The 117498-nt window shown below is 61.5% G+C and overlaps 9 protein-coding genes across 18 annotated transcripts; 5 read left to right on the forward strand and 4 right to left on the reverse strand.

Annotated features, from left to right (window-relative positions):
- Window positions 1-12675: 12675 nt before the first annotated feature.
- NPBWR2 (neuropeptides B and W receptor 2) lies at window positions 12676-13667 on the forward strand (the record flags this gene model as incomplete). The annotated part of the gene is given in 4 exon segments (XM_079944590.1): window positions 12676-12944; window positions 12946-13365; window positions 13367-13601; window positions 13605-13667. Coding segments are annotated over 4 exon segments (987 nt in total).
- Window positions 13668-18412: 4745 nt separating this feature from the next.
- OPRL1 (opioid related nociceptin receptor 1) lies at window positions 18413-34897 on the reverse strand (the record flags this gene model as incomplete). Of its 5 annotated transcripts, none has more annotated exons than XM_079944963.1 (3): window positions 18413-19362; window positions 19469-19824; window positions 34704-34897. In XM_079944963.1, the coding sequence occupies 2 exons, from the start codon at window positions 19812-19814 to the stop codon at window positions 18839-18841; spliced, it is 870 nt and encodes a 289-aa protein (XP_079801089.1). In that variant the 3' UTR covers window positions 18413-18838. The 5 variants fall into 5 exon arrangements, with proteins under 5 accessions (XP_079801089.1, XP_079801087.1, XP_079801088.1 ...); XM_079944961.1 differs by lacking the exon at window positions 34704-34897 and adding an exon at window positions 32365-32384; XM_079944962.1 differs by lacking the exon at window positions 34704-34897 and adding an exon at window positions 24489-24736.
- Window positions 31235-32438, forward strand: LKAAEAR1 (LKAAEAR motif containing 1; the record flags this gene model as incomplete). Its single annotated transcript, XM_079944965.1, is given in 3 exon segments — window positions 31235-31681; window positions 31684-32037; window positions 32169-32438. Coding segments are annotated over 3 exon segments (660 nt in total). The 5' UTR covers window positions 31235-31645.
- Window positions 34898-35676: 779 nt separating the features above from the next.
- RGS19 (regulator of G protein signaling 19) lies at window positions 35677-41961 on the forward strand. 5 transcript variants are annotated; one of them, XM_079946432.1, is made up of 6 exons: window positions 35677-36638; window positions 39175-39272; window positions 39476-39597; window positions 40692-40763; window positions 40879-41113; window positions 41186-41961. In XM_079946432.1, the coding sequence occupies exons 2-6, from the start codon at window positions 39243-39245 to the stop codon at window positions 41375-41377; spliced, it is 651 nt and encodes a 216-aa protein (XP_079802558.1). In that variant the 5' UTR covers window positions 35677-36638; window positions 39175-39242; the 3' UTR covers window positions 41378-41961. The 5 variants fall into 5 exon arrangements, with proteins under 5 accessions (XP_079802558.1, XP_079802559.1, XP_079802560.1 ...); XM_079946433.1 differs by having other exon boundaries at window positions 35677-36058; XM_079946431.1 differs by lacking the exon at window positions 35677-36638 and adding an exon at window positions 38025-38680.
- TCEA2 (transcription elongation factor A2) lies at window positions 41961-61752 on the reverse strand. 2 transcript variants are annotated; one of them, XM_079946430.1, is made up of 10 exons: window positions 61664-61752; window positions 47522-47584; window positions 47087-47192; window positions 46111-46201; window positions 44952-45082; window positions 44660-44716; window positions 44147-44301; window positions 43931-44077; window positions 43287-43358; window positions 41961-43066 (listed from the first exon to the last, which is right to left on the reverse strand). In XM_079946430.1, the coding sequence occupies exons 2-10, from the start codon at window positions 47573-47575 to the stop codon at window positions 43058-43060; spliced, it is 822 nt and encodes a 273-aa protein (XP_079802556.1). In that variant the 5' UTR covers window positions 47576-47584; window positions 61664-61752; the 3' UTR covers window positions 41961-43057. The 2 variants fall into 2 exon arrangements, with proteins under 2 accessions (XP_079802556.1, XP_079802555.1); XM_079946429.1 differs by lacking the exon at window positions 61664-61752 and adding an exon at window positions 50391-50715 and having other exon boundaries at window positions 41964-43066.
- Window positions 49508-62295, forward strand: SOX18 (SRY-box transcription factor 18). Its single transcript, XM_079946428.1, has 3 exons — window positions 49508-49778; window positions 60498-60880; window positions 61026-62295. Exons 2-3 carry the CDS (start codon window positions 60514-60516, stop codon window positions 61826-61828), a joined length of 1170 nt encoding a protein of 389 aa, XP_079802554.1. The 5' UTR covers window positions 49508-49778; window positions 60498-60513; the 3' UTR covers window positions 61829-62295.
- A 9148-nt stretch (window positions 62296-71443) lies between these two features.
- Window positions 71444-74053, reverse strand: LOC307198166 (uncharacterized protein C20orf204). The gene is made up of 3 exons (XM_079944906.1): window positions 72141-74053; window positions 71906-72058; window positions 71444-71784 (listed from the first exon to the last, which is right to left on the reverse strand). Exons 1-3 carry the CDS (start codon window positions 72759-72761, stop codon window positions 71638-71640), a joined length of 921 nt encoding a protein of 306 aa, XP_079801032.1. The 5' UTR covers window positions 72762-74053; the 3' UTR covers window positions 71444-71637.
- A 1236-nt stretch (window positions 74054-75289) lies between these two features.
- On the reverse strand, window positions 75290-109823 carry PRPF6 (pre-mRNA processing factor 6). The gene is made up of 21 exons (XM_079899076.1): window positions 109368-109823; window positions 107625-107793; window positions 106305-106423; window positions 103893-103971; window positions 103239-103415; window positions 102860-103015; window positions 99689-99783; window positions 99085-99241; window positions 98142-98304; window positions 93837-93955; window positions 92785-93003; window positions 88000-88122; window positions 85224-85345; window positions 83661-83799; window positions 81985-82104; window positions 81581-81757; window positions 81077-81210; window positions 80362-80453; window positions 78749-78863; window positions 76717-76843; window positions 75290-76277 (listed from the first exon to the last, which is right to left on the reverse strand). The coding sequence occupies exons 1-21, from the start codon at window positions 109436-109438 to the stop codon at window positions 76125-76127; spliced, it is 2826 nt and encodes a 941-aa protein (XP_079755202.1). The 5' UTR covers window positions 109439-109823; the 3' UTR covers window positions 75290-76124.
- A 1320-nt stretch (window positions 109824-111143) lies between these two features.
- Window positions 111144-114270, forward strand: SAMD10 (sterile alpha motif domain containing 10). The gene is made up of 5 exons (XM_079945569.1): window positions 111144-111274; window positions 113083-113264; window positions 113345-113516; window positions 113861-114001; window positions 114198-114270. The coding sequence occupies exons 1-5, from the start codon at window positions 111184-111186 to the stop codon at window positions 114218-114220; spliced, it is 609 nt and encodes a 202-aa protein (XP_079801695.1). The 5' UTR covers window positions 111144-111183; the 3' UTR covers window positions 114221-114270.
- Window positions 114271-117498: the final 3228 nt, after the last annotated feature.

The following is a 117498-nucleotide window of genomic DNA, read 5'->3' on the forward strand; positions in this document are numbered from 1 at the left end:
CAGGATAAGACGTTCTGACCCTGGGGCCTGGGGATGGGGACCCCCAAGTAATTCTGAAGTGTTGGTGGCCCGGGCTGGGGGCAGCCTCTCTGAGAGTCTATGGGCGTGTTCCGCCCACCCCACAGAGGGGCCCCAAGAACGCTGGCGGCTGTCCTGAGGGCGAACGCGGCGAGACGCTGCCCCGCTCTCGGGGCACGCGGTCAGGGGACCCAGGGGGGTCTCCGGGACCCTGTTGAAATGGGGTTAGGGTTCGGGTCACCTAGGCCCAGTCCTGTGTGGTCGGGCTCACTGTGAGGGCCCTTTCTGGAACAGCCGTGGATCCCGGGGAGGAAATGTGGCCTGACACCCCCCACCAGACCCCGGGGCTCCACCAGCGCAGACAGAGCTCAGGCCGGGGTATCATGAGGACGGGCAAGGAGGAGGGTCGCCACAGGATGTGAGAGAGGGGCCAGGGCAGGCCTGGCTGGGGAGGACATGGCCCCAACCAGGGCTGCCAGTGCCCCCCTGGCCCACAGACCCGGCTCTGCCCGGGGCGCAGGCCCAGCCAGAGGCCTCAGAGCAGCCGTGAGTAGACACGGGAGACATGCTTCTACACGGCAGGGTCTGCACTGCAGCCAGTGTGTCTATACTGCAGAGGGTCCTCCCTGCATCTCACCCAATGCATCCACCTTGCAACGCACACACAGCGACACAGCTACACTGCAGCGCGCTCATCCTCCAGTGCGTCTACCCCGGGGGCATCCACCGCGCGATCTGTCTACAAACACACGTGTGTCCACACATGCGCACATCTAAGCCACCCTCAAGGCCCAGCCTTCTTCCGCACGGCCTCCCCCCGCCTCCCTACAGGAGCCTCCGCACAGACACCCACCCTGCTCTCGGCCCGGGAGTTAGCACATAGCGAGTGAAATAATCGCTTTTGACTCGAGGGCCAAGATTTTACCTTCAAAAATTTACCCTTTAACACTTTCTAGAATTAGTTGGTTTTTGGTTTTTGTTTCAAAAGCCTCATGCTGCCTTCAGGGAAAATGTCCAAACTCCTCCCAGTGACACACCCGCACCCCACCACATCCCCACCTCCCCCTCCGTCCTGGGCCAGGCTGCCCCTCCCACCAGGCTCCGCCTTTCCTGTAGGCCCTGCACTGCCTCCTTCCCTGTTTGGAGTGCCCCCCCACCCCGCGTGCGCACTCTTTGTGTTTCCTGGCCCCCCTACCAGCCCTAGCAAAAGCCCACAGACTGGGGGGCTTAAAACAACAGAGATTTATTCTCTCACAGTCTGGAAGGCAGGTTTCCAAAATCAAGGTGCGGACAGGGCCACCCTCTCTCCAAGGTGCGGGCAGGGCCACCCTCTCTCCAAGGTGCGGGCAGGGCCACCCTCTCTCCAGAGGCTACAGCTGAGGCTCCTTCCTGCCTCTTCCGGCTTGTGATGACCCCACATGTTCCTTGACTGGTAGACACATCGCCCCAATCTCTGCCTCTGTCATCACCTGGCATTCTTCCTGTGTCTTCTGTGTCTGTGTCCAAATTTCCCTCTTTTAATAAGGACTTGACTGCAACTAGTCACATCTGCAGAGACCTGACTTCCAAATGAGGTCGCCTTCACAGGGACTGGGGGTCAGGACTTCAACACGGCTTTCTAGGGACACAATTCACCCCACAGCAATCATTAATGAAGAAAGCGGTAACATTTTACAACCCGGATCAAAGAAGAATCCAAACCACAGACACATCCACGGGCAACCCAGAATCCTGAAATGCACTTGTAAGTACAAGCAACACCGGTCAGTACCCAAAGGGCAATCATCAACCGCTTTCCACTGGACGAAATTAATTTGCATTTCTATGAACAAGAATTGTTTACATTACTATCAATCTTCTGCCATTGGAGAGCTATAAAACAGCTCAAAGATAATGAAAGGCAGAAAATCTGGAAGAGTGAGCCAACAGGACACCCAATACATTTTTTGACATTTCAAAGTCTTTTGCAATTTATCCTGACAAAATTTCAAAGACACACAAAAATAGAGAGAAGAACACCCGTACCGCCCACGTGGGCACTGCCAAACTCTAAGACCAGCTCCGGCCACCTTTGTTTCGTCTATTCTACACCCACATCCGCAAGATCATCTTGACGCAAGTCCCAAACACAATCACATCACTTCATTCATGAGTATTTCGATGAGTAGAGTCTGTAAAGGCTTTCAGAGAGAGACAGGACGTGATCCTACTGGCTTTTGGAAAAATCACTCTCGTTGCCAGCTAGAGAAGGGACTAAAGGAAGAGCCCAGAAGGAGGCAGCAGGGAGAACTCCACCACACCACACACACACGCACAGGTGCGTGCACACACAACATGCAGTGTGTGCACGCGTGTGGCTGCCCCGCACGTGCACGCACGCGCAGAGGTCCACACGCAGGCATGCACACCGCACGTGCACGCACGCGCAGAGGTCCACACGCAGGCATGCACACCGCACGTGCACGCGCACCACAGGTGCCTCTGCATACTTGCGTGCCCACCACACGAGCCCCCCTCCTTGGATGACACCTCCACACAGAAATATCAGGTCCCCAGAGCCCCTCAAGCTATGCAGGCCTGAGCCCTGCGGCTGCCCGCAGGCTCCTGCCTCACCTGTCTAACCTCTCGGCTCCAAGCAGCCCCCGGCCACCCAGACTTCTCTCCAGCCTCCGAAGACCCCCAGCTCCTCTCCTCTGCTATCTGGAAATGTAGGATTTGGCCACACGGCGTTGCCCTCCGGGCTCCCCGCTGACCCTGCGCAGCTGAGCAGGAAGCCAACTGAGGCTTCAGGCGGGGACCAAGTCCAGGCACCCCCCCAGGGGCCCAGGTTAGTTTAGACACAGGAGACCCACTAAGCCCCTCCCCACAGACCTCTGCACCTCCCCCATCACCATGTCAGCTGGCAGCTGAGAGAACAGCCTAGGTCTCCCAGCACCAGGGCTCCCCTTCTTCCTGTCCTCGGGGCATCCACAGCTGCCCTCCAAGCCACACCCCCACGTTCAGCCAGTCCGTCCCCAGGCCCTGCCTGCCAGGGCTCTCCTCCCCAGCAGGCTGGGGTCTTAGCGGCTCCCTTTCCCACCAGCCACCTGCTGCCAGCCTCCACCCTTCCGTCCACCTGCCCAGCAGCCGGAATGACTGCTTTGAAACGCAATGTGACCGTGTCACTGCTCTGCCTAAAACCCTCTTTGGCCCCAGGTCCCCTCCCAGTGCAGCCCTGCCTGCCCGGCGGCCTCAGCGCCCCCCAGCGCCAGCCTCTGCCGCGGCCCCACATGCTCCCCCACCCCTTCCGGAACGCCAGGAGCACAGCTCAGGGGCCGCCTCTCAGGGCTGGCCCGTCCAGACCAGCCTCTAGCACGACGAAGGCCGATTCCAGATGGGGCGTCCCCGAATCCCTGGGTCACGCCCCTCAACAGGAGTGCACACCGGGGTTGACTGAAGCCCTGCCACCGAGCCTGGGGTTCCACCATGGGGCCTTCGCTGGGCGTGTCCAGGCTAGACTTTGGGAAGGGCGGTGAGGCTCCTGGGCCAGGTCACAGACATCCCCCTGGGCCACCCCCCAGGCCATCGGTCCCAAATCCTCGGCAGCAGTGCTCAGAATTGGCCACTGGGGGTCAGGGTTGAGCTGCACGATGAGAACCCGGCTCAGCTAGAAATGGAGAGACCCCACCCACCCACCCAGCCCTGGGGAAAATGGCTACCCCCGCGTGGTCAGGCAGAGCTGATCCGGGAGGGCCTCTTGGAAGGGGGGGGCTTCGAGGCGCTTCCCTCACGGCAGACCTCCACACCTCGGGCGAGCGGCTGGCCGCCGGTTTTCCCGGTTCCCTGCACAGGCTGGTGACCCCCTCACGTGCCTCCCCCAGGAATTTCTTTCTGCCCGCAGGTCTCGACCACTCCGCAGCCTCCTGTCCCACTCGCAGCTGACGTGAGGCCAGAGTTCACGCCAAGCCCCCATCTAGCTGCCCGAGCCCAAGGCTGAAACCCCGGCCCAGGCCCAGAGCAGCAGGGCAGGTGGGACCGGGCGGGGCTCCTTCCAGCATCAAAGGCGCTGGGTGGGGCAGAGCCCTTGCCCGCATCAGCTCAGCTCAACCTCTCCACATTCTGAGGCAGGAAAAGTATGATCCCCATTGGACAAGCGAGGAAATGGAGGCTCAGAGGTGCTGAGTGCCTCACCCTGGGTCCTCAACGGCAAGGGCAGAGCTGGCTCCAGACCCGCACTCCCGACCGCCGCCTGGAGGTGTGGGCAGACCTCAGGTGACACCTGTCGCCACAGCACGAGTGCCAGCTCTACTCAAGCCCACACTCCTCCACCCTGGGAAGGAAGCCGGGCTCGGAGTCTCCAGCCGCTCCAGCGTCTGCCAGGCTCCTGAGCGCGCCGCGGGGGTTGGCACCGGGGCCAGCCCCTGGGCGTCCGCCCACGGACACTGCTGACGGCGGCAGCTCCCTCGGGAGCGACACCCGCCTGTTGCTCAAGGATGGCACCTGCCAGGGGACCCCCCACCAGAGCCTCCTGCTGTCGCCTGTGAAGTGGGGCCAGAGCAGCCCTGCCTCCTGGGTCACCGTGGGATGGAGAAAGCGCGGATGTGCCAGGGCTCCGCCAGTGCCTGGTACCCAGCAGGCATTGAAACCAGAGGAGACAGACCAAGGGGATCAGCAGAGGTGCCTCAGGCCTGGGTGGAAATGGGGGACAGGGGTTGTCTTCTGGCCGAGCCCAGGCCTGGCCACACCAGGCAGCCTCCCCTGGGGGGCAGCATCCTCTCACGCCCCCTCCCTCCCCAGACAGGCCCCCGCTGGTAAGTGGTTTGTCCAGGACCAAGGCGTTTCCTGGAACGTGGACGTTCAGTGCGGAAACGTGGACAGTCACAGGTAAACTGGGAGGGCCGGCCACCCGCCTTCCCAAAAAGGGGACATTGGAGGTCACAGGGTCACGGGCAGAGAGGCTCTCGAGGGGACACGAAGTGGACACCGGGAAATGTCCCTCAATGAGACCTGTTGGGACAGGGTTGCCATGGTGACAGGAGCACCCACACATGGGCCGGGGCGGGTGGGAACTGGCCCTGCTGCTGACTCACCAGGGCTGGGTGGGGGGCCCACAGCCTCCTCCGGACCCAGCAGTGCCTGGAGCACCAAGAGGCCCGGGAAGGAAAGACACACAGGTCCTGGCTCCAGACGCGGTTCTGAGGACACAGCGACCACACTCCGGGCCTCAGTCCAGCAAGGACATAGAGAAGAAGCCCATGAAGTACCTGCAGGGCCTCTGGGCACAAGAAGGTGGCCCTGCCCGGGGCAAGAGGCCCCCAGGCAGCCGGGTCCTGGCTGACACCGCCACACGTCCACCACTTCCTCCATGCCCAGGCTGGTCTGGGCTCTGCTCTGCTCCGAGGGGGAGCCATGGACTCCCTGCCCACAGCCCCTGCTGACCCCGATCTCCCCTCAGGGGCCCTCCCAGCCCACGTCGGCCCCTCCCAAGACACCCTCGCGCAGTCCAGCCTCTGACCTCCTCTCCACCACTGCCAAGTCCACCACCACGGCACGAAGGAGCTGTCTGCGCAGGCAACGTCCCCACGCACGCGTGCCACCTTCCCACCCTCCCCTGCGTTCCCGGATGACGCCAACGGAAGCTAAAATTGTGGTGGGCGAGGTGAGGGGAGTGTCCTGTCTGGATTCAAACCTCTGTCCTCCCCCAGCACCAAAAAAACGGTGCCCAGGGCCTATGCAGCTGGACTCTCCCCACAGATGCTGTAGGACCCAGCAGGCCAGGCCAACCGGGCCAGCGGGGCTGTCCCTCCCTCCCCACTGCGACCCACAGTCTGGAGCCAGGTGGGGGCCGAGGTCCCAGGCAAGGAAATCTGAGCTCCGCCCAGGCCCCAGGCCTCACCTGGGCCCCGGAGAGCCGCCCTCACGACCTCCACACCCACAGCTGCGGGAGGCCTGCCGGGGAAGCTCCAGACGTTGAAAACCTGGTCCTGCCAGGTCTTCCTCTCCTGCTGGAAGCTCCCACCACCTGCCATTCCTGAGCACGGAGGAAGAGCCCAGGGCTGAGCACACGGCGGTGGTGACAGGATGGTCCCAGACCCCAGCCCAGGGCTCCGTGGAGGGTCGGGCAGAGAGGAGAGATGTGTGTCCCACGGGACACACGACCATAAGGGCCAGGACAAAGGGCTTCTAGACCCGAGTCATCACTCCCAGTTCCAGCCAGCTCAGTCCCTCAGGCAGAAGCCCCTACCCCACCCCAAGCCAAAGGCTCTAGGCTGGGTAGAGCCGCAGTCCTCACTGGGCCGGTGGGTCCAGCCCCCTCTCCTGACCGCTGCCAGGGTGACAACAAAATGGTCCTCCCACGAGCCCTGGACAGAGGCTCCCCACCCCGGGCCGGGCACACAGAGAGGCATCACTGTCTGTCATGTGCACCAGCAGAGCACATGTGAGCACAGGGCCAAGGGGTGGGGGGACGTCCAGGGCAGCCCCACCATTAGGAGACCCGGGTCCCCGAGCTGAGGGTGCTTCCCTCTGGTCCTGGTGGCACCCGTCCTCCAGGTATTCGCTTGTGCAGCCAACGCCCAGCCCTGCTCAGAGCCCAGGATGCCGCCTCCCCGGGCCCCCTCCCCGGCACTGGCCCCCTGTACCGTCTCCCCAGCCCTAGGCATGGCCCCTCGCAGACCCCCACATGCCGATCGGCACTCCTGCCACAGAAGCCCTCCCAGCATCGGGTCCTGCAGGGCCCTCAGCCCTGCAGACACCAGGCCTCCCCAGGGGTCACCCACAGCAGGACCCCAGCGGCCACGGAGAAGGCCTGGCGGTGGACAGTGCCCGGGGTTCTGAGCCTCGTGGGAGAGCCTTGGGCACGCAGACAAGACACAGCAGGGCGGCGGGGTGCTGCCCGTGCAGACTTGAGGGGGCCCAGAGGCGCGTTAACAAGACACATGTGCACGTGTCAGCCTGAGGGGAAGCACCTGAAACACACACGTGTTCACCGCACCTGTGTATCAAGCATGTGACCACGGGGCTCCCGGCCTGCCCTGGCCACCTCCCCCATCACAGATGCCCCAGCGAGGGATGGCCGCTCACCCGAGCCCAGCCTTCCCCTGCGGAGGCCCAGTCTCTCAGTGACCGGGCTGGACAGCGCCCACTCCAACCCAAATGGATCGAAAGGCAGCAGGCAGGACGCCACCGTGCACAATCTGGAATGAACCGGGAGGGTCATGCAAACGCTGGGGAGGGAGGGCAGGGCACTAGGGTCTGCGGGGGGCGGGCGGGGAAGGGGGGCATGTGCGTGCTGTCCTCGGCTTCTGCCGCGGGCTCAGGCCAGGCTGCACCCTCTGAGCTTGGGGTTGGCGCCAGGCAGGTGGGAAGGGGGAGGGAACAAGCAAGACCAGAGGCCCCATCACCCCGGCCCCACCGGCTGCCAGCTTGGTCTGTCCTCCGCGTCCCACGGACAGAGAGCTTGGTCCAAGGTCAGCGAATCTGGCCTCCGGAGCATCCCAGACCCACGGGGCCCAGCTGAGCTGTGTGGCCCTGAGGCCACGTGGAGGGACAAACACCGCCCCCTCCAGGGCCACAGGGAGGCCTGGCCTCCCGTCCGACTCAGGACTCCGCAGGAGTTGACTCGAGCATGAACCAGCCCCGCCTGCCCACCAACCTTCAGTAAGAATGCACGGACAGGGACTTCCCTGGTGGCGCAGTGGTTGAGAATCCGCCTGCCAATGCAGGGGACACGGGTTCGAGCCCTGGTCCAGGAAGATCCCGCGTGCCGCGGAGCAACTAAGCCCATGCGCCACAACTACTGAGCCTGCGCTCTAGAGCCCGTGAGCCACAACTACTGAGCCCATGAGCCACAACTACTGAAGCCCGCATGCCACAACTACTGAGCCTGCACTCCAGAGCCCGCGAGCCACAACTACTGAGCCCGTGTGCCACAACTGCTGAGCCTGCACTCCAGAGCCCGCGAGCCACAACTACTGAGCCCACGAGCCACAACTACTGAAGCCTGTGCGCCTAGAGCCCATGCTCCACAACAAGAAAAGCCACTGCAGTGAGAAGTCCGCGCACCGCCAGGAAGAGCAGCCCCCGCTCGCCGCAACTAGAGAAAAGCCCGCGCGCAGCGACGCACACCCAACACGGCCCAAAATAAATAAATTAATTAATTAATTTTAAAGACAAAAATGAATTCATGGACAGACCCGGAAGCAGCGCTCACGGATGCTCCCTTGCTGGGTGTGTCTCTGAGCGCTCTGCTGCCCCGCATGCATACACACTCCCCCCACCCACGTGCTTGTCCGAGGGCCCAGTCGTGCCTGTGACCCCTCCCGCCTGAGGCACAGAGTTACTGGCTCCCTCCCTCCCAGTGCTGCCTGTGCTCTGCTGACCAGAGGGCCAGTCCACAAGTACGCCATGGGCACGAAGACCTCCCAGGAGACAGGCCCCAGGCTCGCTCAGGGCAGGGGCGCCTCCGTGAAGCTCCCCCGTCGGGCCCAGCAGGGCTGATCGTGGTGGCTGGCATCTGGGCAGGAAGGAGGGGACAGGGCCTTACTACCCCCACCCTGCCTATTCCTGGGGAGGGGAGAGGGAGTCCTCTGGTAACTGGCTTAACAACCCTCCGAGGCTGAGAAGAGCTGGTGCCCAGGGGAGACAGGCACCTCCTCCGTGCTTCCTGCTTCTCAGCATGGGGAGGGGGCGCGTGGGCAGGGCAGGCCAGGGGGCCTCAGGGCACCCAGCCTCCCGCCCAGGCTGCCCCTCAAAGCCCCACATCCCGAAGGCCTTGGACGGGTTTGGACTCTACTCCATCCTGACCTCCAACCTTCCCGCCCCTCCCAGCCCCCAGGCCAGGGCTCCTGCCGAGGCGCCCTGCTCCCCGCACCCCACACCCCTCTGACCCTCTTGGCCTAAGGACCTGGCCGACCCACGCTCCCCTCCTCAAAACCCTCAGGAAGGCCAGAGCCCGCGTCCCTAGAAGGGCGGACCAAGCTCCTTCCTCTCCCGTGGCCGTGCCCCACACACCTGCCAGGCCTCCCGTCTCCTTGGTTTCAGCACGAGCATCGCCGTCTCCACAGGACCACCCTGTTGATGGACAGATGGCTCTCTGCTTCCTTCCCCCTAGAGCCCCCGACCTCCGGCTAAACCTTGCGATGCACCTGGCGCTTCCCATGTTGTTTCCCACCTCCCCCGGTAGAGGGGCGGCCCTAGGAAAGCAGGAGTTCCCCCCTCTTTGTTCACTGCTCTTTTCCTAGACAAACACTTGCAGAGCAGACAAGTGACTCCGGGCCCAGGGCTGGGATATTCCGGAACTGGCTGAGCAGCAGAGTCCCTGTGGGACCCCGGGCTGGCTGCCCCAGGCCTCTCTCAGCGGCCCTGAGCCCAGGGCGATCAGGAGCCGTCAAGAACCCCCAAGCCATGACCTGCCCCTGGGGACAGCTCAGTGCCACTGGTGCTGAAGGAGAGAGAGGGGCAGCTGGGTGCCGGGTGGCAGGGCCAGGGGTCCGAATGGCTAGGTTTGAAACGGGCCTTCTGGCTTTTACAAACAGAGTTCTCTCTCTGCTCCCCTGGACATGCGCTCTGAATCACCTGTCTCTTCTCAGCGAGCTAAGCCTCCCAACTACCTACTTAGAGGCAGCACTTACCCTTCAGGGCTATCTTCCGAGGCCTGAGGAGGAGAGCAAGAGAGGCGACGGGCCTGGTGGCCAAAGCACACACAGAGGCACGCAGGGGTGCACGCATCCGCCCGTGCCCGCGTGTGTGTGCGCCTGTCTGCGCAAGTGCGTGCTCTGCCGCGCGCATCTGTGTGATGTGTGCACGTGCGTGTGTGTGTGAGACACGACCATCGAGTTCAGGTGGAAGGTGGTTGCCACACCAGGTGAGTCACACACAGCTGTGAAAGACGCTCCACTGAGCTTGCCTATGGCTTGACGCTGTCTCCGGTCTCCCTGCCCACCAGCCACGGCGCTGTCTCCGGTCTCCCTGCCCACCAGCCACACTGGGCTGGGTCAGGGCGGCGCACTCCCCCCCTGCCTTCTCCCTCCTCCCTGCGCAGGGGTGGGGAGGGAGGCTCACCGCCAGGACCTGCTTCCCCCGAGCCCCCGCCCCGCCCCAAGCGGCTGCACAGAGCGCGCGCCCGGCGCGCGCACTCACACTCACACCGCGCAGACTCCCACGGGCTCCCATTGCGCAGGCCCCAGCCCCCAGCCCCTGGAGACCAGGCAGAGGTCTCGCCCCTCCCCTGCGGCCCCCACCTCTCTCTCTACAGCCTGAACGCCCTCACAGGCTGGTTGGAAACAGCCGATTCACTTCTGAAAATGGAGCTCATCTCCCCAGGACGACAAGCGCACCAATACCCAACCCACGTGCAGACAAAGCCCCTGCTGCCCCGGGGGCCAGAGAGCAGAGGCTGAGGCGCCCCCGCCGCTGAGCCGGCGCGAGGGTCCCCACACCTGCAGGCCCAGCACCCCCTGCTCAGCACCCACAACCCCTGCTGCCCCGGGGGCCAGAGAGCAGAGGCTGAGGCGCCCCCGCCGCTGAGCCGGCGCGAGGGTCCCCACACCTGCAGGCCCAGCACCCCCTGCTCAGCACCCACAACCCCTGCTGCCCCGGGGCCCCCATCCTCTCAGCTTCCACCCCCAGCCCCCTCAGACGGGACGGGCCGGGTGGGGAGCCAGCAGCCCCCAGGACAGACTCAGGAGAGCAGAGATCAGGCCGAGAGGGGCTCGGAGCCCCAGACCCTGCCAGACACTGGTGGGGTGAGCAGGGACCCCGCCTCACGGCTTGCCTCAGAGGAAGCCAGGGCCGTGCTGGGAAACCGCCGGGAAGTTTCCTGTCATTCTGACACCGCCTGCTCCTCCCGGGGCTTGAGGGGAGCCCTGCCTAGAGCAGCCGGGCCCAGAGCAAGTTTGGGGTGGCATGTGGCGTCCTGCTGAGCTGGGGCAACGAGCAGGAGGGGCATGAGGGCGAGGAGCCCCGATCACAGGCCCACGCTCGGGGGGCGCCGGTCGGTCACGCGCTGGCTGGCAGGCAGACGGAGCCCTGGGCCCCCCCCAAGGCACTCAGGAGATAGGGACCCCCGGCACCCGTCCCGCGGGAGACCCACAACCAGGCCCAGAGAGGTGAGCCCTGCCCCACCCCAGGACAGCAGCTGAGCGACAGGAGGCCTGGGCCACTCCCTACCGGCCCAGCACCAGGGCAGTGGTCAGCCATTCACCCCCCAGGCCAGCCTGCACGCTGGCTCACACGTAGGCCACATGGTCAAGGGGAACGGGCGGCCCATACGCCAGGCCTGAGCCTCTCTCTGTCCTGTCTCTGGTGTCCAGGAGCTGGGACCTGACCCAGCACCCCTCCCCATGCACGAACACCCCCAAATCACGAAAGTCAGACCCAGATGCAGGGGCCTCCCCTCACACTCACTGACCACCCATCCCCTGGCCCCGGTGGGTCTCAGGCTGGGGCACCAATGACCAGTCCAGAACTTGCCCCACCCAGACCAGAGGGCGGCTCCCTCCCTCCCAGGCCCAGCTGGTCACCTTCTCTCTGCTTCTCAAAGAGAATCACCTCATACAAAGCTGTGAAGCCCATGTAGCCCACGTGGGACCGTGAGATCCCGAGGAAAGTTCTAGCCCCGGTGCCCCCCGTCCCCACCTCACACCAGAAACAAAAGCCGGTATGTAGAGACCACTTGGAAGCACGGGGTTCTTGGGGGACCGGGGGAGTAGGGGTCCCACCTGGGGGCAGCCCACTGGACGAAGGCTCGGCCCTGGTGGACAGCTGGAGCCCCTGGCCAAGGCTTGCCGCCCTCGGTCTCCCAGAGCCAGCAGCGCTCGCAGCCCAGGGCTCCTGGCGGTGTCAGCCAGGGGACACCGCCACCCCCGGCCCCGCCACCTCCTGGCACGTAGCAGCGCTGCCACGAGGCTGGAGACTCTTCGGGAAGCCAGCTCCCTCTGAGGCTGCCAGCGAGCAGGTTCTAAAAGTCCCCCAGGTGGTTAAGGACGGACTGGGACGCTGGCAGGAGGCCCATCGGCGGGGGCCACACCTCCCCCCTCCACCCCTGAGGCCGCCTGAGCTGGCCACCACCACATGTCACCCAGGCCACCAACTTCTGGCCATGTGTCTCCAGACAGGTCAGTGAGGAAAAGTGCCGGTGGCCACACGCAGAGGGTCTGCAGCGTGACTGGGAGGGCACTGCTCCAGGCCTCCCGATTCCAAGGGGGCCAGGAGTGTGATGGGAGGTGCATTTTCAAAGGGACTGTCTTGACTTACGTAGCTTGTGCTTTGGGGTGTGGCCGGGACAGGGGCTGGGGGCGGGGGGGGGGGGGCAGGTCCAAGCCCTCCCTTCCCAGAAGGGTAGCTGGCAGCTGCTCTCTGCAAGAGGAGGGGGCCTTGGGGGAGGAACCCAACCAGCCGGAAGTGCTACCCAGGAGGAGGTGCCCATGCGCTCCGCCACGCTCTCTCCTGCCACTGGAAAGGGGTGGATGGAGAGAGACGCCATGAATCCCGGCAAAGTGGCCACAACTTCTGCCAGAGAACTTGAGGCGGCTCCCATTCTAAGCTGACAGCCAGGTCCCGGAGTTTCTGGTCGTTTCTTTCTCAGAATCCAGCCCAAGGAGGCCCCTGCCCAGATTCCCAGCTCGGAAGCACCTCCCACCTGCCCAGGGCACAAACCATTATCGGTCCTGCCTCACGATGGAGGCCACGGGGCCGGAGAGCCCGGACAGCCGAGGCTTCCCCTTGCCAGGCACAACGGGCGCCGGCCTCTCTCGGGACAACGGCACCAGACACAGCGTCACACTCCCTGAGCCGCTGCCGGCTCTTCACGTGTTCCTGCCAGTGGTGTACGCTGCTATCTGCGCCGTGCGGCTAACGGGCAACGCGGCCGCCATCTGTGTGATCCTGAGAGCACCCAGGATGAAGACGGTGACCCACGCGTTCACCCTGAACCTGGCCATCGCGACGACTCTTCACACCGGTGCTGCCCACCAACATCGAGCACGTGCTGCAGCGCTGGCCCGTTGGGGAGCTGCTCTGCAAGCTGGTGCTGGCCACCGACCGCTGCAACATCTTCTCCAGCGTCTACTTCCCGGCCGCCATGAGCATGGACCGCTACCTGGTGGTGCCAGCCATGGTGCGGCCCCGCCGCACGCCCCGGCACACTCTCCGCGGGGCTGAGACCCCCAGCCTGTGCACCTGGCTGTGTGTCACTGTCACAATGCTGCCCTTCTTCACCTTCGCCGGGGTCTACGGCAATGAGCTACAGGTCACGAGCTGCGGGCTGAGCTGCCCACGGCCTGAGCGGGCCTGGTTCCAGGCAATCAGCATCTACACGCCGGTGCTGGGCTTGGCGGTGCCCACGGGCACCCTCTATGTTCTCTACGTGGAGGCTGCAGGCCCTGCGGCTCCACTCCGGAGCCAAGGCTCTGGACAAGGCCAAGCGGAAGGTGAGTCTCCAGGTCCTGGCTGTGCTGGCCGTGGGCCTGCTCTGCTGGACGCCCTTCCACCTGGCCTCAGTCGTGGCCCTGACCACAGACCTGCCCCAGACGCCACTGGTCATCATCATCTCCTATGTCGTCACCAGCCTCGGCTACACCAGCTCCTGCCTCAACCCCGTCCTCTAGGCTTTCCCGGACCACAGCTTCTGGAAGCGCCTCTGTGCCACGTTCCAGTGCCCAGGGGCATAGGCACCCCTCCCTCGCGGCCACGCAACCGTAGAAAGCTCTGCTCCTTTAGGGCAGCACCCCACTTGTTCACATCCCATCACGATTTTCTCCAGACAGAAAGAGAAAGCCCCACGAAGGCTGGCCACCAAGCCCGCAGAGGCGGCCATGGACCCCCCCGTCTCTGCCTCCTAGACAGCCCTTGGGTGGCCAGCTGCAGGGATTCAGGTCCCGCCGACCCAGGCAGATGGTCCTGGCACAACAGACGTCCTGGGGGGCACCTGGGGCAACAAAGCCAGGTGTCGCTGTAAGAGCCAAGGCGCACATCAAAGGAGGCCATGAAGCGCGCTCTCACAGCCCAAAACTCAGGTGGCGTCCCGCCAGGAGGCCTGTGCCCGTGTCCCCTCCTGGCTCCCTCAGCAGGGCTCAGGCTCCCTCGAGCACCCCATGCCCCTTGTGCCCTTCATGCCGATGCCTGTGGTCCCCTCCCATGTCCTGCTATAGGACCCAGGGCCCTTCTGCCAGGACCTCTGGAGGGCACCTGTCACTTAGACAGGCTGGCACCTGGACCCCTTCCCCCCTGAGGTGTGGCCGGGGGCCTAGACTCTGCCAGCAGGGGCTCCACCTGGGGGTGGGGTGGGGACACTAAGGGGCTGGCTGCTCAGAGACCATTTCTGCCACGAGTCCCTGAAGACGGCTTTGGTGGGCCTCGGCCAGGCTCCGCACTCTTGGCCCCACGGCTCTCAGCTGCTTCCAGGCCTGGAGCTCCAGCCCTGCCGTTCCGTAAGTCACCTGCCCGGCACCCGATAACCCTGCGAGGCTTATGGGGCCCCAGGTTGGTTTTAGTCCTTGTGACACGGCTCTAGTCAGTCTGTCCCGCTGGCAAGCAGGACACACCTTTCGCCACCCGGTGAGGTGGCCCCCAGGCTGCATGGCCGCCTCCCCCCCACCCGGTCACGTGGAAGAGCTCGGACCCACGCCCCTCTCCCCTTCCCTCTCTCAGCCTGAAACAACTCAGAGGCTACCTCCGTCCTGTTATCTTTCTGACCACATGGTATTAGTAAGCTATTACTGTATAAAACCCTCCCCCAAAATTAGCAGCTCAGAACATTTACTAGTTCACAACCCTTGTGGGTCAGGAACCTTCCAGCAGCTCTCGGCTGGCTGCAGCTCAGGGTCTCTCATGACATTGCAGGCAGGACTTCAGCCGAGGTCCCAATCACCTGAAGGCCACACCGGGGCTGGAGGAGCCGCTTCCTCTCGTGGCCACTGGCCGGAGGCCTCGGTTCCTGGCCCTGCGGGCTGTCCACAGGCTGCTCGGGCATCCTCCAGGGGTGGCAGCGAGCCCACAGGGCAGCAGCCGAGAGAGCCAGGCGGAAACCTCCACACCTTTAAGGCCTACCTGGGAAGCCATTCTGCTTTCTGTTCCTTAGAAGCGAGTCCCCAAGTCCCACCCACACTCAGGGGCTGTGGCCACTTCTCAAACCGCCACTAGCACCCAGCCTCCCCCACGAAGAACTAGCCGTTCCCGATCCGCTCTCTCACTGTGTTGCAGTCACACCTCTCCAAGCAGCAGCCGTGATTACCTCGTCAGCGTTCATCCTGCGCCGTGCGAGCTCCTCGAGAGAAGAAGTTGCGGCTCCCACACCCCAGCTAAGACCCCAGCTGGGCCGAAGCGAGGCGTGAGTGCGCGTGGCGTGAGCGCGCGTGGCGTGAGCGCGCGTGGCGTGAGTGCGCAGCAGCGGGGGCGGGGCTGTGTCAGCCGGAAGCCCACGGGAACGCCGGGCCGAGCAAGGGTCTCCCACCCCGTCCCCTGCAGAACATCTCCCTAGCACGGGAGGTGCCAACCAAGCCTCCTCAACGGACCGCACACTTTTTATCCCCTGGGGTGGCCCCCGCCCCACACACAGCCCAGCAACGGGAGCCACCGTCTCGCACTGGGGTCCATGGTGGGGGCCGAGCAGGGGCAGGCCCAGCCAGGCGGTCCACACCCGATGGGAGGGAGGGTCTTCACGCAGGGCCCGCGACACACCAAGGGTGGGGGAGACATGGGCCAGCCAAGGTTGGGGGGAGAGGAGAGCCCTCACCGGGATCCTGCCCGAGTGAGTTGTGGACCCCGGGGAAAACGCACCCCCCCCCCTCCACCGTGCCTCCGGAGATGGACTGGGGAACGGGGAGGGAGTGTCCCCATGCCCTGGGCTTCTGGGCCCAGAGAGAACTGGCCGTCTCCTTCCACTCCCCAAATCCCCTCGCCGTGGCCCGGACCCCGGCCCCGCACCACCCGGCGCGGCCCCTGGGCGCAGCCTCCCGCGGGCCACAGCGCCCCTGGTGGGCAAAGTCCAGAGCGCCAGGCGAGCCCGCAGCTTCCCCGCTGATCCGCTGACCGATCCGCTGACCCTCCCCCGCCCGGCCTCCCCCACTACCCCGTGAGGAAGGTTCGGCGTCCCTTCTGCGCAGGCAGGCGGGGAAACCAAGGCTCAGCGAAGCCGGGAGACTTGACCGAGCCCAGCTGGTGGGGGTTGGGCGGGGGCGGGGATTGGGGCACGGAAAGGGGCAGGGGGCGAGGTGGCGATGCAGGCTGGGGGCCGGGTCGGAGCGGTGGGGCGTGGAGGTGGGGGCGGGGCGGGGCTGGAGGCAGGGGGCGGTGTCGGAGGTGGGAGCCGAGGAGAGGTCTGGGTGCAGGTGGAGAGGACGAGCCGTGGTCCGCTTCCGAGGTCCCGCGGGCTGCTGGCCTGCCCCTCAGCCCTGCCTGGACGGGGACGAGCGCAGACGCTCGCTGTGGGTTCGGCCTGGTTGGCAGCCCGGAGCCCACCCTGAGCCGCCTCCTCCGCCAGGACCCCGCTGCCTCCCCCCGTGCTAACTGCCACTGACCATCTTGCACAGGGCGTTCCCAAATGGCCAGAAGCCCAGGAGGACATCTGTGCCCTGGAAGGGCAGTGTCGGCAGCACCAAAGTGTCCGCCGGGCCCGCCGGGGCCAAGCTACAGATGTAAATGTCGGCTGTCTTCATCCTGGTGTGTCTGCAGAGGACGGGGAGGAAGAGGCTTCATTTGGCCACCTTGGCAGACCTGCCAGCGAAGGGCAAGGGGCCATCACAGGGGGCACCCTAAACTTTCCCTTGATGCTAAATTTTTGTGTTAACAGCAATTTGCTTGTCATTAAAACTTATATAAACCCGGACATTGGCCCCTCTGCCTGTGCCCACGCACTGCGACCGAGCTGGCCCTGGATGCCCCTGCGAAGCCCCTCTCTCTGACAGGGTTGTCTGCCCGACAGTCAGCCTGGGTAGAACCGGGCCCACGCAGGAGCCAGGAGGATATCAGAATCTCAGGGCTGCCAAAGGAAGCGGTTCTGTGCATCTGTCATCAAACTCCCTTGGATCCGCCCAAGGAACGAGAAAGGAGCTAGAGCGGGGGGAGGTGGGAGTGAGGAGAACCCGTAGCCCACTGTGGGGAAGCACCCACCACTGGATCCGCCACTGGAACCTCTGGCTACAGGGGTGGGGAGTGCAGTGCTTGATTGTTTGGGGGGAAACTTTGTGCTGAAGCAAAGAAGACAGGCCCCCGGCACGTCATGAACTAGTCGACCCCTTCCCAAAGTGGGACAGTCTGCCAAGCACAGAGCCAGGTGGAGAGCACAGAGCAGGTTGGAGGACGGATCTACCTACACCCCCCGTGCTAATCCCAGAGAATTTACCCCAACGGCCCCCCAAAGAGTCAGAAACACCTGTTGCAAGCAGAGCGCCCTGACCAGCGTGCAGGGGGTTATTCTGACCCTCCGTCACGGCCCCTGGAGACAGTTCAGGGCTGGTTACGTGCAGGGGAAATCACACTGTCCACATGCATAGATACATGGAGACACATGTTACACCACCACAAATGCACATGTCTTTCAACCTTGGCACAAAAATGCTGCAGCCATAGTGGCTCCGGTCCTCAGAGCCTCCCGCTGCTGGCAGCACGGACAGAGCCCCGTCCTCCCCAAGGACGACCCCACAAGGCCAGGGTCCCCAAAGCAGGAGAGGCCAGTCCAGAGTCAGCACCTCCTCCTCTTTCCAGGTGCCTCAGCTCACCTGGCCAGGTCTGCAGCTCAGCTAGCAGGTAGAGGCAGCTCTACCACTGCAGATGTTTCAGCAGCTTGTCTGCAGGGAGAACGCTGGCCAAGTCACCGAGCTGCAGCCTCCATCTGCAAACTGGGAGGGTACTTCTCTGGATGGTCACAGCGGGCAGGGTCCCCACGGCTCAGATGGTCCTTGCAGCCTCCCTCAAGCAGGTCTGCCAGCCCCAGCTCTCCTTCCAACTCTGCATACGAAGCCGCCTCTGACTGGGAAGCTCAGGCTTCCCCCACAGATAACGGGGGGCTTGAAATGAAGCAGGGCGTCAGTCACTGGGGGTGCAGGGCCGAACCTGTCCCAGCTGGCATCCTTCCAAGGCCACCAGGACCCAAGCAGGACACACGGTCCTGACAGCTGCACAGCCGCTGACCTCTGATGGAGTCTGAAAGGAGGGCTTCGAGGGACAGCCCGAGGGGGGCCCAGGCAACCCAGACAGAGCACCACAGAGCCCTCCCCACCCCACAGCTGAGGCCAGGCACGTGGGGCTGCTTCACAAATGACAGGGTGGCCTGCGGCGGTCCTCCTGACCGCCTCGCAAACCTGAACGGCCACGTCTGCGGCGCAACAGTTCACGTGTCCTGGAGGGAACAGGCTTGCTGAGAAGCCTCCTAAGGAGTTCCACTCTCAGGGCGAGTCCCACTGCCCAGGGATGCCCACTGGACTCTCCAGGCGGCGCCAGGCCCATCCAGCTGCCCAGAGGAGACACTGCAAGGGTCCATGCAGACAGCACACAGCACGAGGGCACGTGGGACTGTACAGCCGCTGTCACGCTTCCGGCTGTGTGCCCACCCGGAGACGGATGCAGCAGGGGAGAGGCCAGGACGGTCCATGAAGCTTGGCAGTGCCGGGCATGCTCACCAGTGAGTCCTGCACCCCCTCCCCGCCCTCCACTAGGAGGGCAGCCCTAATGCTCTGACCCGTCCCGTGATGTCACCAGACCCTCCAAGGCCACAGGGTGGCCCGTGGAGGCTGGTGATGCGCAGCTGCACGTCTGCCTAGAGAGCGGTGACCTGCGTGAGCTCCGTGTTTGGTGTGGATGGGCTCTGCGGGCTGACAGGCACCATGGGCAGGTCCACGCCTAGTCATGCCGGCCGTGGCACCATCTCAGAGGTCTTGCGAGCATGAGCCACATCCTTGGCGATGCTGCGCACGCGGTCTGACACCTGCATCTCCCGGCGCAGGGTGGGCGCGCAGCAGAACTTGCGGAAGCAGGCCTTGAAGTTCTCGTCCAGGAAGGCGTAGAGGATGGGGTTGAGGCAGCTGTTGACGTAGCCGAGGGCCGTGCAGAAACGCAGAATGGCCACCACAGTCTCACTGCCCGGCTGCACGCCCAGCCCCTGGACCAGCACGAAGACCTGCACGGGCGTCCAGCAGCCCACGAACACAGCCACCACCACCAGCACCAGACGCGTGATGCGCCGCAGGTTCCGGTCCTTCTCGCGGGAGCCTGAGAGCAGGCGGACGCCTCGCAGCCGCCGGATCATCAGGCTGTAGCAGACGGAGATGATGAGCACAGGCATGATGAAGGAGAAGAGGAAGATGCAGATGGCAAACACGGGGCCCCAGTAGTCCTGCGGGGTGGGGATCTCCACCAGGCACTCAATCTCTGCAGGGAGAGAAGCAGGGTCAGGGAAGCTGGGCAGGTGGGCAGGGAGAGAGCCACCCAGAGCCAGGGGAGCGTGGCACTGGGGAGGAGGGTGCCCTGCACTGACCTTCATCCTCAACCTGTGCCGAGCCCATGATGGCAACGGGAACGCCGACAACAGAGGCCAGGGCCCAGATGGCCACATTGACAGCCTGGGCCTTGCTGGATGTCCGGACGTCAAGGGCACGGATGGGGTGGCAGATGGCTATGTAGCGGTCCACGCTCATGGCAGTCAGCGTGAAGGTGCTGGTGAACATGTTGTAATAGTCAATGGCGATGACCGTCTTGCACAGGGCGTTCCCAAATGGCCAGAAGCCCAGGAGGACATCTGTGCCCTGGAAGGGCAGGGTCAGCAGCACCAGAGTGTCTGCCAGGGCCAAGTTAAAGATGTAAATGTTGGTAGCTGTCTTCATCTTGGTGTGTCTGCAGAGAGGACGGGGAGGAAGAGTCTTCATTTGGCCACCTTGGCAGACCTGGCAGCGAAGGGCAAGGGGCCCTTCCTCTTGGCCATCACAGGGGGCACCCACTCTGCCCCCTGCTAAAATGTAGGTTCATGGGCCCAGCCCAATGCCATGGAGCCTGAAGGCAAGTATTTTAACAAATTCTTCAAGTACTTACAGCACACAAAAAATGGTTCGCAACCTAAAGACTTGCCTGCCTTGGAAAGGATGGGTGTGGGGTGGGGGGAGCAGAGTGTCTGCCTGACCCTGCATGAGAGCAGAAACAGGACTCATAAGACAAAGAACCTGTCCTCCTCCCTTTCAAGTCTCCCCCAAGACCCTTCTTGGACCAAAATGTTGGCCCTTCCACCACCAGAGGTTTCCAGGGGCTCCAGGATCTGGAAGAGCACGCCAAACCAGGCCTCACTGTTGCCTAGCAACCGAACAGGAGATGGTGACAGGGATGGGACAGATGCTAATGGGGTCTCATTGTATGCAAGACCCTGGCATGGGTCTGGAGGAATTGTGGGTGCTTAACAACTACCTGCTAAACGAATTAATAGTTGTTATAATGGTGATGGTGGTAGTGTTGGTGATGGTGGTAATTATGGTGGTGGTGGTGGTGGTGGAGATGGCGCTAGCAACAGTGGTGGTGATGGTGGTGACAGCGATGGTGCTGGTGATGGTGGTGGTGCTGTTGATGGTGATGATGGTGGTGGTGGTGGTGGTGATGGTGCTGTTGGTGGTGGTGGTGGTGATGGTGATGGTGGTGGTAGTGGTGGTGGTGATGGTGGTGGTGGTGATGATGGTAGTGGTGGTGATGGTGGTGGTGGTGGTGATGGTGGTGGTGGTGATGGTGATGGTGGTGATGGTGGTGGTGGTGGTGATGGTGGCGATGGTGATGGTGGTGGTGGTGGTGGTGATGGTGCTGTTGATGGTGATGATGGTGGTGGTGGTGGTGATGGTAGTGGTGGTGATGATGGTGGTGATGGTGGTGATGGTGGTGGTGGTGATGGTGGTGGTGGCGATGGTGATGGTGGTGATGGTGGTGGTGATGGTGCTGTTGATGGTGGTGGTGGTGGTGGTGGTGATGGTGGTGGTGGCGATGGTGATGGTGGTGATGGTGGTGATGGTGGTGGTGATGGTGCTGTTGATGGTGATGATGGTGGTGGTGGTGGTGATGGTAGTGGTGGTGATGATGGTGGTGGTGGTGGTGATGGTGGTGGTGGCGATGGTGATGGTGGTGATGGTGGTGGTGATGGTGCTGTTGATGGTGATGATGGTGGTGGTGGTGGTGATGGTAGTGGTGGTGATGATGGTGGTGGTGGTGGTGATGGTGGTGGTGGCGATGGTGATGGTGGTGATGGTGGTGGTGATGGTGCTGTTGATGGTGATGGTGGTGGTGGTGGCGGTGGCAACACCAGAGACAACAATGTTCCATGTCAATTAAGCTGCCATGAAGGAATCTGGGGTTTCTTTCTGCCTCTTAGAGAGAGATTAAGAATAAGCTCAAAGAGGCCTTAATCACGACCAAACAACAAGGACAGTGATGGCGGCAGATGCTGTGCCAAGTTCTTCACTTGGATTTTAACTCATTTAAGATTCCGAAGCGCTATTTTGCTGCCCGGTCTGCACAGGACGACATTCAGGCTCAGAGGACCTAAACGGTCTTCTCAAGGCCACAGAGCTGGTAAAGGAAAAGTGGGTCAAGAGAACTAGAAGAGCAGCCACAGGCAGGAGGAAAGATTTGCCAAAGACCCATCTGACAAAGGACTGCTGTCCAGAATGCACGAAGAACTCCTAATGCTCAACAATAAGAACACAGACAGCCTGGTTAAAAATGGGCCAAAGACCTTAACAGACCCTCAGCAAAGAAGACATACAGACAGCAAAGAAGCACATGAAAAGATGCTCCACCTATGTCATCAGAGAAATGCAAATTAAAACAACAGTGAGGACTTCCCTGGTGGCGCAGCGGATAAGAATCCGCCTGTCAATGCAGGGGACACGGGTTCGAGCCCTGGTCCGGGAAGATCCCACATGCCGCGGAGCAGCTAAGCCCATGCGCCACAACTAATGAGCCTGCGCCCTAGAGCCTGTGCTCTGCAACAAGAGAAGCCACCGCAATGAGAAGCCCGTGCACCGCAACGAAGAGGAGCCCCCGCTCGCCGCAACCAGAGAAAAGCCCGCGCAGAGCAACGAAGACCCAACGCAGCCAAAGAAAAAAAATTTTTTTTAATAAAATAAAACAACAATGAGATACCAGTACATACCTATTAGAATGACACCACTAAATGCTGGTGAGGGCGTCAGAAGGTACAGCCATTTGAAAGACAGCTTGGCATTTTCTTACAAAACAGACTCTTACCATAAGACCCAGCAATCACCCACCCTTCGATATTTAACCAAAGGAGCTGAAAATATATCCACATAAAAACCTGCACACGGATGTTTATAGCAGCTTTATTCATAGTTGCTGAAACTTGGAAGCAACCAAGATGTCCTCCAGTAGGTGGATGAATAAATAAACTGTGGCTCACCCAGAAAATGGAATATTATCCAGCAGTTAAAAGGAACGAGCTGTCAAGCCATGAAAAGACACGGAGGGCCCTCACATGCGTATTGCTAAGTGAAAGAAGCCAACCTGAAAAGGCTACAGACCGTCTGATTCCACATTCTGGAAAAGCAAAACTATGAACGCAGTAAAAAGATCAGTGTTTGCCAGGGGCTGGGAGGTGGGAAAGGATGAACAGGCAGAGCACGGAGGATTTCTAGGGCAGTGAAACTACTCGGTGTGATACTGTAATGGTGGATACATGCCCTTATATATTTGTCCAAACCCATAGAAAGTACAACACCAAGAGGGAACCCTAAGGTAAACTATGGGTTTGGGGTGATTACGATGTATCAAGGTAGGTTCATCAGTTGTGAAACTGTACTATGCTGGTGGGGATGTTGATAATGGGGGAGGTTATGCCTGGGGAGGGGAGGGCAGGACAGGGACTATATGAGAAACCGCTGTACCTTCTCCTCAATTTTGCCGTGAACCTAAAACTACTTTAAAAACATTGCCTGTAAAAAAAGAGCAGGGACTGGAACTGGGTGTTTCTGACCACCGAGGCAGTCCACCCCGTGCCACGGCTCAGAACACATCGTTCTGCCTCTGAGCCCGGCGTGCTCACAGCAGTTCCCGGCCATCACTCTCCGTGGGGACTGCTCGTGGGCAAGACGACCTCGCCTCTCTGCTCTCTAATCAAGATGTGCCTCTGAGGGTTTTGATGCCCCCGCGCAGAGCAGAGACCCCACAGGAAACACTCACAACCGGAAGGAGGAACAAGCCCACCCCCACCCACATTTCTCACCCGTAGCACCCCACCGCCACCCACATTTCTCACCCATGGCACACCCTCCAGCCACCAAGGGGCACGTGAGCCTAGTACCCCGGGGTCAGCACTGGGGGAAGGGCAGCTGCTCCTCGCAGCCCCTTGTCTGAGCACACACATGACACACACCAGCACATACAAATGCACAAGGGCATGCTTACACACATGCACACACGGACACAGCCACAAGGGCGTGCACACGTGCGCGCGCATACAAAGCACACGTGTGTGCCCGCATGCACACGTGTGTGTTCACACTCGCGCATTCATGCCCGCGCTCAGATACATGTGCACACATGTACGTGCTTGCACGTGTTGTGTCCATGCACACAGATGTATGTACAAGGTGCAGTGTACACACGTATATGCACACACCCAGACATGCACACACACACGTGTGCACATTCACGCGGGTGCACACTCGTGTGTGTACACACATTTACACGCTCGCGTGCATGCGTACACACACATGTATACACGTGTGTGAGCACGTGCATGTGTCCCCACGCCGTCCCGATGCCATCCCCACACGCTGTTCTCACCCTGTCCCACATTCCCCGCATGCTCTTCCCATTATACCTCCCCATGCCATCCCCACGCTGTCCCCCATGCTGTCCCCACGCTCTCTCCCACGCTCTTCCCACTTTGTTTCCCCATGCTGTCCCCTCATGCTGTCTCGGCCATCCTTCCACAATGTCCCCACACCATCCCCCATTAGGTCCCCCCAGCAGCGTGGCTGCCACCCTTGACCGCACAAGCGTTCCCATTCTGAGCACCAGCAAATGCTGGAATCGGCCCAAACACCAGCGGTGAGCACGGAGCCCCGGAGCCGAGGAAGGGGCCTCGTGAAGCTGCCCCAGCACCGGGCCTGGACGACGCCGACAAGAGCTGCCTTCCGGGATCGCTGTGGGGCCCGTGAGGTCCTCACGCGGCAGCTGGGCTGGGAGCCTGGCGCACGGCTCAGATGGCGCGTCATCTCTCAGGAGTCAGGGTGGCGCTCCATCTGGGACAGAGCTGCGCCTCCTCCCACACCCGGGCTGGACCCTGCCTCTCCCTCTCCCCCAGCCAAGTGCCTCTGCCCTCAGGAGCTGAGCCGCCAGGGCCTCAGGACCGACCCTGCCCAGTGACAGGGGGCCAGGAATCGAACAGGGGGTGGGAGATCCCCGCATGCCAAGCCTGCCAGAGCAGCCCCTGCTCCATGCCCTCGGCAAGCTGCTCGGGACCCACCGGTGGGAGGCGGGGGGCGGGGGGGTGCCCAGCCTACCTGAGGATGACATACATGACGAGACAGTTCCCCAGCAGCCCCCCGACGCACACAGCCAGGTAGAGCCCCACGATGGTGACCTTGAGCCCGAGGGGCAGGAAGGCGCCGTGGCTGGCATTGAGCATCAGGTGCGGGGGCAGCAGGCTGTGGTTGGGGCTCAGGAGAGACAGGTTGCCCTGCAGGTGGCCGCCGTAGAGGACTTCCCAGAACGGGGCAGGGAAGAGGGACTCCATGCCCCGCCCTGCACGCAAAGCCCCACGGTACCTGCGGAGGCACAGGGACATGTGAGCGCAGCACCCAGCACCCACCCGGCCCCAGGCCGCAGACACGGAGGCACGTGCGTGTGCACACACACACACACCGGGCACACGGAGACACGCAAACGTGTATGCCAGGGACGGGGCACACGTGCACACACACAGGGACACAGTCTCAGCTGGCCTGCGGGCTCCCACGTGGGATGGCGGATGCGCTTACACAGCGGGATGTGTCCACCATGGGGGCTCACAGACACACAGCACGCGCACACACACACACACACACGCACACAGATGCCCAAAGCTGCCCTCGGGCACACGCAGACACAAAAGGGACCAAGACACACCCAGAAACACCTGGAACACTGGGCACAGGGCAACCGAGCACAGGGCCTCCTCCTGCCCCTCCCCAGCCCTGCCTGAGAGCTGCGGCCACCACAGGTCACCTCCACGCCAGCCCCCAGCGGCTCAGCCTTACCTCGGTGACCTCCGTGGGAGCTGGGACCCCGGAGGCCCTAACCCTCGGCCTGCGGCAGAGCAGGGCTGGGAGCGCCGGCCCGACTCAGCTCTGGGTCTGGACGGCGCCGCGGCTGCCGCACGGTGGCAGCTGCTCCTTTTCCTTCTCAGACGCCAGACCAGACGCAGCAGCCTGGTGCACGGAGCTGGGGGAGGGGAGCAGGCTGCGGCTCCAGGGGGGCGGGGCCGTGCAGGATGGAGGAGGGGGCCCCAGGCTGGACGGGGACAGAGGCAAGGACCAGGGTGCACCCTTAGAGATGAACAACAGAGAGGCTTGGACCCACAGAGCCCAGACGGAGACAGGCTCGAACACATGGACACAGGGATAGAGGTGCACATGAGAACTCAGACACGTGGACGGACACACACACACACACACACACACACACACACACACACACAAGGACGCACAGGGACTCAGGGACAGACACATGGAGACACAGGGACAAACACACAAGAACAGACACAAAGGACATGCAGAAACACACAAAGACATGGAACGGAGACTCGGAGAGACACACACAAGACAGAGACAGACGTGAAGCCGCATCTCACTCAGAAGCAGGGCCTTGGACGGACTCAGACCTGCCCCAGCCGGAGTTCCATGCCCAGAACAGCGCCCCTCAGCTGGGATCCCAGGGCAGCTGAGCCACAGGGGCCGCCGGTTGGGTGGCTGGGGCCCTGCGCAGCCAGCCCTGAGCAGATCAGAGCCTCATAAGCAAGCAGGGTGTCTGGACGGTCCAGCGCGCCCCACGTGCCTCCTGGGTGCCAAGCCTGTCCACCCCCACCACCCCTGACTGTGGGCCTCGGCAGCACCTCCGTGCCAACAAGGGCACCTCAGCAGCGTGAGGCCACCTTCAAAGGGGCAGAGACAGCGTTCAGAGCCAGGTCTGTCTGCCACCTGAAGACCCAGCAAGGGCGCCTCTGCTTCAGCGGACGGGTCCCTGAACAACATCTGAACATCACTGCCTCACAGCCTGGGCCCCCAGCACCCACACGGCACAACATGGAGCTGCCTCCTGCCCATCCCTGGGGGCACATGCCTCGTGGGTGACCCTGAGCTGAACTGCCGGCCCCACCCAGTCAAGGGGTCGTTCTTCCTGCCCGGGCTCTGCCCACACAGCCCAGCCCCTGCTTGGAGCATCTGTCTCCAAGGATGGGGACCTGGTTGCTAGGCGACTGGCAGCAGCGTCGCTAGGATACCTGGCGAATCAGGAGAGGACAGAGCAGGCAAATACCCTAGGGCTCAGCATCCCAGGCTGTCCCCCAGGACTTATCTCTGCATCTTCACTGCAGTCGACCCAGGGACACGTGTGGAGACATGGGGCACATCCGCAGAGGCACTCAGGACACAAAGACTCACAAAAACACACACAAAGATGCCCAAGTAGGCACACAGGTAAACAAACAGACGTGGGTACGTGCTCAGAGGACGCACAGACACTCGAAGGGACCCACAGACGCATGGGCCACACCCACGCAAACCCACACTAGGGTGCACGTGAGGCACAAGGTAGACGCGGGAGAAGAGGCAGAGCAAAGCCTCAGACGCCCGGGGGACACACGTGCACCACATTCTCCAGGCAAAGCTCGAAGCCCCATCCCATTGACCTTGGGAGCCCCAGCAGGGCAGGAACCCCAGGGGCTCGCCCTCCTGCAGCCTCCCCGACCTGGGCTCCCCGAGGTCTGAGCAGCCAACCTCAGCCCCTCCCACCCCCACTGCCTGGGCCCACCTGCCCGCCAGTTTCCGAAGCTGCGTTTCCTAATGGCCTTGAGCCTGGGGAAAGGGCGGGGCTAGGAGGCTGCCTTGACGCTGGGTGTGAGTTCCAGTCTGGACAGACCTCCCGTGAGGACACATCGTGGGGGGCCAGGCCAGGGTACTGATGACACTCCCTGGGGATGGTAGCCCCCAGCCCTGGACCCTGCAGCATTCCCACAAAGGGGGCCTGGCCCAGGAAATGGCCCAGCCTCTCTTGAGCCCTGTACGGCCAGGATAAGACACAGAACATATGTGCTACACATGGGGCAGCAGGTAACACGTGTGAGCATCTGTATCGAAGCAAGACAACCTCAAGCACACACATCATATGCAGGCAAAGCAAAACATGCAAGGGTACCAGCGACAGCCCAAGACACGCAGCTTACGTGAAGGACAGCACAGAGCACGGGTCCGCCACATATCAAGTGACAGCCTGACCAGGGCTACACTTGGAGGTCACAGGCCTTCCGGGCAGGACCCAGGTCCCAGAGTGCCGGTGACACCCACAAACTGGGGTGAACGCACCTCACCCTTGCACCCAGTGACTCAGGGCCCGTCAGCGCCAGATGCCACACTGTCTGCTGCCCCTCGGTCCGCATATGCTTTGCCACCCCCGACACCCCCCGGAGTAGGGCACGGGAATCAAAGCACGGTCGCCAGCAGCCTCACCCAGAACAGCCATCCCCAGGGAATTCAGTCACCAGGCCAGCTGTGCTGTTGAAAAGTCAAAGCAATGGGGCTTCCCTGGTGGCGCAGTGGTTAAGAATCCACCTGCCAGTGCAGGGGACACGGGTTCAAGCCCTGGCCCGGGAAGACCCCCACATGCCGCAGAGCAACTAAGCCCGTGAGCTGCAACTACTGAGCCTGTGCTCTAGAGCCCGCGAGCCACAACTGCTGAGCCCGTGTGCCTAGAGCCTGTGCTCCGCAACAAGAGAAGCCACCGCAATGAGAAGCCCGCGCAGCGCAACAAAGAGTAGCCCCCGCTCACCGCAACTAGAGAAAAGCCTGCGTGCAAAAAAAAGTAAAAGGATTTTCATAATTCTGGGCTTCTTCATAAAATATTACTTTTTCCTTGTGATTTTAACTTCCTAATATTTACACACTGTGACAGAATTGTAGATTTGCAGTATAATGTTAAATTTTGTAGTCATTTAATAATCCTTATTGATATTATTTTGAAGTTTTCAGGTCTTGGCGTCGATCAGCACGCTCTTAGATCTCAGCATTTCCATCAGCCCTTGAAAAACACATGAATCCTGGACACAGAAACGGGCGGGAGACGTGGCCCAGGGCCTCACAGTGGCTGGGCCCCAGACACAGGGAGCACCTCTCCTCCCAGGGGAGCTGTTGGGGGGGGGTAGAGAAGCAGGAAGAAGCTCCGCTCAGGAATGTGAACTATGCCAACACCAGGCCCTCTGGGAGTCAAGGAGGAGCAGGTGTCAAAGGTTTTCAATCCTACAAAAACAGAGGGAAAGTTACAAGTCCCTTCCTGCAGGAGAGTGCGCCCATTCTCCCCCTCCCCCCATAACTCCCACTCTTGCAAGTCACTTCCCCCCTGCATCTCCCTGGCCAGGATCCTGGGAAGCTAAGAGGAGGGCCCAGACTCCTGTCTCAGAGAACTCACTCCTGTGGGAGTGCAGAGTGAGGGCCAGAGGTGGTGCTGGCCTGGGCTGCGTGTATCCAGGAGGACTGCTTGAAGGAGGCAGGTCAGCCTGCCTAAGCCCTCACTGCTTCTTCTGGAGCCCAGAGACCTTTGCCTTCAAAAGCTCCTCGGTGATGCTGAATCCCAAGGCCCAGGCCTCACCCTACAGGCACAAGCCCTGCGGCAGCCGGGGGCGGGAAGGGGAAGCATCCAGGGAACAGCTCCTGCAAAGGCTTGGGGGCTGGAAGGATGGGCAGTTCCATGCAGCTTTGGGAAGCGGGGGATGGCATGCCAGCTCCCGAGATATGGGGCCACAAAAGCGAGGGGACGTATGTATGCATATGGCTGATTCACTTTGTTGTACAACAGAAACTAACACAGCATTGTGAAGCAATTATACTCCCATAAAGATGTATTAAAAAAAAAAAAACCTTACCCTCTCACTGGGAGGCCAGAGCAAACTCCCAAAAACAATGGCAACAGTCAACAGCCTCCTTCGGAAAGGCCAGAACCTCAGCTGAGACGCCACCCCCAAAGCCAGGACAGTCTCTCCCCTCAGGGACTCAGGTCGTGAACTCCCAAAACGGCACCATCCATGGGCCTCAGTGCCCACCTTGGCACATCCATGAATGAAGGGAAGAGGCATGTCTACACTGTGGGAACCACCAGTACATTAACAAATTCTGGACTTAATGCACTAATTCTGGCCTAACATCAACTGTGGAGTGAGTACATGGATTATTGAACCCAGAATAATCTGATGAGTGCATGAACAAATTAAAGAATTAATCAATTAAGCGAATCAGTTCTAAAATATTATGAAATTAACAAATGCACAAATAAATTACAGAAATCTAGGACCCAGGACCCAGAAATCAAAACCCGAGTCTGGGGACTTCCCTGGTGATTCGGTGGTAAAGAATCTGCCTTCCAACGCAGGGGACGCGGTTTGCTCCCTGGTCGGGGAACTTAGATCCCACATGCCGCGGGGCAACTAAGCCCGCGCACCACAACTACTGAGCTCACGTGCCTCAAGGAGAGAGAGAAAACGCGCACACCACCACTAGAGAGAAGCCCGCGTGCCGCAACGAAGAGCCCACGCGCCGCAACTAAGACCTAACACAGCCCAAAAAAAAAAGAAAGAAAGGACTTCCCTGGTGGCGGAGTGGTTAAGAATCCACCTGCCAATGCAGGGGACACGGGTTCGAGCCCTGGTCCAGGAAGATCCCACATGCCGCGGAGCAACTAAGCCCGTGCACCACAACTACTGAGCCTGCACTCTAGAGCCCTCGAGCCCCAACTACTGAGCCCCCGTGCCACAACTACTGAAGCCTGCACACCTAGAGACCCTGCTCCGCAACAAGAGAAGCCACCGCGATGAGAAGCCCGCGCACCGCAACGAAGAGTAGCCCCCAGCACTCCACACCTAGAGAAAGCCTGTGCGCAGCAACAAAGACCCAATGCAGCCAAAAATAAATAAATGAATAAATTTATTTGAAAAAAAGAAATAAAATAAATAAATATTTAAAAAAAGAAAACAAAACCAATGGTCTTAGAAAAAAAACACCACCCCTGTTCTTACACCACCCCTGGAACCCCCAGACTTGCCCTGGAAGAGGTGAAGAGTCCTGAGTTCTGCTGTGGGAGGCCTCGTGGGCCATGAAGAGGGGGAAGGGGCTCAACCACGAAGGTCTCCTCAGATCTGCGCCCCCTGACCCCAAAACTAGCCAGCAAAGACCTCTCCAGCCAGGAAGCTGGGCCCACAGCCCGCAGAAGAGTGCGTTTGGGGCTCTTCAGAAAAGAAGGAGAGCGCACCCGGGCTGTTAAAGCTGAGGGTCATCTCCCTCGTGGTCCTTGACAGCCGGGAGGTCCCGGGGCGGGGCATCTGGCCGGGGACCTCGGTGCACTCGGACCGAAGTTCTGACCATGCACCTCCCCGAGGGCTCGCCCCGCCCCCGTTGGCTTGGGGGAGGGGCGGGCCTCCTGGTTGCCGAGCAACCGCGTCAACAAGTCCCAGAGAGTCTGGGCTGAGTTGGAGGCCCAGACCCGAGAAGACAGAAAGTATGGGGTGTGGAAACGGGAGGCAAGGGCCGGGCGCTCGACCGCCGCCGCTAGGGACGGGGCGGGGGAGGGTGCGGACGCCAGCCTCTGTCCCAGTGTGGGCCAGGACCCGGCCCAGGACCTGGGGTCCGGGGTCTGAGGTGCTGTGGGCTGGGCCGGGCAAGGAAAGGAGCCCTGCAGGGCTGCACCGGGACTTCCGGGGTGTTTCCCTCTCCCACCTCGGGGGCCCTTCCCCCTCTACCACCTTTTCCCTGGGCTCGTCTCTCCCTCACTCCATCTAGACCCAGCGTGGGACAGGCTGGGGGGATGGCGTCTCCCCTGCAGCAAGCCAGCTGTCCATTCGACTCTGAGACTCCGCCGCACACAAGTGAGACCTCCCACAGACAACACAAACGGACCCACACAACATCAAACACACACACATCTCCCAGAAAAGCACGAGTCCTCTGCCCAAGATATAATGAAGGCCCACCCCCGCCACCTCCAGCCCCTAGCACTAAGACAGAGGGGTCTGAGGCCTACGCAGACATGGGGGACGGCCACAGCGAGGGTCCTGGCATGGGAGGAAGTGTCCTCCTAGCCTCGCCCAGAGCAGCCTCAATCTGTCTCCACCCCTGGGTGGTGCCTGAGGTCAACTCAGGGGTCTCAGCATCTTCCCAGTGCGGGAGAAACAGCCCGTGGGCAGGAAGGGAGTGGATCCGAAAGTTCTAGCGGAATGCAGGAGTGAGTAAGGAGGCTGAGCTGACCGGGACGTGTGCGCGGTTGTGGCAAAGGCGCAGAGACCAGAGGTGCGGGCCCTAAGGCGGGCTGCACAGGGTCCAGAGGGGCCGGAGCTGGGAACCCAAGGCGGGGCCGGGCCAGACCGAAGGAGCGGGCGCCAGCGGGACATCGGGACATCGTCTTCCCTCGGCAGGGCCCGAGGATGCAGCCAGAGCCGGCGAAGGGACCGCGTGCAGGGTCCCGCGGGAGCGAGTGGGTAAGGGCGCGCAGGGCGCAGGGGCCCGCGTGAGGTGTGCCAAGGCGGAGTCCCCGACGCCGAGCTGGGCCCTCACGCCGGAGGGCCTGGAGGCCATGCGGCCCGCGCAGCGCCACAGCCACCTGCTCTTCGGCGACCTGCTGGAGGACGTGGGCGCGGCCGCTTCCGTCTTCCCGAGTGAGTCAGCAGAGCTGGGGTACCGCATGCCTGACCCGCGCGCGTGGACGCTGCAGCTCGAGACGCCCGCGCAAAGCCAGGACCAGGTCCTCGGCGTCCTCAAGGCCGCCGAGGCCCGCGGCCGAGTCCGCGCTCTCCGACTGCGCCACGCCCGCCTGCGGGTGAGGCAGGGGCGGGGCCGGGGCGAGGAAGGGACGGGGGGACCACCCGGCCGGGGGTTCTGAGGGCGAGGCGGGGCCGCCCGTCGCCAAGGCTCCGCAACATCCCCGCGCCCTGACCCCGGCACCCGCAGGCGGAGGAGATCTCGCTCCTAATCCTGCGGCAGAAGTCCGCGCGCGCCGCCCTCAGGCTGGAGCTGTTCCTGCCGCCGCAGCTGAAGCCCACGCGGATCCCAGACCCCCTAGACCGTCGAGAGGTGACTGCGAGCCCGGGAAGGGCCGGGGAGGGGCGGGGGCCCGCCCTCCGCCCCGCACACCCGGCCCCAGCACCTCCTTCCCCGCAGCGGAGGCGCGTGGAAACCATTCTGGAGGAGAAAGTCGATGGCAGCATCTTCCCGCGTTGATGGCGACCCCACCGTGCACGACTGTGCCCCACCCTCCTACGTAAAGTTCTCACTTTCAAAGCGCCCCCTGGTGTCTAGGCTTCCTTTCTCTAGGTCCCCTGGGAGGGAAGGGGGAAGGATGGATGCACCCGATGTCACAGGCATTGGGGTACTCAGAGTGCAGCTCCTCCAACAAAGTGGAAAGCTACAAGCTGGCTGACATCAGACTCACAGGGGGCAGGGACACCCCGAATCCCCCAAATCCCACGCTGCCCCCATCAGGCAATCTGGTGCCCTGTGAGTCCGTGGGAGCCCCCAGCCTGGGTGTGATGGGAGGAAGAGCCTGGCCCAGCAGCAGTCACACCCCCAGAGGTAAGGGCGGCCTCGGGGAGAAAGTGGTACCCAAGCAGGACCCCAGACTGCAGCTCATTCCTTCAGAGGGTCAGCGAGGAAGGTGACATTCTGGACAGGAGAGTGACTGCAGAAGCCGAAGCTGGCCTTTGGACAGTCAGCCACGCCTGGGGCCCTCAGAGGACCAGGAGCCTGGGGAGGGCGAGGCCCTGCAGGCAGAAAGCACCCTCGGGTCTTCCTTTCTATCTTGATAATCCTCCTCTGCCCCTTTGATCCCCCTTACTGGACCCCACCACCACCACACACACGTACACACACACGCAGAGGACAGGAAGGACACCGCCCCTTTCCATTCTGACAAACCCACATCCTGCAAACCCTCTGGATTCTGAAGAACCTCCCATGTTCTGGACAGATCTCCCCTTCGAGAACTTACTCTCCTGCCCAACACAGGCTCTTCGCAGAGACTGAGATTTCTCTTAGCCGGCTCTCCCTTTTCCTCCCTCCCAGCAGTCCAGCAGGCTACAGAGCGGGGGGCCTCAGACAAGGCCCTCCCCTGCCAGGAGCCTCTGGCAGAGTTGCCAGCCTGCAGCAGAGAACTGGTCCTGGAGGGGTGGGCCCTCTACTGGCAGAGGTCAGAGCTGGGGTCCAGCAAGGAATCCTGCTCTGTGGCGGCCAGTGCCCTCCCTGACGCAGCTCAGAATGGGGACCTGAGCCCTCTGTGACCTCAGCAAGCCCTTCCCCTCACAGGACCCTTCGCCTGTTCTGGGTCGTTGCACCCTTGGCGTTGATCCAAGCCCAGAACTGTGTGTGGAGCTGGAGACTGGAAGCTCCATGAGGGAGGGGGAGCTCTCTATGGGGGGGGGGATGCGGGGGGCGGTTCAGGCAGGTAGGGGAAACAAGGAACAGGGGAAGAGAAGGTGGCTCGGGCGAGGGGAAGGAGGGCATCAGGCAGGCACTTGAGGACAGAGGATGAGAGAGGCACCCACCGCCCCGAGGAGGCCAGCAAGAGGGCGGCCTCACAGACAGCTCTGCACCAGGCGTGGGGCTGGCACATGGGCACCCTTTGATCCCCACACCAGGGAGGGGTCCTTGGTCTGCAGAGAAGGCCCAGGAAAGTGGCCGAGGACAATTCTGCAGGGCCTGAAGGAGGCTTCTGCTATGGGAAAGCAAAGTATGTAGGCCGCAGCCCAAGGTACTGGGGGCTGGGAGCTCATGCTCTAGACAGAGGGTCTTGGGTTCAAATCTCACCCCCAGCATTACCTGCTGCACAGCCTTGAATGAGCCCCTGCCCGGCCCACCTGGTTCCTCCTGTGGAATACGGGATAGACTCCCCAGAGGAAGGGCAGAAGACCCAGGAGGGCCGAGGCAAGGGGCACGGAGAGGCCTAAGTGGCCGGGGGACATGCGGGGGTGGTGAGAGGAAGGACAGTGTATGGGGGGCTGGGAGGGGGAGGGGAGGGCCAGAGAAGCGTAGAGTGTGGCCTGAGTGGAAGAGAAGTGCGCTGACCCACACCCGCATCCAGCTGCCCCGCGCGTCTCAGGAGGCGGGTGAAGGTGCCACGGCAAGTACCATGGCGGAGGCAGGGCTGTGTGGCCTTGACGAAGCTCTGGCCCGTCTTTGAAGGACCCCCCTCCCGGGACTGTTATCTAAGCTAACTACGAAGCAGCCACCTCCCATCTGGGCAGGCTTCCAGCCGCTGCCCTGTCCCAGCCAGGCTGTCAACATGGCAGCCAAGCCCCCTGGGCACAGGGCATCAAGACGCCCCCCGGACTGCAGGGCCCCTCTCTCCTCCCTGACCTTGGCCCGCACCCTCTTCAGCTCAGCTCCTGCCCTGCTGCCCTGCCAGCGGCTCCAGCTCCGTCCCGTGCTGAGCAAGCGGTAGCACTGAAACGCCCCCCTCGTCGCTCTGTGGTTCTCCTTAGCTCTCCTCACCTCTCACCCAGTCTGCAAGTCCACTTCTTGTCTGCTCCGGGGCTTGTCTGTCCTGCTCGCTGCCAGGTCCCACTGCCTGGCACACAGGGGACACGCAGACATTTGCTGGATGAATGAGGAGCGCACGTAAAACCTCCACTGCCCTTTATGCCCCCAAGAGCGCGGAAGACAGCGAGCACCTGCAACCCGAGCAACTGGAAGGCACTTTGTGAGCGGGCCCTGGGCGCCGCGGACAGGAGCTGCGTACGGTCGGGGGCCAGGGCCACGCAGACACTGGCCCAAAGCATGCTGGGATAAGGGATTTAACTCACAGGCCAGGGGGACTCAGACACTGCAGACCACTTCCAGAGCAGGGTCAGGGCCCCCCAGACACTGGCCCAAAGCATGCTGGGATAAGGGATTTAACTCACAGCTATACCAGGTCATAAGATTGTGAGCGGGCCCTGGGCGCCGGGGACAGGAGCTGCGTACGGTCGGAGGCCAGGGCCACTCAGACACTGGCCCAAAGCATGCTGGGATAAGGGATTTAACTCACAGCTACACCAGGTCATAAGATACGAGGAGAGTTGTCCGAAGAGACGGGACGGGCATTCGTGGCAAAGGGGAGGTGTGGCTTTAAACTGTAGAACATCTGGGGGCAACTGGAGGGGTTGAAAGGGACTCAGCCAGGCCCCGCAGACAGGGACATTTGGCGACCCCGGATATAAGAACCAGTACCCCCGGCATCAGTGGCACCGAAGCCCAGGAACCCCCTTCCTTGGGAAGTCCCCTACAGCACGGTGACAGCGCGCCCTTAACCCTATTTCACAGGTGAGGACACCCAGTGCCAGAGAGGCTAGGGCCAGGCCGGGACTGACCACGGGGGACAGTCCTTTCCAGGGGGCCTCTCCCTCGAGCGGGGCAAGTAACCTATGGGAACGCCCCCCCCCCACAACCTCCACCCCACCCCACCCCGTAACGGCAACGCTGGACCGGCCCTGCCGAGCAGAGCTGGGGCACGGCCACACCCCCAGCTGCCGCAGTACCAGCTCAGCCGCCCCGGGGGGCCAGAGGCCCCATCATCTGCACAGGCCATCCTAAGCGACGGTGGGGACGGAGGCGCCGCGCTCCTGCGCGCGGGGCGATGGGGAGTGGGCGCGTGGGGCGAGGAGCCGGCCGAACGCGGGGCGGGGCGCGCCGGGCGGGGCGGGCCGGGCCGGCGTCTGCCCGCGCGAGGAAGTCCCGGCCCCGCGCTTTGGGGAAGTGAGGCCGAGGCGCCTGCGCACTGAAGCCTGCGCCCGCTCCCCGACGATTCGGCCGGACCTCGGAGCGCGCGGGCCGGCGGCTGCGGCGCGAGTGGCTCGGGAGCGCGGCCGGTGAGTGCGCGCGCGCGGCGCCGAGGACCGCGGCCCTGCCCCTCTGGCCAGGGCCCGGGGGCCGTGCGGGGCGGGAGCCTCGGAAACCGGCGCCGGAATCCGCGCCCCAAGGACTCCGCCGCGGGGTCCACGTGGACCCTGGGCCGCGGCGGGACTGGAGCCCGTCCCCGCGCGTGGGGGAGGGGCCGTTGCAGCCGGGTTCCCCTTTTCTGCAGCTCGAAGCCTGGGGAAGTGATTGCTCAAAGCGGGGGGGGGGGGGCCGGAAGAACCCAGGTTTCCGCGTCTCCCGTCCCCCCCCTCAGCCTGTGGGGAGGGGCCGAGGCGGGACACCCGGTTTGCCCCCGCCCCCACCCTGTTGCATCTGGCAGCCACTCATCCCTGCCAGTCGCAGGGAAGGCGCTGCGCCCCCGGCCCGAGCCGATCGGGGGCTCCAGGCGCCAGCCTCGCTCCAGAACGCGCAGGAGGACCTCCTGCCGTCTGACTTGAGTCCTGCTGCTGCAGTACACGCCCCTTCGGCAGCCAGGGTGGGGCCCAGAGCGAACCTGGCCCCTCCCGCCCCTGCCTCGCCTTTGGGTCGCTGGTGAGTGGGGCGCACGGCGAGTTCCTTGAGATTGGGGTGGGGGCGTCAGAGGCTGGAGGAAGGGGCAGACTTCTCCAGGCCCAACCCCACCGTGAGAGAGAGGGAGGGAGAGAAGTGGGTTGCCCCCACCATTGTAGAGGTGGGCAGTGGCAAGGGTCACCAGGGCTAGGAAAGACCTGGCCTGCCTTGGAGGAGCCAGGCTGGGACTTACCTACGGGGGAGGGGGGCGGCGCGGCAGACAGGAAAGGTGCTGAGGAGGGTGAGAAAAAGGGAATGGAGCCCCTCTGTCAACCCCCCTCCCAAAGGTTATGGCATTTTTTTCCTGGGATTGTCACATTTTCTTATTCTTTTTTTGGACTGGGCGGGCTCGGGGACGTTCTTTTTCCTTCTGTGGAGCAGAGCAGCAGCCGCTCCCAAGGGAGCCTCTGTCCCCAGAGGCCAAACTTGCTGCCTGTCCAGCTTCTCCTATCCCAGACTTAGGGACCAAAGCCTGGAGGGGCTGGGGTAGGGGAGGGAGCCCCCTCCCACGTGCCCGAATGAGGGGCAGGGACCCTGGTTCAGACCCTGTACCCCCACCAAGAAAGAGAGCAGGTGCCCCGGGGCACAGGTGGCCCCAGCCAGCCTGAGGAGGGTGCGCGGAGCCAGGCCCAGGGATGGGTGACCAGGTGCAGGGCCTGCAACCAGGACAGAAGGGACGGCCTCTCCCCCTGCCTCTCCCGCCCCAGCACCTGGGCCCTGCATCCTCAGGCAGGTCCCCTCGTCCAAGTCAGAGCTGAGTTGGAGAAGGCAGCCTGGAGGGGTACAGTCTTCAGGGTGCTGGGGGGGCGGGGGTGCAGAGGAGGAAGAGCCGCTCTGCCTGGGGAAGTCACAGCCCGTCTGGGGTACAGCCACCAGACCTCAGAGGTTGCCACACCCCTTCCTTTCCCTAGAAACTTGACCCCTGAGGGTAGGCATGCTGTCGGGCTGCTTCTTCCCCATCTGTTTGCTGGAAGCCAGTGGGATCCAGTTGGAGGGTCCCCCCCCAGCGATCTCAGGGGAAGCCAGGCAGGTGGCCAAGTGGCCAAGGCCCCGTGGGACCCTACACCTGGCCCCCAGATTTGGGTCAAGGCCGAGGCCTCCGCATGCCCAGGCTCTGGAGACAGGGGTGCCCCAGGTGTGCATATCCCGGGCTGTCACCTCTGAGCGCAGCACCCGGTCAGTGGCTGGGAGGCAGGAGCTGCCTAGCCTGGTGACTGCCCCGGGGCCTATCCCAGAGCGCCCACTTTCCTCTTCCGCCATTGCACACCCCACGAGGCCAACATGGACCAAACAGACATTAAAAGGCCAAGAGCTGAGGGATGGGGGGCAGCAGGGCGGATGATCATTTAATGAGAAAATAAACTGAAACCAAGTCCTGAGCACCTCGCGACGGGGTTTCAGGAAGGTCCGCGTGGCAGACGTGCCAGGGGGCGCCCCCGGCCCCGGGGGTGGGGCGGGGCGCCTCGCCTGGGCCGAGGTGGGCGCAGGCCGAGGTAGAGACTGGGAGGCAGGTGGGGAGGCGTTCAAAACTGCCTCCTGGACCCTGATTGGCCGCCCCCGCGGCTCGGGTCCGCGGGTTCCCCGCGGGGGCCGCTCACCCGGATGGGGCTCCGGCGCCCCCCGCGCGTCCGCACCGTGGAAGGTGCGCCCCGACGCCGAGCGGAAGGGACCCCGCGGCTCCGACCTGCCCGGGAGCAGGACGCACCCCATCCCCCGCCGCCGCCCGGCGCGCCCGCCCTGCCCTGCGGCAGGCCTGGGGCCGCAGCGGTTTCCGCAGCCTGTGGGGGGGGGGGGCGGTGGGAGGGGAAGGGAGGCCGGGAGACCCTGGGCGCGGGAAGGTGCCAGCCGAGTGTTCGGGCGCCGGGCCAGTGACCGGGCCGAGAAGGTGGCGGTCCCTGGCGGCTCTCGGCCGTCCTCACCGGTGCCTGCTGCACTTCCCGCACCCTCAGGACGTCCCGCCCCAGCCCCAAGTCCTCCTTGTCTGCAGGCCTGGTCTGCTGCCCCTGCTGAGTCCCCAGGAGCAGGTGGGGAGCCTCCCCAGGGCTGATCCGGACTCCTCGTGGGGAGCAACCCTCACCACCTCCCAGCAGCCGAGGAAAACCTGGGATGGAGGGAGCTGGGATGGGGGGTCTAAATGTCTGACCACCACCCCTATGCACCACCCTTATAGCCCCAGACTCTGGGGGCCTCCAGCCCCCTTGGGAGGGGCCAGGAGCCGGAAACCGAGAAAGAGGAACCCTGGCTTCCGGCTTCCCAGGGAGCGAGTAGATGGGGGTGTCCCAGAACCTCCTGTGGAGATCTTGTCTGGGGTCCCCTCCTTCCTGACCCCACATACCCTCATAGCCACAGTGTAGACTGGAGTGGGGGTCAGGGCCTGGGCAGAGCGGTCTGGAGGTGGGAGGCCGGGCAGGGGGCCGGGGGACACCTCCGGGAGGAGGGAGAGACTCGGGACCTCTTCAGGGGGGCAGGCTGCCACCGGTGTCAGGTCCCCCATGAGAGTCCCGGCCTCTCTTCTCAGAGCCCCAGGCTGTGGTGAGGGTCCTGGAGCAGGTACCACGGAGCCCCGGCAACCTCTTCCACCCACCCATGCCCACCCCGCCTGAGGCTGAGAAGCAGGTGGGCCGCCTCCACCGCTGACTCTGTCCCTCGGGGGCTGGGGGCATGACTAGGAGTTGGGAGACCCCTGGACACCTGGGAGGCCAGAAGGGTCACGCCCCGCCGGGAGCAAGCAGGCCCCCAGCAGGCGGGGGGGCGGGGGGGGAAGCAGGTGGTTCCCACAGGTTCTGCCTGGAGGCTGACGCGGCCCCATCTTCCCCCAGCACACAGGGCCGGAGGAGGGGGACCAGCCTCCCTCCATGTCCAGTCGTGATGCGGCTCCCCCAGCTCCCCCCAGGCGCAACCCCTGCTGCTTGTGCTGGTGTTGCTGCTGCAGCTGCTCCTGGTACGTGGGCCAGGGGTGCACCGTGTGCCGGTGGGCAGGGGGCACTGAGCAGACCTGGGATCCAGGGCCCCACTCCTCAGCCCCTCGGGGGGCTTTTGAGGCACCGCCCACAGCACTCGTCCAGGGGTCTGGTGACCGGCGGCCAGTGCCCAGGCCCCTCTGTGTGTGTGATTTTCATGGCTGGTGTGCCGAGGTTGTGTCCACATGCAGGCACCTAGCCAGCACGTGCACGTGTGTGTGTGTGTGCGTACGCACGCACGCGTGTGTCTACTGTAAGCCCGCCCAGACTGGCCCTGGGGACCTACAGCAGAGCAAAAGCAGGCCCTACACGTTGTGTCAGGTGGAGGAGCCTTAAGCAGAGACCTGGCCCTGGGACAGTGCAGGGGGTGGACGTGGGGCCTCCGGGGGGGATGTGGTTTCTAGGCGCGTAGGGAACCTGTTGGGGTTTTTGTGCCTCGCAGAGGCCTGGCCCTTTTCGGGCTTCCACCCCGCGGCTGTTGAGTGGACAGCGCTGAGGGGACCCAAAGGGGGATCAGCTGAGCAGTGAGCAACTGAGGCCTGAAACAGGAGAGGGACCGCCTGGGGGTAGAGACACGAGGGGCCTGGCGTCTGGCGGGTGGGGTAGGGTGGGAGCTGAGTTCTGTCTGGACCTCTGAGGTTGGGGTGTCTGTTAGCCGTCTCAGTGACCCTGGGGACAGGTCCAGCTGGAGGCGTGCACTGCGGAGCCAGCACTGATGCTGTGGCGGGAACTAAGGAGAGAAGCAGGGCCCCGAGGGAGAGTCAGGGGCCAGACACACGGGCTGGGGGCTTTCTCCCCATCAGTCGCAGTCTCTGGGAGAAAGCAGTGGGGGTCGAGGTCAGGCCAGGGAGGGAGAGGTACCCGAGGGGCCTGTGAAGCCCCAAAGGCAAGACGACGGGCCCAGGGCCGGACCGGAGATCGGGAAAGGAGCCGACCCACCCTGCAGGGGGTTCACGTGTGCTGAGAGCCCCTAGGCCTCGTGCCCATACAGACGCGTGTCGGTGTCACTGTGGCCAGCGTCCTGCGCGCACACGCGTGCCGCGGAGGGCAGTGCCACCGTCCCCTCTGCCGGCAGGAACGAGCGGCGGCGAGCGTGGCGGGCCTCCCGAGAGAGCAGGCTGCAGCCCCTCCCCAGCTGCGAAGCCTGGTGAGTCTCCGCCGCGGGTCTGCGCGGTGCGGGGCGGGGGAGGGGGGGCGATCCGGGCGGAGGGGGCGGGGCCTGGCGCGGCCTGTGGCCGATACCCGGATGCCCGTGCCCGCAGTGCCACGCCGAGCCCAGAGGAGGTGCGGAGCTGGGCGCAGTCCTTCGACAAGCTAATGCACAGTCCAGCGGGCCGCAGCGTGTTCCGCGAGTTCCTGCGCACCGAGTACAGCGAGGAGAACATGCTCTTCTGGCTGGCCTGCGAGGAGCTCAAGGCCGAGGCCAACCAGCACGTGGTGGACGAGAAGGCGCGGCTCATCTACGAGGACTATGTGTCCATCTTGTCCCCCAAGGAGGTGCGCCGCGCGGGGACCGGGGTGGGGGGCGGGGGCGCCTCCGGGCCCCTGACCGCGGCCCCTGTCCCGCAGGTGAGCCTGGACTCCCGGGTGCGGGAGGGCGTCAACAAGAAGATGCAGGAGCCGTCGGCGCACACGTTTGACGACGCGCAGCTGCAGATTTACACGCTGATGCACCGAGACTCCTACCCCCGCTTCCTCAGCTCCCCCGCCTACCGCGCCCTGCTGCTCCGGGGCCGCTCCACATCCTCCAGTGAGGCCTAGACTGCCCACCGTGGCTGCCTGGACGCGGGGCCCCTCCCGCGGGCAGAGACTCCTTTCACAAATGCGCTTCACGTGCGGGCACACCCGCCGGGCCCAGTGCCCCGGGCGGCCCCAGGCAGGAGCTCCAGGTGCTGGGCAGGCCAGAAGCCCCCTTCCCCACCCAGAGGACCCAGCGCCCCAGGATCCAGCTGAGAGGCGGGCGTGAGGGCCTCTGGGCCTAGGCAGCCCCTCCAGCACCACCACCCCTACTGAGCACTTCCTGCTGGGGTTCCCACCTGGTGAAAGGAGGCGCCCTCCCTGAAAGCATCCTGGACCCACAAGGTCCTCCTCCCCGGGCCCCAGGGGCCCCTGAGAAGCGCCTTTGGTGGAGAACAGAAGCTCTGTGCTGTCTAGTTTTGTGACAAGAGGAAACCTCCAACTGATGCTATCTGCACCCCGGGATCAGACCCAGGACCTCAGAACCAGGCTCAAGGCAGCAGGACCCGGCTTCTTTTATATGTTCATTGAGTTTAAGCCAATAACATGGCACTGTGTGTTTTATCAAAAAACAAAAACAAAGTTTTCATATTTAACTCCACTCCTCTTCCCCCCAAAACAGAATCTTATTATTGAAGATATTTTTCAAGTAAAAGCCTCTCCCCTCCGTCCACGTTTGCGGGGGAATCAGAGAACGAGGAGTGGGCCACGACCCCCAGCAGGGGAGCAGCACGCTCAGTGACGGGCCCCTGTGCTCTGCTCCAACCCCACCCCTCAGAGAACAGCCTCAGCGGGCAGCTGTGCTCAGCCCTCCCCACGCGAGGGCGCCACCAGGGGTGACAACGCAACGGGACACTGGGCAGGCAGGGTCCCTGGCGGCGGCTGGCCGGCTAGGGCAGGACACTTACGGGGGAGACCTCCCCGAGACCCCGGGTGCCGGGCAGTCCCCTGTACTGTCTCACAGGCCCCACAAGGCACACACTTGCCACCCTGTTCCCTGAGTTTCTGCTTGGTAAAGCGATTCAACGCTGCAACCGGGGCGCAGAGGGTCTGGTCAGGGGCCCACCCCCATTCACACTGCTTCCACGAGCAGTGGGGCATCCTGAAGGGCTGCAGGCAGGCACGGCTGTGGGGCCCAGACTTAGCCTCCCGCCCATAATCCCTGGACCCTGAGCTGCGGTGCCCGGAGAGGTCGTGAGACCCCGGCTCCTCTGTGCGCCCACAGCCGCCCCCCCAACCTGATCCTCGTGCTATGCAGGCCCAGCCCTGCCCCTCCCACGGGTACACTCAGGCCCCTCTGAGAGCCAGCGGGCTCTTCCTTCCAGTGCTGTCCCAACAGGCCAAGCCTCAGCGTCACCCGACCCCAGGGAGGTGGGCTGTCTCCGCAGCGGCGGGGGTCGGGGAGATCAAACCAGAGATGAGGGGATGGGGGACCCAGCTTGAAGCCCAGGCCTGTACATGGCCCACCAGGACCAAGGGCTAGGGAAAAAACAGTGGCAAAAAGAAACATTTAATAACTGAGGGGTAAGAGGGGGAAAGGTGCACTGCAGGCAGGGTGGGGGGCAGGGTGTGCTGCCTTCTGAGGAAGGCCAGGTGGGCAAAGGGCAGGTCTCCAGAGAAGCCGTATCTGTTGGCAGAGGATGGGGAAAGGGCGACGGCCAGCACTGGCCGTGGCCCAAGGCTGCAGGCACACATGCACAGGGCTCAGCAGAACTGCAAGAAACAGGTGAGAGGCGCCCATCCAGCCACGTGGCCTGCAGGACCCCACAGGGCAGGAGGCAGGGCTGGGGTCTCCATCCACCATCTCCAAGGCTCCCAGGAGGCTGGCTGGCATGGCCATCCCCCAGTTCACACCACAGACCCCACAAAGGCTGGAGACACCCTCCTCCAGAGAACAGGGCTGGGGATGGATGGCCTGGGCTCGCCCACCTACCTTCCAGCGGTTTCCACACTCGTTGCAGACAACGAACGTGGTCATAGGCTCATCGGAGCTGCGGGTCTGCACCTGTGGGGAGGGCCACGGTGGGAGGGGCCCAGCCCCAGGGCCTCAGTCCCTTGCAGCTGGAGGCCCAGGGAGCAGGACTTCCCAGGAGTCACAACCTGGGGAGCCCGCCCCCCACGGCCTCAGGCCGCGCTGGCCTCACGTCACCTGGGCTGAGGCTGCCCTGCAACCCCCACCTTGCAGTCGCCCCAACCGCTTTCCTCTTACAGGGCCCCCCAACGTCTCTTGGGGCCCACCTCCACAACTCTGAGCGGAGTCCTGCTACCGCCACCAGGCACCCATCGTCCCACCAGCAGCAACACAGGGGGGCTGGGCTCCCAAACTTCAGTGCCCCAGAACGAACGGGCTGGACCCACCGCCCGAGACTGCCTACTGGGGAGCAGGGGTCCTCGGCAAGGGGGAGGCCCCAAGGGTGACCGCAGCTCCCAGCCCCATCGGAGACTAGGTTGTCGGACCCCCGTCCCAGCACCACTCACACCGCACGTGTCCAGGCGCAAGGGGGATCCGGCCTGCACAGCAGGGGCACGGACGGCTCCGAGGAGGGGCGGGGCTCCGGGAGGGCTGCCGACGCTCACCTGCGTGTAGGTGCAGTTCTTCTTCCTGCACTTGCCGCAGGTGAACAGGTCGGTCTGCGTGCCGCCCGTGCGCGCCATCTGGTGCTCGCGGATGGCCTCCTTGGTCATGGCCTTGCGGATCTCCTTCAGCTCGTCGCTGGCCATCTCCTGGGGCGAGGGGCGCGTGCTTAGCCCGCGGCCCGCCAGGGGCAGCCCCCAGCGCCCCCACGGGCTCACCTCCGAGGTCATCACGGCGATCTGTTGGGGCGTGATGGCGCCGCACAGCACGTTGCGCCGCAGGCTGGGGTTCTTGGCGTCCTTGAGGTTGGAGAGGCGGCTGCGCACACGGTTCTTGTACTTCATGTCCGTGTTCCCCACGTCCCGGAAGATGCGTGCGGACGTTTAAGGAGCCGTAGGGAGGCCGATGCCCCGCCCTCCACCCCTGCCCCCAGGTCAGCCAGGGCCTTTCGCGAGGCGTGTCGCAAGAGCCAGCCACACGTGGGCGTCGACAACTGACGCCTTCCCGGCTGAGACCCAAATGCAGGCTGGAGGCCCGGGACCCAGGCCCACCGCAGGCCCGGTCAGACCCCAGAGGGTCTGGGAGGAGCCCCCTGGTCAAGACGAGCATGCCCACCCGACTGCCCAATCCCCTGGCGAAGGCGCAGGACAGTGGCCACTAGGGGAGCTGAGCCTGGCTGGCCCCGCCGTTCCTCCAGATCTGCAGCCCCCAAGCCGCTGCACAAAGGATATATTCCTCGATCTGGGCCGACAAGCGCTCGCAGTCTGCACCGACAGCCACGTGGTCATCTGCAAGAAGGAGCCCTGACCAGCTGCTCTGCCGGCTCCCCCCCACACCTCAGCCTGCGCAGCATCCGGGCGTCCTGCTCCCCAGAGACCCCCGGCTCCCCACCCCCAAGGTCAGCAGCACGGGGTTGGACTCAGGCCTCCACAGGCAGGTGGGGCCCAGGCCACCTGGGAATCAAGCGTGTGTCAGGAGCCAGGACCCCGAGGTGTGCTGGGTGGCCCCGGCCCAGGCACTCACGGTCCGTCTGCAGGGCAGCGGTCAGCATCTCGCGACACTTGTTGCGCACGGCGTCACAGGTGACCGGCACCGGAGGAAACGTGGTGATCCTGGGTGTCGATGGCGTCCTGGGCAGCTCTGGCCTCTTGCGGCTGGAGAGAGGCCCGCTCGGGCCACGTGCACCTCCGTGAGATGCCGGTCCCCAGAAAAGCCAATGTCACAGCCACGATGCCCCCAGACCCCGTCTGCTCCACCCTGACAGCGGCCCAGAACCCTGCCCATCTACAGTCAGGTCCAGCACGTCCACGCGGTCTGGCCAGAGGCAGTGAGGATCACTGGGTGAGACACACCCCCAGACGGGATCCCCACCCTCAGGGAGACCTGGGACACGGGGCCACACTGCCCAACGCAAACTGCCAGGTCAGGGGGAGGCAGACGGGACGAGGGATCACTCAAGACCAGGCACCACTATGCAGGCAGCCCCACCCCGTGGAGGTCTGGGCACCCCCCTCCATGGGTTGCCTGTCCACGAGGCTCTGTCCACCCACGGCCCTCCTCTCACACCCCTGCATCTCGTGACCCCGTGACCTCCACGGAAGCCAGTGGAAGCAGGCGGCTTCCTGGAGGAAAACTAAAACGTGCAGGTGGGCAGATGAGCCCACGTCTCTGCACAGCCATGCGGTGAATCCAAAGCTCAGCTTTTCCTCGCCCTTGGCCACTGCTGCCCAGTGGGGTCAAGGGCAGAGCAGCCTCTCAGCCACAGCCCGTCCCGGGGGCGGCAGGAGCAGGGAGGCCTCAGCAGCCCCAAAGCCTGCACCATGCCACAGCCTGGGGCATCCCCGGTGAGGGCGGGGCCGGCAGCCAGAGACCCCAGGCCAACGTGGGTAGCCAGAGTTAGCCCGGGCCTGGATCCGGGGACGTGAGCAACGGGCTCCCACAGGCCCGCTCAGCCAGGCAGACAGAGTGCCCCCCTCAGATGCTTGGGGCTAAAAAGGCCCAGAGGAGGCTCCGGAGGGAAAGTGTCCAGCAAGAGGCTGACCCTGGGGAGAGTCCCTTCCGAGGAGCTGAAAGGGCTGATGACCTCAGCGCCCCCACCCAGAGCCCCTGGAAATCCGCACCCCGGTCTGCCGAGAAAGTGGGGCCATGGGCGGGGCGTGTGTCTGCCTTCCAGACGTGCTACCTGGGGTCCTGGGCCTCGGAGGCCTCCTTGGAGGACGATGTGGGCAGAGGCCCGCCCCTCCTCCGCTCCCTGGCTTTGGCGTCTGAAGCATCTACATGTGCCGGGAAAGAAGGGAGGGCTGGCTGGGAGAAGGCAGGCCCGGAGGGCAGGGCGGGGCCAGGGAGGGGGGCAGACCACCACCGAGGCACAGCCCCGGCCAGCGGACATCGGACCCTGCCTCCAGCCCCAGCCTCCTGCGAACGACTGCGGTCCTCTCTCCGCAGCCAAGGAAGGTCCTGAAAAGTCTCCCTGAGTACAGAACCTCCCCAGAGTGACGGCCTTCACGGATGGCACGGCTGGACTCGGACAAAGGCTGGTCACCGCAGGCAGGCCGGGCATGGCCACTCCCCAGCTGGGCCTCGGCCCCAGAGCGAGCCATCGAGGGAGTCCCAGCCTGCACTGGGGACCTTCCCACAGGACGAGAAGCGTCCCATATGCCACCAGAATAAATACGCTTGTCCAACACGCAGCCCAACAGCCACGCAGGACTGGACAGAAGCCCAGGACATGCAGCTCTGTTTCCCAAGGGCTTGGACAGAGCCCAGGAGGGGCTGGGAAGGGAGGGGAACCTCAGGGTCCAGTGGGGGCATCCCAGTCGCCCCACTGTCCCTAGAAAGAGGCTGCCCCTGTTCCCTGAGGGGCTCCAGACGCCCCTTCCTCCTCCTCCCCCTCCTCACCCCCCCTCCCCCCCGCCCTCTGACTGCCCCACACTCCTCCCCTGGGCGACCTCCCCCAGCTCTGCCAGGCCCCCCTCCAGGGCTCAGCGCAGCCTTAACTCCCCTTGCTCCTCGTGGAGCCCCCTCCTCCCAGCCCGAGCCAGTGCTTCCTGGACTGGATCCCAGGTGACCCTGGCTCGGGAACAGCACAGTCTGCCAAGGGCCAGCGCGTCTCGGGTGCCCCTCGCCCCCACGCCCAGCCTAGGCTGCCTGACCCGCACCCAGGAGCTTCTTCCAGGACTTGATGAGAGACTTGGCCAGCGTGACGACCTCCTCGTCCGAGCTCTGCTTCCGCAGGGCGTTGACAGACATGCCGACGCGGGTGGACTGCAAGGCAAGCGGCCAGGCTGGGGGCAGCGGTCAGACCCTCCCCACAGACCCTCGGTGACTCCCACAGGGCAAGCTGGGCACCAGCGAGGGGAGGTGGATGCCCCCCGCCGACGGTTACTGCCCCATGTGCAGGAACCTCGTGAGGAACACAGCGGATTGCCCTTGAATGCCCCCCCCCCCCCCCCCCCCGTCTCGTGGAGCAACAGAGAAAGGCAAGGGACAGTCTCCTCAGAGGCAGGGATTCATGCCAGCCAAGGGCCGGGGTGGGGAGCAGGAAGCTCTGCCAGGTGCCTGGGAGCTGGGGGACGGGGCACACGGGGCCCTACCTGCAGCAGGTGCAGCGTGACGGGCATGGCCTTCAGTTCCCGCAGCAGGTCCATGGCTCCCTCCTGGAAGGAGAAGGGAGGACCCTCGTAAATAACTTTGAGGTCTCAGTGGGCAAGCTCAGCTCCTCCCACACACGAGGGCTGGGGGAACACGAGGCAGTGACAGTCTGGAGATCCACCTGGGGTCAGATGCCCAGGGAAGGCAGGCATGAGAAGGGAGCAGCTGTGCACTTAACCCCAGCCCAGGGCCCCCAAGGGCCGTCAGGGGAAAGGGCCGAAGCCCATCCTCAGCAGGGGCGGCGCCCGCACCTGCCGGGTCCCACATTCCCCGCCCACGTGGCTCAGGCAGCCTCTCCTCAGTGCCGCCTGCTGGGGCCAAGCCCTCAGGGACCTCTGCTCCCCTCACGTGCACCCCACGCCCCCTGCTCACTCCCTCCAGCCGCGTCCAGAACCCCGTCTCCCTTCTCTGTCCGGCACCCCTGCCCACATCTGCTTCCTCGTAGCCGCACACGCAGGGGCCACACGGCTCCACAGCAGACGAAGCTCCCCAGGGCCCTCAGGGGGCCGAGCTGCCCGCCCCGGGACCCGCTGCTCCCACTGCCAGCGACACGCCTGCCCCACTCTCCCTCCAAAGCTCTGTGCAAATGACACATTCTCGGAGAGGCCTCTCCCGCTGACGGCAAGCAGCCCGGCGCCACCCCGTTCGCTCCCCGCCTCGCCTTCCTCCACAGAAGGCTCACGGAACCCACCGGTGTGGTTTCACGTGTGCGTGTCTCCCTCACGACATGAAGGAGGCAGCCATCCAAGGGGCGACAGCCTCAGATGTCCCGCAGCCTGGCCGTGGGAGGGGCAGAGCCTGCCCCATCCCTGATCTGGACGGCATCTCCGCTCAGGCTGCGGCTTGCCCCTCGTCACCCCCGCGGGCCCTGCCCCTTGGGCTACAGAGTCGAGCCCTGTAGTCAGCTCCTCAGAGGGGACAAATGGTCACCAGAACCGAGGGCACAGCGCCACTCGGCGATCAATCATCTTCCCCCAAACGGAGCCCCGGGCTGCAGAACGCCAGCTTTCTGTGGCCTCCGGACCAGAGGGGCATAAACGTGATTCCCAGTCACGGCCCCCAACTCCCCCAAGGGGCCTCAAAGGCACTGGGACCCACCAGGAGCCTCTGCTAGCTCTCACCCCCCACTCCATGGCGCCCCAAGCCCCCTAGCCCCCTTCCCAGTCCACACCTGTCCCCCCTCCTCATTCTCCCCTGGGCTTCCATCCATGCGGTGCTCCACCTTGATGCCCCCTGCCCCCGTCCTGCCTGGCCCGACCCAGCCCTCCGTGGGTTCCGTGGCCCATCTCTGCCCCCAGCTGGGGCGCATTTATTTTGTCTCCTTCAGAGGGGAAGCAGCTTCTTTCTCTGGTCATCTCTGGAAACAGCCATAGACGTTCCCACATCCCTGCTCTGTGCTGCCCACAGCCCCAGGGGTGAGAGCATCATGCGGGCTTTGGGGCAGGCGCTGCTGCTTGATGGATGAATGAAAGCGTGGGAGCCAGCCCCCTTCCCAGCCCCGGGGGAGAACCCTGTCCAAAGACCCAGACTCAACCATGCTCAGCCCAAAAGTCACCCCCAAACCACCAGTGCAGGCACACAGCCCTGGGGTGGTGGGGCAGGCATCTCAAGACCCCAGCTGACCCTCCCTCACGGCCCCCACCACCCCTCGGCCCCGCCCCAGGAGCTCAGTCTGGGGAGAGCTGGTCGCGTTTATTGAGCCTCTCAGGGAGCCGGCAGGACTCCTCTCCACTCCCTAGAGGCAGGTACCACCCACCAAAGATGCTCCCTGCGAGGATACCCAGATCACCAAGGTCCAAAGTTGAGAGGGGCCTGAAACTGAAGCCCCATGTGCTGTCCGCCCCCTACCGCCACCAGCCCGAGACCGGGCACAGCCTTCCCCAGAGGCTCACTGGCCGAGGGACGACAGAAGCCGGCCAGCTGGTCGCGGGGGTCGGGGGGAGTCCTGCGCCCGGGTATTCCCAGGCCAGGCTGAGGGCTTCCTAGGGCTCCTTCCCAAGGGCGCCTACGCATCTGCCCACTCCCCGGTAGCTGCTGGCTGAGCCCTGGCTAAGGACGGGAGACGATTTATTAGGGCAACCCGGTTCCTGGAGGACTGAACAGACAAGGAAAAAAAGGGCCTCCCAAACAAGAAAGGCCTCTGGCCGGCTGGCCGGTGAAAATGAGATGATGGGGGCCGCAGCCCCAGGCCCGGCAGAGGTAGGGGGGCGCTGTAGCTCCAGGGGAGAAGGGGGTCCACTCTCACACTCCAAACTCTCGAAGGCGGAGAATGGGTGTGGGAGACCCAGGGTGGGACAGAGGGCTCTGAGTCGGGGATGGGGCTCGGCGGGGAGTTCTGGAGGACTTCGAGGATGCCCCGGCTGGGGAGGAGGAAGACGCGGGTGGGGGGGCGGCCAGTCAGGGCTGCACGGGCCGGGGCTTCCGCAGGGCCTGGAGGGACTGGGCCGAGGAGGGTCTCCGCCGGCCCGGCCTCCCGAGGGGCTCCGGAGTGAGGGGAGGAAGCGGGCGGATCCCAGGCCTGCGGGGTCTCAGTCTGGCAGTTTGGGTTTGAGTCCAGAGCGGCTGGCTCCCGGGACAAGGTTCAGACCGGATCGCGGCCTCTGCCGTGGGTGCGAGGTGAAGGGCAGGGCTGGCCCAGGGCGGGGGTCTCGGCCTCCGGCGGGGGTCTCCCCGTGTCCCGGGAGTCTCTCCCGGGGCGGAGTCTCGTCCTGCCCCTCGGGTGGTCGCCGCGGCCCTGACGGGGGCTCGGCAGGCTCGGCGGGGGCTCGGCGGGACGGGGGTCCCGGGGTCCTGGCGGCCCGCGCCCCTCACCGCGCTCTTCTTGGTCACCATCTTGTCCAGCCTCCGGGCGATCCGCGCAATCTCCTCCTCCTTGCCCATCATCGCCTCGGGGGCACCGCCCCCAGCGCCCGCCGCGCCAGCCTCGGCCTCCCGGCCCGGACCCCGGCCCCGGCCGCCGCAGCCTCCCGCACCCGCCGCAGCAGACGCAGCCCCGCCACGGGCGGGAGACCCTCCGTTCAAACCTCCGGCCCCCGCGGCACCGCGCTGCATCTTGGGATACGTAGTTCTCGCGCCCGCCCGCCACGCGCGCGCCCGCCCTGCCCCGGACCACAACTCCCAGGAGCCAGGGGGCGCGCAGGGCATCCTAGGAAGTGTAGTCCTTACGCGGGCAGCCGCCAGTGGACCGGTTAGCCGGCGGAGGGCGCTGCGGCCGCGCTGGGCGCGGCCGTGCGTGGGGGCCGCGGCGCCGAACCCGCGCTTTCCTCCCAACACCTCGCGGGGGCGGCCAGGGTCCGACTGCGCGGGGCCGCAAAGGCACGCTGGGGTCCGTCCCCTCTCCCCGCCCCATGAGCCCTCCTCCGCCACCTTCCGCTGTCCCGGGGCCGCTGCCCGACCTCCTGAGCGCTCTGGCCGGGATTGTGGCCTCGGGGACCCTCGGAGCATGGTCAAGGGGCGGAGGGTCTCAGGCTGGTTTTCCGGGGTTTCTGCATGCCCACCCCCAACCCTGAGCACTTTGTCCTCCTTTGCCCTGCGGAGAAATCAGATGGGGACTGGCCTCGAGGCTGGCTCCGTAACAGTGACCTACTCCTGCGGGCTGTGCTGATGGCCCAGACCCTGCCTCAACTGGTGCCTCTGCCAGGGTTGGACTGTCTGGCACGAGCCCTTCTTGGCAGCCCAGGTGATGCTTCTGAGAGGCCTCTCCCGATGCTCACCTTTCTGACTGTAATCTTAGGGACCGGAAGCTGCTTTGAGGTTTCTCGGAGATACACCCGCCCACTCCAGAGGGGAGAGGCTGAGTGCTTTGCTGCCTGCTGACCGTGTGGTTGACACGCTCTCCCCTGTGCTCTAGCCTTTGTCAGAAGCCATGGCTGAGCTCAGCATCTCAGGATGCCCTGTCGTGGTGCTTGGAGGAGGAATTTCCTCCTGTCAGTCCTCGAATCAGCTTAACTTTGCCTGTTGGGGAGGCCTAGCTGGGCAGCCTCCTCTGTCCTGGCTTTGAGTGAGGGAGGCTTCTATGTGTGGGACTGGGTTGGATGTTTCAAGCCACAGAGACTCTAAAGCATGACCTAGAAGCTGGTTAAGAAGGAAGGGCCCTGCCCCTTGTCCCCCAGGGGTGGGGCCCTGGGGTTTTGTCCTTTCTCCTCAAGTGGCAGAGCCAGCCGGGTAGACACTGAACACTGGGCACACAGAGGAGAGCAGGGGCTTGGGGACTGTATTCCAAGGCTGCAGAGTTTGTACCTCAGCCCCTGTGACCGGATCCAAGCTGCCGAGAGGGACAGAGGCGGCCGCGGGACAGGGACCAACCTGGGGAGGTGGGGGTGGGCAGAGATGGAGACAGGGCAGGTCTGGGAGCTGAGGAGGGGGACTGGGTCGGGTGGGAGGGAGAATAGGACAGGGTGTCAACCTGCGGGTCAGGAACCAGCCCCCTGGCAGAAAGACTAGTGGGAAAGACTCCCGGTCGCCTCTGCATTGCTCTCTAGGGGACACGTATTGTCCCGCAGCAGGGCTGGGGCTGACCACAGCACAAACTGGAGGCACCTTGTGTCACGGCCATCCTGCTGATGCCCCAGCGTCCTGCCGACGCTCACTGCTGTCACTGCCGGGAGCTGCAGCGATAGAGAAGCACTAGGTTCTACATCACACATTTTAGAAAATAATTTGGTAACTGTGTTTCAGTGGAATTGGTTTCCATGGTAACCCCATGGGCTTACTTTGTGCGCTGCCCTGCGATGGGGCACCAAAGCGAGGACAGGGAGGCGAGGAGGGGCTGTCAGCTGAGCACCAAGGCCCTGCCCTGGTTCAGCCAGTGCAAAACCCAGACCGCCCACCTCAGGCCCTCGGCCTCTTTCGTGAGAAGCCAGGTGGTCTCTACCTCTGGAGCTTCCGGCAAGGGCCACAGAGACAGCTCCTCAGGGGCCTGACACGTCTCAGAAGCTCTCGACTAAGGCCACCGAGGCTGCAGACAAAGGGAGACCAAGACGCCATGGCGCTCGAGAAGAGTGGCCAGGAGGCGGGGCGTCCTGCGGGAGGAGGGCCCAGCCTGGGGAGCCTGGCCCGGGCAGGGCAGGTGATGGGGAAGGGGGAGTGGACAGGCAGGCGGGGGTGCGTGGCAGGGGAGGTGGGGTGCTTCGCAGCTGGGGACCTGCGGCCCACGGCCCTTCGCCCCGTCACGGGAGCCCTGAGCCCTGACACGGTGCAGTCCAACGTGGAAGCCACCCCCACGCAGTGTCCGGGCCGGGTGACCCGCCTTGTGTCCTGCAGGTCCCACAATGAGAAGAGGCCGCTAGGTGGCAGGAGTGAGCCACAGACGGCCTGCGGGCCAGGTGGCCACCACCCTCCCCCACCCCCCAGGAGGTCCAGTTGGTTCTGGCCACAGCCTCGAAGCAGCCCGGGTGGGGCTGTGTTTGGTCCTGGAGAGTGACCCTCACGTGTGGGGTCTGTCAGTGGGTCCCACCCTGGCCAGGGTAGCACTGACTGACCAACCCCAAAACCCCCGACTCCCCACCTTAGAAGTCCCTGGTCCCAGGGCCCCTCATGAATTCACACCCCCCAGAACCTTGCTCAGGTCAGTTACGGCCCACCCGAGACCCCTCGGACCCTACCCAAACTTGGGACCTTCTTCCTCCAAGGAACGTGCCCCAGCAAGCTGCCTGGGCCCCCAGACCCCCCCGCGCCCTCAGAAAGCGGTGCCTGTAGGGTGACATCAGGACGGCGAGCCTGGCTGTACCCACGACAGGGTGCCCACCGGGGCTCCAGACCCCACGTCCTCTTTGCTGCATCCAGGGAGTTGGCATACCACCCGAGTCACGTGGGGGGGATGCGTGAAGCTGCCCACGTGTGTGCACGCTGGGCACAGTACAAGTCACACGCACAGGGGCTGTGAGGCGTCTGTCTCCCCCGACTGCTCGGCCGGCCAGAAGAACCAGGCCTGAGTTCCACCCTCTGCTGCATCCCAGCCCCCAGACACCTACTGGGTAACGGAAGGAACGTGGCACCCTGGGGGAAGCTGGAAAGAACTTACACCTTCACCTTCTGGCCACCCCCAAGCAGGGGAGCCCCAAAAACACCCACCCCCCACCCCATGAGAGGCCAGCCCGGGACCAACTTGCCTGCTACTCTGGGCTGCAGCCCTGACACACAGACCTTCCTAGAATCAGGTGGGGCCCCGTCCCCACGACCCCCAGCCCCTCCACTTCCTCCTGAGACGGGCCCAGGAGGGGCAGGAGTGGGGCATGGAGAGCTGAGGGCCAGGGGCACCCAACAAAGAGGTACCAGGCCGTGTCTGGAGACTGTGAGCCATGAGCAGGGGTGGGGTGGGGGCACGGCTCCCGATTAGAGGTCAGAGGTGAAGAGGAATCAGCAAGGAGCAGGGACAGAGCCCCCAAGGGTGGGGGACAGATGAGCTCACCTTCCCAGACCCACCCAGCCCCCTTACTCCAGGATGCCCTCCTGGACACCCCACCAGTCCACCGCCAGGGGGCCTCCCTCCGTCCCCGCGATGGTCCCCAGGGAAGCGCCTAGTAGAAGCCCCGTTCCTGCCCCCACCCTGGGGCTGACCCCCCAGCTCCCCCTTAGGGCTGTGTCCCCTCCTGCAGGGGTCTTCCACGCCTGACCCCTTTATGGCGAGAGATACATGGGTCTGCCCTCAGGAGTCCTGCGACGTAGGGAGCCTGGCCCTGTCCTGGGGGCTCTGAGGGGGCAGACACAGCCCTGACAGGGGTCTGGGGATATCCCAGCAACGCGTCCAGGGTCCATCCCCCAAGAGACGTGCTGCACCTTTGGCCCAGAGGCCTGCCCCTCCCCCGTCCTCAGTGCACGGAAACATCGGAAGCTCAGGCCATTAATTTTTCTATTTGTGTCCCCCACCACTTGCCCGCCCAAAGCCGGCCATGACCCCAGCAGGTCGAATCTGTGCTTCCCTTCTGGCTGGGGCAGGGGCCTCGGTGGGAAGGCCAGTGCCGCCAAACTCACACGGAGACCGCTCCCCGTCTCCCCATGGCCACGGGGGTGGGGCGGGGAGATCTCTCAGCCCCAGAAGCCCCCACCCCTCCCCGGTCACCCTGTCGGCAGCTCTCCCCCGACACAGGCACCCAGCTGTTTCCGTACCCTATTTCGTCAGATCCTCCAGCCCACCCTGGGGGCTGCAGTTCCCCACCACAGGGGCTCTGTGGAGCTCAGACCCCAGCCAACCCCATCCAGGCCGCCCTCAGATCCCGGCCTCTGAGGTCAGGCAGGGCAGTGACCAGGGACCAAGTCCAGCACGAGTCCCCTGTCCCATGTGCCAGCGCATATCTCGGCTCTGTCATCCAGCCGCCCCCTCTCTGGGCCTCGGTCTCCCAGTCTGCAGAATGGGAAGAACCGCTGCCCCCAGCAGCCTCTCGCGGAAAGTCCCCAGCCCAGCCCACAGCCTTGGCCCAGGCCCAGCTCCCTCCCCCAGAGGCAGAACTTTGGGGGAGGCAGGAGGCATCCCCCAGAGGCCAGCAGCAGCCGGCCCTGGCGGCCTGCTCCAGGCTCGCTCTAACAATGCGCTTCCCCCACACAATTCCCAGAAACACCGCCCTCCCTGCCCTGCCAGCCCGCCAGCCTGGCGGCCACCCCACCCTCCCCCTCCACAGGGGCCCCAGCAGCCGCAGGGTCAGGGGCTCCGGTGAAAGCAGGGGGTCTGACTCACAGGGGTCCCCAAGGCAATGCCTCCTGCAGTTCAGGCACGCCAGCCCTGCCCTGGCGGGGAGAGACAAAGGAAACGCCTGGGAGAGGCAGACTGGGGGCCGCGGAGCCAGGCCTTGGGAGGTGACCTTGGCCAGCCCCACTCCCACAGCAGACCCCTGCCCTTCTCTCCTAGTGGTGAGTTGGTGAGTCCATCCTTCTGCCTGCAAGGCCCATCTCCACACAGCAGCTGTGGAAAGCCAAGCCAGGTCACACCCCTCCTCTGCTCAAAACCCTCCCAAGCCGCCAAGTCTCCTTCAGATAAGAAAGCGAGGCCCTCCCAGGCCCCACACGACCGCCCGGTTCCCTCCCCAGCACAGGTCCCTGCCCCAGGGCCTTTGCATGTGCTGTTTCCGCCGCACAGAAGACTCTTCCCCACATGTGCCCTCACTGCTTTCACGTGTTTCCTTCAGGGTTGGCTCCACAGTCACCTCCCGAGCGGGCAGGCAGTGAGCAGCCCTCTCTCCCCACAGCCTGGCTCCGGATTCTGACTTCTTTGTGGATTTGTTGATCGGCTCCCTCTCCAGCAGAGCGGAAACTCCCCACAAGCAGGGCTTGGGGCTGCTTTGTTCCGCTGCTAAAGCCCTATCTCCTGGAACAGGGCCTGACCCACGGTGGGGTCAATAACCGATCGATGGACGGATGAGTGGATGGCTCCTGCCCCTGAGCAGGAAGGGGCAGATGGTCCCCAGGAACGCAGGCTGCCCCCCGGCCAGCTGGCAGCCCCAACCGGTTGGACCATCAAAGCCATTTGTCACCAAAGCCAGGGCAACAGCCGAAAAGAAACTCACAGCTGCCGTGCCCACCAGGCCCCGTGGGCCAGTGACCGACCACCTGGGGGGCTCCGCCCCTTCTTCCCATGCTTCCCAGGGCCAATGAGAATGGTCACCAGAGCCCAGTAGGCGAGAAGACGAGCCAGGCCAGCCCAGGGCAGGGCAGTCGGGGTGGGAGCCCGGGATACGCAAGTGTGTCAACACACAGTCCCCCAGGCAGGACCCGCAGAGAGCCCCATCTCTGCCCCACCAAGAGCCCCTGAGGGGGACCAGGGCACCATCCCTGGAGAACTGGGGCCGGGGTCACCGAGGTCTGAGCAAAGACAGCCTTCCCAGAGGCTGCCCGGGGCCCGGACTGAGAGGCATATGGGGGTGGATCCAAAGGCAGGAACACGGGGCCTGGCTGGCCAGCTGGGCCGGACAACTGGACAGACAGAGTGTCTGGCGCCTGCTCAAACAGGCTGGCCCTCCTCTCAGCTGCGGCCTTCCTTCCTGAGCTGGTGTTTCCTGGCTCCTCCCTGCTGTTGCCGTGGAAACCAAGTGGGGCCTGGGCCCCCGCCCCAGCTTCCCACGGAGCCCCCGCTGAGCACCAATTGGGGCCCACACAGGACGCAGGTCGCTGGATGACGAGCGTGGCCGCGGTGCCCCAGGGCTCGCCGGGCTCAGCACCCCGACTCCCCTCCCTCACAGCAGCCCGGCATTCGGAAACGCCTCTTCACGACCCCAACACCTGGGACGCCCACAAAAGCGACCTAAGCCAACTGCCCACAGCCCGCCTGCCCCCCTGAAGCCACCGTCACGGGGTCCTCCTCACACACGCTGCATTCAGCACCCCCCCACCCACAAGGCCCCTTCAACCCAGAGAAGCCCCCCCTCCATTTGTTCCTGCTGGCCCAAAGCACTCAGGGGCGCGCCCGACCCCTGCGCGACAGCCCTGGACCTGCAATGGTACCATTCTCTCCACGCGCCCAAGAGGCCCACGGGGCACCCGACGAGCACACTGACACCCTAGTTCCCGCAGCGCCCAGCTCTTCTGGGACTCCCAGGTCCCACGACGGTGGCAAACCGTGCACTGACCCCAGCACTCCTGAGAGCACTGCCCTGCAAGCGTGAGCACCGTGCCAGCTCCCTCATAGCCCCGTGGCCCTCTGCACACTGCGCCCGGCACCCCAGGGCTGAGCAGGAAAGCATGGGTGGGGCGAGCCTGCAGCCCCAGGCCTGAGCCCCAGGGTCCTCCAGGACCAGGCCTGCCGCTGGGCGTGTGCCCACTGGGTTCTAGGCCATCGGGTGCCCTCCCCAGAGGCCACCCCCATCCCCACCCGCCTCCAGCCTTTGGAGCAGCCGCAAGAACAAGCCGGAGGCTCCGGGCCAGTCCTGGAGCCCTGGTCTCCAGGACCACAGGGAAGGGTCTGAACTGGGCGGCCTGGCTCCAAAGCCGAGGTGTCAGGAGACCAGAGACCTCTCCACCTGGATGAGCGTCTGACGGGGACCCCACTCCCGCCCTCTGGGAGCAGGAGGGTCCTGCCCCACCGGACTCAGTAATTGGTCCCAGCCCCTGCTTCTGCCCCTGCATTAGCCAGGCCTGGGCGGCTGGGAGCCTGTGAGGTCTATGCCCCGGGCAGCAGCGCCTGGGAGGTCCGCCACCCCCAGGGCCCAGCCAAGCCCCCACTCAGAGCCACCGAGCGGATTACCCAGCATCCCTTGCAGGCTTCGACCAGAGCCTAGGGGTCCAGTCCAGGCTGAGGGAGGGAGCGGGCGGAGGGCCAGGAAGGCAGTGTCCACTGGACGCCCAGGCCAGACCCCGCTCACAGAGCAAGCTTGCCCGCCCTCCCACCTTCTGTCTGGGGAGATGCCGGCTGCAGACAGGGCCCCCCCAAGGGTGGGTGGCAGCAGACCTGGACCAGGCCAGCCTGAGGGGGGTCCTGGAGACGTAGGAACACCCCCAGACTGTGGATGGATCAGGGGCCACAGCTTGGTAGCCAGAGAAGTCTTGGGGAACCCCTCCCTTGGTGGGTGTCCAGGGCCAAACCTCCACTCTACTCCCCGCGGGGCCCCATGTCCCCATGGCAGAGTCCAGCCTCACCCCCACACCCAGGCAGACAGACACGAACACACAGACCACACACAGATGCACAGACACACACCTTGGATGCACAACTGGCCACACCCACGCCGGCCCTCCTACAGCCCCAGGGGGAACCCCCCGCCCCGAGGCTCCAAGGTCAAGGCCACCCTGCCTGCAGCTCCCACCCCTCTGTCTCCCCAACTGGACCATGGGCCAGAGCCACCGGCCCTGTGCCTGCCGGGCAGCACACAGGGAAGGGTAGCCTGACCCCCAGGAGGTGGGTGGTTACCCCAGGAGACGCTCCCCTTGCCTTGCCCAGCCCTGGCCCACAGGACGTGACAGCCGGACACCTGAGTTCCACAGCCCAGCCAAGAGGGAGGGCCACTGGCTGGCGCCAGGAGAAGCGGCCATCCTGGCGGGTGGGCACTGGTGGTGAGGTAATTCTGGGCACTGTGGCCACTGCGCTCCCAGCAGCTTGAGCAACTCAGCTGTCAGGGGCTGCGGGGGGCCAGGCAGGGCCCCTAGGGGAACCCAAAGTCCGTCCCAAGGTAGGGCGCTTGAGCAGAGGAACCTGGAAGCCTCCTTCCCAAGCCCAGTGATGATAATCCCAGACGCACCGCTGCCCGGGCTGAGCCAGGCCCTGGTGACCCGGACCACACTCAGAAGGCTGCAGGGAGAAGCCTGTCGAGTGCTGGCCCCTTGGACCCATCCTTCAGCCTGGAGCGTTCCTCACACATCTCTCCCCACCAACCCCTGCAGGCTGCCCAGTCCACCCACCTACACTGGTCAGAGGGGAGCTGGCAGCACTGGGAGAGGCTGTGCACCCGTCCACCCCCAGGCCCCCCGTTCTTGCCTGCCTCCCAGGAAAAGCCAGTCTTCCCCCGAGACCCAAGAGGACCCACCTTGACTGTCCCCAGTGCCCCAGCATGGGGTCAGCGTCCATGAATCAGGCGCCAGGGCCTGGGAGATCTGGAAGCCACCCAGGCCTACACCGCAGGACCTGCCCTGGGGACAGGGTGCACGCCCAGCGGCCCCCAGAGGACCCCTGCGGGCACGCTGGCCTCTCCCCAGGACAGCTCCGGAGTAGCCGCTGGGGCGAGCTGTCAGACCCACAGGGGACCCACCCCACTCATAAGCACTGACTGTGGCCTAGAGGGACTACCAGGGACAGAGGACCCAGAAGCTCTGGCCACACAGACCCAGGGTCACCGACACCTATGGTCACGCACGCACCGTGGAGCTCCCAGCACATGGGGTGGGGCTCCTGATGTGGTAGTGGGGCTACAGAGCTCCCAAGCTACGAATGGATGTGCAGGAGGGAAAACTCATCCCAGCCCCAAAAGAACCACCCTCAGCAGGAGGGGCAGGGAAGGAGCCTGCCCCGGGGAAGACGCCTCAACGTCTGCAGCCCAGATCTCCTGCTGATGGGGTGGGAGGGGACTGCAAGGAGGCTAGAAGGTCCTCTGGAAACCCTCTGGGGTCGGATGGCCCAGGGGAAGGCCCCTCTTCCCCCCATCTGCCCCAACTCGAGGTCCAGCCTCATTCTCTTGCTGCAGCGCTGGTCTGGCCCGCTGGGTAACCAGCTACTACGGGTCCCATCAGGCCCGGGGAAGGGAGAGGAGGCCCGGGGCTCCACCCACTCTGGACCCCTCCCCTCCGGCTCTGCTATGGGTCCGGGGCATCTACGCTCTCCGTCCCCTTACTCAGCTGCGACTGGCCCGGTTCCCAGTCGGTCTGGGAGTGGGGCGGGGGACACGGAGACCGTCTTCTCCTTTAACCCCGTGAACAGGCCCGGGCTGGCGGAGGGTCTCCAAGCCCTCAGCGCTGAAAGTCCCACGTGTGGGTGGAGGGTGGGCGAGCATGATGCCCCGGGGTTATCCAGAGCAGCTCCCCCAAGACACAAGTTGCTTTTCCCAAGGCGCCCTTCCCTTGGAGCCACCCTCTGGTTGGGGAGGCAGCCTTCCCCACTTCCTCCCCGGGGGCTCTGACTCGTTGCGTGTGTGGGTTCGTCTCTGAAAGCCTGACAGCCCCCAAGAGGACGCCCCCTGCCAAGCTTCGGGTCACATCAGCCACCCTCTCCCACTCAGGGGGTCTCTCCTTCAGAGGGTGCGGGGGGCGCCGCGCAGAGGAGGCGGAATCCGGCCGGGCCGAGAAGAAAGGGAGGCCCCGGGAGGAGGGGGCGGCCCGGGCCCGCCCCGCCACGCCCCGCCCCGCCCCGGCCGCCACACCGCCCATTGGCCCCGCGCCGCTATATCTGGGCGCCCACCCGGCGCGAGGCCACCGCCGTCCCTACCGCCGCCCACCCGCCCCACGCGTCCGACCCCGACGTGCCCGCTGCCCACCCTCCGCGCTCCCGCGCTCCGTTCCGCCCAGGCCGCGCCCAGCTGGAATGCAGAGATCGCCGCCCGGCTACGGCGCACAGGACGACCCGCCCGCCCGCCGCGACTGTGCATGGGCCCCGGGCCCCGGGGCCGCCGCTGAGCCGCGTGGCCTCCCCACCGCCCCCGCCGCGCCCGCCGCGCCCGCCGCGCCCGCCGCGCCAGCCTCGCCGCCCAGCCCGCCACGCAGCCCGCCGCGCAGCCCCGAGCCGGGGCGCTATGGCCTCAGCCCGGCCGGCCGCGGGGAGCGCCAGGCGGCCGACGAGTCGCGCATCCGGCGGCCCATGAATGCCTTCATGGTGTGGGCGAAGGACGAGCGCAAGCGGCTGGCGCAGCAGAACCCAGACCTGCACAACGCGGTGCTCAGCAAGATGCTGGGTGAGTGGCTGCTGGGCGGGGGCGGGGACGTGGGGGTTTGGGGCGGGCGGGGCGCGGGGGCACCTCACTCCAGGGCGCTCGCGGAGCTCGGCGGTCCGCCTGCCCGCCCGACGGCACCCGGCTGACCCGCGCCCGCGGCCCGCAGGCAAGGCGTGGAAGGAGCTGAGCCCGGCGGAGAAGCGGCCCTTTGTGGAGGAGGCGGAGCGCCTACGCGTGCAGCACTTGCGCGACCACCCCAACTACAAGTACCGGCCGCGCCGCAAGAAGCAGGCGCGCAAGGCCCGGCGTCTGGAGCCCGGCCTCCTGCTCCCAGGCTTGGCGCCGCCGCCGCCGCCCGAGCCCTTTCCCGCGGCCACCGGCCCGGCCCGGGCCTTCCGCGAGCTGCCGCCGCTGGGCGCCGATTTCGACGGCCTGGGGCTGCCCACGCCCGAGCGCTCGCCGCTGGACGGCCTGGAGGCAGGCGAGGCCGCCTTCTTCCCTCCGCCCGCGGCGCCCGAGGACTGTGCGCTGCGGGCCTTCCGTGCGCCCTACGGCCCCGCCGAGCTGCCCCGGGACCCGGGCGGCTGCTTCGGGGCGCCCTCGGCCGAGGCGCTCAGGACCGCGCCCGCCCCCGCCGCGCCGCTCTGCGGCCTCTATTACGGCGCCCCGGGTGTGCCCGGCCCAGGCCCCTATCCCGGCCCGCTGTCGCCGCCGCCCGAGGCCCCGCCGCTGGAGGGCGCCGAGCCGTTGGGGCCCGCCGCCGACCTGTGGGCCGACGTGGACCTGACCGAGTTCGACCAGTACCTCAACTGCGGCCGGACTCGCCCCGACGCCGCCGGGCTCCCGTACCACGTGGCACTGGCCAAGCTGGGCCCGCGCGCCATGTCCTGCCCGGAGGAGAGCAGCCTGATCGCCGCGCTGTCCGACGCCAGCTCCGCTGTCTACTACAGCGCCTGCATCTCAGGCTAGGCCGCCCGGGGCGCCGCGTGTCACCGTGTCACCGCTCTGTCTCTCTCGCAGGCGGAGTTGCCGCTACTCGTCATAGCCCCGCAGGAACCGGCAACGCCGGGGCTTGGCCGGGCGGAGGGCGCCCCTACGGGGCGGTCCCCACACGTCCCGGGGCTTGGCCGGGAAGCCCAGGCCTAGGACGTGTGGGCTGGCCCTGCCAGGGCTAAGTTTTTGAAGCGCCTAATCCTTTTCTTGCCGTGTATTTTCTAGAACTAGGCTGTATTTTTTACTTTGCCTTTTTTATATACATGAAACAACATATTTAATTTTTAATTAAACTTTTTCTTGCAAGGGGTTTCAGTGATGCAAAGCACCAATGTAGCAAGGGCTCTTTAAATAACGTTCGTTTGCTGTAAAGGAGGAGCCGGGAGCTGGGTGCCCCAGGCGAGGCCACAATAAAGCACGAAGCGCCTCTCCTTTCCTCGGAACTCCCGCGTCTGTGGTCGCTGGGGGTGGGGAGCAGTCCCCCCCAGGGCCCTGGGCGTGCCCTTCCCTCCAAAGTCCAGGGAGCCTGACTCGCAGCTGGGCCCCACAGCATGCACTTCTCCACCCTTCCAGGACACTACCCCAGACAGCCGATGGGAGGCAGGGGGTGTGGGCACTCCCCACCCTGCCAGGTCTCCACCCCCCCAACCCCCATTTTAACTCAAGCCTCATAGCGGTCAGACTACACCCAGAAATTCCTTCCACACCCTCACCCGGGTTTCACCATCCTCATCTCATCCTGAAAACAACTTCCAAGCCCAGTGAGTGCCCAGAACCGCCTCTCTCTGAAGGAGGCTGGTGGGGTTGACGCCTGTCTGCAGACATGGCATCCTGGGACTCCCATCCGTCATTCTCTCTCAACACAGTGTCCCCAGAGAGGGCAGCACCGTGACAAATCCACACTGCTTGCCAGGGTGACGTGTGCGGGCTCTACCAGTGACACGCGGTCAGTGACCAGAGCAGGGGAGCTCAGGCCTCACGTCTCGAGCCGCCACCTCTGGAACCCATCACACTAGCCTTGGGCCCTCTCCCAGCAGGACCAGACACCCTGTTTTCCCTCGGCTTCCTTGCTTCCACTAGCGCCCCCTCACTGGGGAGCCCATGGGTTCAGGGAAAGTTGGCAACCATCACCTTGGGCGATTCTTCTCTCCTGGGACCGGGTCCCGAAGTGAGAGCTCTACACACGCACACCCTTCTCAGGGCCTGACGGATCTTCCAGACCAAGATGAGAGGTCGTGTGTCCCTCTGGCCTGGCCTGCCCCAGTAGCATGTGGGGGGGGGGGGTCCCGCTGATCTCTGACAGCTCTGATGTAGTGCGTGCGCCACGGGGCGCGGGCATCTTGTGATGAGGTGCGCTGCTGTGTGGCTGCCGTGAGCCTGAATCCAGCTGCGTGTGAGTGCGTGTGAGCAAGTGTGTGCACGTGCTCCGAGCATGGCTGTGATGCTGTGACAGTGTGGCCATGTGACTCGTCGTGACCCTCCATGAGGATGACTGTGTGACACCCAGGGTGTCTGAGACTCTGTGTGCGCATGCGTGTGTCTGTGTGTCAGCCTGGGTGTCGGTGCACATGGGTCTGCTGCCTGAGCGTGTGTACAGAGGTGAACAGGGTGTGGGGCTGTTCTTACAGGTGTCCTGCCTCTGAGAGGCACGGGGACATCACCTCTCTGTTAGCGGGAATGAGCCCCACACCTCGGCGGGTGGAGTCGGGGAGTGACACCTGGGCCCCCATCCCCACCTCATGGTGAGCAGGGCCCGGAGACCCCAAAGACAAGCTGACGGGGGGGGGGGGGATGCAGGCGACGGACTCACAGGTGGAGAGAGGAGCCCTGGGCGGGTCGAGGCACAGACAGAAATGGCCCCCAGGACACCAAGGACAGTGCTGGTACACAGGAAAGAGGCAGGGAGTGAGGCCCAAAGGGACAAGGGTGGTCCAGTCCAGCCGCATCTGTCATGGTGGGAGGCAGCTCTGAGACACCAATGCTGAGTCCTGGGCTCACGCACGAAGGCTCACATCACCCATGAGTGTGCACACCCAGCTCTCATGGCCCCTGACTCCCACTCTGGGCCTGCCCCTGGTAGGGGGACAGGTGACCCACCCACTGGAGCCCTGGGTTAGCAGGGCCAAGGTGCGCCCCCCCCCCATCGTGGGGTTGGTCTCTGTACAGATGGGGACCTGTAGCCGCCAGACTCCAGCAGCCTCTGCCCCCTGCCACGCCCTGGGGGGCAGACCCTCCCATCTCCTCCCCCAACCCCCTGGCCAGGGCAGGGGGAAGGGAAGACCAGCCCAGCCTCTCCTACCGCCTAGAGCCATGTGACCAGACCCTCAGAGGGCCCCCCTGTCTGGGCGCAGGCATCACCTCACCTGTGCCCCACCCCAGAGACACCCGTGGACACACATGGAGAGAGGCTGCAGGTGGGCAGGCAAGGCCGTCTCTCATGTACGTGGACAGCTTTCTAACATCCTCCTCACCCCACCCTCGGAGTCAGGAGGATGGGGGCCTCAGGGTGCCTGGGGTGGCACAGACCCCACTGCCCAAGTGCGGAAGGGCCGAGTAGCTTGCTCCCCAGAAGACCCTCCCTCAGTGCCAGCGTGGGATGCCGGGGGGGGGGCATGGGGGGGTCAGGGGGTCCCAATTTGGACCAAGTCCCTGGAGCCAGGGGCTGGGGGCATTCAGGAGCAGAATCAGGACTGGGGACGCGCGCACACACACACACACACACACACACACACACGCACACACACATGCGCGCGCGCGCACACACATGCGGAGGGCAGCTGTTTTCAGAGAGTGCCTCAGGTGGGCACCATGCCTGGGGCCCTCCCAAGGAACCTGCCCTGCAGGCTGGGCCGCCCTCCTAGGCAGGACTACAGCTCCAGGGCCTGGGTGGTTCCAGCCCCGGGTCAGGCTCCCCTGCCCCCCACCCCCCGGCTCCACCCACCTGCTTCCCCTAAGGTCAGAGAAGGGATGTCCCCACCCCCAGCTCCCGCTGAGTCAGGCCCGCCAGGAACAGACCCAGGCGACCTAGCTCCTGGCGGGAAGTTCTAGCAGCCCGGCCTGGCCTGAGCCACAGCTCCCACACCCAGGACCCAGCCTAGCCTGGGGGTGACCTGAGCCGAGGTGTGGAACTCTCCCCAGCAAGCCGCCCACAGGAGGAGGTGGGGGGGTTAGAGCAGGTAAGGTGCACCCCTCTCCCCCGTAGGTACTATCATCACCTCGACACCCTCAGGAACACCCCACACACAACCAGACACACACCACACCAGGAGCAAAGCCGTGCTCACACACCCGCCCCCAACAAGGCCAGGCTGGGCAGGCGAAGAGGAACTGAACTGTCCACCCACTTGATGGACAAATACGCTGGACAGTCCAGCTGCTCAGCTGACAGCCTCCAACACCTACAGACACTTCTAAGGGGACAACTCGGTGGTTTCTAATCTGTTCACAGGGTGGTATAACTATGAGCACTAACTTCAGCACTTTTCCATCACCCCAAAAGAACCTCGTCCCCACTAGCTGTCACTTCCCGTCCTCCTTGCTCCCAGCCCCTGGGAGACACTAAGCTGCTTTCTGTCTCTGCAGACTTGCCTATTCTGGACTTCGTGTAAGTGGCCTTGAGAGCCTGGCTTCTCTCACTGAGCATCGAGTGTTCAAGGTTCATCCATGTTGTAAACTGAATCAAAAACTTCATTCCTTTTAAAGGCTGTATAATATTCCACTGTATGGAAGGAACACAGTCTATTTATCTCTTCATCAGCTGATGGACACTGAGGTTGTTTCCATGTTTTGGCTACCGTGATTACTGATGCTATGAACATTCGCGTGCAAGGTTTTACGTGGATGTTTTCAGGAAAGTAACATAAATGTGTCTCTCTAATGACCAAGTCTGAACAAGTAGATTAAGTACCTCAAATTCATATGCTGGGTAAATGCCCTGAGAAAACCATCGCTCAAAAGGATACATGTACCCCAACGTTCATTGCAGCACTATTTACAATAGCCAGGACAGTGGACAGAGAAGATGTGGTACGTATATACAATGGAATGTTACTCAGCCATTAAAAAGGAATGAAATTGGGTCATTTGTAGAGATGTGGATGGAGTTAAAGCCTGTCATACAGAGTGAAGTAAGCCCAAAAGAGAAAGACAAATAGTGTATATTAATGCATATGTGGAATCTAGAAAAATTGTACAGATGAACCTATGTGCAGGGCAGGAATAGAGACGCAGAGTGGAGAACGGACATGTGGACACAGGGTGGGTAGGGGAGGGTGGGAGGAACTGGGAGATTAGGTTTGACATAAATACACTACCATGTGTAAAATGGAAAGCTAGTGGGAACCTGCTGTATAGCACAGGGGGCTCAGCTCGGCGCTCTGTGACAGCCTAGGTGGCTGGGATGGGGGTGGGGGTGGGAGGGAGGTCCAAGAGGGAGGGGATATAGGTATACATAGAGCTGATTCACTTCATTGTACAGCAGAAACTAACAGGACATTCTGAAGAAATTACACTCCAGTAAAAACCAAAATTCATACGCTAGAGCAGCTACCCGCAAAGCGGGGCTCCAGAGCGGCTGACCTCCAATCCCAACTGGGTGCTCACAAGCGAGACTAAACCCTCCACCCAGCCCACCCCCCCCCCACTCCTGCCCCAAGCTTGGGAAGGGGCCCCAAGGAGCAGGCGCCAGTCCAGTCCACCGCGGGTTCTGGCCAAGCGTGTGGGAGTTCCTGGCCCAGGACTGGGGAGGAGGAGGGATGGGAGCGCCACTGTTCCTCCTCTTTGTGTTTCAGAACACAGCCCCCTCGGCTTCCTTCCACCCCCTCTACCTCTGCACAAGCACCCAGCCCCCCAGGGAAGCCCGGCACGGCTCCCCACCCTCTGCCTTATCTTCCACGCCCCCGACCCACGCCCCCTTCCTGCTCTGGCCAGCACAACCCGGCCCATCCCCCAGAACCCCTCTCCCATGCCCCCGCGCTATTCCCCCACGACCCCACCCCCCTGCCCCACGACCCCGCCCTGTCTCCCACGCCCCCGCCCGCCCGCGCGAGAAAACAGGAAGGGGCCCGCGGCGGCGGCGGCGGCGCTGGAAGGAAGCGCAGGAAGCGGCGGCGGGTGCGGCGCTTATCTCGGGCCCCAGCCGGACCCCTGGCCTAGCGCCCCGCGCCGGCCGGGCAGGGGACGTGGGGGCGGCCGGAGGACAGGCCTGCTCACCTGGCGGGGGGCCCTGGCCGCCTTACCACCGAGCCACAACTGTCACAACTGGGCCATGTAGGGAGGCGACGGGACTTCACTGAGCCAGGCTGTGCCCCTCCAGCCCGGGGACCCAGGGGCCGGTGTCCAACCGCAGGGCGCCCCACCTCCCCACAGCGCTCACTGGCCCGCCCCGCCCCCAGGCCCTGACCGCCCCGTTTCCCCCCTTACAAGGACTCGCTTTGCCCTGCAGGTGCGGGCTCCCTGCTGCTTCTTCCGGGCTTTAACTCTCGGAGGGGTGGGGGGAACGACGCGCCGATGGTTGTTTCTGTGTTTACAAAGCTGGGTCTTTTCCTGGGGAGGGGGCAGGATGGGGACTGTCTCTGGGCGCCCCCCAGGGTCCCGAAGGCCACTGGCAGGGACAATGGGCTCCAACACCTGGCACTCCACCCCCCCCACCCCACCCCCGCCCCATGAGTATGTGCTTTGCTTCCTGGAGTGGGGGGCCGCGTGTGTTTCCGCGTCAGCCACGACTGGAACGGCGCCTCCGCGCACACCTGCAGGCAGGGACCCCACACTCAGGCTCACAGGCAAGAGCCCGAGGGCCCTCAGGTCTGGTGCAGGTGTTTCCTCCCGCGCCTTCGCGGCACCCAGCGCCAGATGCAGGGTCCGGCCGACTCACGTCCTGTCCCAGAGCCCTGGCTCCGCGAACGCGGAGGTGTGTCTGTTCAGGGCCTGGCATGGCGGGCACCCGTCTTTCCCACAACCTCCCACCGCCTCCTGGTGCTCAGCTGGGCTGGGGTGGCGGCCAGTAGGGGAGGGGACACGGGGGAGGTGCCGCTGGAGCCCATGAGTAGGCCCCAGGCAGGGCAAAGGCGCTCTGCCGCCCTCAGAAGGGCCAGTGCTCGAGGTTGGCACGGACCCCACCCCTGTGGTCTGTTGGCAGCCTGGGGAGGGGCAGAGGTGGGAAGTGGGGGTCGAGAGAGAGAGGGGCCTGTGGGCGGGGGCAGGGAACACACACGTGGCACAGTTGGGATCACGTTTTTGGTTTTCCGAATCCGGAGACTAGTTTGCCTGTTGCCCGTGTTCCAGATGTTCTTACAAAGGCTCCCAGTCTGGGGAGGCCGTGGGACCCGGACTACCCTTCAAAGCTGCCTGGCCCCTCCTTGCAGCGCTGCACATGGGCGGTCTGGCTCCCTGGCCAGCGCTCTGCGGCGCATCTGCCACCCCGGCACAGCCCCTCCCCCTAGGTCTCAGCCACCACACCCGCCCGCCCCGGTGAAGCAGCTGAGAAGGCACGTGTGTAGGACAGGACACCACAGGGTGCAGGCCCCAACCCCACCACGTGTGTGCCCCAGAAGAGTGTTTCATGGAGGAAGAACCAGGCTCAGGCCACATGCCTAGGGCCTTGGCAGGGAAGGCAGGGCACAGGGGCCTGGCAGATACCTCGAGTCCACGAAAGGCGGGGCCCATCCACCGGGTCACACCGCCTACACTCTGCCCTCCGTGGCCCCGTGACCCCTGGCCAGTGGCTCTGTCCTCACCGTTGAGTCTCTTTCCATCTCTCTGTCGGTTCTGGTCAGCTCCAGCCAGCAAAGATTTGGGTAGCTCATGTGCCCCGGTGCTGAGCCTGGAGGGTCAGACCTCAGGTCTGAGCAGGGCAGCCCAGCTTTCCCTCCACCTGCCCCAGACGTGGTCTGGTTGGGGTGTCCCCGCCCTGGACAAGTGGACTTCGTCCCAGAAGCCAGAAGCCCACCCTGCCCTCATCGTGCATGAGCAAAGATGCTGAAGTGGGTTGAAGGGTGGCCCCAGAGATACGCCACCTCCCAGAACCTACGAGTGGGACCCTACGTGGAAAAAGGGTCGTGGCAGATGTAATTAAGGATCTTGAGGTGAGGAGATCATCCTAGATTACCCAGGAGGCACTAAATCCAGCAGCAAAGATCCTCAGAGAGGAGAGACGGCCACACGAAGCAAAGGCAGGTATTGGAGCGACGCGGCCACAAGCGAAGAAATACCTGGAGCCCCCAGAAGCTTCAAGAAGCAGGAATGGTTTCGCCCATGGAGGGAGCACAGCCCAGCCCTACGACACCTGATTTCGGGCCAATGATACTGATTTTGGACGACCTCTGGCCTCCAGAACTGTGAGAGAAGAAAATTTTACTGTGTTAGGTCACCTAGTTTGTGCTAATTTGTTACAGCAGCTCTAGGAAACTAATACAGATGGTTTCTGAGATGTGGGGACAGCGGCCCGTGTCCCCACAGCCATGACGCTGACCCATCATCCGGGGGTTGGCAGAAGCAGGCCTGGGCACGATGTGCAGAGCCTCTGCCTGGCACTGAGGCCTCGAGAGAAGGTGCAGAGGGTGGACAGCGGTGGCCGGGGCGGGGGTGGGGGTCTTGTGCTGAGAACAACGTCGAAGTGGGATGAGGGAGGGACCACTGGGGTCTTCGAGCTCAGGCCACAGGCCTCCAGCCCCCACGCCCAGGCGGTCAATTTGCCAGGACAGACCAGGGTTAGACATCAGGAGGGTGTGCCTGAGAGAGGGGCACCCTGCCAGACAGGGTGGGGCAGGAACCTGGACCTGTGCACTCACACATCCCTGTGCACACACACCTCGACATATACATTTGTGTACACACACACACACACACACGCTCACTACTGGGGAGGCTCTGGCAGGGGCCCCCAGGGAGGAACAGCTGGGCCAGGGTGCAGGAGCATCTTGTCCACCACCATGGTTGCAGTCCAGGACTCAGACGGAGATTGTGTCCCTGTAACTAAGGCCTCAGCTCCTCCTCCCAGCCCCCCTGAAACTGGGGTTTGTTGGGAGCTGCCTCAGGCATGGGCGGACAGAAGGGCTGCCCATTGCCCGCTCACCACGGCAGCAAGGAGTGCTGTGGGTGGGCAGCAGCCATGACGGCCCAGAGGCCACGCCCAGGCGCCCTTAGGAGGCGCACTCTCCCCACAGGCCCTGGCGCTGAGGTCCAAGTGCAAGGAGCCAGGTGCCCTGGGGAAAGCAGGAGCGTGGTGGGGGCCTCTGTGGAGGGCCTGTCCCTCCCCGTCCCCGCACCCAGACCCCCGGACTCTCTTACTGACCTTCTACCAGGCCCGATTCATCTCCCCCAAGCCTTGTGCTCCAACCAAAGCAGGACTTTTCCCTCCTACCTGGACGCCCAGCAGGAGCCAGCGGCGTGACTGCTCCCCTCAGCTTGCTCCTCCACCAGTGTTCCCCGAGTTCAAGACGAGGACTCCCCCAGGGACTCGGGCAGGACCCTGGGGCTGCCCGCACCTCCCCTCACCCCATTCATGTCCAAGCCCACCTCCTCCAGCCTCACCTCAACCACACAGGCCCCCTGCCCAGGCCACCCTCACACTCAGAGTGCGACCACGTGGCCTGGGAACCTACAAGGCGACTGCATGCACCCTGAGGTCCCCAGCCTGCACACAGGGCACGTGCGGGCTGTCACTCTGCTTGGGGCCTGGCTCTCATCCCGGCCCTTACACTTCGGGCTGTGAGGTCTGGGGCAAGTCCTGTAACCTCCCCGTGCCTCAGTTTCCTCCTGTACGAACCAGGGGCAGTGGCTCCTGCTCGGACTGAACGCGTTCACACGCGCACGATGGGGGCGCTCAGGGCCAGCTGGGCCCTGCTGGCGGCTCCGCCGCAAGGCCTGTCTGCATCTCCTGCTCGCCTCTGTTCTGCCAGGGTGCCCGGGGCAAGGCCTGCTTCGGTGCCTACTGGGTCCGTCCACCTGTCAGGGGAGAGCATGATGACAGGTGTGCCGACCAGGCACCCACCTTGACCAGGTGCTCTGCCTGCCCTGCTGCGCCCCCTCCACAGGCTGTGATCCGGGAGGGGGCCACGGACCTCCAGGCCTACGCGGCTGTAGGTGCGGGACTCCAGGGATCAGCCCTCCACCGGGCCACGCAAACATAAGGTCCCAGGACACGAGACGGTGGGTCCCTGGCTGGCCTGTCCAGTCCCGCCGCCGAGGAGCTGCTGCCACCCTTCCCAGGCCACAGGAAATGGCCCGGCCCAGCTTGCAGCCAGGGCCGCAGCTCGCTTCCCTTCAGGCCCGTTTCCTTTATCCGGTTGTTTTGCTCCGAATTCACAAAGCTCAGCCTTCCCCTCCCCTCCATTTCCACCCTTCCCCCATCCCAGAGTGGAGCAGGACGGATACGATGCTACATTTTAGGACCAGCAGGAGTCCCCATCTGCCCCCGCCCAAGCCTGCAGCGCCGACTTAGCAGGAGTCCCGTCCCGAGGCGCCCCCTGCTGGCCGAGCCTGGGAACACCACCGCTCCCCCCTCCCCCACACCGCGTGTGCGGGAGGCCCCAGCGCCCCCTCCCCACCGAGGCGCAGACCCGGGGCGGCCTGGCCCCACAGCTGGCAGGCGAAGAAAGAGCGAACAGGGCCGCAGCACCAGCTCAGTTTATTGGGGCCTTGCTGGGGGCGGAGGGCGGGCCCCCTCCAGGACCAGCTCGCCAGGCGGGCCCCGCCTCCCAGTCCCGGGCCCTCCGAGGAGCGCGGGCCGCGGCGAGGGAGGGGCCGAGCCGCAAGGCCCTTTCCCAATCCCCGCGCGCTCGGGGCGCTTAGGAGCCCCAGGAGCCGTCGGTGGCCGCGGCGCGCAGCGCGAAGAGTTTCTCCCAGCAGGTGGCGACGGCGTCCAGGGCGCGCAGCAGGAGCCGCCTCCGGCCGCCCCGACGCCGAACAGGGCGCGTCTCGGGCCGCCGGCTCCGCTGTCGGGGACGCGTCGGTCAGGGCGTGGGCACGGTCCCCGCCCGCCCCCTCCCCCGCAGCTCGTGTCCAGCCCCTGGGAAGGGAGACCGCGGGGCCGTGGGAGCGAGCGGGGACGCGCACCTGGCGCAGCGTCCGGCAGTGGCGCCGCATCACCGCCTCGGTGCGCACGGCCACGGTCCAAGCCGCCTTTTCCAGAGCCCCGCGGCGGCCCCCGGCCACCGCCCCACGTAGGGTCCGACCCAGGGCCATGATGGACAGTAGGATACTGTGCTCCTGGGGAGGGAGGAAGCGGGGGGCTGGGGAAGGAGCCCCGTGGGGAGGGGGCTGGAGGGCTTGGGTGGTGATGTCGCCATACCTTCTGGGCGCCACAGGAGGCTCCCACCCGGCCCCGCCATCGGGAGGCCGCGGCTCCAGTCAGGTTTTTCTGAATGAAATGCAGCTGTCTGGAGCCCGGCCCAGTCCACCTCACCGCGGCCTGCAGGTCCTCGAAGATGACCGCGCGGTAGTGGTGGAGCACGTCGGGGACGCTGCAGGCGCCGAGCCTGGCCCGGCCCGGTGCAGCCCCCAGCAGTGCCAGCAGGAGCGCCCAGAGCGCGGGCCTGGGGGGCCCCTGGAAGGGATACAGGCTCAGAGTCTGCGGAGGCGCCGACCCTCCTGCAGCACTGCGGGCAATGTGCTTCCCCCCCCCCGCCACCCCCCGATCCCGATCCACACACACCTGTACAAGGGAATCTCTAAGCTGGTATAACGGAGACGTCGCCATGCCATTCAACAAATGCTCTAGGCACAGGGCTGGCAGGTTTGGGGAAGGACAGACGACAGCACCCGCGGCTCTGATCTGCATGGGTGTGAGGGCCCAAGTACCCATAAGACTGGGGGGCAGGACTGACCTAGGTCTGCCTACAGCGGGAAGCACCCCCTGTACAGTCTCACCCTTGGCCATGCCCTGACCCATGCCCACCAGAGCTGGGCTCATCGCCAGGTGCCCCACAGGAGAGGGCAGAACTGATCTGCCCCCTCAATGGCCGAGCAGCTTCTCCTCACCCTCCCCATGGCTCTGCTACCAGCTCTGAGAGCCATGGGGGCTGGGGTTCCCTTGCACCCCCAACCCAACCAGGACAGGGGTGAGGGCTCAGAGCTCAAGGCCACACCCCTTTGGGAGGGGAAGGCTTGGGGAAAGCCCAAGGCGAAGGGAGGAAGGGGACCGTGGTCCACACCACCAGGGCTCCCCTCCCCCAGAAAGAAAACTGGCTCTCATGGTGAAGAAGCCCACCCCCACTCAGAAGCCCGAGTATCAGAGAGAGAGAGAGCAGCTTGTCTGCAGGCTCCCAGCCCCCGGGCTGGAGTCACACAGCACTGGAAAATCAATCATGTGAACCCAGCGAGACTTGGGACTCGAGACACAGGACTCGACTCTGCTTCCCAGCCTGGCAGGAGAGCCTGACCACGCAGGGCCGGACCTGGAGTCCGTGGGGGCTCCCTGCCTGAGGCACCCGGCAGCGTTGGCCGGAGGACCAAATGCAATTAGCTGTGGGCCCTTCTCGAAGCCCACCCCCTCCCTAGACAGGCTTGGCATGATGGCCAGCTCAGTCGCCCCCTCTGCCTGCTGAGGATCAGAGATCATAGTGAGCACAAGAGCCGTTGGTGCTGGAGGGACGTCCAAGTGGGGTAGGTTGGTTGCCCAGGGTGTCCCGGGAAGGCCTGTCTGCCCCTGACCAGGGCCCGAGGCTCAGGCCAGTCCAACCCATGAGGACAGGGTGGCCCCAGCTCCAGGAGGGAGACTCCCTCCCCCCGCCGCTGCAGCTGCCGGGAAGGCCCGTCAGGAGCACCCAGGGCCAGGCTGCGGTGACGGGAACCCAGGGGAGTTTCCCGGTGGGGACACGGCGGGACAGCAGCCTCTCCTGGGCTGTGCACGCTCCCTGCCCAGCCGAAGTCAGCCCCCTCCCCAGCGGCCCACAGCTGCTCACCATGGGCTTCTCAGGCTCAGGCCCTTCCTCACTCCCGCCAGTGGGCCTGGGACATGATCCTGGGGTCCTCAGGTGGGGAGCGCCGCTGCCACTCCAGGTCCGCTCCAAACCCGGCCAACAAGGCTTCCCTGGACGGCAGGCAGCCGAGGCTTTTGAAGTTGGCTCCTCTGAGCAAAGGGGGGAGGGAGGAGGGAGGCCCCAGGATCCCAGCCCTGCCCCCTCCCTCTCCCCACCGCTATCCAATCACTTCTTCAATTAACCTGACCCTGGAGCCCAGCCCCACCGGGCTGTCTTCCCACCCAGTGGATCTTGGATTAAGCCGGACCTGGGAGATCTTCTCTGCCGAGGAGGGGCCAGGGCGCTCGGTGGGCAGAGAGCAGGGTAGGGCCCGGCTGCTGGGGAAGGGGAGCCAGGAGAAGCGGGGTCGCCCTTCTCCAGGGCCTTCCTCGGTGGTCAGCAGGTGCTCCCTCTGCCAGGAACTTGGCCACCAGCAGGACCAGGTGAACAGGACATAACCCTCCCACCCCCCAGCTCCCCCACCCTGACGTCCGGGGGGTCCTGCCCCAGCAGGTCCCAGGCAGGGGACTTCCCGGCTCCCCGCTGGCCCAGCACTCAGGGGAGAGGTGCTTCCCACTGCTCGCCCGTCCTGGGCTGAGGGGGGTCTTTTGCCGGGGGAGCTCACGGCCACTCACCAACCAGGCTTGCAGGGAGCCGGACCACAGCACCCTGCCGGGCAGTGTGCTGGGGCTGCCCAGCCCTGCCCAAGCCTAGGAACTCAGCTAGCCTTGAGCTGGAACTGAAAAACGTCAGTGGAAGAAAAGCTAAGAGATGTTTTCCCCAGGGAGAAAAGTAGTTTCACCACCACCTCGAGGCATTGAGAAAACAATCCCCAGGCAAACGAGGAGACATTTGCATGTGGCCAATCAGATGCTCTGGAACGTTCCAAGGGCCCTGTGGGAGGCCTCACCTGACCTGAGATCAGAGAAAGTGTCCGGGAGAAGCCACAAGCAACCCTGTGGCTGCAGCCAAGTCACTGCCCCTTCCTGGGCCTCAGTTTCCACATCTGTACAGGGACAGGCTGGCTTTCAAGCTCCTAAAAACTTCAGGACTCACTTTCCAGTGCAATGGGCAGGACCTCCTCCAAAAGGGATCACAGGAAACTCCTGAGGTCAGTGACAACACCCAGGAACCTCCGGCATGGCCCTCTGGGACTGGCTGACCTCGGGTAAGGAGAGGAAGGATTTCCAGAGCCACAGACCATCCGTGAGCGGGGCCTGCCCCGGGCGCCCACCCTGGCACCAGCAGTTCCTGACCCCACACAGGGATGGTCCGATCCCGCCCAGGGCTGGCCACGACCTTGTGGCTCCCAGAGCGACGGAGGTGGACCCGGCTGGGCCCGTGCTCTGCAGGCAGATGCCCATGCCCTTGGTGCCGACGAGAAGGGCATGCTCCCCAACCTCGGCTGCTGCCAGAGGGCTAAGCCACGGGTCAGTGACTGACCCGCAGAACGAGCACCGAGGAGCCCCTCTGGGATCGTTTCTTACAAAAGAATGTGTGGGAGTAACCGCCAGCCGCCCTTCTCGTCACCACACGTGACGATCCGCATCTCTTCGCCCGGCCCATGGCCTCTGGACCGACCCTGACCTCCGGCCAGATGTCTCCAGCCGTGGCCAACGCACCCCCTTCCAAGAGAACTAGCTAGTTTCCAACTGGACACAGACGCAGGGATCCAGAGCCCGAGGAAGTCTTTCATCCTCACATGGTGAAAACACACTCAAGTCTCCCAAGTAATGAATGCATTTGCAGTCTAAAGAGAGGACAGTTACAAGTGCTTTAGCATAAAATTGCGGACGCCAAATTAGCAAAAGTGAATTCACCTGCCAATGGGAGCGAGCCTCTCACACGCTGGGGGCAGCACCTCAGGGGCCAGGCCCGTCCGCACGCAGGAAAGTCACCTACCCAGGGGCACACGCAGCCTGCCGCTGCGGGCTGGTGGGGGCCGCAGAGCACCCCGGGGCGGGAGAGCGCGTGCACCAGCAGGGGCACTGGAGTCGCCAGGCCAGCCAGACCTCGGCTGTCCCCACGCGGGGCTTTTACCCAGGACATGAGGTCCTGCCACCATCTCCATAAAGCCCTGGAGAGCCTCACCGCTCCCCTGGCGTCTCCTCTGTGGGCACGAGCTCACGAGGCCCCCTGGAAAGTGAGCCCCGTCCAGCGCGGGGCAGACTGGGGCGGCCAAAGCATGCGAGGGGAGGGCTCGGAGAACACCCGCCGGCCACAAACCCCACGACTACTAGAAAGCCTTTAATCAAAGACAGGACAGACAGCTCTCACGCCCCCCGCCCCGCCCCCAGCCAGCAGGGCCGGAACAGTCAGAAGGTGTTCTTGATGCGGGCCGCCACCAGCACCAGGATCTCCCCGATCTTCCGCTGCCAGTTGGCGATGTCCTTGGACGTGGCGCACCACAGCTCCCCGTGCCGGGGCTCGGCGTTCTCGCAGCGCCTTTTCACCTCCTCCCGCTGCTCCTGGGTGGGGACCGCGGGCACGTGAGGCGCCCCCACTCCTCCGCCGCCCCCAGCCCCGCTCCCCGGGAGCAGGCCCGCCACATTCCACCAGGCCTCACACCAGTGCCCGCACCCGCCCCCCAACTGGGAGCCAACCAGCTCCCCCAAGCCTGGCTTCCACATCCTGTGGGGACCCAAAGGGACTGGGCTCCGGGAGGGCTCCTGCATAGGAGGACAGGTCCCCCGAGGCACAAGGACGACTCCCAGGCCTCCAGCTCCAGCCCCATTTGTGCCATGGCCCGAGCCCCCATCACAACCAACTCATTAAAAGATGCCCCAAACATCTAAACCTCAGGCTGAGAGGCTCCAAGGCTGTAGCCAGAAAGCCGCGTGGAAGCTGAATCAGCCGTCAGCGCTGCGGGACAGGTAGGGCGGGGGCAGCGGGCGGCAGGTGCCTCACCTCTGTGCCGTGCTGCAGCTCGAACTTGTAGAAGAAGGCCCAGGCATCCCCCAGGTCCGAGTCGATCTTCACGGTGCGGTGGAACCACTCCCGGGCCTTGGTGATCTTCCGCTCGCTCCAGAACAGCCTGGGGGGAAGCAGCAGGGCGGGACCGAGTGAGTGAGCGAGTGAGCGGCGGCCAGGGGACGGCGCTGGGGGGCACTCTGGGGCTGGCCCTGGCCTCCTCGGGCCACAGCCCGCTCCCGGGTGCGCTGGACCATGAGCCCGGTCAGTCTAGTGACCTGCCACAGGCAGCCACAGTGGCACAGAGCCTGGCTCAGGCACTGCTGGTCTTGTCCTCTCCCTGGAGAGCTTGGGCTTCCCACAGGGGTGCCGAGGAATCAGTCCTGATCACCCGGAAACCACTGCAGGTGACTAACCTGAAACCCTCCTTCAAGTGTCTAACCAAAGCATTTCTTAAAAAACCACCCACAGAGCAAGAACTTCAAACTCTCTTAAATTATTTTCCTTTGAGTAAAATACAGGGAGATGAAAGTAATAAACCTGACAGAAATTAAATCAAGGCTCTGATTAGGGAAAGTGAACTGAAGTTTCTGCCTGCTCCTCCATATTCACCTTCTGGAACGTTCTGCCCTACCAGGCAGCTCCAGCAGGAACCCAAGCCAACACTGAGAACCTGGCCTACACCAGCAGACACAGCAACCTGGAAACTAGGCCCAGGAGAGGACCCACAGCGTCAGAAACCAAGTCAGGGGCCCAGGGAGCCTTGCCGACATGCCAGCGAGGGGAGGGCAGGCCAGCGGGGAGGCGCGGTGGGCACTCTGACAGCCGCCCACCGGGGCCTCCGGGTGGCTTCCATCCTCCACCCAGCTCCGCAGCCAGAAGCACCCGAGCAGACGTGCACCACGCACCCTCCAGGCAGCTGTTCGGGCTGCTCTCAGCTACAAAATGGAATAATGTCATGCTCGGATAGCTTGATTGTTTTTTAAGCCTTGTGGTATCCTTAATTGCTAATGTTAGATAAACTGTGATTTAAAGAGCACAAACTCAGATAGCAGCACACAGAGCACCCGCCTGGGAACAGCAAGGAGGGACCTGTTTACCTTACAAAGCCTTTTATGAGGTTTTATGGCAGCCCTATCGGAGTGGAGTCGAAGGCGGAAGGGCGGGAGCCTCCCAGGTGGCCGGGGCCCAGGCTGCGCCCCAGGGGCCCGAGGGAAGCCCCGCGCGCAGTGCCCTCGGCCCCACGGAGGAGGTGCTGGCAGGAGCTGAGCAAGCAGGTGGGCCAGGCTCCTGCCGGGGCAGCAACAGCGCACAGGAGCTCCTGGGCCCCACACACCCCCTGGCCCAGGGGAGAGCCCAAAGAGCCCTCCTAGCCTGGCCACAGCCAACCCCGGCCGGGTACTCAGGCTGCTCCTCTCAGGCCGTCCATCGTCCTCCTTCTAGAAGGGAGCAGAGACCCTGCGGGGCCAGGAGGTTCTGAAGGCCCTCCACGCCTCCCCAGGGAGCCCGGGACCCAGCACCCTGCAGGACCTTGCAGCGGGAGGTCGACTGCTCACCTCCTCTTGCCCTTGAGGCTGGGAGGCGGCCTCCACACCCCCAGGCACACTGACGGCCTGACCAACGGGCCCTGGATTGTTCCCGGGCTCACACAGGTCAAAGGGTCTGCTTTCTGGCCCTAACGCAATGGAAACAACTGTCTTGCTTACAGCCCTCTGAACCAAAGAAGGTTCGCTTGTAACCTAAATTCCGTGTGGCCCAGCGTCAGCAGGCCTGTCTGTCCTGCAACCCAAGGCCCGTGTAGGGATAAACTGAAGAGTAGTGGAGACAGAGAGAGCAGAGCCACAGGAAAGAACCAGGACAGAGGGTCGGGGTCCAGGACGACCCAGGCCATCCAGGTAGCCCATGTCCAGGGGGCCTCTGCCCAGAGATGCGCTCGGACAGGGAGCTGTGGAGGCCGTGGACCAGGGGAGCCCGCCCTGCTCCAGGGACGAGTGAGGGGCTCAGCACCGCCACGAGGACACCTACTTACTTGGCCACAGCCAGGAGCACGTGGGGGTCGTGCTCACACCTCTTCAGGGCATCCACGCTCTTGGTCTTTCGCTGGGGCCTCGCCTCCAGGAAGACGGCTTCAGACCACAGGACCCCTGAAATCCAGACACACAGACGTCTGCCTCAGCTTTCAGATGTGCCCGTCCACACACAGGCTGCCCAAGGGCAGCCTTCGAAGACTGAGGGTGTCCACAGCTGCACCTCCCGCATGGCCGCTCACGTCTGCTTGGGCAGCAGAGCAGAGGCCGCCTGTGCTGCCTGGCCCACTGCCCACCTGGAGCCACAGGGCCCCACTGGCACGGACGGGACGACATCCTGGGGCGGCTGGGCTGGAAGTCCCAGCAACTTCCAAGGGTTCACTCCCAGGGCCTCAGTGACTCCACAGCTGAGAATTTATTGTAACAAAATAACCAAAAGTGCTACTGAAGATTCAGGCAGAAAGACGACCTGGGATTGATAGCAGCCTGCAAACTGACCCCCAGTGAGTGGTGTAATTCTGACATACACGCAGGTAATTCTACGATGCCACTAAAAACTGTGCGTTCTTAAGAATTCAATAATGAAAAATTCTCACAAAATTTTCAGCTTTAAAGAAAGGCACGGGGGGCTTCCCTGGTGGCGCAGTGGTTGAGAGTCTGCCTGCCAATGCAGGGGACACGGGTTCGTGCCCCGGTCCAGGAAGATCCCACATGCCGCGGAGCGGCTGGGCCCGTGAGCCATGGCCGCTGAGCCTGCGCGTCCGGAGCCTGTGCTCCGCAACGGGAGAGGCCACAACAGTGAGAGGCCCGCGTACCGCAAAAAAAAAAAAAAAAAAAAAAAAAATTACACACGTAACAGAAACTTTAGGAGAGATATTGAATAAAATACCTTAGAGACAGAAGGGATTGATTCTTAAAAAAAAAATAAAATAAAAAAAGGCACGGGGTTTCCCTGCCTGGTGGCGCAGTGGTTAAGAACCCACCTGCCAATGCAGGGGACACGGGTTTGAGCCCCGGTCCAGGAAGATCCCACATGCTGCAGAGCAACTAAGCCCGGGTGACACAACTACTGAGCCTGCACTCTAGAGCCCAAGAGCCACAACCACTGAAGCCCGCGCACCTAGAGCCCGTGCTCCGCAACAAGTGATGCCACCGTGATGAGAAGCCCGCGCACCACAAGGAAGAGTAGCTCCCGCTCGCCGCAACTAGAGGAAGCCCACGGGCGGCAACGAAGACCCAACACAGCCAAAAAAAAAGGCACAAAACCAAACGCACAGTATGACTTTGATTTTGTGCAATAATACAAGTTGTAAAAATACAAACGAGCTAAAAGCAATGATTTCCAAGTACTGGGCTTACAGGTGATTTTCATGTCCCCTTTTCTGCTCCAAATTCGTTTATACTGCACGTGCACTAACTTACAGACTTGAGATGAAATAGTTAAAAACTAAATTATATATATATATAAAAAAAAAAGGTAGCCCCTCAGAACACGAGGTCAAACTCCTCACGCCGAGGCTTGCGTTCAGCCGTCTAAATGGCCGAGCGTAACAGATGTAGTTTTGCCTGTCTGAACCTGATGCCCCTGTCTGCAGCCTGGGAGCGGGGTGCTCACCGGAGTTGGGGCACTCCTGCAGCGCCTTGGCCATGAGCGTGCTGGCGATGTTCTTCAGCCCCGCGCGGTACTCCAGCCGCACAGACTCCAGCCTGCAGAGAGAGGCCCGAGGCGGGGGTCGAGTGCCGTCCACTGGCAGCCCGATGACACGCGGAAGGTCCTGGGGAGCTGCAGGGGCTGGATTTCCCTACTCTGCCCAGCGGCTCATCTACCAGAGGAGGGAGATGCCGGTGACCCGCACCCTCAAGCCGCCGCAGTAGGCGACACCTGGGGTTCTGATGTCATCGAGGTGCGAATGAAGACGGCCAGGATGAAGACAGACAGGCCTGCTGACGGCTGCTGGGGCACCTCATTGAGCTGACACCCTGAAGGCGCACGCTGCATCTCTGTGTGCACAGCCTCCTGTGCACATTCTTCACCCGGCAAACTCCTATTCACCCCTCAAGGCCCTTCCCAGGTATCACCTCTTCTGTAGAGTCCACTCTCTCGGCGTCATCCACTCCCGATGCCCTGGCTCTCCTGGGGAACCCTTAATCTGAACACAAGCTACACTGTGTCAAACTACCTTCAGGCCCGTCTGAACCCTCCCACGGCTGAGACAGGACTCCTCACGGCTGGCACCTTCCCACAGAGCCTGAGCTGGAAATGCTGCACCAAGCCCTCGGCCTGAGCGTGTGAGCGAGGCTGGCTCATGGCGGGCGGCGCAGGGACTCACCACAGGCCGGGGTTCTTCGGGTTCTTCAGGCGAGACTTCTCCAGAATGGCCCGAGCTCGGGTCAGCTGCCCAACCTTCTCCTCCAGCCGGGAGAGCAAAAGCCACAGGGGTGTGGAGTGGGGACATTTCTTCAACTGCAGCCACAGACACAAGTGAGAGAGGGCTCAGCTGGCATCTGGGGGGCTGTAACAGCCGTGGTGGCTCCTTGAGCCGGGAGTGAGGGCCACCTTTGCCCCCAGAGACCCAGCCGCTTCACGCCCAGGCGTGTGTCTACACGCACGGCTGAACTGTGCACACGTGCACGGGGTGTGTGTTCATGAGCACGCTGTGGGTGTCAACACAGCAGCTTGTGCCTTACGTGGGCCGTAAACCGTACTCCGCTGAGTGCAGCGTGCACGGCTTGGTGGGGGGCAGACGCCGGGACCGGGTTAGGGGATGGGCCTGCCCTGAGCCCACAGCCCCTCCGAGCCCGGCGCCCGCCCGGGGAGAGGGCACCCGGCTCACCCCCTGGCTGTAGGCCTCCCGGGCCTTGTCCACAAGCTCCTCCTGCTCCTCGACCTGGCCCTTCATCATCCAGAGCTTGGGGAAGTCCTCATAGTGCTTCAGGGCCTCCTCGCACAGCTCCTGCGCAGCCGCGATGTTCCCCAGCACCCACTCCAGCTTCACAGACTTCATGAACACCTGAGGGGTCAGATGGCCTCAGCCCGGCTCTGGTGCTGGGCCTGGGCTGGGCCAGCACCTTCCTGGCGCTCGCCTGACCGAGAGCTCGCCCCGAACGCTGTCTCGTATCTTTTGGGACAAGCTAGGGCTACACACATGACGGCGTTTTAAAGCCAAGAGTGAACAAATGAGCTCCGAGTACTGTGGCCTCAGGCAGGGTGCGTGGCGGGCGGGACGGCTCTGCTTACCCGGGCGGTGGGCGCGCTGCTCCGGGCCTTGGCCAGCAGCCTGCGGGCCCGCTCGTACTCGTTGTTCTCGGACTCCAGCTTCACAGCCGCCAGCCAGATCTCCTCGCTGTTGGGGTTAGCCTGCGGGCCAAGCACGCGGCATCAGCAGCGAGCAGGGCGAGGGCACCCTAATCAAAGGCAGCCCGCCTGGGAGCCAGACCGGGCCTCACTCTGCAGCAGGACGTCTAATCCAGGCATGTCCTGGGCTAACGGGGAACGGAGCAGAGTCCAGCCCCAGGACACCGACTTCCTCACAAACAGGCCAGCCTGTCTCACTGCCACAGACGTGCAGCCTCCATGGCACTGGGGCCGTGGTGCCAACCGCCACCCTCTGCCTGCTGACGCCGTCGCTCACGTCCCACCCGCGTGGATCCGCCCACCCAACCCTGCTCTTTCCCAAGCCTAGCAATGAGGAACTGGCCGTCCCAGTGTGTCAACGTGGATAGGATGGAAGGATGCCCGGGACATCATGGACGGCGCGGAGAGGGCTCCGGGGTCAGGACTGGGTCACGTACAACCCAGAGTCCAGCAGACACGTGGGTGGTGCCCTCCAGCCTCCTGAAAGCACAGCTAGCTGCTGGCCACACTCAGCCTGACCACGTCCCCAACCTGAGAAGCCCCCCCCCCCCACACCGGTGGCAGCTAAGGAGAAGAGGGGCAGGGACAGGCAGCACTGCCCAGGCAGTGGCGGGAGAGCGCCGGGACCACTGTGAGATGAGGAGTGTCCTCCACACTGGGCACCCAGACGACAGCTGAGAGCAGAAGGGAGACCCAAGCCCGGCCCCTGCACGTGTTTACTCAGGGAAGGACAGACTTTATTATGCCAGCCTGGGTGACAACACAGTGACGTAGACTCTCTAGTTTATAAAAAAGCATGCTGCAAACCACTGACTAACACCCCTGTTGTCATAAAGTATTAGGATGTTACACGTGACAATAAAAATCAGGTCCTAAGAAAAATGCACGGGGACTGCCCTGGTGGTCCAGTGGTTAAGACTCTGCGCTTCCAACGCAGGGGATGCGGGTTCGCTCCCTGGTCAGGAAACTAAGATCCCACATGCCATGTGGCGCAGCCAAAAAAGAAAAAGAAAAAAAAAACAAAACACTAAAAAAGGGCAAGAGAAATGCACAGCTCACGGCATCAGCCACAGTGAGCCCGGCCAGGCGCGGCCGTCTGACCTCAACTCCACCCGCCGACGGGCCTGGGCAGCGCCACGTGGCCCACGTGGGACCCCAGTGCAAGCACCTATGCTCCGGCACGGGGCACAGGCCTTCCTCGGGCGGGGACTGGACACCCTAATGTTCACGTAGGAAAGTGGCTGTCGCCGTGCCCTCGTGTGGGGACACGGTGCTCCGGCTGCTGCCCTGTCCGTCCCGTCTCCCTGAGTCTGTGTTGTGGAACACTTAGCCCGAGGTCAGACTGAGTGGCGGCAAATGAGAGGTAGGTGTCCATCGTCTGGGCCATTTTTCCTCCTCTCAGGGCCCCTCAGGGCCCCACTGCCCACAGAGCAGCCCAAGTCCCACGCGGCCTGACCATGCTCGGCCCCTCTAGGGTCAGCTCCTGTCGACGAGGGGGCGGGGCTTGAGGAGGGCACGGGACCCTGGAGCCCTCGGGCCAAGGCCCACCCCTCACCCACCTGGAAGGCCAGAGCCAGGATGCTCCTCGCGGCGGGCACGTCCCCGGCCAGCCACTTGGACTTGGCGCCCATGAGCCACAGCACCTCTGCTTTGGGACAGTGGGCCACGGCCCGCTGCAGCAGGGCCTCCAGGGACTCCCTGAAAGACAGGGGCTGGTCACCACCAGAAAATGCAGGTCGCTCTCAGCCAAGCCGCGGGCACTGAAAAGACAGTTAGCGCTTCAAAGTTGCACGCTGTCAATGATTTACCAGACTTTTACGATGGGGAGCGAGTGGGGAAATCTTTTCTCTCCATAAAGGCTCGAAAGTCAGCTACGGAGGAGGGTGCCACAAAGCAAAGCATTGTTCACACAGCAGAGCCCGATGGAGCCTCTCAAGAGGGCCTTTTACAGCCGTGTGTCCTGGAGGCGCGATAACCTTGCGGTCTGGGGCCGGGGGCCTTTTCATCTCCAACCACAGATCCGCCGATAAAGATTACGACCCGAGTCTACTCTCCGGCATCCAGAGAAACCGTCTTATTGGAAGCAAGTTATTTTAGGTCACCATCAAGCAAGAAGCCTGGGTTTCAGGTGTGAAGTCCCCAACCCCTGCACAGCCCACCACCCCTGTAATACCCCCGGCACAGACGACCTCCCCAGGGCTCAGCAGTAAGACCGAGGGAGCGCACAGAATCGTCTGCGTGGCATGAAGCTCGACACCGGAACCAACACCCCCAGGTCTGAAGCACTTGGCCCCCTCACCCGGCCAAGGACACCAGAGCCAGGGGAGGGGAACTGCCCCTGAACCCAGGGACCAAGACCCCCGGGAGCAGCCCTGCTCTAGACAGGACTGTCCGGGTGAACTTGTACAGGGGAACCGGCCGGGTCATTTCAAAATGTCCCCAGAGGAGTTAACTGCAAAACACACAGCAGCCGGTGGGACCGGGAACTTCAGCAGCAAAGCCCAAGACTGATCAATGAGACAAAAGAAAAGCAACAGGGGCTCCGTGCTCCCAGCTGCAGCCCAGGTGGGACCAGGAGGCCCGAGCAGAGAGGACGCAGCAGAGGACCCAGGCAGAGGCTGCCCACCTAACTGCAGACGTTGCAACATCTAATTTAATCAGAAGTTACAGCCAATAAGGCAGACACGAAACGTTTTTTCAATTAAAGAGGACAATTAAAGAAAACTGTCAAGGACCTCCTCGGAGCACAAAAACCAGCCCAAACCCAAACGCAGCTGAAATGAAAAACAGGCCTGCCGGGGCCCAGATGCCGCACCGCCCACGCTGCCGAAGCCAGAGCCCCACAGACGTGGGACTTCGGGCTCCAGCCCTGCCCCAGGGACCCCTCAAACCACCAGTGCCCCTGGCTCAGCTGCAGGCACTTGGGCAGACGGGCCCCGCAGTGCCTTGGCACTGTACGACAGCAGCAACGCTAGCACAGAAGGTGCCTGAAAGACAGCCCGGCTGAAAAGCCCAAGAGCTTCCGCCCCTCGCCGCAGGGGCTGGACCTCGAACAAGGCCCTGGCCCACCCGCGGGGACGAGAGGCCTAAAGCCGGCGCAGGGCGGCGGGCCTGCCACGTACCTGGTGCCGTGGTTCTTCTCAAAGTACGCGGCCCGCAGCCACACACTCTTCTTGCTGGGGAAGACCTGCAGGGCGTAGGCGTAGATGGCTCGGGCACACTCCAGGGCGCTGTGGGCTACACACTAGGGCAGAAAGAGGGCCATGAACAGGGCGGCTCAGCACCGACCCAGAACGGGTACCCCCTCTGTGACTCCTGACCCGAGCCCTGTAGGCCAGTTACAAAGACTCTGGGGCTTCCGTGGCCCCATGGGACCACACGACAGTCGCTCAGGGCCTGGGGGCTGGGCAGGCCAGCCCATCTCGGGGGGTGAGCCCTGGAGAGCCCCACGCTCGTGGGCACAAGGGCTTCCGCTCCTCCCGCAGCTCACAAAGCGCCCGAGGACAACTGCCTGCTCCAGCCCAAGTGAAGAGACGACAGAGAAGCGGAAGGAGGTCTGAAAGGGCTCCAGAGTTACTGCTCCCAGTCTGTCATCTGTCTGCAGGGTGATGCCCGCCGAGGCCCCCGTGTTCTCAAGGGCGATGAGGAAAGCAGGGGGAAGCACAGAGTTCAAGTCCACACTCAGAACTAAAAGGGCCCGACACCCAGAGGGAGCTGGGCTCTTCCCACGGCAGAGGCCGTGGCGCCTGCGAGGTCATTCCTCACACTTCCCTGTCTGAAACGTCATGTAACAAAAAGCCTTGAGGCCACGATGGTTGGCACTGGAGACTCTACTGCTCACGAGGCACCCGGGTCACACGTGTGACACCGCGCGAGTTCCATGCAGACAGCGGCCACGGCCTGCATCCAGGGACTGGAGGGGCAGGAGAGTGCCCACACGAACAAGGGAGAAAGAAAAGCTCTGCCCTGCAGGAGTCCAGCTGATCAACTCTTGTCAAACGCAGAAGCCACGGTATCTAGAAAACCAGCACCTGCCAGATCCCACAGTAATAACTGACAGGAGCCAAAACCATCCTTAATGGACCCGCAAACTCGTAGGTCAAAGTTTGGAGAGCAATGGCATGTTTACACAGTCTCGGTGTCTTCCCACGAAATACTCACTAGTTACAAAGGGCCACAGCAGCCTTCCAGGGGAGGGGCCTGGCGGGCACCGCCTGAGCTGCTCAGAGGATGTGCCCCCACCGACCCAGAAGGACAGACTCCTACGAAGATCAGAGCCCGGCCGCGAGGACACAGCATGGACACCAAACCAAGGGGCCTGTACCCTCAGAAAAGTCACACTCATGAAAAACGACAGACCAAAGCCCTCCCCCGAACTCTCGGGGCCACGGAGACCTGTGGATATGACCCTGGGCAGCTCCTCAACCAGAACACAGTTGGGTTTTTCCTTTTGCCAGAAGGCACTCAGTGAGCCAGCTGGTGAAATGTGAGTAAGGCCTCAGATTACATCGTAGTCCTACATCAGCACTGATCTCCTGAGCTTGACAGCTATGCTGTGGTTGCGTAAGAGAAGGTCCCCTTTTAAAGAAACACACACTGAAACGTTTAGAGGGAAAGGGCCACCACATGTGCAATGTACTCTCAAACAGTTCAGGGAAAATAAGGGGCATGTGTGTGCAAGCGTGGGCACGAGTGGAGAACACAAAAGCAAACGTGGTGAAATGGGTAAATCTGGGGGCATCTAAGTGTAGGGTGTAAAAGAATTCCTCTTACAGTTTTGCAACTTTTCTGTAAGTCTAAAGTTATTTTTAAATCAAAGGCTATTGGGCTTCCCTGGTGGCGCGGTGGTTAAGAATCCGCCTGCCAATGCAGTGGACACGGGTTTGAGCCCTGGTCTGGGAAGATCCCGCATGCCGCGGAGTAACTAAGCCCGTGCGCCACAACTACTGAGCCTGCGAGCCACAACTACTGAACCCATGTGCCACAACTACTGAGCCCGTGCTCCGCAACGAGAGGCCACTGCAGTGAGAAGCCCGCGCACCGCAACGAAGAGTAGCCCCGCTCACCGCAACCAGAGAAAAGCCCGTGCGCAGCAACGAAGATCCAACACAGCGGGCGGGGGGGGCGGGGAAGAGGCTATTAAAAAGAGAGGGCCACATTTAAGGTATTAAAAGCTTCCAATGTTTTTATTGATCTTGAACTCATCATCTCTTCTCTGGAACACCCCTCCAAGGAAATCATTTCAGAGGGGACAAGAGCTTCATGTGCAAATGTTTTCTGAAGCGCAGGTTACAGCAAAGACCAGAGGTAGGGACGGTCCAGAGGTCAGGGGTGAACAGCTGGGAAGGTTTGGGAGATGGATTCCAGGTCCAGCTTAGCAAGCGCTCAAATTCTAGCTCTGCAGCAGACTAACAGAAAACTGTACTCCTTACAGTTGCAACTTACGTTTAAAAATCAGGGACTTCCCTGGTGGCACAGTGATTAAGAATCCGCCTGCCAATGCAGGGGACACGTGTTCGAGCCCTGGCACAGGAAGATCCCATGGACCGTGGAGCAACTAAGCCCACGTGCCACAACTACTGAGCCTGCGCTCTAGAGCCCGCGCGACACAACTACTGAGCCTGCACTCTATAGAGCCCGCGAGCCACAATTACTGAGCCTGTGCTCCACAACAAGAGAAGCCACTGCAATGAGAAGCCCGCACACCCCAACAAAGAGCAGCCCCCACTCGCTGCAACTAGAGAAAGCCTGCATGCAACAACGAAGACCCAACGCAGCCAAAAATGAATTAAGTAAATAAATAAATAAAATAAGATAAAACCCAGCAGATCAGAAAGATTCCCAAAGCAGAGCAGCTCCCCACAAACACAGACTCCAGGCCCACGCGGCCACACTCACGCTGTCAGCATCTTCCATCCACGTGTGCTTCCGGTCTTCCTCCTCAATGCCAATCCCGATCACGGCACGCATGACCGCCTGGCAGGTGGCCACACTCCCAGCCTTGTCACACTCCTCGGCATCCTGAAAGAGGGACACAGAACTGAACTTGCCACCCAGAGCTGCAGAAGCCTGACATGTGGACGCAGTGCCCGGACGGAGCGGGCTGCAGGTGGTGAGCTCCAAGGGTTCTGACGCCCTCGTGGCCCTGCCACGGCCCGCTGACTGTGCTCACCCTTCCCTAACATCCAGCAGGTGAGTACTCCACAAATCCCTGACCTACCCACTTAACAGACATTGCATAAGCACCTACTGTGTACAAAGTACTAGAGTAGGCAACTCAGTGGCCATAAGGGGTTGCTATGCAAAGACAGTTCCAAAGCACTTGGGGGTAAAAGATGAGGTCACTCACACTCGTACTGTCGGCCTGGGATCCAGATTTGAAATGGACAAAAGGAAGAACCACTCTAACCCAAAGAGGCAGACCTGACTGGGGGAAGGAGCCCGGCACACGGAAGGTGAGACAGAAACCTGGGGAGGGACCAGCCACCGGGCGTTCCGGCAGGCAGGGGGCCCGGGCTGACCAGCAGAAGAGCACTGGACTTCAGGACAGCAGCTCTCAGGACAGGCAGAGAGAAGACCGTCGTGGTTCCAGAGACGAGACACCGAGTGCCACTGAAGCCTCCTGCACAGCCGGTGGGAAGGACTAGCAATGCAGAGAGGGACGCGCGTTTACACATGTCAGACCGACGACGTCGAAGTGTGCGGGCAAAGGTGGGGACAGAGGTACACGCGTGCGGCTGAGGATGGACACAGCGACGACCTCTACCGCGGGCAGCTTCAAGCTCCCTGTCAAAACAAAACTCACACAGGCTGACCCAGCAACGCCTTTTAAGGAACATACTCCCAGTCGTTCAAAACGACGGATGCGCCAGGACGCTTCTGTAGTGCTGTCTGCAACAGCTGAAGGAGTAGGAAGCACCCCGCCGATGCCATCACCCAGAGACTCCAGGCTGGCTGGACGCGCCGAGCCTGGCTTCCCTGGCTGTGAGAGGAGCACAGCACAGCAGCCCTGGCCTGAGCCCCTCGGGCATGGTAATAAGCATCAGAAAGGCATCCCAGGCAGAGGAGAGCCAAGGGCAAAGGCTCAGGAGAGGGCACAGGCTGACCCACAGCCAAGGGGCAGAGCTCAGCGCCCCAGAAGAGCACGGAGGGCAGAGCACGCAGCACCAGGTATGGGAGAGGAGAGCCACACAAGGAGACAGCCCCGGGTACCCACTCTACAGAGGGGCCCCCCGTGCTCTCCACTGAGCACAACCCAGCACGGGCGGGCTGAAAAAACCATCCAAAAGGATCAGTGGGAGTGGTCCTCGGAGCACAGCTGGGTCCAGGAACAGCGCCTGTTCCCACTGGCCAGAGCGGAGACCCCCAGGAGATACATGGCACTGAGCACAACACCCAGAGGTCACCTCCACAGGAGACTGAGTCCCAAACTGCCCCACACCCAGCAAGTGTCGAGGCAAGACCCACGGGGTCAGAACGTTTCCAATAACAGAACCACACTCAACATCGAAGCCCAGAACGCTCACGGCGGCCCAAAAGCATCTGGCACCCAACAAGGGAAAAGGCACAGCGCCCACAGCAAAGCAAACGCTATGAGGCATGCAAGGCAACCGGGCAGGACGGTTCATGATGAAGATACTCAGTGTCTACCAAAGTCAACCCCAAAGGGACCCAGTGTTAGAAGGAGCAGACAAGGGCACTAAGACTATTATGATAATCACGGTCCACGTGTTCGAGTGTTATATGGCAACATGAAAGACGTGATAGAAGGTTTTTAAAAAGATCAAAATTCCTAGAAGTAAAAACTGCCAAGATCTAAGATGAAAAATGTCCTCGATGACATGAACAGCAGATTAGACGTTACAGAAGATTAGCGAAACCTGAGGACAAAGCAACAGAAGTTATCCAAGACGAAACTGAGAGAAAAAAGAGTATCTCTGTAACCGACCAGAGCAGAGGGCGTATGAGCTCACACCACACCCACAGGAAAGACTAGACGTCCCCCAGCTCCATGACCAGAGGTGGGGGCCTCACCACTGCTCTTCTAGCCGGGCAGGCAGACGGGAAATAAAAGGCACCGTGCCGGAAAAGAGCAAGTAAAACTGTATTTACAGACGGTACAATCCCATACATAAAAGATCCTGAAGAAGCTGCTGAAACTATCGCAATTTGATAAATGATTTCAGCAAGGTCACAGGACATAAGATCAATATTTCAAAATCAATTGTATTACTACATACTAACAACGGACAACCTAAAAATGAAAACAAGCAAAAATTCTATTTACGACAGCATCAAAAATAAAAAAGTACTTTAGATTACATAAAATAAGTGTGATATTAGTACACTAGAACATTACTCAAAAAATTTTTTAAAAAACGAAATAAATGGGGCTTCCCTGGTGGCGCAGTGGTTGAGGGTCCGCCTGCCGATGCAGGGGACGCGGGTTCGTGCCCCGGTCCGGGAAGATCCCACATGCCGCGGAGCGGCTGGGCCCGTGAGCCGTGGCCGCTGAGCCTGCGCGTCCGGAACCTGTGCTCCGCAACGGGAGAGGCCACAACAGTGAGAGGCCCGCGTACCGCAAAAAAAAAAAAAAAACCCTAAATAACTGGAAAGACACCCCACGTTCACTGACTGGAAGAGTTACTACTGTTAGGATGGCAACAGTCCACCCAGGTGATCTGTTCTATCAAAGCCCAGCTGGCTGTTTTGTAGGATCTGACAAGTTGACCCTAAAATTCATATGAAAACACAAAGAACCAGGCACAGCCGAAACAATCTGTGAAGAGCAAAGCCGCCTCCTTTCAAGGCCACAGGAAGCAGCACAGTGTGGTGCTGGCACAAACCCAGACATACAGCCTGACGGAGCAGGACTGAGATTCCAGAAGTAAACCTTTACATTTATGACCAGCTGGTTCTCCACAGCACGGCCAGGACTACTCAACAGGGGAAGATCTAGTGGCGCTGGGACAACGGGACACGCACTTGTAAAAGCGTGAAGTTCAACTCTTTTAAGGCAAATGGGTCACAGACCTAAATGTAAGCACTAAAAAATAAAAATCTTAAAAAACACAGGAGTAATCTTCATAACCTCAGGTTAGGGAAGGTTTCTTTGATATGATCCCTAAAGCATGAGTAACAAAAGAAATAAATAAATTGGACTATATCGAAAACATTTGTGCTCTAAGCAATACAATTACCTGACAAATGACTTGTATACAAAATATATACACAAAATCCTTACAACTCAATGACAAAATAGATAATAAACAATAAAAAGATAAATAACCCACTATATTAAAACCCACTGAATTACCCACTTTAAATGGGTAAATTTTGTGGACAGTTAATTATAGCGTAACAAACTGTTAAAAAATGAAACAGAAAGAATAACTTAAAAAATGAATAGATCACCATGAGCTGGAAGACAGCTTCAAGTAGCCTAATGAGCAGGTAATTGTGCCTGAAAGAGAATGAGTTGAAGAAACAGGGGACACAAATTCTCCAAATCCGATAAAATCTATAAATCCACAGATCCAAGATCCTGAACGAACTCTGCACACAAGAAACGTGGAAACCACCAAGCCAGATGACAACCAACCTGCTCAAAACCCACGATACAGAAAAACATCTTAAAAGCAGACAGAAATCTTTTAATTTAGAAATTAAAAAAATTTTTAATTTAATTTTAAAAAAAAGTACGTACAGAGGAGCAAAGATGACAGCAGGTGTCTCGCTGGGAACAACCTAGGCAGGAACAGTGTCTTTAAAACACTGAAAGAAAAAACTGTCAACCTAGAATTCTACACCCAGAGGAAATATCTTTCAAAAGCAGGGAAGAAATAAAGACTGTTTCCAGACATTTAAAAACTGGAAGAACTGACCATCAGGCCTGCACTGAAAGAAATGTTCAAAAAAGTCCGTCAGGCAGAAGGAAGATGACACCAGCTGGAAACCAGGATCCACACAAAGGAATGAGAATGTCAAAAATGGTGAAACAACACTAAATAAATAAAGGAGCTGAATCTAGATGGTTCGATTTTAGAGATACACATGAGGCCTTGCACCTGAGATTTTAAAACATTGCCCAAACACAGGAAGGGAAGAGAACAGAGGTACTGATCCATCGCCACCTCCTCGGGAGGAAGGTGATGCTGGAGCAGCTCCGGTGCACCGGCTGGAGCCACTGGGAGGCGGGCAAGCAGCACCGCGGCGGCAGGGGCGCGAGAAGGGAGGCGGCACAGGGCTGAGGCCGCCTTCCGAGGCTGAGGGCGGTGGGTGAAGCAAAGGGGCAGGACGAGGCAGGAGAGGGCAGCTGTAGCCTGGCGGCGGGTTAGAGTGCTTTCAAAGACCTCGCTGGCCACGATCTACAGAAGTTAAAGACGGGGACCTGAGAGACAGAAGCTCTAAGGCTCACTCTCCTTTAAATCGGGACACTTAAAATCTTTAAATCTCCAAGCATCGGAACACTGAAGTTTCCCCCTAGATGCACTCAGGCTTGCACCTCCATAAACAGCCACGAGGTGATCACATAAGGAGAAGCCACTCCTGTGCCTGCTGTGCCTGCCAGCGTGAGGACGGGCCTCTCAGGGGCCACCCCGATGTCCCCACCCTCCAAGGGACTCTGACGAGCAGGAGGGCGTCCGTGTTTAAAGTGGACACCGTGGCACCTGCCAACCTCACCTGGATCCACTGCTCGCGGTTGATCTCCACGCCGTTGGCCCGCAGGGAGGTGATGGCCCGGTCGATGATCTTCTCCACCATCTGCGTGTTCCCATTGGCCTCCTCCAGCTTGGCGGCCGTGATCCAGATGTGCCGGTCCGTAGGGATGTTCTCCCGGGCCTTATTTAAGACCTTGCGGGCATTTTCGTAGGTCTCTAGCCTGGCCAGGGCGAGCCAGAGCTGCACGGAGAGACCCGCCAGGTCAGGTGGACCCTCCACAGGCCACAGCCCTTGCACAAAATCCTCTGTACAAGTTTTCAAGGACCATTTTAAACAGGGTGCAGGAACGTGTGCGGCGGCATTTTCTGCCTCATCTGAAAGCTGTTTGGTTATGCTTCTGACTTACTTAGTGATGTGGTTAACATGAATAGTTGACGGGTTCTCAGCCCCGCGTTCCAAACACTGGTTAAAGGTACATGGCATTAGGACAGAAGGTGAGCAGGGTGTGACTGTCACCTTCGCAAACTGAAAGGACACGGTGTTCAGCTGTCTGGAGTTCTCACACCACAGGTTTCGATTATGCAACAGTTTATCACCAAAAATGTGTATGGGCTCTATTTATTTTTATGTAAATAAATGAAGATTAATTTTGTTTGGAGAATTTCACAACACCCCTTAGGATAATTAAAGACAGACTGGACATCATGAAATCAAGACTAAAAGTCACTTCACAAAACGCTGTGAACAAGAAAATTTAAAACTAAAGAAATCCAAGTAGCTCTGGGGCACAGCCAACCTCCCGCTGGGCCGGCAGAAAGACATACCAGTCTTTTCTGTCACCCTCCAGGTCCCACTGGCAAACTCCGAGCTGAACTAGGAGGCCGGGCCCTGAAGCAGAGAGCTCCGCGCGGAGCTCCCATGGGGTCGGGGCCGAGCTAGATTCTGCTCTGCGGTTCCTGCAGGAGCATATGGTCACTGTGCCGCCTGGCGCTGGACCTCAGTGAGCTCAAGGCCCAGCTGACACCTTCTGCAGACTGACCTCGGGCCCAGGCCTCTGCAGGGCGGGGACTCACCTCCACGCTGGTGGGGCAGCACTCCACGGCGCGGCTAAGCATGATTCTAGCATCTTCGGGCTCTTCCAGCTCCACGGCCGCCTTCCACAAGCGAACTGAGTTTGGAACGTGCTCAAGGGCTGGGAAAGGTCAAATAAGAAACCAGATCACAGAAAAACGGAAGTGAAAGCAAGATACTGTGTCACAGAGGATGCTGCTGCCAGCAAGTCCAGATGGTCTCTGCCCTGGGTGACAGGCCGGGACTTCACATGGGTCCCACAGGTCTGGACAGACACCAAAGAGACCAGTGCAGACGTCCCGAATCAGCAAGCAAGGGTGGCAGAGAAGGCTGTGCATCGTCTCACACCCACTCACACTTGAAAATCAACATGAGAAAATGAGGCAGCGCAGACCAGGCACCCGCTGCCCAGGAGGGCCAGCCGAGTAGGCCGCGTGTGAGTGAGTGTGCGGAAGTCACGGGGACACAAAGCACCAACGACTCTGGGATCCGCATCTGCCCAGGACGGCAGAGCGAGGGCTCCTCCCTGGACCCCAAGGAGCACGAGCGCAAAGGCACCAGGTGCTGCACCACACCGGCAGCCTCGGGGCCTCAGTTCACACGAGTGACAGCAGGAAAGGGGGACCAGCTCCCAGGAGAAGCTATGACATCCTGCAGTCCGGAAACCCCCAAACCTCTGTTTAAGCAGCAGAGCCCTTCCTTCAGATGCAATTTACTGAAAAAGCCAAAACACTGGGCAGCTGAACACAGAGCCCTGCAGCAGGCGGACTAGGGAGGCTGAGGCAAGGTCTCCAGTCAGCCCCCGGCAGGAGTGACGGTGACTAAGAGCTGATGGAGGCAGGAAACCAGAACAGCCCAAAGGAGATCTTCTTTCTAGAAAACACGGGCCAAGCTTGCGGGAAACAGCCCTAAGATTCAATGGTGCAGAATCTGCGGCCTCACCAAGTCTCTCGCGTTCCTCCCTTCAGCAGAAGCAGCCCCTCCCACCTCTGGGAGACGGGCTTCCCTCCTTTATAGGCCCTGTAAAAACGGGGCACCCCCTCCCCTTTATAGGCCCTTGAAAACGGGGTGCCCCTCCTCTCCTATGGCCAAACCAGATGGCAGTGGCTCCGGGTCACCGCACTCCACGCCAGTCCCTCCCCGGCTGGTGAGCAGGAAGCAGCACGTGCCCGAGATGCTTAAGACCAGTGGGCCAGAGGTGGGGAGACATACCCCACGAACCCCAGGGGCCCACCCCCAGTGAGTTTCAAAGGTTCCCATGGTCCAGGGCTCATGGGGACCTCCCCTCTATGACAAAAAACACGCTGCCACTCCGGAACCACCTGCCTTGGAAGACGATGCCCCAGCCTGCGGCCCAGAGCTCTGCAAGGACCACAGCGCCACCAGCCTGCAAAAGAGGTGCAGCCAAGGGCTTGCCCCCCCCCGCCCCCCGCCGGCTTCCCTGGCCTGACCACACCTGTCACTCAGCCCAGCGCCGACAGGGCGCCAGCTGCGGGACCCCCGCAGGACACACGCGGTGACAGCAGTGCTTCTCGCTCGACCAGGACCCCCGGGGCAGGCACGTGGCCGCGGGCTGCATGTCGTCATCCCTGGGGGAGCCTGGTCCCTGTCCCCACGAGTTTGAACTCAGCTGTCTAGAGGTCTCATCCCGAGGGATGATGTGTCCACCAAGGCCTGTGGCCATGGTTCTCCTGCACTGGAGGCTGAGGCTGACCCAGTTCTCTGGCCTCCACGTGTTGCCAGACCAGCCCCGGCTGGCGAGGTGACCCCTGACCCCCACGGTGAGACCCGTCTGCTACCATGTGCGGGAGGAGAGACCTCAACCACAGCCCAGAGCGGCGTCCTGAGGCCTGGCTGAGCAGTCCCGCCTCCGGAGTGACAGTCACCAGGAAGCACAGCAGCCCGAGAAAGCCAAGACCACCGAGGGAACAGCCCCTCAGCAGTGATGTCAGATAAGAAGGCCTGCGGGGGCCCACCCCGCCCTGCCTGCCCCCTCCCCCTGGTCACACTCCACGCCAGTGGCCATGGGGTCATTAACTTCACCCCGCGATGGGCATGAGGCCCAAGACGGTCCCCACTTTTCGGGAGAGACTGGGAACTCCTCTGTTGGCATTTCATCAATAGCCCACAGGACCAGAGCTGAAGCCAACCACTGCTGACGAGTCCAGATCTCACCAAGGTGCTCCCCAGAGACCATCCACCGCGCCAGATCAAGGCTACCTCCAAGAGTTGTGGCCAGCCGGGGTGGAAGGGCCGGCCCGGTCAGGAACGGAGCAGTCTGAACTAGACAGCCTGCGATCAGAGGCCAATGCACTCTCTGGCCCTTGGCCCCAAGGTGGTGACACACGGCGCCATCCTGTACTCACTTTATGGACCAGAGCACGCTGGCTGGGGACAGAGCCACTCCACTGCTCCAGGCCTGCACGATTAGCAGAGGAACACGGTGCTTGACACCTTCATCGTGAGCGAAGCCCACAGGAAGCAGCCCCGCAGCCTGGTCCCCGGAGCGCAGCGCTCGCAGGCCCACAGGGGCCCCTACAGATGACAGCACGCAGACTGAGGCCAAGCACCCACGCCACGTCACCCAGCCTCCTAAGGCCTCACGTCTCAAGTAGCATGTAAAGCTCAAGTTCTCCCATCAAAGGACCACGATGTCAGCTGCACCAGCTGGGACCCAGAGCTCAAGCAGAACCTGAGAGCTGGCACGGAGTCCTCCCCAGTCACTGATGGAAGTAACTGTCACTGGTTTCCAAATATCAGATCCTTCCAGCAGTAGCTGTCAGGTTCACCAAGAGCTAAAGGAGGCATCGCCAGCTGTGCCCCAGGCACCTAGAGAAAGAGCACTGTTTTTGGAAACACTCTAAGGATGGGGAAGGCCAGGAACAGGGCCGGGGAGCAGGGTGGAGGCCAGCTGGGGCTTCACGCTCCCCCCACCTTCGCGCAGCCTGAAGGAAAGCACAGCCGGGAGGCCCAGGACGGCCTGGAAACCGATCACTCGACGCTCCCCTGGAGGCCCCCTTCCAGGCCTACTCCCCTCTCCAAATCTGAAGCCAACTGGAAATGAACCCAGGTAATCTGGGGGTGAACAGGGAGTGGCCACAAAGCCATTCTGACCATTCATCACACTGTGGCAGGGGAAATTCAGTAGAGCTTTCCTAAATAAATCGTGCTAATTACCCAGAGTTTAATGTGTTTGTCATCAGAGAACTATTTTCCTGGCTGAAAAGAGATGAGCTGATTTCTATAAACCAAAACAGGTGCTGACTTTCCGCCCCGGCCTCATTTTAAGTGTGGCAGGGCTGCAATAAGAAACCAGACCCGAGAGGAAAACACTGGAACACACACACATTCACACGCGGTCAGCGTCACACACAAGGTGGCCACCACCTGGCCTCTAACACACACAGAGAGTAGAGCGCCACAGGCCGCAGCCAGCAACCCCTGCACATCTAACATCACACGCCCCTGACGGTTCACGCAAACACACACCTTAGGAACAAGAGTTGGAAACTGCCCACTGCAAGCTGCCCTCAATTCCCCAAAACACACCTATTTCACCCACACTACAAATTCAAGGGGAACAAGCCGTCTGCACAGGCTTACTCCAGGTCAGCCCTCCGACCAGCTGGTGCTGAATCTGGAACAAAAGTCAAAAGCAGCATCTCGTCTACGGCTCCAGTGAAGGGAGCAAAGCTGTTCTTTTCTCACTTCTGCAACGATGAAAAGCAACTACCCACAAAAGCTCCATCTTGGCAGTGACTCCCAGGTGGACTCAGTTTCCCCGGCGTGCAGACCATTCAGCGTGCCACGAGCCAACGGCACACACACCAACACACTGCCCTGCAGGAGTTTCCCAAGATGGGAAGCAGTTCATTCACGTGCCACTCTAGTGCGATCACCGAGGCAGTTGAGACTCAGACCCGAGTGGCACCTTCTACCTGCTGCGGGCGGAAACGGGAAGGCTAGCGCCGCAAGGCCAGCTTCTAGTGGTTCCCTCGCCCTGCACACGGCACCTGCACACAGCATTCCACAGCGCCACAGAGCACCTGCCCTCACCCAAGGCCACACAGCAGGAGAAGGCAGCTCAGCCAGAAGCTTCCCTGACAGAGGCTCCAAGGGCAGAAGCAACCCAGGGCAGACGAAGGCCTGGAGAGCATCCCCCACTCTCTAAGCCCTCCCAGCAGAGCCCGAGCGAAGCAGCGGCGAGGCTGCTCCCCGAGCCGGCAACAGAGCTGCGGGGCTGCCCCCCACCTCCAGGTACACAGCCAGGCGGCGCCGCTCCTGCCGGGTCCCTAAGGGAGGCTCACCTTTTCGAAGAACCCGCTTCTTGGCGCGGATGTCTGTCTCCAGCTCAGCTGCTCTGATGTAAATCCTAACGGACTGTGGGAGGTGACGGACAGCTTGGGCCACCACGGCCTTGGCTGTGTCCCCAGGCTGCAACCTCGCTGCTTCCAGCCACACATCTTCACTCTGGGGGGCAAAGGAACAGGACAGACAGTGTATGCACAGGCTGGTGGGGCGGCAGGCACCCCAGAAGGGCACACACGAGCCTTGGAGGCAGGGGGGCCAGGGTCCTCCCACCCGCGGGGCCCGGGGTTTACGGTGAGCTGGGCGCCCAGCACGCCTGCGCCAGAGACCCCCTGAAAGCCCCACACGTGGGAGCGTAGCTACAGCACGTCTGTGCCTGTGTGGGAAAGACACGCCACCACACTGTGAGGAGAGCACAGCCTGCGCTCAGGGTAGGAAGTCAACCCACGACGAGGTAGAGACACACAGGCAGGCAGCCCTGCGTCTGCCTGGGAGGTTCGGATTGATGCTAACGTCCTGGGGGAAGGATTCGCAGGGCACCTCTGGCTGTCACGGTGCCCCAGCCTTCACAGTGAGCGTACAGTCCCTCAGAGGGTCTCAGGACTTTCTGGAGCTGATCCAATCACACCCCCTAAGAGTCAGGCCCACCTCCAGGTTTCTGACGTCAGGGAGGGCGAAGGGCTGACCAGCCTTGGTCTCTCTAGTTAAGGTTATCTCCCTGTTGAAGTAGCGGCAGTCAGGCTTTCACTCCAAGTAAAAATAAGCAGGAAAAACCCTTTCCCAACTTTTCTTCCCCTCCTCGCCTGTCCCACCGCCTGCAGCTTCAACACCAAAAGGCAGGCAATTCCCTCCAAGCCCAGCTCACTCCCACGGCGTCCTGCGTGGCGTCCCAGACGCTGAAGCCCCTCAGGGGCAGGGTGCAGCTTGGGGAGGGCGCCCTACCTTGGGGCACATCTCTGTCCCCTTCATGATGAGGTTCCGAGCCACCTGCAGCTTCCCAGTGACTTCCTCCAGGCGGGCCGACGCGATCCAGGCTGGCGGGTGGTGAGGGTTTGTCTCCCGAACAGACTTGAGCAGCAGCCTGGCCTTCTTGATGTCACTGTGCAGGCGAGAAAGCACTGGGTCAGGCCACCACCTGCTGAGGGCGCCCGGCCCGGAGGAGGGTGCCACTGCAGACAGTGTCCAGACCGTCACATCTGATGCCCCTGCTGACAGAACCAAGTCAGAACTCAGTCGGCACCCTTCCAAGTCTGCGGCACCTCCACACACACAGGCATCGAGCCCAAGGTCAAGGTCAGAAACACGGGACGCAATCGTCAAGCTGCTCGCTAGCTCGGCACACACACAGATTTGGAATGTCATCTGTAACAAATTTAACGTCCACGGTGAACGGGTACAGATATATCTTAAAGGCGAAATCAAACAACCCCACTCTACCTTTCTTAGAACATCCACATCCTGTTCTGGCTGCGTATTCTTCAAATAAAATCCAACACATTCCCAGCAAGCCGAGCCCACCCAGCCACTGGCCCTGCAGGGTACTCACTTGATGTCCCCTCCATGAGTCGGGATCATGGAATTCAAATCTGTCAGATAGCCTTTGGGGTCAACCACAGTCTGCCCACTCACCGAGTCAGATACCTGCAAGACAGGCCAAGCCCAGCTAGTCGGACAGAGCCAGGACTGCCTGGAACGAAGTCCTCGGAGGGTCCCTGGAGCCCCTTCCCATAATCCCGACTACCAGTGGGCATGGGAACTTTCAAGTAAGAAAACAACCTTAACTCAAACAATAGTTTGTAGCGATAATAAGCAAATTTCACCCACACAGAACAAAGATTTTATAAAAAAAAGAAAACATAAAAGTCCCAGGGGGAAAAGCCTAACTGAACACAAGGTCCATCTAAGAATGATTGAAACCCGGAAATCACAAAGATTGATGATCTCAGCTAACGTTCTTTACATTTTCACGGAGCAGTTCACTGTAGCACTCTCTCAAGTTGTGTCTTAAAGTTACCATGACAACGACAAAAACAAAACCACCTGAGTAAAAAGTGGGCAAAAATGCAGCAGGACAAGGAAAGGATGAGAGGAAAAGCGACGGGAAGAAAGAAAACTCCCTTTGTTTGCAGGCAACTTGATTGATTATCTATGTAGAAGATTTGACAAAAATCAACAGAAAACTCCTAGAACTAATAAGTAATTACTGCAGGGCTGCAGGATACAAGGTTAATATCAATCACTATCCTACATACCAGCAGTGAATATGTCGAATCTGAAATTAAAAACACAACAACATTTACAAGAGCCCCCAAAACTGTGAAACACGGTGGACCCTTGAACACGGGTTTGAACTGTGTGGGTCCATTTATACCTGGATTTTTCCCCTCAACACATACCACACCGCTACACGATCTGCAGCTGGCTGAACCGACGGCCGTGGACGGCCCTCAACTGCATACAGGGTCAGTGCCCCTAACACCCCACACTGTCCAAGGGTCAACCATACCTAGACGTTAACCTAACAATTACGTACAAGATCTGTAAGAGGAAAAACTACAAAGCCTTAACAAATGAAATCAAAGAAAAACTATAACAATGGAGAGAGATTCCACGTTCATGCACAGGAAAACTCAGTATTGTCAAGATGTCAGTTCTTCCCAACTTGATCTGTAGATTCAACACATTCCCAACCAAAATCCCCGTTACTTTGTAGATATTGACAAGCAGATTCTAAAGTTCACATGGAGAGGAGGCAAAGGACCCAGAACAGCCATCACAACATTGAAGCAGAAGAACAAAGTCGGAGAACACGACCCAACTTAAAGACTTACTATAAAGTTATAGCAATGAAGACAGTACTTCAATATGCATGGACTCGATGCCCCTGAGCTATACACTCAGAAACAGCTAAATCTTTAAGTTTCATCTTATACATATCTTAGCACAAAACATTACTATTTTTTCTCTACATTTTACACACAAGTGTGAAAGAAACAACAAACTAGATCTATGCAACGTAAATGAAGCTGAACCTCACCACTCACAAGGATGCAAATTAAGCGGAGGCTTGTTGGAGGGAACGGGCCTCACAAAGGCCCCCAGACCAGAGCTGCCAATGGGGTGGGGGCGGGGGGTGATCGATGGCACAACCAGCTCCCCCATGTTGCCGAGTGTGGAATGTCGTGCCTTTGAGAGACAATTCAGCACCTAAGTGAAAATATGCCAATCCAACAATTCCACTTTAAAGATACTGTAAAAATATTTACTTAAATCTGCAAAGATAGAAGCAGGAGGAGTTCATCAAAACATGGTTTGTGGGACTTTCCTGGTGGCGCAGTGGTTAAGAATCCGCCTGCCAATGCAGGGAACACGGGCTCGATCCCTGACCTGGGAAGATTCCCACATGCCACGGAGCAACTCAGCCCGCGTGCCACAACTACTGAGCCCGCGTGCCCTAGAGCCCACGTGCCATAACAACTGAAGCCTGAGCGCCTAGAGCCCCTGCTCCGCAACAAGAGAAGCCACCGCAATGAGAAGCTCACGAACCTCAACGAAGAGTAGCCCCCGCTCGCTGCAACTAGAGAAAAGCCTGTGCGCAGCATCGGAGACCCAACGCAGCCAAAAATAAACAATAAATTTATTAAAAAATAAAAAAAACATGGTTTGTAACCACGAACAAGCAGAAACCACCCAAAAGGTCCATCAATCGAAGACTAAATCATGATATTCACAATGAACTACTCTCCAACTTATAAAGTAAATACACGTCTAGTAGCATGAAAGCGTGCAATTTTTTGGATCTGTAAGCTACTACTTATTTTTTTACTGTAAAATACCTGCTCACCGTAAAAAACTCAAGTATAGCAAAAGCTCAATTAAAATTTAAGTTTTCCACTGAAGCAACAGGAATGGCTGAGTACTTCACTCTGCTGTTTTTCTAACTATGTGTGAAATTTTTCCATAAAAATGTTTAACACAAAGCATTCCCCAGTGGTGTGGGTGTGCCGCCCTGGTCACGTCCTGGCCTGTGCAGGTCCACACTCTCTTCAACACACACGACTACACTGGGTCTGGTTTTCATGTGCATGACTCCTTCCGATTTGCTGGTTCTCTTGACTTTACAGTGCTTTCTATCGTGCAAAAGTTTTTGATTTGTATGTAGTCAATTTGAAAGTATTTTCCTTCACGGTTTCTGACGTGCATGTCATATGAGAAAGGGTCTTCACTCTGCCTGGGTTTTCTAGAGCACGGAACCAAGTGCACGCCCCGTAAGGACACAAGGATTCACTAGGGTGCAGGAGGAACACACGTACGTTTAACTTTTATGTAAAAAGGGAAGGGCATTAAGCGACATCAACAGTAAACACGTGGCTTGTCACAAGTGCCTGTCTGGGCTGCTCCTCAGGCAGCCCTCTATCACCTGCCACAGACCCCAAGCCCCAAGGGAGCAGGAGAACCGCATCAGGTGGCCCTTCGCTGCTGGCACCGAATGCAGCACACCTGTGCCCGCCCCGGGTCGACACACGCACCAGCCTACGTGCAGAATCCCATCACACTGTGTAATGGGACAGGGAATTGGACATGTCACAGGTCTGTTTAACATGTGACGAAGCCCTTCAAAGGGTGAACTTTTCACAAATATAAATTAGTTTTATAAGCAAAACAAAAATTCTTTAATATGATCTGTAGGAACATAACGCATGACACGACCTCTCACCTGGCTCAGCCTCATGTCCATCAAAGTGTTCCTGGCTTGGCCGATCTTCCTCATGTCCAGCTCACCTGTGCCGGGTGTCATCAATCCAGGTGTCATCCCACCTGGGTATGGAGTGTTCAGTCCGCCTGGATAGGGTGTGTTCAGACCTCCAAATTGCTGGGGGAAGCAAGGACAAGACGCTGGCTTGCGTTTGCATGCACTTCATTCTCATCTCTGGAAACTCTTTCCACTGGAGCCCGACGTCTGAACCGTCGGACAGACTCAGCCGTGGCACAGCAGGAGCACATACTCCGGCTCCTCCAGCGCTGCCCCCGCCCCCCGTCCTGATCTGTCCGACCAGACACAAGGAGCCCCGTTTGCCTTCTCTGTGGGTACTCACGGTCTGCCGGGGATCTACTGAAGTGTGGTTCTCTCCAGTCTGTAAATGTTTGGCAAAGAAGCTGTCGGGAACGGGGGTCAGCTTCTCATAGCGGGGGTTCCGCTGCCGCTTGTTTCTGGCGTCGCCGACCTCAGGGATGCTCAGCCACTCTTCTTCTGTGACTTCTGCCAACTTCCTCTGGAAACACCCGGCCCCCAAACATTAATTCTCTGGCAGAATTGCACACGCACAAGAAAAATGATGTTCTCCCTGACCCCTATCGCCCAAGTCATGATGCCTTGAGGACTCTGATGCAGACACGGTTCATCTACTTCGATTAGAAAAATCAACCTGTTGGGGCTGCTCTACTTCACTCAGATTTAAATTGTTCTGTCAAAGCCCAGGGAACACGGTTCAGAAAACCTGATGTCTGAATGGACATAGGTACAAAGTTACAAAGAAAATCAGCTCCTCTGCCCCCCCTCTTCTGGGGAGGAGAGCTTTTCTGCACACACACGTATAATTAAGCACACCCAAGCAGGGCCCTTCTTCTACCCTCTGAATTAAAGAAAGGGCAGAGTGAGCAAAGTTGTGCTCGTCTCATCAGCTGTGCCCCAGCGCGTCTGCTCTCCGCTGGGAAGGCCACGAGGAACAGCAGGCCACCCATCTGCTCACTTTGAGATCTGAGAACTGCTGCTGGATTTTGGGGCGCTCCATACGGTATTTCTCAATTTCTTCTTTCTCCCTTTGCTCCCTAGAAGTAAAACGTGTGCACGTATTAGAAATCCTGGATGTCCATTCTGAAACAAAGTCACTTTATTATCCTTCCTAATTAAATCACCAAAAAGAGTAATTCCACACACTTAGCAGTTAAATCAAATCTATTTTAAGGCAACAATGGATACATTCACAAATAACTCAACTCGCTACCAGATAAAAACATGCAGAACTCACTAAAATAAAAAGCAAGTTGTCTTACTCCATTAAATACCTGCATTTAAAAACAAGTATATTTACTGCTTTAAAATTCTATAAAGTCCCAAAGGTAGGGCCATCCTCTGAATAACTCAGCTCAGAAGAAAAGCTGAACCGTTGTCCTAGCTGCCCATCCAAATGGGTTCCTGGTGACTTAGGACCAGGTCACACGTGAACTCAAAGAGCCGTGGGCAATGGTGACAAAGTATCGACCAAGCTAGGCAAACCGGAGTAGACATGAGCCCGGCAGCCAGGGCTTCCCGACGCTGAGATTTATATTTCCCTCCACAAGGTCAGACAGGAACTTGAATGCGTTGTGAATAACGACGTGCTTGGAAAAGACAAACACCTCTCAACCGGCTGGAGACTGCCTGGCATCACAGCTCCTGATGGGAAGCAGCTCGCACAGATACCATCAGGTTTTCTGGCCAAAGGTGCTCCACTGATCTGAATCAAGCCTCAGGCTCCAACTTCCAATCCACAGGAAACGATGAGAGCGCAACAAGTGAAAGGGTGCCATGAGGAGGTGGGCAGTCGTTCCGTAAAGGGGTGGTGGTGGCTAGGGGACATGCCTGAGCAGTGGTGCTGACTGCGTCATGGCTCGTAAAAGGCAGTTCTACAAAGTTCTGGGGACAAGCAGGGAACAGTGGATGTGGACTGGCTACCAGGTAACAAGGATGGACTGCTCAGCGCCAGGGCGAACTGACACCAACGGGAGCCAGCAAAGCCCACCTGCAGAAGCAGAAGCGAATGTGCAAACCGAATAGTGCGGACTACGTGGGGGCACACGCCTGTCTGCTACGCTGTTCCTTCTGCTCTTTTGTATTGTGAAGTTTTCAAAAGCCAACCACTTCCCTAAAACCACTTAATACAACAATTTTCTGTATGTATCCACATCACTCAGATTTTTTTAATGAATGAATTCCAGAAGATTGGAATCAAGTCTTCTTTAATATGCAAAACCACCAAATTACGATACGTATAAGTTCATGCACATTGATTAAATAACGTGCTTTTAAAAAACTCCCCTGAAGAACGGTACTTCACTCTTCTAATGTGATTTTGAGAAAACTAAAAATTCTACAAGTTATGAAAAAAAAACTGTATGTATAATGAGCAATAGAAAGAAAAAAGTAAACCAAAATGTTAACTGTCACCTTCCATGCTTGTGAATAAACATTACTTACACTTAAACTTATTGTCCTAATATTCTAGAGTGAGAATGCATTCTTTTTGTAGTAAAAAATATAAACATGTTATGAAGCAATAAAACTTATCATAGTTTGCAGGATCCTATGTTAACTTTGCATATATTTCCCCAGAAAATGACAAGGAATCAGAAAGTTGCCAATGAGGTAACATCAAGGACAGACGTGCTGGGCCAAGTTCAATCCAACACACCCACCTGAGAGCCCCAGAGGCAAAACAGGAGGGCTCTGCGGGGGAGTGGTCTTCCCCCAACGGACCCCCAGGAACAGAGGGTGCCCCTCCCACAGCCTGCCTGGGCCTCGCACCCTCCAGCTCACTGGAGTCTGTCCCCACCAGCCCAGCTGAACAATGACCTGTGCAGTAAGATTCTCAAGACACAGCCGCATGCCCACGAGGACTGCAATGGTCATTTGCCATCTTCAGTGAACCTCCAAATTACTTAACATACACTCATCAACATCACCACGCCCATTTCAAAGATGGTAACCCTGATGCACAGGCAGAATAATCCCCCAAATTCTGTCGATTTCTGGGAAGTCAAACACGGAGCTCCTAAGCTCTCCACTCCAGTCCCCAGCCCCCAAGGCTACTGTGCAACAGTCCAGGGTTTTCCAAGTGTGGCTGCCACAGACCAAGCCCCAGGCAGCCTCAAAGCTGAGCAGACACATCTCCTATTCTTGCAAATTTTCTCCAAGTCTGAAATAAATCGAAACAAAACTTTCTGGGACTTCCCAGGCAGTCCAGCAGTTAAGACTCTGCGCTTCCACTGCACGGGGCACGGGTTTGATCCCTGGTCGGGGAACTAAGATCCCGCAGGCCACGCGGTGCAGCCCAAAAACAAACAAACAAACGCTTTTTTTTAAGTTGGATAAACACAGCATGAAAAACGACAATTTGTCTTACCTTCTCTCTTTCCTTCTTTCATCCATCCTTTTATCCAGGGCTGCATAGATAGCATCTGCTTCCTCGTCATCTTTTTCGTAGGGCCCACTTGAGAAGAGGCTCCCAGCATAGCCGTTAAACTGAGAACCAAACAACATACTTAGAGTGTCAGCTTTTCTCCAATTCGACCCCCACCAACAGAAACATCAATAATAGAACACGTCTAGCTCCAAATGCTTGCTCAACAATTTTTTTCAATCAATCGAACCCAAATTGAAGGATAACAAAATAGCTGATGAGTACTCTTCAAAATTGTCAAGGGCATGAAAGAGAGAGTATCCACACCAACCAGAGGACACTAAGGAGGCACAACTAAATGCAACGTAGGGTCCTGGGCCAGAAGTAGGACACAGGTGGAAAAACCAGTGGAATTCAAGTAAGATCTACAGGTTAGTTAATATTGCTGCGTCAGTGTTAATTTCCTGGTTTCAATAACAGTACTAGGGTGCACAGAACACCCAATTCAATACCCTGGGATAAACCGTAATGGGAAAGAATGTATATATCTGTATAACTGAGTCACTTTGCTGTACAGCAGAAATTAATACAACGTTGTAAATCAACTATACCTCAAAATAAAAACAAAGGTAAAATAAATAAAAATTTTAAAAATAGGGACTTCCCTGGCGGTCCAGTGGTTAAGACTCCGTGCTTCCACTGCAGGGGGCACTGGTTCGATCCCTGGTCGGGGAACTAAGATCCCACGTGCCATGCGGTGCAACCAAAAAAAATGAAAGTTTTTAAAAATTTACAAATAAAAAAATAATAATAGTACTAGGGTCATGTGAGATGGGGAGAAACTTGTGAAGAGTATGCAGGAAGTCTCCATATTATTTTTGAAAGTTCTCTGTAACTTTAAAATTACTCGAAATTGAATTTTTAAAAAACTTTTCTCTGAGGAAAAATGCCACCTGTTGTAACATATCTGTAAAAGACTTCAATAGACCAAACATGAATTCATTAAGAAAACAAGCACTAAAGCAAAAGAACGTAAATATTACCAATTCCACTTAAAATTTTCATCATTAAAGACCAGCCAAGACACAGCAGCAACGCAGCAGTTCTAACATGTGCAAGTGCATCTCTTCTGAAGAGACCACAGAAGGGCACATTTCTTCATATTTTTCCTGCTCCCCTCTCAAACTCTGTTTGAGCTATCCCCGATGCCCTGACTAGCTGGAACAGGCAATGGACCCACCACTCCAAGCCACTCATCACAGATGCCAACAGCACACTGGGTTAAGAACGTGGACGCTGGCCGGGGAGCCCCTCACAAGTCACCTCATCATAGTTGGTGTCATTGAGGTCCTCGTCATCGTCATCCGCAGCCTGGCTCTTCTTCATCTGGTCCCCGACAGTCCTCTTGCCTGGGGGCGCATGGCGGTCATCCACGGGATCATTGGCATCCCGGGCAGGCCCGATGTCCGAGCGGGTGGTGAAGCCAGTGGCACTGCAGGAGACCCCAAGATGCCCATTTATTTGAGTGGCCTTGTTCCTGTGCCAAGACCCTCCGCAGCTGTCACCTAATGACACCTCTTTTTCTAACTCCTCCGGGAAACCCCCAAAGAGCCCAGAAGCAGTGAACTCCACACAGCTGTCCTCTTCAAGAGAGAAACCTGAGAAGGTTCTGAGGCTACCTTCTGCCACCCCACATTCTCCCTGAGGGAGATTCCCCCGGGCACCAGACCCCTCTGCTCCCAGGTCACAGTCTCCCGTTTCCAACCATCTGCCAAGCAGCCCTCTCTCTGAATCCAACCAGGCCCCCAAACCCAACGTGGCCCAGTCGGAGTTCCCCTTCGGTGCCTGCCCTACAGTTGCTCTGGGTCGTTTCAGCCGATGGTGGCAGTGCCGTCCCAGGTACCACGGCATCAGCTCTGCCTCCCTCTCCCTCCCATCTGTCTCTAAATTCTACGGGGTCTACCGCCAAAATCCCTCCTCCAAGACCGTGACTCCCATCACAGCTGGGACCCAAGTTAGCTACCCCCGCGCGGAGCTTTCCTCTGCTTCAGCACAGCTCTGAGCACAGCGTACTGAGGTGTCTACTTCTCCAGTGCCTACAGGGGCTCTGGTCCCCCCGCCCCTGCAGCTCCACACCACCCACCGCACATCCCACCCACACAGACTCCTCACAACTCCTTCCTCTTCCTCCACACCTCATCTTCCTTCTCAAATGCCCAACACACAAAGCAGCAGTTTCTCCTCTAACCCTGCCACGTCTGTACACCCCTACGTCCTTCTGAACTTGGCTCAGACGTTGATCGCTGGAACCCCAGAATTCTAAATCTGTTCCTCTTTATGTACTTATTTATGCAAACACCTCATCTCCCCTAGTAAACTGCAGGTCCTCTGAAGACACTGTCAAGATCTTAGACTTGTGTGTGCCCCAGATAACGCTGGACGTAATACTCCCAACAAGAGAAACCTGATCAAACGAATAACAAATAAACACGGTGATGATGCCTGCTCACGTACTCAACAATACATGGTAGTCATCTGACCTGGGGGACCCAGTCACAAGGCTCACAGATGCCATCCCTACCCCTGGGGAGTAGAGAGTCTGAAGAAGCATTAATGTGACCACCAGCACCTCAGAGGAAGAATGAGGTACCACCGTGAGAGGCCACACAGAGGACTCCAGCCCGGATCGTGGTTAGAGAATCAGTCACGCTCAAGCCAAGAATGGGGGGGGCCGGTCTGCCCGGCCTGGGGTGGGGGAGGGTAGCCACAGAGCTCCGACTACGGCACGGAGATTTGCGTCCTCGCCACGGCAGACTCGCAAGACGGTGCTGCCACCCACCCCAGGGACAGAAACCGGACTCAGGGTCGTCGCTTCAAACCCAAGCGTCCCGCCTCCTAGGGGCAGACAGCCTCCCTCGGGTCGGCTCTAACCCAGAGCGCCGTTCTTCCCACCAAGATCAGGCCAACCCCGCGCCATCCCTGTTCTCGTCCTCCCCGTCGCTGTCGGCGGCCGCCCAGCCCCGCCCGGGCCCCTTGCCCAAGCGCGCGGCCCGCCCCAGGCCTCACCCGCGGCCCAGCCCCGGCACGTAGCCGAGCGGGGCGGGCATGCCCAAGAACGGCTTCTTCTTCTTGTTCATGGCGCCGGTGACGGCGACGGCCAAGAAGGGAAGGGATGGAGGCCGCGGCCGGAGGCGAAAAACCACACACGTCCGAGGCTCTGTAACAGGAAGGATCACTGCCCGCGTCACCCGCGCCCCGGAAGCAGAGCGCGTGGTCCCACGTAGCCCCGCCCACCGCGGGTTCCCTGGCCGGAAGTTCCCGAAACTCGACTTCCGGCGGCTCCCGGCGGCTCTGGACCGCGGCTAAGGGGACAGAGACGCGGCGAGCGCGCGTGCTGTAGCGCCCGCTCCTGGTGCGGCGGGCAGGCGATGTGCTCCTGGACTAGCCCTGGGGGACCTCAAAACTGAGCAGGGGCGGCCCTGCTTACTGCGTGTTTTCGATGCATTTCTGAGACCTGCCTGTACGAGCAGGACCCATGGGTCCCCTTCCTCCCTGAGCCTCCCACCCTGCTCTTCAGAGTCTCCTTGGCCCCGGGGCAGGGCCTAACACACCTGAGCAGACTGCACGCCTAGCCGACTGTGTAGGGCTTGTGCGGGGTGTATGTGCCCTGATGGCGGTACAGACTGCTGCCCTAGCTCTCCGCGCTCAGATTCCTGGGCCCAGTTCCGGCCCCGCCCACACCCCCACCATACCCTGAACATTCCGGTGATTCCGGTGACCGTGAGAGCCCAGACCCTAGAGAGCTAACTGACGAAAATAAATAAATGCAGCAGAACAAGTCAGTATTGTGGGCACGGGCGGTCACAGCATGTGGGTGAATTCCGTGTGTGCTGGTGCGCACGGGTGCAAGTCCGACCACCCGTGCTCGTATTTTAGGTGGACACGCAGGACGGTTATCTGGATACTGTGTGTCCATGTGCACCTTCGCTCAGGTGGCGGTGGGACATTCTTTGGTCCCCACATACACCTGGGGAGAGCCCTTGGGCTCCTGGCAGAGCAGGCAAAAAGCTGGTCACAAGTCTAGCCTTCTGCTGGACCAGGCAGCCCCCAGCCCACCCTAACACTTCTCACTGGGGTCCTGAAGCAAGCACACACCCCTGCCTGCTGCAGCCCCCTCGGAGTTTCTCTCGCCTCCCTGTCCCCAGCCTACCCCTTTTCGGTGCCACATCCTGGGCACTGAGCCACATTCTGGGGCTACAGAGGGAAGGGGAGAGACCCTGATGTCCTCCTGAAGTTCACAGAGTGGGGAGGGGGAGGTAAGAGCGCGTCAAACTGGCTTCTCTAGGGAAGCAAGTGCCCGTTCGAGAGAGAAACCTCCAGAGAGCTCTGGAGAATGCATGAATAAAGGAATGAGTAAGTAAATTGACAAAGGAGAATGGAGGGAAGTGGTGGGTCTGGCCCTTGACCTAGGCCCCATGGGGGAGAGGGTCCCAGGAGCAGGTAGGATACCCCCTCCTCTCCATACGCAGAGAGGGCTAAGGCACCTTCAGATGCTCCTGCAGACGCCTGGACCCCGGGCGGCCGCACAGAGTCACTCGTCCTTGGCGCCATGCCCAGGTGCGCACAGCCGCCCCTTGCCCCGGCAGACGCCCTCCGCGCTCGCACATCCGCGCGCCGCCGACACCCCTCGGAGCTCCCGGAGCGCGCCCCGCTCTCAGGGATCGGCAGCAGGTGCCTCGCCGCGCAGACTCGCCGGGCGCGGGGACCGGCTCGGGCGCGGGGCCGGCTGGGGCGGGGCAGCGGCGCGCGTTCCCCGCCGGCCACACGGGCCGCCCTGCGCCCGGCGAGGGGCGTGTGCACCGGCTGGGGACCCGCGGGCCCCATGTTCACGGAGCTGAGGACCAAGCCGAGCCCCCCGCGAGGCCGCGCCGGGGCTGTGCGCGCCGGATTCGGGGAGCGCCGGGATGTGGACGGTGAGCAGGGCTGGACCCGGGCGCGGAGCTATCGCGGTCTGGGGGCTCGAAGACCGGAGGGACAGGGCCGGGTCCTAGCGAAGTCCAAACTGCAGCCGCGCTCGGAGTAGGGGGCGCGTCCCGGCCGAACGGGGTTCCCAGTGTCTTTATCCCGCGCTGGGGCGAGGGCGGGGGTGGGGGGCGGCGGTCAGGCCTTGGGGATCGGCGCGCCCTGGTGTGGGGGAGGTGACCCGCCGAGGCTCCTGTCCCCAGGCTAGCACCACCCCGCGGTCACCTTTTCCTTCGCGCGGGTAAAACCTTCCCCGGCCCCTGCAGTGGGGCCCAGAGGGGGTCCCCGCCCCATTTCCTCCTGGAATTCTGACGTTGGGGCTGGAAAGGAGGGACGGACCGACAGACGAACGGAGAGCCCTCCCCCAGCGCGGGCAGGAAATGGGCGGGGCCCGGCGGGCCCAGGACAGGTGCGGCGCGGGCTGAGGCGTCCGACTGGTTCTCCCGCCTGGAGGCCCCTCCAGGCGAAGCCCTGAGACCCGAGGTCCCTTCCCCGAAACGTGCCTGCTTAGAATGGGTCTCCTCCCACCGTACTAGAACCACCCTCGGCCACGCCCTCTGTCCGACCCCAGACCTCAAGTTCAGAGTTGCCATCCGATTCCAAAGTTGTAAGAATGGGGAGGGAGGAGGGGGTGGGAGATGTGGCTTTCCCGCATTACTGAAACCTCCTGGGCACATCACCAAGCCCTGCCCTCAGTGGGGGTGAGGGGCTGTGTCTGTGGTAGGAGGGTCACTAATTCTCCTGCTGAGGGCGTGGGGGAAGGACCCCGGCCTGGGAACCCGATCCTGCCTGCTGAGTCAGGGCGTGGATGCTGTAAGACGGGGCAAGGCTGGGCCCTGCTTCCTGTCTCTCCCCAGGGCTCTGTTGACTTGTGGACACCACACGGAGCCTTCATCCCTCCATTCAGTCATTCACAATGTTTCTGGGCACCTCCTGTGTCCCAAGACCTGTGCAAGGCCTTGGGAGGGGTCAGTCCGGGTGTCTACCCTCCCCTGACTCCTGTCAGCCACCAGCACAGAATGATGGTAAAACTAAAAGGTGATGAGCGTAACGAAGCCGGCGTGGGGAGAGAAAGCACAAGGAGGCAGCCTGGGTCCCCGAGCGCGTGCGTGCAGCCTGTGTGCTGTGCTGACGCTCCCATGCACGGGAGCTGCCCTGCGCCAGGGGGCCTGCAGGAAGGGGCAGCAGGAACCTCGTGGGCTTGCCCAGAGTTCAGCCTTCTTCTCGTTCACAAGTCACAGCCAGTGAGCACAGCAGGACAGAGGCCAAGCCTCCAAGGAACGCCAGGTGGGGCTGCAGGGACCAGGTGCCTTCGACGACCACGTGGGCAGGCAGCCCAGCCACAGGGGTCTCCCCACAGCACAGAGTCTCCCAGGACGCTGGGGCCGCGTTTCCTCACAGGCAAGCCCTGTGCGTGCGTGCGCCCTGGTCTGATGTGGCTCTGCCAGCCCAAGGAGAAGACCAGGGCCGTCCCAGGAGAGCCCCACCTGGTTCTGAGTGTGAGGCTCCCTGGTGGCCACGTCTCTCTCTAATTAAACAGAATCCATCCTGCTCCCCAGAGCACAGACTATGCTTCTTGAAGGTGGAGTTCTCAGGACAGCTCGCGCACACTTCCTTCTCTTTGGGGAGGCTTGGGAACCCCTAATTGGGAACGTGCCTCTCCTCTTCCGTGGAGGAAAGATGGGCTGAGCAGGAAGCCGGATCACAGGGAGGGAGCCCCTGCCCCTGACCGCTGTGACCAGGCACCCCTGCTTTGCAGCCACTGCCCACTTCAGCTTCTGCCGGACCCTCCTGGAGCACACGGTGTCGGCCGAGAGCATCCCCTGCCCCCTGCCTCGGACCCCGGGCACCAGCCTCACGTGGCACGACTCCCGCAGCCAGAGGGCAGCTGGCAGCCGGCAGGTCAAGCTCCTTCAGCAGCCTGGCACCGAGGCCCCCCAGGTACCCACCCACACACTACACCCACCTCAGTCCCCGCCCTCCTTGCCACCCCACTCCACCGGCCACCCCTCTTCCCACAGGGCCGGCTGTACTCTGACCACGATGGCCTGTACCACACAAGCCCCTCCCTGGGTGGCCTGACGAGGCCCGTGGTCCTGTGGAGTCAGCAGGACGTCTGCAAGTGGCTCAAGAAGCACTGTCCCCACAACTACCTCGTCTACGTGGAGGCCTTCTCCCAGCACGCCATCACCGGTGCCGTGGGGGCTGGGGGGCTGGGGTGTGGCGGGGGCGGGCTCCCCGGAGAGCCTTCTCCCCCTCCCCTCTCTCTTCTGCTTCCTCCCCAGTCGGCCTCTCCCGTCTGGGGCTTTGTCTCTGTTTCCGTCGTCGCCTGGCTTTGCTCTGCTCGGCCACCATTCCTCCTTGCCCTCCCTCCGCCTCTCTCCCTCTCTTGCCCTGTCTCTCTGAGTCTCTCTCTGCGTGTCTGTCTCTGCCCACCCGACCCCTCTCTTCCTCTCTCTGCCTTCTCTCTCTCCGCCTTTGCTCTCGAAACCCCTTGGATGGCAACCTCGGCTCAACCCCTCTCCCCTCCCTCCCAGGCCGGGCACTGCTGCGGCTGAACGCGGAGAAGCTGCAACGGATGGGGCTGGCGCAGGAGGCGCAGCGGCAGGAGGTGCTGCAGCAGCTGCTGCGCCTGCAGGTGCGCGAGGAGGGGCGGAGCCTGCAGCTGCTCAGCCAAGGTCAGTGGGAGGAGCCAGGAATGCCCACGGGTTCAGAAAGGCCTGGGGGGGCTGGGCCTCGAGGCCCGGAGTGCAGGGTGGGTGGGTTGACCTCAGGAGGGTGGCCAGGGACCCCAGTAAGGGCTGTCCTGCACCTGGGGCGAGAGGGGGTGACGCCAGAGGTCCCCGACCCTCCTCACCCCCCTTCGCCCCACAGCTTCCTTCGGAAACATGTCCTAGCTGCTGCCTAGGCTTGAACGCCGGACCTCAGCACTGTGACCGGAGCCCCTGACGAGCACGAGGCAGAGCTGGCCGTGCAGCCCCTCTCAGACCCCGCGTGACGCCCCAGGGGCCAAGCCCAGCCCCATGGACAGGTGGGACGAGCGTCGCCACCTCCAGCCACCTCTGGCTGTGCACTCCGGGCAGGGCCTGGGAGTGGGCGGGCGGGCAGGCAGGGGCTGCTTGAGTGGGGCCCTTCCTCCCAGGACCTGAGCCCAGGCCCGCCCCCTGGTGCTGCTGGCAGCATGCAGGGCAGCCACCTGGGGCCAGAGCCGGTGTGGACACCCCCAGCCTCCCAAGGAGTCTGTTTATTTATATTCCCTTCGCCGGCACCCTCCATCGCCCGCTGAGTCACGCGTCTTCTAGGCACCCTGCCCTCGCCCAGGGCCAGAGGTCTGCCCCCTCGCCCCGTTTACGCCCTCCCCCAGCCCCTAGAGGACTGCCACACAGGTGGGGTAAACTGCCAAGGTTCCCTTTGGTGTGTGGCCCTCCCCGTCCTTGCCCAGAGAACGGCCAGTGGCCCAGCCCAGCCAGCCACCGTGCCAAGGGCTCTCACTCAGTTTTGAAACCCTCACCACGCCCCCATCTACTCACGGGGACTGGGACACACGCCCAAGGCCTGACCCCAGGAGGACCCCACGCCCAGTGCCAGGCTCACCTGTGTCCTGGCCTTAGGTTGCGGGACGGCTCCCTCCTCCCAGGGTCATGGAGACTGCCTTCCAGGCTTAGTCATGGGTGGGTGTTCCCACTGCCCCTTTCCCAGGAGAACCCGGATCCACACAAGAACTGTTCTGACAGCTGCAGCCCCCATGCCCACCCAGTGGAGACCCAGCCAGCACCTGAGCAACCACTCGTGGGCCCAGCAGAGGGATAGCTAGGGCAGTCCTGGCAGCCCCACCCTCTTGCACCTCTGCCCACTCAACCCCCTGGGGATTCTGAAAATCTTGGCGACAGATGGGGCTGAGCCACCAGATCCCAAGCCGCGCCCTGTGCCAGCCTCAGGATGGGAGGTTGGTTGTTGCAGGTCCCATGTGGAATTTGAACAACTGGCCTGGTGCCCCCCATCCCGTGCGCCTCCCCATGGGAAGCCCCTCATCCTGCCCGGCTGCCCTGAATATCCCTGGCCACCTCATGCCATCACGACATGACCCTTTCCAGGGAGCCCTTCCTGTCTCTCTCCCCTTTTCCCTCCCTGTCTTGGACCCTCAGCCCCGCTGTGTTCCTGTCTTATCTTCCTTGTTTTGCGCTTTTTTATATTCTGACAAAAAAATCAGAAATAAATTTGGTTCTCAAGTGCCGCGAGTGTGGTGTCTGACTCTGGCCACCCAGGCATGTGGGGGACGCTCAGAGCCTTGAGTGGGGCCTGGGCCTGGGAGGAGGGGGCGCCTGGGCCAGCTGCCTCCAGCTGGGGCCACCAGGGGGCAGTGGTGTCCCATCCTGGTGGGGCGCCTGTGTACCCCAGGCCCCTGCTGGCCCCAGCTGCCCCATGGGCCGCACCCAGGGGCAGGGACACAGGTGTGTTAGGTTCCTGGGGCTGTTGTAACAGATGACCACGACAGGGAGGCTTAACACAACAGAAACGAACTTTCTCACTGTTCTACAGGCCACAAGTCTGGAATCCAGCAGGGCAGCACTCCTTCCTGGGCTCAGGAAAGAACCCTTCCTCGTCTCTCCAGCTTCTGGGGGCTGCCCTGGGGGGATTCCTGGGCTCATGGACACACCACTCCATCCTGGATTCCAGGGTTACATCACCTCTGGCAAATCTCCCTCCTACAAGGACACTTGTCACTGGACATAGGTCCCACCTGGATAATCCAGGATGATCTCTGCATTTCAAGACCCTTAACTTAATCACGTCTGCAAAACCTTTATTCCAAATGAGGTCCCATTCATAGGTTCCAGGGATCTGAAGCGACTATCCTTTGGGGATCCCCATTTAGCCCCCTACACAAGTGAGAGCTCTGACATAAGAAACACACGTCACAGCACGTGCCCCCACACATGCCCACACAGCAACCAGACACACAAATACTCACACAGAGGCATAAACCAAGCCCTGCAGTCTGGACACACACGCACCAACACACAGAGACGCGATGACACCAGCGTCCAGACACGCAGCACATTGACACACAGGATCCCAGCATCCCATGACCTCCTAACATACAGAAAAACACCAGGCACAGTGCACCCCATACACAACACACATAACATCACACGTTGCCCTGACATGCAGACGCGCTGTGGCCTGGACACACACCCACCAAGACCCAGACATCCCCCCATACCTTGTGTCCAGTCACTTGGACACTAACATACGACTAGGATCTTTCTCACCTAGTACGGGACACAGAGACACACCCTGACACCATGATGGCCAAACAGGACACAGCTTGACGTCTGTGGTCATGCAGACACACACCTACCAATTGGATGCACCTCAGGGCACACACACTGACCCCCCCCTCCCGAAATCCTGCACGTCTTGACCCTGGGGTGGGCACAGTGAATGAGGGAAGGATTACACAGGTCTCTCTGGCTCTGATTTCCAAAGGAAGGACTGACTGACCCCTCCACAGAGGGCCCCTCCCTGCCTCTGCCCCAGTATGGACACTTGGTGCCTCGCGAGAAGCAGCTCCCAGAGGTCCCTGTGAGAAAAGGAAGACTCCAAATCTGCCCACGCGTTTTGTGCCCTGCCCACAAACAGCGTAGCCGAAGCTGCCCCGGCGTGGACAGAGCAGGTAGAAAGAGCCTCGGGGAAGGAGGCGCACCTTTTACCTGTCTCCAAACTAGCGCTCCTTCCCTACTCCATTCATTTCCACGTCTCGGTGAGGTGGGTGCCCCGTCACCCCCAGACCTGATCTCAGCATCCCTGCCAAGAGCCCAGTTCCGGGGCACAAAGGAGCAAGGAGGGCACTGGCTGCTGGTCTAGGACCACCGCCCTAAAGTAGACGGGCTGCTCAGTCACCCCAATAAAGCCCATGGCCTCACACTGCCCCGGCACTGCCAGGAGCCAGGCCATTTCCTGAGGGTGGCCACAGGCAGACGTGGTCACAGGGCTGGTTGGAAAAGAGGCTGGATCCTGCTTTGCAGGCTCGAGGCCCCCGGGGCCAGGAGTTCAAGGTCCCAGGGGAGGGCAGCCTCTTTCGCTGCACCTTCCCGTCGCTTCCATCCGTGCGCGCTGGGCTTGGGGCAGCACCCAGCGCCCCATCGTGCCTCAGTTTACCCCAATGCCTGAA

Source organism: Stenella coeruleoalba (genome assembly GCF_951394435.1).
Source record: "Stenella coeruleoalba genome assembly, chromosome: 15".
NCBI lineage: Eukaryota > Metazoa > Chordata > Mammalia > Artiodactyla > Delphinidae > Stenella > Stenella coeruleoalba.

Coding starts and splice junctions, on each gene's coding strand:
- RGS19 (XM_079946432.1), top strand. CDS start 39,243: ATGCCCACCCCGCCTGAGGCTGAGAAGCAG. Junction 39,598..40,691: donor TGCTGCTGCAGCTGCTCCTG/GTACGTGGGCCA, acceptor CTCTGCCGGCAG/GAACGAGCGGCGGCGAGCGT. Junction 41,114..41,185: donor CCATCTTGTCCCCCAAGGAG/GTGCGCCGCGCG, acceptor CCTGTCCCGCAG/GTGAGCCTGGACTCCCGGGT.
- TCEA2 (XM_079946429.1), bottom strand. CDS start 50,630: ATGCAGCGCGGTGCCGCGGGGGCCGGAGGTTTGAACGGAGGGTCTCCC. Junction 47,193..47,521: donor TCACGCTGCACCTGCTGCAG/GTAGGGCCCCGT, acceptor CTTGCCTTGCAG/TCCACCCGCGTCGGCATGTC. Junction 46,202..47,086: donor GTCCTGGAAGAAGCTCCTGG/GTGCGGGTCAGG, acceptor CGGCACATGTAG/ATGCTTCAGACGCCAAAGCC.
- SOX18 (XM_079946428.1), top strand. CDS start 60,514: ATGCAGAGATCGCCGCCCGGCTACGGCGCACAGGACGACCCGCCCGCC. Junction 60,881..61,025: donor GGTGCTCAGCAAGATGCTGG/GTGAGTGGCTGC, acceptor CGCGGCCCGCAG/GCAAGGCGTGGAAGGAGCTG.
- LOC307198166 (XM_079944906.1), bottom strand. CDS start 72,761: ATGAGCCCAGCTCTGGTGGGCATGGGTCAGGGCATGGCCAAGGGTGAG. Junction 72,059..72,140: donor CCTCCTGTGGCGCCCAGAAG/GTATGGCGACAT, acceptor CTCCCTCCCCAG/GAGCACAGTATCCTACTGTC. Junction 71,785..71,905: donor ACTGCCGGACGCTGCGCCAG/GTGCGCGTCCCC, acceptor CGTCCCCGACAG/CGGAGCCGGCGGCCCGAGAC.
- PRPF6 (XM_079899076.1), bottom strand. CDS start 109,438: ATGAACAAGAAGAAGAAGCCGTTCTTGGGCATGCCCGCCCCGCTCGGC. Junction 99,784..102,859: donor TGGACATGAGGCTGAGCCAG/GTGAGAGGTCGT, acceptor CCTGTCTTGCAG/GTATCTGACTCGGTGAGTGG. Junction 76,844..78,748: donor GTGCTCCTGGCTGTGGCCAA/GTAAGTAGGTGT, acceptor GCTTCCCCCCAG/GCTGTTCTGGAGCGAGCGGA.
- SAMD10 (XM_079945569.1), top strand. CDS start 111,184: ATGTTCACGGAGCTGAGGACCAAGCCGAGCCCCCCGCGAGGCCGCGCC. Junction 113,265..113,344: donor CTGGCACCGAGGCCCCCCAG/GTACCCACCCAC, acceptor CTCTTCCCACAG/GGCCGGCTGTACTCTGACCA. Junction 114,002..114,197: donor CCTGCAGCTGCTCAGCCAAG/GTCAGTGGGAGG, acceptor TTCGCCCCACAG/CTTCCTTCGGAAACATGTCC.